The 144,179-nt window shown below is 44.9% G+C and overlaps 3 protein-coding genes across 8 annotated transcripts; all 3 read right to left on the bottom strand.

Annotated features, from left to right (window-relative positions):
* Positions 1-6,981: 6,981 nt before the first annotated feature.
* Positions 6,982-19,334, bottom strand: LOC136625922 (nucleolar and coiled-body phosphoprotein 1-like). Of its 5 annotated transcripts, none has more exons than XR_010792596.1 (6): positions 19,132-19,334; positions 17,837-17,944; positions 15,464-15,547; positions 11,492-11,956; positions 8,469-8,558; positions 6,982-7,296 (listed from the first exon to the last, which is right to left on the bottom strand). XR_010792596.1 is itself a non-coding variant. In XM_066600525.1 (5 exons), the coding sequence occupies exons 1-4, from the start codon at positions 19,166-19,168 to the stop codon at positions 11,523-11,525; spliced, it is 663 nt and encodes a 220-aa protein (XP_066456622.1). In that variant the 5' UTR covers positions 19,169-19,334; the 3' UTR covers positions 6,982-7,296; positions 11,492-11,522. The 5 variants fall into 5 exon arrangements, 1 of the variants encoding a protein (XP_066456622.1); XR_010792598.1 differs by having other exon boundaries at positions 6,983-7,296; positions 15,491-15,547; positions 19,132-19,333; XR_010792597.1 differs by having other exon boundaries at positions 6,983-7,296; positions 11,492-11,959; positions 15,491-15,547; positions 19,132-19,332.
* A 39,804-nt stretch (positions 19,335-59,138) lies between these two features.
* Positions 59,139-92,910, bottom strand: NOLC1 (nucleolar and coiled-body phosphoprotein 1). 2 transcript variants are annotated; one of them, XM_066600523.1, is made up of 19 exons: positions 92,717-92,910; positions 87,896-87,951; positions 86,446-86,564; positions 84,822-84,937; positions 82,647-82,794; positions 80,286-80,386; positions 80,041-80,176; positions 78,854-78,954; positions 78,609-78,744; positions 77,293-77,424; positions 77,130-77,210; positions 74,902-75,045; positions 72,563-72,697; positions 71,296-71,430; positions 68,944-69,042; positions 66,266-66,781; positions 64,960-65,039; positions 61,577-61,666; positions 59,139-59,551 (listed from the first exon to the last, which is right to left on the bottom strand). In XM_066600523.1, exons 1-19 carry the CDS (start codon positions 92,825-92,827, stop codon positions 59,393-59,395), a joined length of 2,595 nt encoding a protein of 864 aa, XP_066456620.1. In that variant the 5' UTR covers positions 92,828-92,910; the 3' UTR covers positions 59,139-59,392. The 2 variants fall into 2 exon arrangements, with proteins under 2 accessions (XP_066456620.1, XP_066456621.1); XM_066600524.1 differs by having other exon boundaries at positions 78,854-78,951.
* A 7,303-nt stretch (positions 92,911-100,213) lies between these two features.
* LOC136625919 (uncharacterized) lies at positions 100,214-106,654 on the bottom strand. Its single transcript, XM_066600522.1, has 2 exons — positions 106,596-106,654; positions 100,214-101,538 (listed from the first exon to the last, which is right to left on the bottom strand). Exon 2 carries the CDS (start codon positions 101,375-101,377, stop codon positions 100,214-100,216), a length of 1,164 nt encoding a protein of 387 aa, XP_066456619.1. The 5' UTR covers positions 101,378-101,538; positions 106,596-106,654.
* Between the last annotated feature and the right edge of the window lie 37,525 nt (positions 106,655-144,179).

The raw sequence follows: 144,179 nt of genomic DNA, 5'->3' as shown, positions 1-144,179 counted from the left end.
TGGGGAGCCAGAAAGCTGTCAAAGGCCTTCGAGAGTGTTCCCCTGCCTGTGCTGTACATGCTGCCTGATCTTCAGGTATGAGAGTGGAAAGGTTCTCCTTATACCGTGGGTCGAGCAGTGTGTACACCCAGTAATCAGTAGTGGCCAGAATGCGTGTAACGCGAGGGTCACGAGAAAGGCATCCTAACATGAAGTCAGCCTTGTGTGCCAGGGTACCTGTACGCAACACATGGCTGTCCTCACTAGGAAGATCACTTTCAGGATCCTCCTCCTACTCCTCAGGCCATACACGCTGAAAGGATGACAGGCAAGCAGCATGGGTACCCTCAGCAGTGGGCCAAGCTGTCTCTTCCCCCTCCTCCTCATCCTCCTCATGCTCCTCCTCCTCAATGCGCTGAGATATAGACAGGAGGGTGCTCTGACTATCCAGCGACATACTGTCTTCCCCTGACTCCGTTTCCGAGCGCAAAGCGTCTGCCTTTATGCTTTGCAGGGAACTTCTCAAGAGGCATAGCAGAGGAATAGTGACGCTAATGATTGCAGCATCGCCGCTCACCATCTGGGTAGACTCCTCAAAGTTTCCAAGGACCTGGCAGATGTCTGCCAACCAGGCCCACTCTTCTGTAAAGAATTGAGGAGGCTGACTCACACTGCGCCGCCCATGTTGGAGTTGGTATTCCACTATAGCTCTACGCTGCTCATAGAGCCTGGCCAACATGTGGAGCGTAGAGTTCCACCATGTGGGCACGTCGCACAGCAGTCGGTGCACTGGCAGATGAAACCGATGTTGCAGGGTGCGCAGGGTGGCAGCGTCCGTGTGGGACTTGCGGAAATGTGCGCAGAGCCGGCGCACCTTTCCGAGCAGGTCTGACAAGCGTGGGTAGCTTTTCAGAAAGCGCTGAACCACCAAATTAAAGACGTGGGCCAGGCATGGCACGTGCGTGAGGCTGCCGAGCTGCAGAGCCGCCACCAGGTTACGGCCGTTGTCACACACGACCATGCCCGGTTGGAGGCTCAGCGGCGCAAGCCAGCGGTCGGTCTGCTCTGTCAGACCCTGCAGCAGTTCATGGGCCATGTGCCTCTTCTCTCCTAAGCTGAGTAGTTTCAGCACGGCCTGCTGACGCTTGCCCACCACTGTGCTGCCACGACGCGCGACACCGACTGCTGGCGACGTGCTGCTGCTGACACATCTTGATTGCGAGACAGAGGTTGCGTAGGAGGAAGAGGAGGAGGGTGGTTTAGTGGAGGAAGCATACACCGCCGCAGATACCACCACCGAGCTGGGGCCCGCAATTCTGGGGGTGGGTAGGACGTGAGCGGTCCCAGGCTCTGACTCTGTCCCAGCCTCCACTAAATTCACCCAATGTGCCGTCAGGGAGATATAGTGGCCCTGCCCGCCTGGGCTTGTCCACGTGTCCGTTGTTAAGTGGACCTTGGCAGTAACCGTGTTGATGAGGGCACGTACAATGTTGCGGGAGACGTGGTCGTGCAGGGCTGGGACGGCACATTGGGAAAAGTAGTGGCGACTGGGAACTGAGTAGCGCGGGGCCGCGGCCGCCATCATACCTTTGAAAGCCTCCGTTTCCACAACCCTATACGGCAGCATCTCCAGGCTGATAAATTTGGCTATGTGCACGTTTAACGCTTGAGCGTGCGGGAGCGTGGCGGCGTACTTGCGCTTGCGCTCCAACACTTGCGCTAGCGACGGCTGGATTGGTGGATGGGGCCGAGCACAGCGGAGGTGAGGGTGTGGGTGCAGGCCAGGAGACGGTAGTGCCTGTGTCCTGAGAGGGGGGTTGGATCTCAGTGGCAGGTTGGGGCACAGGGGGAGAGGCAGCGGTGCAAACCGGAAGCGGTGAACGGCCTTCGTCCCACCTTGTGGGGTGCTTGGCCATCATATGTCTGCGCATGCTGGTGGTGGTGAGGCTGGTGGTGGTGGCTCCCCAGCTGATTTTGGCGCTGCAAAGGTTGCACACCACTGTTCGTCGGTCGTCTGCACTCTCAGTGAAAAACTGCCAGACCTTAGAGCACCTTGGCCTCTGCAGGGTGACATGGCGCGAGGGGGCGCTTTGGGAAACAGTTGGTGGATTATTCGGTCTGGCCCTGCCTCTACCCCTGGCCACCGCACTGCCTCTTCCAACCTGCCCTGCTGCTGCACTTGCCTCCCCCTCTGAAGACCTGTCCTCAGTAGGCGTAGCAAACCAGGTGGGGTCAGTCACCTCATCGTCCTGCTGCTCTTCCTCCGAATCCTCTGTGCGCTCCTCCCTCGGACTTACTCCAATTACTACTACCTGAGTGATAGACAACTGTGTCTCATCGTCATCGTCCTCCTCACCCACTGAAAGCTCTTGAGACAGTTGCCGGAAGTCCCCAGCCTCATCCCCCGGACCCCGGGAACTTTCCAAAGGTTGGGCATTGGTCACGACAAACTCCTCCAGTGGGAGAGGATTCGGAACCATTGCTGCCCTGCTCACACTGCTCATTTTCTAATAAAGGTCTACCGCGTGGACCCATTAATTGTGAGATGAATGCGGCGACACCAGAAACATGCCTCTCTCCTAATCCCGCAGCAGTCGGCTGCGATACACCTGGATCAGGAGCTCGGCCTGTGCCCACACCCTGACTTGGGCCTCCGCGTCCTCGCCTGCGTCCACGTCCTCTAGGCCTACCCCTACCCCTCAGCATGCTGTATTACCAGTAGTGCAGAAACAGAACGCCGTAATTAAATGTGCCGCTTATTGGCCTGTGGTTGGAGGCTGACTTCCCTTACGGAACGCACAGCAGATCCAGGAAACCATTTTGCGCAAGCCTGCTGTAATGCTTAGCTGCATATTAATTAGGACTACTACCCCCAGCAGATAGATACTGTAGGCAGCGTATAATATTATGTATACTGTTTCCCTCTGGCGGGATGACGGCGGTGATGTAACAGAGACAGCAGATCCAGGAAACAATTTTGCGCACGCCTGCGGTAACGCTTAGCTGCGTATTAATTAGGACTACTACCCGCAGCAGATAGATACTGTAGGCAGCGTATAATATTATGTATACTGTTTCCCTCTGGCGGTATGACGGCGCTGATGTAACAGAGACAGCAGATCCAGGAAACAATTTTGCGCAAGCCTGCTGTAACGCTTAGCTGCATATTAATTAGGACTACTACCCCCAGCAGATAGATACTGTAGGCAGCGTATAATATTATGTATACTGTTTCCCTCTGGCGGGATTACGGCGCTGATGTAACAGAGACAGCAGATCCAGGAAACAATTTTGCGCAAGCCTGCTGTAACGCTTAGCTGCGTATTAATTAGGACTACTACCCCCAGCAGATAGATACTGTAGGCAGCGTATAATATTATGTATACTGTTTCCCTCTGGCAGTATGACGGCGCTGATGTAACAGAGACAGCAGATCCAGGAAACAATTTTGCGCAAGCCTGCTGTAACGCTTAGCTGCGTATTAATTAGGACTACTACCCCCAGCAGATAGATACTGTAGGCAGCGTATAATATTATGTATACTGTTTCCCTCTGGCGGGATGACGGCGCTGATGTAACAGAGACAGCAGATCCAGGAAACAATTTTGCGCAAGCCTGTTGTAACGCTTAGCTGCGTATTAATTAGGACTACTACCCGCAGCAGATAGATACTGTAGGCAGCGTATAATATTATGTATACTGTTTCCCTCTGGCGGGATGACGGCGGTGATGTAACAGAGACAGCAGATCCAGGAAACAATTTTGCGCACGCCTGCGGTAACGCTTAGCTGCGTATTAATTAGGACTACTACCCGCAGCAGATAGATACTGTAGGCAGCGTATAATATTATGTATACTGTTTCCCTCTGGCGGTATGACGGCGCTGATGTAACAGAGACAGCAGATCCAGGAAACAATTTTGCGCAAGCCTGCTGTAACGCTTAGCTGCGTATTAATTAGGACTACTACCCCCAGCAGATAGATACTGTAGGCAGCGTATAATATTATGTATACTGTTTCCCTCTGGCGGGATTACGGCGCTGATGTAACAGAGACAGCAGATCCAGGAAACAATTTTGCGCAAGCCTGCTGTAACGCTTAGCTGCGTATTAATTAGGACTACTACCCCCAGCAGATAGATACTGTAGGCAGCGTATAATATTATGTATACTGTTTCCCTCTGGCGGGATGACGGCGCTGATGTAACAGAGACAGCAGATCCAGGAAACAATTTTGCGCAAGCCTGCTGTAACGCTTAGCTGCATATTAATAAGGACTACTACCCCCCTGCAGATAGATACTGTAGGCAGCGTATAATATTATGTATACTGTTTCCCTCTGGCGGGATGACGGCGCTGATGTAACAGAGACAGCAGATCCAGGAAACAATTTTGCGCAAGCCTGCTGTAACGCTTAGCTGCGTATTATTTAGGACTACTACCCCCAGCAGACACGCAGTAAACTGAAGACGGTCACAGGCAGCCCAAATATAGTATTTTTCCCCAATTTTTGAGAAAAAGCCCATATAGCCTGAATATCTCTTTCCCTGCCTCACCAGTATTGACCCTATACTCTGTACAATGACTGCAGACTGAGGACGCAATGCTCTGCACGGCCGATATACAAAAAAAAAAAAAAGTGCAACACTGCAAAAAGCATCCTCAACAGTACTGCACACGGTCAGATGTGGCCCTAAGAAGGACCGTTGGGGTTCTTGAAGCCTAAAATCACTCCTAACGCTCTCCCTATAGCAGCTCTGGCATCAACAGCACTTTCCCTGATCTCTGTCAGAATGCATCTGTGGCGAGCCGCGGGAGGGGCCGATTTATATACTCGGGTGACACCTGATCTCGCCAGCCACTCACTGCAGGGGGGTGGTATAGGGCTTGAACGTCGCAGGGGGAAGTTATAATGCCTTCCCTGTCTTTCTATTGGCCAGAAAAGCGCGCTAACGTCTCAGAGATGAAAGTGAAAGTAACTCGAACATCGCGTGGTGCTCGCCTCTAGTAACGAGCATCTCGAACACGCTAATACTCGAACGAGTATCAAGCTCGGACAAGTACGTTCGCTCATCTCTAGTAGCTAGTTAAAGGGGTTCTAACACGAAAAAGGTTTTTATGCTTTAACAGCCATTGTTCCCTGGTCTGCCTAATGGACACAAGGAACCCAAGATTTTAGGCGTGTTAAAGCAAAAAAAACCTAGTACTTACCTTTTTTTCTGTTGTTCTTGTGCAGTGGGGGTCATTACCCAGCAGGCTTTCTTCTTCCTCCGACGAGCCAGGACAAGCTGCCCCCTCCGGGATCGCGCGCAGGCACAGAAGACAGGTGCCCTCTGACAGGAGTCAGGACAGGCCGCCTCTCCACTGCGCACGCGCAGAACTCAAAGTTCAGCCAGGATGGATGTGCCTCCCACAGCAAGCACTGCTTGTGACGGAAGTGGCTGACGGACGGAGCAGAGCAGGTCATTTTGACCGCTCCAGCTCTGCTTCAAGAAGCAAAAGAACATGCCTGATGGAGGGGACATGCCTGACGATCGCTCCTGGCCAGGCAAGGTAAGTAAAAAAATTGTTTTGTCATGTCAGAACCCCTTACAGAGTTCGCTGACGTTGATTCGCTTGTCACAGTGCCTTCAGAGGGTTGCTGTCTAATGCTACCTAAAGGCCAAGTCTCCTGATGAAAAATGTATAGGTAACTGCAGCTAGAACCATATAGCCTAAATAACCCACAATGAATTTTAAATTCCCCCTTAGATGTTCAAAGAAAAGTAAAAAAAAAACAGATAGAGTGAGAGATAGAGCCTCCAACATTTGTAGTAGACTGGAGGCAAAAAATACATTTACTCACCTGTCTGGATGCGGCGAGGGTCTCCTCTGTCGTGGCCGGATCTTTTTTCTTCTGCACGGCGGATGTGCGCGGCACACTGGCTGGCTTGCCAAGCGCATGTGCTGTGCCTTTTTTTTAAAATCTCCTGCTTTCCTGCGGCACATCCGCAGTGTCAGCTGCGGGTGTGCCATGGACAGGACGGCTTCCATTGACTTCAATGGAAGCCGTCCTTGCGGGATCCGCAGAAAAATGGAGCATCCTGCTTTTTTTCTCTGCATGCGATCAGCAGGTATTTAAATACCTATAGATACCCAATGATAGTCTATGGGCATATTGAACTGCGGATTCCGCAATTCAATTATGCCCGTGGACATAAGGCCTAAAAGCAGTGAGACTATGGAACTCTGCTTGCAAACGCGGTGATGGCGTACACACTACAAGAGCATAAGAGGGGCCTGGATGCCTTTCTTGAGTGTAATATTACATGTTATATCACTGATTACTTCAGAAGGTTCAGTGATCCGGGGATTATTCTGATTGCCAGATTGGAGTCAGGAAGGAATTTTTTTCCCTGAAATGAGGAGAATTAGCTTCTACATCATTGGGCTTTTTTTTTTTTGCTCTTCTCGTCGTTAAAAAAGAGAAAAAAAAAGGAATAAGACTATTTGTATTCCAATGTCTGTAAAATTCAAGCTACTAAAGTATTGCTTTATTTATAATGCATTGTGAATGTGAATGTCATGAATTACCCCGCCCCCCCCCCCATATGTGAGGGAAAAAAAGGCTTACAAAAGCACCGTCAAAAAAATAAAAGTTATGCATCTCAGAATATGGCAACAAAAAGTTGTTTTTTTTTAAGTAGTAAAAGAAAAAGAAGAACAAGTAACATCTCTCTAATCGTACTAACCTGGGGCTAAAGTTAAAAGTTACTTGTTACCACCGCACAACCCAAATATGTCGACAGAAAAAAAAAAAGTTATGGCTCTTAAGGCAGGGATGGAAAAAAAAAGAAAAGCGTCTGGTCCCTGAGGGATTAAGATATGAGAAAAAAAATTGATTCTCCACATCTGTATCATCCATAGGTTTGAAACAAGGTTTTAATTTTTACATTCTACATAATCAGTTAAACATCTTAGAGTTTAATCATTTGAGAACCGATTAAGCGTTAAAAAACATAAAGTCTAATAGCTGCAACTTTATAAATATACAGAAAAAAGTTTGAGAAATTTCACAAAATTTTCTTTCTCAAAAAAATAAAATCTGTTAAATGCACACAACATGAGTCCAGAATAACGGGGACATAAAACAACATTATAACCGCTGGAAGGAGTTGGTTCATTCACTGTCAAACTTAATAGAATTCACAGCTGTGGAAATGGCGCCACCACAGTAGCTGCCGCGCTTTTTCTTTGTTTTTTCATGTCGGAAAGATTTTCCCTTTGTGTATTTTAAGACGCTGTTGGCTTTCTCTCCCCAGTCTCCTGCTGCTCCTTTCTGCAAAAAGGAGGAAAAAAGGAAGTAAAAGCAGTACAAGAAAATAAAAGCCAAGTGTATATGACTAAGGCCGTGTTTACATGGCGTATTTTCATCAAGGAATCTACACCAAAATCCAACTTGGAATCCCTCCATTTGAGCTTTCAATTCAGTGGTATTCGAATCGCAGTTCATATGGGACAGATTTTACCGCGCTCAGATTTTGTAATCTGCATCCCGGAAAAAAAAAAAGAAGTAACATGTCAAGCCGCGTTGGCAACCCAGACACTGGTGCACTTGAACAGTCTGGATCCGAATTCAAATCCACTGTAGTATTCCAAAAGCCATCCTAGGATGCCAGCGGCGTCAGATCTGCATCGGAAAAATACAACACCAACATCACGGTGTGAACATGCCCGAGGTTGGCTTCACACGGGTGATAAAATCAGACGAGATTTGGGCATTTTGAGACTCACAAATATAAACCCCACTCTGTAGAATGGAGTCATACACATAAGCGATGTTTTGCAGCAGTGCCGGCCCCATTGATAGCAATAGGAGAAGCCGGAGGATCCCTGCATCCACGGAGTGATGCAAGGCTGTTTCGACTTCCTCAGAGATTTCACATGGTGGGGAGCGCAATATGGGGTGGGATTCACAGCGCAATATCACCCTCGTCCATGTCAAAAGTAGCCCGAGGGTCAATTGACAATTCTCTGTCAAATTGCATATTTTTCAGCAGCGATACAGCAAAATGCTAGTTTTACAAAAAAAAACCACAGGAAACCACGATTTTACCGTACTGCGTTGGAAAAGGTTGACTTGGAAAATAAGTATTTAGCATGAAACAAGGGTGAGCTCAGACCTCACCGATTTGCTGCAGATTTCACCGATTCAATTTGAATTCTATTAAAAATGGGTGAAATCTGCTGCAAACTTGCACCAAAAATGAGCAGCAGGCCGCTACATGTGAACACACCCCAACCAGGAGTTTTCAATCAGCTTATGAGCTGGAATAATGTCAGTTCAATGGAGGAGACCCCCCATTACATTCACATAGGGCATATGAACAGGGGGTAGTTGTGGGGAGAAAAACTCTTTAAAAGGACCATCTGTACAATGCAGGTAGGCAACAGGGGCACTTTAGGCAGAAAAGCTGGCATTCTGGCAAATATAAAATATTTGTACCATACCTTGGCTTCAAAGGAATTATTAGAAACCCGATGATCAATCTCTACTTCTTCTTCAACTACTCTTTGGAACGGAACATTTTTGACACCTCCCTGCATCACACCCAAAAGCACAAATTTAAATACAAAATTGCAAACTCTGCAGTCTGTTGTTTCGCATTTGCTTCTGTGAATTTAGCTAAAGACTTCACATTCATGCAGTGTTTATAGACACATGGAAGAGTAGAGTTAAAGGGCCACTACTGGCATTTTGTAAAGCATATAACTGTTCAATATGGGATTAAAGTTATTCATTTTTTTAATGCCTATTTAGTTTTGATGCTATGAGTATTCGAACTTATGTAATCATTTAGTTCTGCACGGTGTCTGAGTTCTCTCTAGCCAAGAGGGATGGCCATCAGAATAATCCCATTTCTGTTTACGCTAAGCATACATGCCGTGTGTTCCTTTCAGCTCCCTTTATAGCAGCCATTCAAGTTTCCTGCACGTCAATAAATCACAGAGGCCGTTTTCTGGTTTATATTTTTAAAACCCGCATATATTTTCATAGCTTTACATCAAATATGGAAAGAAATCATTAGCGAATCACAGATGTTACATTTGTTCTTACTGAAAATATACAGAGTTAGCCAAACTAAATTCCCCAACTCACGAGGCCTCTGGAGGGCGCTCTGCTGCTCCAATTAGGACAATGCCCTCACCATTTAAGAAAAAAAATTGGGGAAAAAAGTCACCAATAGGTGGCGCTGTAAGGAACCAGATCTACCATGACAGACCCGCATCAGATCTGATGTACAGCTTTTATGAGAATGTTGCAGCGATTAAAGCCGACTCACTGCATTGCATTCCGTGGTGGAAAACATGGTTTTGCCAATGGAGATCATTGTTGAAAACCAGGAGGACTTATTTAACATTTGCATAGCTACTGCGCCCTCCATCGGTGACTTTGTTTTCCCCATAAACTGTGAGCGCATCGTCTGAAGTGGCCGTTGTCCTAGTTTTGTCTCATTTAGAGCAGCAGAATGCCCTCGAGAGCCCTCCGAGTTGGGGGAAGTTTACGTTTGCTAACTCTGTGTGATGTATGTGAAGTTTTATATGTTGCTTTACTGTCTGCATGGCTAAAAAGAAAGGGAGATACATACAAGTATAAATGAGTAATTGAAAGTCTAGACAAACAGGCTGCAGCATAAAGAGAATGAGACACTCTTTTATATGTAAACCGCAAGCATCCTTTTCCATGACACGACAGTGCTGGTGTGATATGTACATTATTGTATAGGTATGCAAGCACCAACACTAGAAAAAAAACAAAATACTAATAACTATGTATGAAGTTACACAGCAGCCATTTCTGTCTTCAGGTGGACTTGATTTATGTCTCCAGCAGTCATTGACCCTCTGTCTAGCCTATATTAAAGCTTCTCCAGAGAACAATGGAGCAATCATTCTGTCACTCCAATCCTCCACTTACTACTACATGAGATTACTTTGGAGATAAGACCTTTTTACAGCTGCAGTAAAATGACACATGGTTTCCTCTCCATTCATGCAGTTTTTAACTTGTGTCTACAGAAGGAGAATATTTTTCTATGCCTAGTAATGCCAAAATAAAGACCCATTTAGACGAGACGAATGTCTGGCAAACTATGCCCAACACTCATCCCCGCATACACTCGCTTCCCTGCTTGTATTGAATGGCCGCTATGCTAAGTAAATGGAGAGGGGCGGGGGGCACGAGGAGAGAAATCTCCTCCTGCCGCCCCGCAATGAGCCAGTGAATTCATGCCATCTAAATGGGGCTTAAGACAAAAATTCTAAATATAATCTATTTTCTGTGAACACTAAGTTAAAAAAAAAGGTTTTTCTGAGGCAGGGCCCCTTTAAAAATTACTCCCAAGCTAAAGAGGAAGAAAACCAATGTACAAATCAAGTCATCTAAAATATAATTTAGTAAATTGTGATGGTCATACCTTGAAGTGCTACATAAGGGTACATTCACATCACAATTTAAGACTACATTCCAGGGTTCTATCTAAAGACCCAAAAACAGAATTCAGACTGATTCCCAGAATGGCACCATACACGGTCTCTCATTGATGGTCTCTATTTTCTGTACATGCACAGTACTTTTTTTTTTTAACTCCTGCTTTCCCGTGGAATCCTTGGATGGGCCAGAGCTTCAGACGGCTTCCATTGACTTCAATGGAAGCCATCCGTGCAGGAACCACACTGAAGTGGAGCATGCTGTGATTTGGTATCCAGACCAAAAGGTCCTCAAAATAAATCTGCATGCTCTAATTCAGCTGCGGACATCCTTGCTTCCCTATGGGCGGTTTGAATTATGGATATTCCATGCGGGTGCCCCATGTGGATTCCACAAATCAAATCCACCCATGGACATTGGGCCTGTATACAGACTAAAGTTGCTGAAAAGGGATATTTTCAACCCAAAAAAAATTATTGGGTGAAATTTAACATCCAACGATCATTTTAGTTAACTGATGACAGTCGTCGTCTAGAAAAAAAGATATATATAGTGGGCCCCATTTAAAATTTGTGTCCAATAATCAGACGAAAGATCTTTCTTTGAAACAATGCTCTTGCTAATCGCCATTGAACATGCTTGGTCAGTTTGAAAAACTGTAATAAACAATATGACAATATGGTCCTAAGAGTATATGGCTGGACCTGAAAAACAATTGTTGGTTCAACCACCACCCTGCTTCCATCTTATGTGTATGGCCACCTCTAGAAAATACTAAAAACGTCCGACAGGTGCAAAATCAAAAGTTGCAACCCCCTACTAATAACAAAACAAAGGAGCAGTTAGTGGAGACAGGAAATCATTGTGCCATTTTCTGTCAACCTTGTATTATTCTTCTGGAGGCTGCAAAACTGGTGATCAAATATAAAGTGACCTTTGGAAAATAGTGGAGTCAACCAGTGGATGCACTCCGAGACCTTCTGTCACTTTGTTCTAGGGTGGGCCCTAGGATTGAGGATGACGTAAACAAACACAAACGTACCGTCTTCGCTGGAGGAGCTGTCTTCCGAGCTCTACTCAGCTTTTTTGCCAGCTGCATTTGGCGTGGAGTTAGCAGTCTTTGGCGAAGATTGTTTAGTCAACTTCTTGGAGGCCAACTTCTTGGCTTCATCCTCTTCTTCGCTGCTGCTCTCAGAACTGCTCAGAACATCCTCTTCTTCACTGGAATGATCTGACGAGGAGCTGCTACTCGCCTTTGATTTATTTACAGGAATAGGTTTCTTTGCAGATACCGCTGTAGGCACAGGGGGTTTGGTAGCTTTTTGTTCCTCTTCACTATCTGAGCTATCAGAGTCTGAACTGCTTTCTGCTGCCTTGCCTTTTACTTGGGTTGCTGACTTGGGAGTAGCATTTTTTGTAGAGGTCTTATTGGCTGCAGCAGTCTTTGCTGTAGGAGTCGGTTTAGTGGACGGTTTCTTGTTAGCTTCCTCCTCCTCGCTCTCCGAGTCTGCTAAAATGGAATTATATGTTCAGAAGTAAGGAATACAAAGCAATGTTACTTTAGAATTTCACACCCTTTGGAAAAGGGGATGGGGTCTGCTTCATCTGTATGTAAATGTCCATGAGGTTCAGTGACATTAACCCCTTATGGACTAGGCAGTTTTGGTCCTAAACCACGAGACACTTTTTAGGGATTTTACCCATGTAGTCATTATACTGCCCTATTTTTCGTTCTTCAGCTACCAACATTATTTTTGCAGTGTTTACCTCCGTGACATATAGGGCTATTTTTAAAAATTTTTCACTGACTTTTTTCTGCAACTCTTAGTTTTATTAGGGGGTAAAAAGCTTTAAAAAAAATTTAAAAGGTTTACATTTTATAGTTTTTAAAATCAGTAGATTCACGCTAAAATAAGTTGCAGGAATAGACTACTAATTTTGTTTTGGACATTTTAATATATAAATTTGTATAGTTTCGGATTACAGGGCGCATATGGTGACTGTTTTGCTTGGCTTTGGGTCATTTTCATGTATATAATTAAAAAAAAAAAAATTTCTGTAGTTTTTCTTTATTTTTGTAACTATTTTTTTAGCATGTATTCCCCATGACGTCATGTAAGACCATCTGGGGGGAAGTCACACATCTCAGGTGGGGCTGATTATGGAGGGCGGTAACTGCCCAACTATGTGACACACTGTGATTTGCTTGCCTTGTGATTGTTTTATATAAATGCATGTTTGGCTTTTAACCTCATACTTTCTAAAGACTCAGGAAAGTCGAAACGTCATACGTTTTATTGTTTGGAGGAATAAAGAAGTTTGTTTTACTGTGCCACACTTGCTGTCATGCCTATCTGCCATTTGGTATTACGTTTAGGGTCTTCGTGGATTGGACCTTCTATACGGCGACTCCGCATGTGGCTGTCCAGATATATTTAGCACAAGGACTGCGCTGTTGGCATCCTTTCTTATTTCATCTGGGGGTCAGTCACATTGTATTTTTTTTACCCAATTTCACATTTTTCTACTCTAATTAGGGCATCCAAAGGAGCCCCAATTACTAGGGAAAACATCCCTCTGTAGTGACAGTAGTCACTGGCAGAGCCGATCAAAGTTTGTTAGGACCCTGCAGCTCTGCTGTGGCAGGGAGCACCCAGCGGTCCCGTGATAGTCATATCACATAGTGGAACACTTCCGCTGTCACCCTTTAGTACACATTGAGCGCCATGTAGCCAGGAAAGAGAAAACAGAAGTGGTTAAAAAAGAAAAAAACATCTTCTCCCTTCTCCGCCGGGGCCTCGGCTGTGTCTGACAGTTGAAGACCCAACCTGCTACTGCTTGATTGCAGGAGCAGAGGCTTTAATTCTGCGCTGCACTTCTGCCATCAGCCAGGATTAAAGCCCAGAACAAAGCGCCATATATTTACCGCGATTAATCCTTAAGGGGTTAAAGGGGTATCCCAAAGGATATGCAATAAATGTCTGATAGATTCAGGTACCACATTGATCTGCAGAACAGGATAACCCAACTTCCATGCCACCTGCTGATGTGGCCGACACATCCAGGCAGGGAGTGAATGGTATCTCGCTGGGCAGAACTGGGAACTTCCATATTGGAAATGGTCTGGGTCCTAGAGATGGAACTCGCATCTACTAGCCATATATGTCAGACTGAAACACTCCTTCAAAACCAAATTTCTTCCTATTATCCCAAAAGCACTCAGAACAAACCAAGTTTAGGGCTTTTACCCACTAGCGTTCTTTTAACGCTGCGTTATTGCTGCATTTTTTTTACTGCAAATGTCAATGGGACTTTCTAGTGTTAAAATTGCATTGCACAAAAATCGCAAGTTTGCGCTTCTGCAATTTTTGTGTGATGCGATTTTAACAATACAAAGTCCCATTGACATTTGTAATAAAAAATGCAGCGATATCGCAGTGTTAAAAAAACTCTAGAGGGTAAAAGCACTTAAGTGTTACCATGGGCAAACTTTTGAAAATACAAAGGGCGGCACACAAAGCAGGAGTAGATTTCGCAATCTCACACTACAGTCACTGAATGTGTCGGCCTTAAATGAGCAATCCCGTTATTTACAAGGGTACTCCCTCCCACAGTCATAATGAACCCCCATTTTACACATACTCTAACAGAATATTTGCAATTATAACCATTTACTAACACTTCCTAAGCAATCACCGCTCTCCTCCAAAAAAATTAAAAACACCTCATACAGTCAGTTAGTCCTGATTATTTAGGCAAACAGGCACGGGTCTGACATCTATTTCACTACAGCAGAGCTCTTTCCCTCTATATTTATGCATGCTTACCCCATGAACTGATAGCACAGGATGGCTTTGCATTGAGATCCAACAATTATCACACATGTTCGTTCGAACAAATTTTGTGTGATAATCGTCCTGTGTTAATGGCTCTTAAATGCAACGCCATCCTGCAATATTAGTTTGTTGCTCACTTTCAACCAGCATGAAAATTCTCGCTGCTCGCTCACTTATCACTGCGTATAAACGCTCTCCGCTCAGTGTTTTCATATAAAATATTAAGCGTTAAGTGAGGAGTTAAGTGAGGATGATCTGCCAGTCAGAACGCTCTGCACGAGCGCGAACAACTAGCGGTGACGCCAGCCGCTCGTGCAGATCGTTTAGAACAGGAGTTGTTGGATTTAAACACCACAGACGGGTTATGGCTTACCAATGTAGTAGAGAGCAGTACATACTGGAGCTGTCAGAACTAGACTCTTTTTTCTTTTGTGCAGGTGTTGTCTTACTTGGGGCGCTCTTAGCTGGAGCCTTACTTGGGGCGCTCTTAGCTGGAGTCTTACCTGGGGCGCTCTTAGCTGGAGTCTTACTTGGGGCGCTCTTAGCTGGAGTCTTACTTAGGGCGCTCTTAGCTGGAGTCGTACTTGGGGCGCTCTTAGTTGGAGTCTTACTTGGGGCGCTCTTAGCTGGAGTCGTACTTGGGGCGCTCTTAGCTGGAGTCTTACCTGGGGCGCTCTTAGCTGGAGGCTTACTTGGGGTGCTCTTAGCTGGAGGCTTACTTGGGGCGCTCTTAGCTGGAGTCGTACTTGCGGCGCTATTAGCTGGAGTCTTACTTGGAGCACTCTTAGCTGGAGGCTTACTTGGGGCGCTCTTAGCTGGAGTCGTACTTGTGGCGCTATTAGCTGGAGGCTTACTTGGAGCACTCTTAGCTGGAGGCTTACTTGGGGCGCTCTTAGCTGGAGTCGTACTTGCGGCACTATTAGCTGGAGTCTTACTTGGAGCACTCTTAGCTGGAGGCTTACTTGGGGCGCTCTTAGCTGGAGTCGTACTTGCGGCACTATTAGCTGGAGTCTTACTTGGAGCACTCTTAGCTGGAGGCTTACTTGGGGCGCTCTTAGCTGGAGTCGTACTTGCGGCGCTATTAGCTGGAGGCTTACTTGGGGCGCTCTTAGCTGGAGTCGTACTTGCGGCGCTATTAGCTGGAGTCTTACTTGGGGCGCTCTTAGCTGGAGTCTTACTTGGGGTGCTCTTAGCTGGAGTCTTACTTGGGGCGCTCTTAGCTGGAGTCTTTGTTGGCTTCTTCTCATCTTCATCACTGGAATCTTAGAGGGAAAAAAATAATAAAACATTAAATACCAAGCATCGTCGTCTGCATTACAAAAATGGTGTACGGTGTACAGATGTTAATCATATGACTATCATGTAAAATAAAAATACACGAAAACTATTTTTTTTGCATATCAGCTTTAGAAACAAGCAACAGACCCCCCACCAATCAGCTGTCTGAAGTGGTCATTTCACTGCATACCAGGCCCAGCGCTGCACATTTCTTGCAGCTGTGCTTAGTAGGGTAGCTCAATCCCATTGTCTTAAATACGGATAAGCCTTTCTTAGGCCATGTGACTGAACCATTTCGTGTTTAAACAAGCCAACAATGTATCTGTCTGTAGAAACAGGCTGCATGAACAAATGGACAACAATCGCTCATACAAAAGATAAGTTTTGTGTAAACTGACCTTTAATCACCTTGTGTCTACCACTCCTATGCAGACCAGTGTGTCCTTAGTAACAGACAAGCAAATCTTAGTCTAAGGCTAAAGTTATACTGCCAATATTTATCCAAGACTATGTACAGTATGGAGAAAGTGTTTTGTCATGTAGAAGTGTGTATGAATGGATAGAGAAGTTCAAGAAAAGTTCAAGAAAGTGTCATGAAGAAAATAGATGCAAGGGCCAGTATTGGAATACTATCAGGAAAAAGGTACAACAATCAATAGTGCTTATTACAGCGAGATGCTCATAGAAGAGCTGAAGCCAAAGATGTAAAAAAAACAGAGAACAGCTCTCCAAGGGCGTGTTGTCGCATGACAATGAACATCCCCACAACACTGTCCATACTGTGGACACTCTCCAAAACCTGTTTTGAGGTGTTAAAGCACATCCTCGCTATAGTCCTGAACTCATGCCATCGAATTGCCTTGTTTGTTCTCCTGAAAGAAGTCCTAAAAGGATGAAGAGTCACATCTGATAAAGAGGTGAAGACAGCAATGCATTCCTTGGTCGCAACTAAGCATAAAAGCCGGTTGGCAGATGGACTAAATAAGTTGAAAAGTAGAGAGATTATGTTAAAAAATGTATTTGTCTTTTCTGAAAGTTGATTAAAATAATTTCTACAACTAGAGCACAGATAATTTTTGACTTCGTCTCATTTAAGCTTCGCAAGACCTGTATACCAATCCACTCCCCCATGTGTGGACATGTTTTCGGGAGTATAATGCAGAGAGGCCGGGGTTACTCCAAAGTGTCATATCAGCCATCTTCAGGTTTACTAATTGACTTACATTGTTTCTAAACTTGAGGCGAGTCTATGAACAGGAAGCAGTCTACATGAGAAGATGGAAGGGGCCTCTTGAATGGGCCAAAGGTTAGAGATGTTCAAGACATGTGCCAAGTGCTCCTCTGAGTTCGGGGAGAGGATCATCTCTTGTCCAAAAACTAAGGTGAATAACTTGAATCTTAACAGAATACAGAAACCATTCCGGTAGAGCAGACCCTGAGGCCAGTTTTGGTAGCCATGGGCTGGAGATTCATAATTTGGGACAGAAGCTTCCCCAAATAAATGAAACCATAAGATTCTTTCATTCATTACATTGACCGAAAAAATCTGTATGGGATGAGCACTGAAACATCATGTAGAACAGATGGACACCTGGGTAACACTATCATTGTGGAAAGGGATGAAAGTGAATATATGGCAGCAAGAACAAAGAGTTTGTGCAGCTGAATTATAAAAGAAAATCCATATTAAAATTTCAGGAGATTTTTTGCCAAATCAAATGAAAGAGAATCTGGCACGGTAGAGCTCTGGAAGATTACAAGCTTGTATCTAGAGAATCACGTTCCAGAACTTTTCACAAACTACATGCAAAAGCTGCTTTTATCGCATGCAGAGGCCATCGGGAGATACACTATAATATGAAAACAGGGTCTGGAAACAGGCGGTTTGCAGCTTTTATTTCACGAGAAAAGCAGCTTCCAGTAGCGATTTCCACAGATTGTACCAGAGCGACAGGCACCTCCAAAGTTTGATTTGCCCCTAAGGCTATGTTCACATGGGGCAGAATTGGCTGCGGCGTGTCAGCAGCTAATCTGCGGCACAAAACGTGCATCAACAGCTGCACCATTTGTTACAGAATTCACACCTTTATTAAAAGAGGTGGAATCCACACCACCAATCTACTGCTATAATTGGCATGCGGTGGATTTAAATTCCCGCACGGTATGTCAACTTCTGCAGCAACGTTTTTCTGCAGCGTATGGACGAAACCTTGAGAATATCATCCACATTGCTGCGACTGTAAATAGGAGCGCTTGTAGAGAGCAGTACATACCGGAGCTGTCAGAACTAGACTCTTTCTTCTTTTGTGCAGGCGTTGTCTTACTTGGGGCGCACTTAGCTGGAGGCTTCGTTGGCTTCTTGTTATCTTCTTCACTATAATCTTAGAGAGAAAAAATAAAATAATTAATTGAAAACCAAAGCAGCGTCGTCTGCATTACATAAATGGTGTACGGCGCACAGATAAAAATGAATGTAGGAGAAAACTATTCTTAAGCATATCAGCATCAGAAACAACTATGCCAAACTGGATGTCTAATATCCCCCCAAAGTGACCATTCATAGACAGTATTACATTAGTTGTCATCCCAAATAAAGAAATACAATTATCATCAGGTCTCTCACCAGCACACATACAAGACTAAATACATCAATGGTTTTACTATAAAAGTTTTGGCTTCGAAAAGTTTTTTTTACCAGTGTCCCTGTAACGATCCCGATTGATACACAGTATATGATAAATATTCTCTGCCTTATGTGACGGATTTCCTGCCAGTAACTTGCCTCGTTGTTGTCCTAATTTGATCCATGCATCCTAACAAAAATGGCTGCTGCTGAATATTCATGAGGTCTTCAGCTTTCTTTTCAAGCAGACAACCACAGGCAGCCTGAGATCTTGACACGCTCCCACACTACAGAGAACTAGATTTTACTTTGAAGCACTGCAGCGTTTCATATGAAACTGTATTTACAGGGAGCCCGTCACTAGCTTCATGCTGCCCAATCAACGGGTGGCACGAGCACGGGGCAGGTAGAGCGCGCCCATGTAGGTCTTATACTTTGAAGATGCTGACTAAATGGAGCTCCGAGTCAGGGGGGGCATTGCCGTGCCAGCCTTTTCCCAAACCTGTCATTTAGTGGCAACTCTATTTATAGTCGCAGTGTTTCAGAGTAAGACATACATGGGCACACTCTACATACCTGACCCGAGTCATACCGGGCCATAACTGAGCTTCCGTTTCTTGTGCATGTGGTCTTACCTGTACCTCTGCATACCTCAGATGTCGTGCAGAGGTTTGCTTTTTTTTATCATCAGACATTTAGTACAAATTTGACCCAACCCCCCCAGGTAGGGGGAAAAGGAAAAAAAAAGAAAACACACTGAAGGCACCTGCTGTATGCAAGAGGGTATTCTTCCCTAGGAATCACTTGTGAGATTTATTAAATCATAAAAATCCAACAGAGAAACATGGTTACCAGTCTTGGTGTCAAGGGCGTAACTAAAGGCTCAGGGGCCTGGGTGCAAGGGTTCAGCTGCCCCCCCTCCCCCGCCTCCATCTGTACCCATACCCAGAGGCATAACTTGAAGAATGCAAAATCTGTCCATGGCAGGAGGAGGAGGAACATCACTGTATGCACCTGAAAACCATTGAAAAAGGAGAAAAACAAACCGATATTATAATACATCTTTATATTACTGGACTGAAAAACAAACAAATAAAGCAAATCTAACACCGATTTCTCTGCCAGCCATATGCCGAGGCATAAACTTAAAAATCTGTGAGAACATTTCTTGTTGTTACTTTAGTCAAATGTAGCATCAAGATAACCCAAATACATTAATGTCCACAAGTATGCTCTCATAACTGGAAAACTGATTACACAAGTATTGTGCCTTTATAAGCAGATGCCACAGCGCTGTGCCGGATCTGTTGCCCAATAGACAGCATCCTCTTATAACTGGGTCTGTTTAGTTCTGCTTAAGTCTCCGTCATCTTGCTTGGAAGACAAAAAAAAATTAAAAATAGTGCAGCATGCGGGACTATTGTTCCTGTCAAAAAAAATAGACTGACAGAGACTTTATTCTAGCGAGTCTGTAAAATAACAGTTCTCATGCAATCTCACCCTGCTACTGATCATGACCAAAAATCATGGTTCAAAAATTCTGCCTCCAGAAGCGCTGGCTCCGATTGGTCCTCGAGCACGGCAGCTCAGCAAATCACTGCAGCGCTTGATGAACCAATCACAGCCATTGCATTGAATCCTGGTGAAAGAGCTCCACAAAATCGCGATATCGCCATGAGAAAATGCAGAGATATTGCACAGAACACAGCTGCGATTTTCTTATGGCAATATCGCTGTCAACCGTGTGAAAGAGGCCTCATACCTGATGTACTGAGACACTATCAGGTCTTGTGGGGAGCAAATGCGATGTAAAGAAGCTGTCTGCTGGCACATGCTGCGGTATATTGTACACACCGCAGTATATTATACACAGTGCAGTATATTATACACAGTACAGTATATTATACACGCTCCAGTATATTATACACACTGCAGTATTTTATTAATGAGGACCCATCAACGGGGGTAGGGAGGGGGGTCACAACAGATTTTGTTTGAAAAAATGTGTTTTTTGTATGTGGAACCGCTGGATGCTGTCACATCCAGGGGTTTCACCCTGTGCTCAATGGGGCCGGCGGCAGCAGCGCCAAGCCCATGGAGAACATATAGTGAAGATTGCAATCCTCTTCCACAGCTGGGACAGCTGTGGCAGAGGAGTGCGATGTTCTCCCATTGAATTCAATGGAGCTGGCAATATAGGCGGCTCCATTGAAAGCATTGGGCTGTCGTCAAGCCTTGCAGTGATTTTCAGGGAAGGGCTTAAAATATAAGCATGAAAAGCATCCCAAAAATGATTAAAAAAATTTTTTTTTTAAATCAATACTCACCTCTCTGCAGCTGCCGGGGCTCAGCCTGCACTACTATGAAGAGCTTTTAGCAGGCTGAAAGGGCTGCCTCTGATTGGCTGAGCACTGTGACCGATCAGAGGCAGCTCTCAGCTATTGAATGACAGCTGAGAACTGCCTGTAATTGATCCCTGCACTCACCCATTCATGAATTTATGACTAAATATTCTGGGAATCATCTGAAGTGAACATTAGAGGGGTAAATATAACTCTATGCGGCTCATGTACATGACTGACCGCACATCTACAACTTCTCACCTCCCTTTGTCTCTCCTATAAGGACACTATATATTCTGCCCAGGAAGCAGCGACGGCCAGCCTGATGGCCTCCTACGGAGAGATGGATCGCCAGCTGCAGGACGATGGACTCTATGACGTATCCACGATGATGGCTTCAGCACTGCTGGCCTGCTTTAAAGATGATGCAAGTGTCCGGTCTCTCATCTAAGAAGTGGACTGTAGGCTTTTTATATGGAATTTCTTTAAAAATGTCAGAAAAACCGAGTATTTCCTGTTCTCTTGCAGCCTCCACCACTCTTCATCATGCAGCACATCCTGAGGACTGCCAAGGACAAGGTAAGTGATAGCAGATAACACACCATACACATCTGTAGAGCCAGACACTCCTACGCATCAGTTATCAATCAGTTTATACAATGTCGGTATCAGAGAATGAGGGAATATAGTGACAGTCCTTGCGGACACTCTCCACCCGCATGTACTCTATACATAATCTGCAGACCTGCATGCACCCTGTGCACGTTGTGCAAGTTCTGAGGAAGGGGGGTCTAAAGCGAAACAGCTGCCGTCTGTTGCACCCGTCTGTCTCTGTACCGACTAAACAATGGAATGAAAGAAACCCGCAAAGTACTGATGAGTGCGGCAATTTATTCCTTTTGATGTGTTGAAGACTCTATGAACGTAGTTTGCTAAGCAGAAAACTGCAAAAACTCCAGCAGTGTGACATTACTTCTGTATATCAATGTTGCAAGTGAAAAGTCCCGCAGCACACCTTTATAATAGAAAGTCATATGCAGAAGTTCCAGCAAAGGGAAATGCAAAGCCACCTGTGGGACCATGGATCTCCAGTCCCAAACTAATCCAGCAGTCAGCAATGAAGTAGCAGCATCAATGGTGTAGGTGTAGGCTTGATAAAGACTCACCTAGTCGAAACGTCGCCATTTTGTATGGAGCAATAAATCTTTTTTCTATTTTACTACACCATTGATGCTATTACTTCTGTATAAGGATAACTTGGGTTTAGCTTTCCTTTGATGGAGCTGTGTGTTTCTTATGGGGTGAGCTGTAGGTTTGTTGCACCATTTTGAGGCACATATAAGTTTTTGAACATTTTCTTTTCCACTTTTGAGATAACTGAAAACAGCATTTCAGCATTTATGAATGTGCGCCATAAATGGAGCATTCATATTAGAGTATGAGTCGTTACTACTCTACCTTTACAAGTAATCATGTGGTGCATGTTTAAAACTATTTACAGCATTAGGGCAGAAACACACGGGTGCATGCGTTAATACACTCACCGCTACGGAGCTTATTAGCTCATGATCCGGGGTTCTCTTTTGACTATTAAAACTCCACGCTAGTGCCTGCAAGTTTGAAAAAGACAGCGGGAAGATAGATCCTGCCCTATCTTTTTTGCATATAGTATTAACTACAAGCGAGGAAGATAGGGCAGGTCCTATCTTTTCTTGCGTGGAGTATTAACTCGCAAGAATCCTGATAATGGAAGGAAAACCATTGGAATCAAATGTTTGGTCCTGTTATGCGGCTATAAAAATTATGATCACATAACAGGATTAAAACACGCTGATCTGTTTAAGCCCTTAGAAAAATCACATGAAATGATCCAGTAGAACATAGTGCAGGGGAAGTGATATAGTACAAGGGAAGGGTTATATAGTGCAAGGGAAGGGCTATATAGTGCAAGGAAAGGGCTTCTCACTCTGCATTGTATAACCATCCGCAGGCACGTAGCATTGAGCTATTAAAGGGAAAATATGAAAGTTTTTTCCTTGATGAAACTGTTCCCCCTTATATTGAGGTTAAACGGCTCCCTAGGCGAGGGTGTCATACTTTTGCTTACCCTTTGTCCCGGCTCTGGATCATGACACCTAAATGATGCGTTATCTTTCCAGTTCTTCCAGAATCTGCACAAGGAAGACATCACCCTGGAATCGGTAAGAACCTCATTACTGCACATGATAAAGTATAATAGGGGCAGAAAGACATCAGTCCTAACTGCAGCACAGAATAGATGTACAAGTCCCAGATCTCCGCATGAGTGATCAGCCAAGGTTATTAATAGTGAAGGGGTTTTTATACATAATTGTCACTTAATAGTAGTCTGTAAATTAATGGACCGCATGGTGGATTTCAGGTCACTTAACCCGTCGGTCCCCTTTATCCTATATTTACCATGCACAACACATAGCTAGCGGTCTATAGTGATAATCCGGAAGTGAGAGGGCAGATACATGTAAATTTATGCTACTTACATCTGCTGCACTCACTACACTGCAGATAACTAGTACTGCCTCCACCGGGGGGTATGAGGAGTCTCTGACTACGCTTCTCCCTACAGCTTTACAAGATCACAGTGATTACTTTGTGGGTCATTTTACCATTTAACTATTCCGCCCATAATATTGTATTGTCCTTTAAGAGATGTTACTAGATAACAAAAAGCTCACAATGTTCTTTCTCTTCTTGCTATTGTTGGCGCAGATAAGAGTCTACGGATATCGCATCAATGAATATTATGTGAGTGAAATGAGCAAATCTTATTATTTTCAAGTCAGAATATGTAAAGCCATTAATTAAAATGTATCAGATAAAAACCTCTAGGTGACATTAGAAAAGCTGGAAATTAAAGGAATCGCAGTCGTTGATATAAAGTCTGAATAAGGGCTCACACCCACTTGCGTTTTTTTAACGCTGCAATATCACTGCGTTTTTTTACCATGATCGTCAATGAGACTTTCTAATGTTAAAAACGCATCACAAGTTGGTGCTTTGCAATTTTTGTTCGATGCGTTTTTAACATTAGAAAGTCCCATTGACAATCGTGTGAAAAAAATGCACAAGAAAAACGCAAATGTGCGTTACACATCACCGCTGTCATCCTGTCCAGAGGGAAACAGTCTGCAGTAATTTTACATAGTCCAGGGCCAGTAGTGGTGAGCCAGGGACAGTGAAAGAGATACACTATGTATATAGGCAGTGGGCTTTTCCAAAAAAATTTGGGAAAAAACATTCTATTTGGGCTGCCTGTGACCGTCCTGAGTTTACTGCGTCTCTGCTGGGGGTAGTAGTCCTAATTAATATGCAGCCAGCTAAGTGTTACAGCAGGCTTGCGCAAAATTCTTTCCTGGCTCTGCTGTGCGTTACACATCACCGCTGTCATCCTGTCCAGAGGGAAACAGTCTGCAGTAATTTTACATAGTCCAGGGCCAGTAGTGGTAAGCCAGGGACAGTGAAAGAGATATACTGTGTATATAGGCAGTGGGCTTTTCCAAAAAAATTTGGGAAAAAACATTCTATTTGGGCTGCCTGTGACCGTCCTGAGTGTACTGCGTCTCTGCTGGGGGTAGTAGTCATAATTAATACGCAGCCAGCTAAGTGTTACAGCAAGCTTGCGCAAAATTCTTTCCTGGCTCTGCTGTGCGTTCCGTAAGCGAAGTCAGCCTCCAACCACAGGCCAATAAGCGGCACATTTAATTACAGCGTTCTGTATCTGCACTACTGGTAATACACCATGCTGAGGGGTAGGGGTAGGCCTAGAGGATGTGGACGCGGGCGAGGATGCGGAGGCCCAAGTCAGGGTGTGGGCACAGGCCGAGCTCCTGATCCAGGTGTATCGCAGCCGACTGCTGCGGGATTAGGAGAGAGGCACGTTTCTGGCATCCCCACATTCATCTCACAATTAATGGGTCCACGCGGTAGACCTTTATTAGAAAATGAGCAGTGTGAGCAGGTCCTGTCGTGGATGGCAGAAAGTGCATCCAGCAATCTATCGTCCACCCAGAATTCTGCGCCGTCCACTGCTGCAACTCTGAATCCTCTGGCTGCTGCTCCTCCTTCCTCCCAGCCTCCTCACTCCATTACAATGACACATTCTGAGGAGCAGGCAGACTCCCAGGAACTGTTCTCGGGCCCCTGCCCAGAATGGGCAGCAATGGTTCCGAATCCTCTCCCACTGGAGGAGTTTGTTGTGACCGATGCCCAACCTTTGGAAAGTTCCCGGGGTCCGGGGGATGAGGCTGGGGACTTCCGGCAACTGTCTCAAGAGCTTTCAGTGGGTGAGGAGGACGATGACGATGAGACACAGTTGTCTATCACTCAGGTAGTAGTAATTGGAGTAAGTCCGAGGGAGGAGCGCACAGAGGATTCGGAGGAAGAACAGCAGGACGATATGGTGACTGACCCCACCTGGTTTGCTACGCCTACTGAGGACAAGTCTTCAGAGGGGGAGGCAAGTGCAGCAGCAGGGCAGGTTGGAAGAGGCAGTGCGGTGGCCAGGGGTAGAGGCAGGGCCAGACCAAATAATTCACCAACTGTTTCCCAAAGCGCCCCCTCGCGTCATGCCACCCTGCAGAGGCCTAGGTGCTCAAAGGTCTGGCAGTTTTTCACTGAGAGTGCAGACGACCGACGAACAGTGGTGTGCAAGCTTTGTCGCGCCAAGATCTGCCAGGGAGCCACCAGCCTCACCACCACCAGCATGCGCAGACATATGATGGACAAGCACCCCACAAGGTGGGACGAAGGCCGTTCACTGCCTCCGGTTTGCACCGCTGCCTCTCCCCCTGTGCCCCAACCTGCCACTGAGATCCAACCCCCCTCTCAGGACACAGGCACTACCGTCTCCTGGCCTGCACCCACACCCTAACCTCCGCTGTCCTCGGCCCCATCCACCAATGTCTCTCAGCGCACCGTCCAGCCGTCGCTAGCGCAAGTGTTGGAGCGCAAGCGCAAGTACGCCGCCACGCACCCGCACGCTCAAGCGTTAAACGTGCACATAGCCAAATTGATCAGCCTGGAGATGCTGCCGTATAGGCTTGTGGAAACGGAGGCTTTCAAAGGTATGATGGCGGCGGCGGCCCAGCGCTACTCAGTTCCCAGTCGCCACTAGTTTTCCCGATGTGCCGTCCCAGCCCTGCACGACCACGTCTCCCGCAACATTGTACGCGCCCTCACCAACGCGGTTACTGCCAAGGTCCACTTAACAACAGACACGTGGACAAGCACAGGCGGGCAGGGCCACTATATCTCCCTGACGGCACATTGGGTGAATTTAGTGGAGGCTGGGACAGAGTCAGAGCCTGGGACCGCTCACGTCCTACCCACCCCCAGAATTGCGGGCCCCAGCTCGGTGGTGGTATCTGCGGCGGTGTATGCTTCCTCCACTAAACCACCCTCCTCCTCCTACGCAACCTCTGTCTCGCAATCAAGATGTGTCAGCAGCAGCACGTCGCCAGCAGTCGGTGTCGCGCTTCGTGGCGGCACAGCGGTGGGCAAGCGTCAGCAGGCCGTGTTGAAACTACTCAGCTTAGGAGAGAAGAGGCACACGGCCCACGAACTGCTGCAGGGTCTGACAGAGCAGACCGACCGCTGGCTTGCGCCGCTGAGCCTCCAACAGGGCATGGTCGTGTGTGACAACGGCCGTAACCTGGTGGCGGCTCTGCAGCTCGGCAACCTCACGCACGTGCCATGCCTGGCCCACGTCTTTAATTTGGTGGTTCAGCGCTTTCTGCAAAGCTACCCACGCTTGTCAGCCCTGCTGGGAAAGGTGCGCCGGCTCTGCGCACATTTCCGCAAGTCCCACACGGACGCTGCCACCCTGTGCACCCTGCAACATCGGTTTAATCTGCCAGTGTACCGACTGCTGTGCGACGTGCCCACACGGTGGAACTCTACGCTCCACATGTTGGTCAGGCTCTATGAGCAGCGTAGAGCTATAGTGGAATACCAACTCCAACATGGGCGGCGCAGTGGGAGTCAGCCTCCTCAATTCTTTACAGAAGAGTGGGCCTGGTTGGCAGACATCTGCCAGGTCCTTGGAAACTTTGAGGAGTCTACCCAGATGGTGAGCGGGGATGCTGCAATCATTAGCGTCACCATTCCTCTGCTATGCCTCTTGAGAAGTTCCCTGCAAAGCATAAAGGCAGACGCTTTGCACTCGGAAATGGAGGCGGGGGAAGACAGTATGTCGCTGGATAGTCAGAGCACCCTCCTGTCTATATCTCAGCACGTTCAGGAGGAGGAGGAGGAGGTGGAGGAGCATGAGGAGGAGGGGAAGAGACAGCTTGGCCCACTGCTGAGGGTACCCATGCTGCTTGCCTGTCATCCTTTCAGCGTGTATGGCCTGAGGAGGAGGAGGAGGAGGAGGAGGATCCTGAAAGTGATCTTCCTAGTGAGGACAGCCATGTGTTGCATACAGGTACCCTGGCACACTTGGCTGACTTCATGTTAGGATGCCTTTCTCGTGACCCTCGCGTTACACCCATTCTGGCCACTACGGATTACTGGGTGTACACACTGCTCGACCCACGGTATAAGGAGAACCTTTGCACTCTCATACCCAAAGAGGAAAGGGGTTCGAGAGTGATGCTATACCACAGGACCCTGGCGGACAAGCTGATGGTAAAATTTCCATCCGACAGCGCTAGTGGCAGAAGGCACAGTCCCGAGCGCCAGGTAGCAGGGGAGGCGCGGAGATCAGGCAGCATGTACAGCACAGGCAGGGGAACACTCTCTAAGGCCTTTGACAGCTTTCTGGCTCCCCAGCAAGGCTGTGTCACCGCTCCCCAGTCAAGGCTGAGTTGGCGGGAGCACTGTAAAAGGATGGTGAGGGAGTACGTAGCCGATTGCACGACCGTCCTCCGTGACGCCTCTGCCCCCTACAACTACTGGGTGTCGAAGCTGGACACGTGGCCTGAACTCGCGCTGTATGCCCTGGAGGTGCTTGCTTGTCCTGTGGTTAGCGTCTTGTCAGAGAGGGTGTTTAGTGCGGCTGGGGGAATTATCACGGATAAGCGTACCCGCCTGTCAACCGACAGTGCCGACAGGCTTACACTCATCAAGATGAACAAAGCCTGGATTTCCTCAGACTTCTCTTCTCCACCAGCGGACAGCAGCGATACCTAAGCAATATGTAGGCTGCACCCGCAGATGGAAGCATCGTTCTCTATCACCATCCAAAACGGGGACCTTTTAGCTTCATCAATCTGTGTATTCTATTCATCCTCCTGCTCCTCCTCCTGAAACCTGACGTAATCACACCGAACGGGCAATTTTTCTTAGGCCCACAAGGCTCAGTCATATAATTTTTGTAAACAATTTTTATACGTTTCAATGCTCATTAAAGCGTTGAAACTTGCACCTGAACCAATTTTTATTTTAACTCGGCTGCCTCCAGGCCTAGTTACAAATTAAAACCACATTAACCAAAGCGATTAATGGGTTTCACCTGCCCTCTTGGTTGGGCATGGGCAATTTTTCTGAGGTACATTAGTACTGTTGGTACACCAATTTTTTGGGGCCCTCGCCTACAGTGTAATCCAATTAATTTTTTGCCCACCTGCATTAAAGCTGATGTTACATCAGCTGTGCTGGGCACTGCAATGGGATATATTTATGTACCGCCGGTGGGTTCCAGGGAGCCACCCATGCTGTCGGTCCACACGGAGTTGTAACTGCATGTGTCCACTTCTAAAGAACCCCAGTCTGACTGGGGCATGCAGTGTGGGCCAAACACCACCTGCATTAAACTGACATTACCTCAGCTGTGCTGGGCACTGCAATGGGATATATTTATGTACCGCCGGTGGGTTCCAGGGAGCCACCCATGCTGTCGGTCCACACGGAGTTGTAACTGCATGTGTCCACTTCTAAAGAACCCCAGTCTGACTGGGGCATGCAGTGTGGGCCAAACACCACCTGCATTAAACTGACATTACCTCAGCTGTGCTGGGCACTGCAATGGGATATATTTATGTACCGCCGGTGGCTTCCTGGCACCCACCCATGCTGTCGGTCCACACGGAGTTGTAACTGCATGTGTCCACTTCTAAAGAACCCCAGTCTGACTGGGGCATGCAGGGTGGGCCCAAGCCCACCTGCATTAAACATGACATTACCTCAGCTGTGATGGGCAATGCAATGGGATATATTTATGCACCGCCGGTGGCTTCCTGGGACCCACCCATGCTCTCTGTCCACACGGAGTTGTAACTGCATGTGTCCACTTCTAAAGAACCCCAGTCTGACTGGGGCATGCAGTGTGGGCCGAAGACCACCTGCATTAAACATGACATTACCTCAGCTGTGCTGGGCACTGCAATGGGATATATTTATGTACCACCGGTGGCTTCCTGGCACCCACCCATGCTGTCGGTCCACACGGAGTTGTAACTGCATGTGTCCACTTCTAAAGAACCCCAGTCTGACTGGGGCATGCAGTGTGGGCCCAAGCCCACCTGCATTAAACATGACATTACCTCAGCTGTGATGGGCAATGCAATGGGATATATTTATGTACCGCCGGTGGGTTCCAGGAAGCCACCCATGCTGTTCGTCCACACGGACTTCACAATAGGGAGTTGTACCTGCCTGTGTCTACTTATAAAAAACCCCAGTCTGACTGGGGCATGCAGTGTGGGCCGAAGCCCACCTGCATTTAATCTGACGTTTGCTGTCCAGGGCACTGCAATGGGATACATTTATGTACAGCCGGTGGGTTCCAGGGAGCCACCCATGCTGTGGGTGCACACGGAATTCCCATTGCGGAGTTGTACCTGCCTGTGACTATTTATAAAAAACCCCGGTCTGACTGGGGCATGCAGACACCTTGACAGAATGAATAGTGTGTGGCACATAGGTTCCCCATTGCTATGCCCATGTGTGCAGCTCCTGATGGCGGTGGCACAGGATTATATTTCTCATTGCTTCTGTACAGCATTGTGGGCTATCGTCCTGCCCCTTTTAAAGAGGGTCGCTGCCTAGCCGTGCCAACCCTCTGCAGTGTGTGCCTGCGGTTCCTCCTCATGGCAGACGCACTTATAAATAGACATGAGGGTGGCGTGGGATGAGGGCAGCTGAAGGCTGCGCAGGGACACCTTGGTGTGTGCTGTGGACACTGGGTCGTGCGGGGGGGGGGGGGGGGGGGCAGCATGTAACCCAGGAGAAGTGGCAGCGGAGTGTCATGCAGGAAGTGATTGTGCTTTGTTGGAGGTAGTGTGGTGCTTAGCTAAGGTATGCATTGCTAATGAGGGCTTTTCAGAAGTAAAAATTGTTGGGAGGGGGGGGGCCCACTCTTGCCGCTATTGTGGCTTAATAGTGGGACCTGGGAACTTGAGATGCAGCCCAACATGTAGCCCCTCGCCTGCCCTATCCGTTGCTGTGTCGTTCCCATCACTTTCTTGAATTGCCCAGATTTTCACAAATGGAAACCTTAGCGAGCATCGGCGATATACAAAAATGCTCGGGTCGCCCATTGACTTCAATGGGGTTCGTTATTCGAAACGAACCCTCGAGCATCGCGAACTTTTCGTCCCGAGTAACGAGCACCCGAGCATTTTGGTGCTCGCTCATCTCTACTGGTCACCTGACAGTGAGGAACATACATCTACACCTCCTACCAGCAGGCATAGAGTTGTGCCAAAATTTGCTCCAACTCTTCCTATCCTACATAACAAATCCGGTGTAATTGATGTCTCCTTTGCAGACCATAGACACTTTTCTTGGCACTTTTGCTAAACTTGCGCACAACCAGAAAGGTTGTACATTCTGTAGCTAAATTGTTGCATGGCCTCACTTGTTACAGTTCTTCATCCAAAATGTGATGACTAGAAGACTAGAAAGCAACCCAAATATTTCCTTTTTACAAAGCCCAATAGTTACATTGTAGAACGTGCACTTAGAATAGAATTTGCACCAACATCTCTAAACCCCAAGTTTCAAATAACCTTTTGAAAATAACCAAATACAATAACAGCTAAGCTTTACTGTTGTAGTAATTAATTTCTTTTTCCTATTCTTCTATAAGGACCAACATTCGGATGATGATGAAGATGATGATGGGGTAAGAGCCTTTTTCAAAAATATCCTAAAACAGTATTCCTAATCATAAATGGTAGCTTAAAAGAGTTTTCCAGAAAAATACAATTCATGATCAATCCTCAGAATAGGTCATCAATAGTTGATCATTTGAGGCCCATCACTCAGAACCCCGGCCAATTAGCTGGGCAGGTGCCCGCTGTTAGTGCGCGAAGTCAGAGCAGAAGCTGCTAATCCAACCCCAGTGTAGTAGCTGGAGCTTGTGACTGCAGGCGCAGCTGCCATTGATTGTAATGAGAGCTGCGCCTGCAGTTATAAGGGCCTGCCACTACACAGGATTGGGATCCCAAGCGACAGACCCCAGCTGATCAACTATTGATAATTTATCCTAAGATCCTCAATAGTATTTTTCCTGGAAAACCCCTTTAGTCTTGACCAGAGTAGAGATTTATCAGAGTCCAAAGACCGGGCAGGAGGGTAGGGGGGTGGTAGTTAAAAATAACACAATTGGGGAAGCCATTTTAACCAGAACTGACTGATCAGAGACTGAATCTCAGTTAGAGCTTTCTTCCTGGGTAATTTCATTAGTTACCAGACAATCCCTTTACAGCAGGACTTTCTGATTGCATTTCTTCAAATACTTTCCTGAAGTTATTCTATAGTTCCAGTGGATTTAAGTGAAAGAAATCAGAAGCACTGCTAACGGAAAATAAAGTAATGTAACAAAACTAATTCTTACCTCTTCTGTTGCAGCACATCTACATGAAGTTGGATGATGGCATCAGGATCCCTGAGGATAAAGTAAGTGAGATCACCGGTGATCAGATCTGAAATTACATGATTTACATTACAGACCCCCCCAGCACTATGTACCCCAGATCCCCCAGCACTATGTACTCTAAAACCCCAAAACACTATGTACCCCAGATCTCACAGCACTACATACTCCAGACCCCCCAAAATTATGTACCCCAGACCCCAAAACACTATGTACCCCAGACCTCACAGTGCTATGTACCCCAGACCCCACAGCACTATGTACCCCAGGCCTAACAGCACTATGTACCCCAGGCCTAACAGCACTATGTACTCCAGACCCCACAACACTATGTACCTGCAGATCACACTGTCCTTAATTGTACTTGTGTTTCCAGGAACTGGAGATGGAGACGATTGCAGAAGACGACGTCTCTACTACCGGGGAGGAGGAGGCGGAGCCGGTGATGGAGGACGCCAAAGAGATAAGCAGCACCCCTACAGAGGAGGAAGAGACAACATCTTGCTGCGCCTGGCCCTGTATTCCAGTTAGAAGACTGCTTAGAAGAGCGAGGGCCGGGATCACCTCCTTCATAAACACCATGTTCAGATAAGTATAGATAAGGATAAGTATGTGAAGTATACTGTAGTGATATGTATAGTAAATATGCTTAAAAAAATCTAGAATATTATTGGGGTATGTAGGGTAAAATAGAGTTAAAGGGCGTTTACAGGGAGAATACTACTGATGATGCATCTTCAGGGTATGTGAAAAGCTATAGAAAGAAAAGACTGGTGGATAGGCGCAAGTCTCCAGAAAAAAAGAATACCAATTGAATAAAACAAAAGAAATTACAGTTAGATTACAATAAATAAATATATAAATAAATTATTTCTCTTGTTTTATTCAATTTTTATTCTTTTCCTGTTTCTTGCATTTTTCAACACATCTATCATATGTTGCTACTACTGCTATGACTTTGTATATCCTTTATGTATGAGTCCCACCCAGCGTGACTGAGGAAGGGGTTCTCCCTGAAATGAGTATCCTATGCTATATTTTTAATATACCTAATAAAAGAAAGTTGGATATTATATCCTATTGTCCCACCATCTTTTCTGCAGAGTTGTGCCTATTCACCAGACTTTTCTTTTTAGTTCTTCACACATCTGCTGTGCCCACCTTTTGGTGTGTTGTCCTGGTGGGCAGCACCTCCACAGTTTATTCATCCTTCCTGAGGCATTTTTGGTCTCTAGACATTCACTGGGACCAAAGCCTCCAATGCCATCGGGCTTGCTCTACCCCTGTTCCCTTCCTATCCTCAGAATAAGCCATCAATAGTTAATCGTCCGGAATGCTTTGCTTGGGACCCCGACCAATCAGCTGAGTGGGCGCATGCGGTCTGCACCGCAATTACACAGGGGTTGGAGCAGAAGCAACAGAAGTCTCTGCTCTGACCTCTGTGAAGTGGCCGGTGCTTGTACATGCAAGACCGGCTCACGTTGACTTCAAGGAGAGCTGCACTTGGAATTACAAGCATCAGCAACTACAGAGGTCAGAGCAGAGACTTCTGCTGCTTCTGCTCCGCCCCCTGTGTAATTGCGGTAAAGACAGTGGGCGCACAATTAGCAATGGATCCCAGGCGATCAACAATTGATGACCTATCCTGAAGATAGGTCAGTAATAGTATTCTCCCTCAAAAACCCCTTTAACTTTTTTTAATTAATCTTCATTTGTCTTAATTGTAGGTAATGCAGTGTATAGCTAGGATACATTAGAGGATAGTCGTTGAATTCAGACCACATGACTGTCCTTCAGTATTGTCTGCTATGGACAGTAAATTAGTATTTCTGTGACTGTCCTCTACCTGATGGCACAACACCGTCCCATCCTCCATGCATTATCTTCATACTTGGTGCACTACACCTGACCAGGTGAGATCTGTATAGGAGCAGGGCACGCTGTATTATATACATAGCGTCATATCTATACCAGCCCAAATAACTGGTCCGAGGAGGTTGGAGCTGCCGGATAACAGCAGAATATATAGTTTTAGTGCGCAACCATGTAATACACTGCATTACTAGGACTCCCCTTTATAGGTGTTATGGAAATTTCATATTTATAGAATATAAAATAATAATAAGTATAAAATAAAGTATAAGATATTAGACATAAAATAGGTCAGTATAGCTATATATAAAGTATAAGAGAGAGTGGAGACAGGTCTATGGTAATTATAAGACAAGATAATAGCAATAGATACCAGATAGGCTGTTAGATATAACAGAATTAAAGTGACTCTCCAGTGGGGTGGAGGGGGTGGGGGGGGGGGAACATTTTCAGTTAATGTGAGGGACTACAGAAGTAAATTCAGCTATGACATTTAATATGTATAAAAATCATACAGCAGTTATTGTGACCGCAGGGGTTGTCATGACTTTACACCAATACTTCAGCCCTCTCAGTCATAGGGAAAAGCAGTAGCTCGCAGCACATATTGTTATATTTTATTTCTACACAAAGGATGATGGTTGGATTTTCAAAAACAGAACACAAAAAATTTCTAATAGGAAAGACTGGAGATTCGCTTTAATATGATATAATATAGGTATAAGCTACACAAGTAGTAAATTGATGGTATGATAGATGATAGACTGGATAAATATAAGTAATGGACTAATATATATATATATATATATATATATATATATATATATATGAAACAGAAAATCTATGTAAGTTACAGTAAATGTCTGACGTAACATAGGAAAATAAGGTGTATATAGGCATGAAAAAAAAAATGTTAGCTATACCGTAGTAAGATAAGGTATATATAGGCATAAAACACACACACAAAAAAAGGTTAGATGTTAAACAGTAAGATAGGACATTTATAACTTTATAATTTATTTATAGGATAAGAAAAACAAGTTAGACAGCAGATAAGAGAGGAATATTCAGTATAGGCTGGCAGAGGTCAGATATAAGCTAGATATCAGATAGATAGAAGTATATAATAAAGGTATTTTACCTGCTTAAACATTTCTGGCATTTCCGCTCTTCTCCATTGACTTCTAATGGAAAAAGCATCCAGTCTGAATTGTTGAATGGGTGCCAAGGTCCCAGAGGTGCCAACTGCACCCGTCAGGCTGTAGGTGTGCCAGAAATGTTTAACGATGGGAATATACTTGTAAGTATAAGATAGAAGGTAAATTAGAGATAAAACAAAGGGGAGCCATAAGTTATATAGAAACTAGAGATAAGGGGGAGATTTATGGCAGCTCATGCGCCAAGATTTCATTCTATAACGCAACGTTTTTCAATCTTAACTATGTGCGGCAGATTTATGAAAGTCCTGCGCCTATTTTCTTATTCTTTGCGCCTTGTTAGGTCATTCTCTTTTTAGTCTAACTGTGCGGAGGAGGTTTAGACCGGATTTATAATGTGCAACTTTTTAAAAAGTTGTATAAAAAGTCGCACAACTTCTCCAGTGCTGAGAGGTGTGTCTTCAGCATGAACCTTCACACCACAGAGGAAGACAGTATTTGCATCTAATTTAACAAGCTGCAGGCGACATTATGAAGAATTAGGCGCATCTTAGACATCGGTCAAAAAGTCACACCAAATAATCACACCAAAGCTGAGCAGATAATAAATCTCCCCCACGAAGTATATAAGATAGTTATAGGACAAAAATAGGGCAAATATAAGATAAATACACAAGTAGAAGGTAAAGTTGGTCGTAGACGCGTGTTAATTGACAGCAAAACATACGATTCTGACTGTTTTTGAACTTACAAATTTCCTCCACCACCAACAATCTGTCCGCCAACATCATGGGCCGCAGTTATGGCTGCTAGTTGGCTATAATCTAGAATGAATCGTATCAGGTCAGTTTGGGGCTGATGGGACCTTATAAACCAGCACACAGGAGAGTATCCTGACATCAGATATTCCTTGTCCGTGCGGGCTCATATAGCTTTATAATGTCATCCGCCCAATACAACGAATGAACAGCTAAGTCATCCGTCAGCCAGTTCCCTCTCGTGTCTATGACCAGTTAAGGTTATATAAGGTAAGAATGAAGGGGGATATAAGAAGCTATTAAGTAGATATAAGACATAAGATAATAAGATAAGATTATTAGTAGATATAAGTCATATAGAAGCTGGATATAGAGATGAGATATATAGGAAATATATTACATATATGTGTGACAGCCCATCCAGTGGGAACACTGCAGTGAACCAGGGATCAGCCGATCGCCACTACTTGGGGTCAGGAAGGAATTTATTTTTCCCTCACTTGGGGGTTTTGTTTCGCCTTCCTCTGGTTCACATCCTTTATATGCAGTAAATTCTATAAATTGTCCTGGATGGTAATAATTAGTCCAAATACAATATTATATAGGAATAAAGAGTCATGTAGTCTATTCACGGTGTCTGCATCTTCTTTTGTGTCCTGTAGTTCATTATGAAATCGCCACCAAAATAAAGCATGGAGTAACTAAATAAGGCTCTATTCCCATCCGCGTCACAAGCTGGGAGCCTCCGGCGCAGATCCGGTATGAGATGTGGGATGAAAAAGTCGTGTATGCAGGACTTTTTCGGCTGGTAAAAATGCCGGACAGATTGCAACAACCGAACGGACCTCATTATAGTCAATGGGGTCTATTTGGCACAGTTTGGTTCCGTTATTAGACAAATCCATTCATCCTGGATATTCCACTTTCCTGCTCCCATAACAGAATCCTTAGTGTAGATGTGAATTTAGCCAAAATACCATAAATATTAATTTACTCCCCTTCCAAATACATACAGATAGACACATGTATGCAGTCATAACAAAAAAAAGGCCCCGGTGAGACCCTCAACTTTATGTCACTGGCCCATTGCACATCCTACACTTTGGACAATAACGCCAATAACTGGGAGCTGGAAGTATGGACTAACCTCAGCATGCTGCACCCATTCTGGGGTGAGGGGTACATGTGGTATCCGGTCCGAGGTGAGTGGCACACGAGAAGGGAACTGAAACACATGGAAGGCCATATTAGAGACCACAATAAATATATATATATATATATATATATTAAAAAAATTTCTAAAATTCCACATAACAGCCTAAAACTCCTCTGAAGGAAACCCTTCTATTATATTCAGGGATTCCTATTTATAAGGCCCTTTACATCGGTGTATGCAAGCTGCTGCAGATATTCTTGGGCACAACTCTCATCAGGCAGATGTGTTTAGTGAGAGCAAATACCTGCGCAAACACGGTGTGACGGAGCCCTGAAACTGCAATATCGGAGCCACTTTAATAGATAGATAGGGGTATGTATGCAGAACAAAAAACTATCTATAATGCTATAAACAGAATGTCTCCTAGAAGAAAGCAGCACATCATAAGGAGGAGGGAGCACAAGCGTGTTTTATCAGATTCTTCATGCCGTCCAGTTTATTTTTGGATCAAGAGACGTAGATCGATGCGTTCGCTTCCCAAAAAAAGCCAGAGCTTAGGCTCTGGCACACTGCGGGCATCACTTATAGCAATCTACATAGCAAAAGCTATCCATACATCACAGAGGAGAAGCAGTTAAGGGTACGTTCACACAGGTAGAAATTGCTGCTGATTTTACATTTACAGTACAAGCATTGTGGATTGGTTAAAAACTGCTTCTGCCTTCTCCTCTGGATCCTTGGCTATGATTAACAACTGAGGACCCGACCTGCTCCTGCTGGATTGCCGGACCTTTAATCCCATGCCATAATTTTTACTATCGACCGGATCCAAAAAGTAGTACAAGTATAAGTGAAACACTGCATATATATGAATGTAGCCTGAGGATTTGTCAAGAACCTCAGACATTAGACCATGAGGATCCTCAATCTGTAACAATCATGGGAGAATATTGACAGTGGCCGGACACTCAAGAGCTGTCAGAAGAGCGACCATTTTTTTTTTTTTTCAATGGCAATAGTAATGAATGTAATTCTTATATCCGTTGGGAAGAAGCATCTGCCGTCTGGTGAGAATGAGGAGATCTCCATACACTTTAGATATTGGGAAATCATATTCACATGTGTGGATTCGGCCAACATTTATCTGACACGTCTAGCCACGTTAAGGTGGAACAACAACGTGAAAGCGGAAGCTACTAGAGATGAGCGAGCATACTCGATAAGGCAAACTACTCGAGCAAGTAGTGCCTTATTCGAGTACCTGCCCGCTCGTCTCTAAAGATTCGGCTGCCAGCGCGGGTGACATGTGAGTTGCGGTGGTGAGCAGGGGGGAGCGGGGGGGCGGGGAGGGGGAGAGAGAGATCTCCCCTCTGTTCCTCCCCGCTCTCCCCCGCCGCTCCCCGCCCCCTACCGGCACCCGAATCTTTAGAGACGAGCGGGCAGGTACTCGAATAAGGCACTACTCGCTTGAGTCGTTTGCCTTATTGAGTATGCTCGCTCATCTCTAGAAGCTACATACTGCCCTTCCACTTCTACTGAGGGCTACAAGAGTGAAGAAAGGTGGTGGTGCACAGTCTGTATACATGTCAGGAGACTCTCGAGACATTCACTGCCACGCTGACAGGCTTTTAAAGCTGGAAAGAACACTTTAGATAGTTGGATAGGTCATCAATAAGAGAACAACAGGCGTCTGACATCCCTGCCCAGTAGGTGATTATTAGGGGTTCCAGACCACTGGCTATCTCCTATTGATAACTTAGTAATAGCTAAGCATGTGCCAAAAGAGTGTTTTATAGCATACATTCAGCCAGCATATGTCACACCTCTAACGCAACCGTTTTAAATATACTTGGATACAGTAGCAGCATACTCTAAAACACATATCTGTTTTTTAAAAAACTCTATAAATTGGGTGTATGAGGGCTCATTTTTGCAGGGTGAGCTTTAATTTTTACAATTTTTACATTTTTTTATCACTTTTTATTCTATTTTTTTGGAGTCAGTTTAACAAAAAAAATGAAAAAAATTCTGTCATTCTGTACTTTTATAGCATTCAACATGCAGGATAAATATTGTGATATTTTCAGAGTTTGGACTCTTACGAACATGGTGATAACGAATATGTGGGTTTTTTTTCCATTGGTTAGATCTTTTTAATGGGAAAAGTTATTTTTTTCCTTTTAGTTTTTTATACTTTAAAAGATTATTCTGAAACATTTTTCTACATTTTTCTTTAGTCCGCAGAGGGGACTTGAACTTGCAATTGATAGCTTCTAATATACACTGCAATACTTCAGCATTGCAATATACAGTGATTTTTAATTTTGTTTATTATGGCTTAACATCCATGAATGACAGCCCTGGAAGTCTGTGCTGAGTTTTGGACTGCCATGCTAGACCATCAAGGATGGGGGGAAGGGCGCAATGGGGTGCCTCCAGTCAACAGTTTAAATGCGCAGTTGGCTTTGACAGCAGCATCTAAACAGTAGATGCCATGGTAGGAGCAAACTCCGATTGCAGAGATTGGGGCCTGTCAACTGTCAAAAACAGCAAGTAGCCACAGCATGCTTTAATCCCTTACTGCCATGGCCTGTTTTGGCCTCTCACAAGCTTTTTTCTATCTCCGCCTTTTGAGAGTGTGACAAGTTATATTTTTCAATGCCTTCATTTTGGGGAACAGATAACATGTTGAAAATTAATTCCTCCTTGAAGGGAATGGAAAAAAGTGCAATTTGACAACATGTATATTTATAACCAGTGCTCACTGTGGAATAAATGACATATAGACATTACTCTGCAGGCTGGTGTGATCATGGTGACACCAAGTTGTTTTATTTTTTTTTTCATATTTTACTACTTATGCAATAAAAAGTCTTGATTGCTGAGAGTTCAGCTGTTGAGTCTCTGACTGATTGCTATTGGTCAACACGCAGCCCTCCATCCTCCCGCTATGGGAAAATGAAAAAAAAATACCACCCCTACCTTCCACGAGCACAGAGCCTGAATAGCTGCTTGCAGTGGAAATGCTGCCCTTCAGGCTACTGGAAACAGGTGCCTTCTGCAAGGTGATGTTCTGTACTAACCCACAGTACCAGATTCCAAGTTTCCATTTCTTTGCCCAAAAAGCCGTCCCTGCCTGCACCATCAGGTGAGCGATAACATGTCCCTGGTGTTGCAGAACGCTATCACTGGCAGGGTGCTCTTGACCATGGACATGAGGTTCTGCAAGCACAATCAGGAGCATTACATATCTGTAACAGCACACAAGGTCAATGTCCTGCAGGTGGCGCATGAAGCCAAAAGTAGTGGTGGACATTTCATGGTAGCCCCAAGACTTGGAGGACATTTATCCATATCTGTCAGCTCTTCACTTTCCTCCTCTACCTCTTTGTACCACCTTTCAACACCTTTTACATTGGCACAGATATCTATATGTGACAAAACCCGGCCTCCATACAGCATTGCACAAGGTAAAGGCCAACATGCTGTCCTAAAAGTCATATCTAGGGAGCGCAGCCACATAGCCAAAGAGTGGTTAATGGCTCTACAGATCTGAGTTAACGCATGGCTGACGCTGCACAGTCTAAAGTCAGGCAAGATCGTGTGTGAGAATGGGCCAACCAGCCCTTCACCTTGCAATCTCATACACGTACCTTGCCTGGCCCATGTGATGAGCCTCGTAGTTCAACACTCCCTAAGCGATCATCCAGGTCTATATCCAGTGCTGGAAAAGGCCAAAAAACAGTGCTCAAACTTTTGGGTCTCACACCCAGCTGCCTCTCATCTGGCAGAGATGCAGCGACAGTTTGGGCTATCAAAGACCATCCTGTGCCCTCAAGGTGCTGTTGCTGCACTTCTCTTGCTCCGGCCAGGTTTCCTCTTCCCAAAATGAAAATTTTCTAAAGCGAAAGAAACAGTTGTAGCTCTACAGCTGTCCCTTGGAGATGGTTTGTGCTTGGCTGTTCTGTTCACCTGATGGTATTTGTCCTTGTAAAATGTATGACATTGCTTTTAAAACAAGCATCCCATCTGCTGTTTCTTCCTTGGTGTAATTTTTGTTCTAGGAGATCCTATGTGGGCCTTTGTTTTTAGTGACACCCTTGTGTTACGAGTGACCCCCTACATCACTGTACACTATTTTGACCAATTTTTGGTAGGAGCACAATGGTCACTATTGAGACATGTCTACAAACACAATCAGTAAAATGAATGAAACTACATTACTAGCAGTGCTATAAATCAGATTATAAACCTACTGTTAAATGATCTAATATGAATTATTTAGATTGTCTACTATGAAACTACATTCAGTACTTTCAAGGTATCCAGTATGTTCCCTATGCTGATCCACATTTCTGGAGAAAGTATGGAAATCACTCTCTGCTGCCACTTATGAGATTTATTAAATCATAACAATCCAATAGAGAAACATGGTTACCAGTTTTGGTGTCAGGGGCCCATTCTCCATCTGTACCCATATCCAGAGGCGCAACTTGAAGATTCAGGGCCCCCAACCATAATGCTTTATTCATACTACTAGGCTCCCCATATGGAGAAGATAGGCCTTATGGGCCCTCTAAGGGTCCTGGGCCTGGGTGCAATCGCATCCCCTATAGTTACACCCCTGCTTGGTGTAATACCCTAGGCAAAACATCTACTGGATCCCCACAAATTCTAAGGTTAGTTTGGAATTAAAGGGGTTCTGTCCTTAGAAAACAAGAAATCAATACTTACCTATTTTTACCCCGTCAGGCTTCTTACAGCATCTTCTCCACTCCAATCTTCTCCTGTCTCCTGCAGAGCCCTGGGTCACCTCACCTCCAGCAGACGGATTCTTCGTCTTCCGGTGATGAAGCGTCTATTCTCTGCAGTCTCCTTCCTGCAGGACAATGTACGCTACGTAACTAGTGATGTAGCATTCATAGCCTAGCAGGGAATGCCAAGCTATTGCCGAGACTGCACATGCATGCTGTCTCTTCAATAGTTTATGAGCTCCCGCGGTGAAACAGTGTGCATGCGCGGGCTCGGCAATAGATCAGCATTCTTTTCTAGGTAGTGAACGCTCCTTTAAAGTCCTTTCTTTAAAGTTCTCATTCTTTTTTAAATCCACTTCTCACTTTGACTCAAAAAAATGCATCAAAAACTACAAGTGCATCTTCCAAAAATATGTATAAAGCCACCCATAGTGTTTTTATTTTATACTGGTTTAGTTAATGTTCTAAAAGTGGAAAGGGCTAAGCAAAACGGGATGTGGCCTCGCAGGACTCCCAGACTTACAGTAATTTACTCCAGCTCCTAGCTTGTATATACAGAGTCTATGTCAAATTAACACGACCATTTATCCAGAGTAACCGCCGTCTGTTGCATGGACAGCAGCTATACGGGCTAGGAGCGACTCAATAAGGTAGGTGTCTCAGATATCTGGAGCCGTGCTGACTGCAGTGCATCCCGTAGTTGCTGGAGGGTACGTGAGGAAGGATCCATAGAGCAAACACAACACTCAAGGTAGTCCCAATTGGATTCAAGTGTGTGGAATTAGGAGGCCAGGGAAGTACTTGGAAGCCTTGGTGGTGTTCTTCCAAACACCATCAGATATTTTTAGCCATGTGACATGACACATTGTCTTGCTGGAAAATCCCATCTGCCCCAAGGAAGACAAACAGCATGTATGGGTGGGTATTAGTGTATCTTGACGCCACTAGGTATTCCTGGTGGAGCCAAGGTTGACAGGGGGTGACGCCCCCCTGAACCTGATTGGCTGGACCAGCTGTTGGCTGGCAGATCCTGCTAGCTCAGACAAGAAGCGTAAAAAAAAAAGCATACTGCTACCGCCAGCATTTGCAACCACGAACCCCCCGGAGCAAATCACTTACCCACGCGGCGGGAGGAGGGCAGAAGGCCGAACCTCCCCGTCACAGCAGAAAAGCTGGGCCCCATCGCCAAAATGAGCGGCCGGCGGGACGGAAATCACTGCCGCCACCGGCGAGGGAGGCAGGGGCGAAAAGTGATAGCTGAGCGGCCGGTGTTACACAGCAGTAACAGGGCCAGCAGAACGGAGTTCACGGACATCGGCCGCGAGGGAGATGACAGTGAAAGTGGATAGGTGAGCCCCCGGCCGTGTAGGCTGCATGGGACAAATGCCGGCCGGGAAAGGAGCACAGAGGCTGCAGCATCTGCATAGATTGTCCCAGCGCTGCAGCCTTAGCCTGAGGGTTAATATACTTCCTAGGCTTACATTATGAGATGAAAATACTGCCATCTTACAGTGGTAACATGGCAGCATTTACAGGTAATGTAAGCCTAAGAACTATCGTAACCCTCAGCCTAAGGCTGCAGCGCTGGCACAATCTATCCCCACTGTGCTGCTAGGACCTTTCTGACTTGAGCCAATCAGGAGCTAGGGATGTGAGAGGGACGCTACTACTATCAAACCCCTAGCTTCCGGTGGCATCAGAATAAACTAACACCGTATGGGTGTACATGATCTGCAAGGATGGGTTCATAACCAAATCATTTCAGAGTGCCTTCCACATGGATGAGCAGGCTCAGAGGATGCCATAAGCAATTCCCCAGATCATAATGTGCCACCACCAGCTTGTGTTCTTCCAGCAGTGCTTGCAGGTAGAGATGAGCGAACGTACTCGTCCGAGCTTGATACTCGTTCGAGTATTAGCGTGTTCGAGATGCTCGTTACTCGTAACGAGCACCACGCGATGTTCGAGTTACTTTCACTTTCCTCTCTGAGACGTTAGCGCGCTTTTCTGGCCAATTGAAAGACAGGGAAGGCATTACAACTTCCCCCTGCGACGTTTAAGCCCTATACCACCCCCCTGCAGTGAGTGGCTGGGGAGATCAGGTGTCACCCGAGTATAAAAATCGGCCCCTCCCACGGCTCGCCTCAGATGGGTTGTGACTTAGCTGAGGGAAAGTGCTATCGTGCTGGAGCTGCTGTAGGGAGAGTGTTAGGAGTTAGTGTAGGCTTCAAGAACCCCAACGGTCCTTCTTAGGGCCACCTCTAACAGTGTGCAGTAGTGTGGAGGCTGCTGTTAGCAGTGTTGCACTTTTTTTTTTGGTATATCGGCCGTGCAGAGCATTGCGCCCTGCAGTAATACTACAGGGACAGAAGTGGTGGTTAGGCAGGGAGAGTGTTAGGAGTTAGTGTAGGCTTCAAGAACCCCAATGGTCCTTCTTAGGGCCACATCTAACCGTGTGCAGTACTGTGGAGGCTGCTGTTAGCAGTGTTGCACATTTTTTTTTTTTTGGTATATCGGCCGTGCAGAGCATTGCGCCCTGCAGTAATACTACAGGGACAGAATTGTGTAGGCAGGGCCAGAAGACATCTTATAGATTGAATATACGCAGTGGTGTTTCCTTTTGCAAAAAAAGATTTGAAAAAAATCTATTTGGCCTGCCTGTCACTCTGCTCAGTGTTGTGGGTCCGTGTCTGCTGGGGGTAAAATTGCTCCAAATAAATACGCAGCCAGCTAAGTGTTACAGCAGGCTTGCGCCAAATTATTTCCTGGCTCTGAAATCACCGCTCTGTTGCACTTAATAACAGTGCAACACTGCAGTTCCGTCACACACATCAGGGACAGAATTGTGTAGGCAGGGCCAGAAGACATCTTATAGATTGAATATACGCAGTGGTCCTTCCTTTTGCAAAAAAAGATTTGAAAAAAATCTATTTGGCCTGCCTGTCACTCTGCTCAGTGTTCTGGGTCCGTGTCTGCTGGGGGTAAAATTGCTCCAAATAAATACGCAGCCAGCTAAGTGTTACAGCAGGCTTGCGCCAAATTATTTCCTGGCGTTCCGTAAGCGAACTCAGCCTCAAACCACAGGCCAATAAGCGGCATATTTAATTACAGTGTTGTGTTTCTGCATTCCTGGTAATACAGCATGCTGAGGGGTAGGGGTAGGCCTAGAGGACGTGGGTGCGGCCGAGGACGCGGAGGCCCTAGTCCGGGTGTGGGCACAGGCCGAGCTTCTGCTGCAGGTGTATCGCAGCCGACTGCTGCGGGATTAGGAGAGAGGCACGTTTCTGGCGTCCCCAAATTCATCTCACAATTAATGGGTCCACGCGGTAGACCTTTATTACAAAATGAGCAGTGTGAGCAGGTCCTGTCGTGGATGGCAGAAAGTGCTTCCAGCAACCTATCGTCCAGCCAGAGTTCTGCGCTGTCCACTGCTGCAACTCAGAATCCTCTGGCTGCTGCTCCTCCTTCCTCCCAGCCTCCTCACTCCATGAAAATGAGACATTCTGAGGAGCGGGCAGACTCCCAGGAACTGTTCTCGGGCCCCTGCTCAGATTGGGCAGCAGTGGTTCCTCTCCCACCAGAGGAGTTTATCGTCACTGATGCCCAACCATTGGAAAGTTCCCGGGGTCTGGGGGATGAGGATGGAGACTTCCGGCAACTGTCTCAAGACCTTTCAGTGGGTGAGGAGGCCGATGACGATGAGACACAGTTGTCTATCAGTGAGGTAGTGCATTAAGTCCGAGGGAGGAGCGCACCGAGGATTCTGAGGAAGAGCAGCAGGAGGACGATGAGGTGACTGACCCCACCTGGTTTGCTACACCTACTGAGGACAGGTCTTCAGAGGGGGAGGCAAGGGCAGCAGCAGGGCAGGTTGCAAGAGGCAGTGCGGTGATCAGGGGTAGAGGCAGGGCCAGACCGAATAATCCACCAACTGTTTCCCAAAGCGCCCCCTCGCGCCATGCCACCCTGCAGAGGCCGAGGTGCTCAAAGGTCTGGCAGTTTTTCACTGAGAGTGCAGACGACCGACGAACAGTGGTGTGCAACCTTTGTCGCGCCAAGATCAGCCGGGGAGCCACCACCAGCAGCCTCACCACCACCAGCATGCGCAGGCATATGATGGCCAAGCACCCCACAAGGTGGGAAGAAGGCCGTTCACCGCCTCCAGTTTGCACCGCTGCCTCTCCCCCTGTGCCCCAACCTGCCACTGAGATCCAACCCCGCTCTGAGGACACAGGCACTACCGTCTCCTGGCCTGCACCCACACCCTCACCTCCGCTGTTCTCGGCCCCATCCAGCAATGTCTGTCAGCGCAGCGTCCAGCCGTCGCTAGCGCAAGTGTTTGAGCGCAAGCGCAAGTACGCCGCCACGCACCGCTCAAGCGTTAAACGTGCACATAGCCAAATTTATCAGCCTGGAGATGCTGCCGTGTAGGGTTGTGGAAACGGAGTCCTTCAAAAGTATGATGGTGGCGGCGGCCCCGCGCTACTGAGTTCCCAGTCGCCACTACTTTTCCCGATGTGCCGTCCCAGCCCTGCACGACCACGTCTCCCGCAACATTGTACGCGCCCTCACCAACGCGGTTACTGTCAAGGTCCACTTAACAACAGACACGTGGACAAGCACAGGCGGGCAGGGCCACTATATCTCCCTGACGGCACATTGGGTGAATTTAGTGGAGGCTGGGACAGAGTCAGAGCGTGGGACCGCTCACGTCCTACCCACCCCCAGAATTGCAGGCCACAGCTCGATGGTGGTATCTGCGGCGGTGTATGCTTCCTCCACTAAACCACACTCCTCCTCCTCCTCCTCCTCCAACACGACCTCTGTCTCGCAATCAAGATGTGTCAGCAGCAGCAGCACGTCGGCAGCAGTCGGTGTCGCGCGTCGTGGCAGCACAGCGGTGGGCAAGCGTCAGCAGGCCGTGCTGAAACTACTCAGCTTAGGAGATAGGAGGCACACGGCCCACGAACTGCTGCAGGGTCTGACAGAGCAGACCGACCGCTGGCTTGCGCCGCTGAACCTCCAACCGGGCATGGTCGTGTGTGACAACGGCCGTAACCTGGTGGCGGCTCTGCAGCTCGGCAGCCTCACGCACGTGCCATGCCTGGCCCACGTCTTTAATTTGGTGGTTCAGCGCTTTCTGAAAAGCTACCCACGCTTGTCAGACCTGCTGGGAAAGGTGCGCCGGCTCTGCGCACATTTCCGCAAGTCCCACACGGACGCTGCCACGCTGCGCACCCTGCAACATCGGTTTAATCTGCCAGTGCACCGACTGCTGTGAAACGTGCCCACACGGTGGAACTCTACGCTCCACATGTTGGCCAGGCTTTATGAGCAGCGTAGAGCTATAGTGGAATACCAACTCCAACATGGGCGGCGCAGTGGGAGTCAGCCTCCTCAATTCTTTTCAGAAGAGTGGGCCTGGTTGGCAGACATCTGCCAGGTCCTTCGAAACTTTGAGGAGTCTACCCAGGTGGTGAGCGGCGATGCTGCAATCATTAGCATCACCATTCCTCTTTTATGCCTCTTGAGAAGTTCCCTGCAAAGCATAAAGGCAGACGCTTTGCACTCGGAAACAGAGCCGGGGGAAGACAGTATGTCGCTGGATAGTCAGAGCACCCTCCTGTCTATATCTCAGCGCGGTGAGGAGGAGGAGGAGGAGGAAGATGAGGAGGAGGGGGAAGACACAGCTTGGCCCACTGGTGAGGGTACACATGCTGCTGGGCTGTCATCCTTTCAGCATGTATGGCCTGAGGAGGAGGATCCTGAAAGTGATCTTCCTAGTGCGGACAGCCATGTGTTGCGTACAGGTACCCTGGCACACATGGCTGACTTCATGTTAGGATGCCTTTCTCGTGACCCTCGCGTTACACGCATTCTGGCCACTACGGATTACTGGGTGTACACACTGCTCGACCCACGGTATAAGGAGAACCTTTCGACTCTCATACCCGAAGAGGAAAGGGGTTCGAGAGTGTTGCTATACCACAGGACCCTGGCGGACAAACTGATGGTAAAATTCCCATACGACAGCGGTATTGGCCGAAGGCGCAGTTCCGAGGGCCAGGTAGCAGGGGAGGCGCGGAGATCAGGCAGCATGTACAGCACAGGCAGGCCAACACTCTTTAAGGCCCTTGACAGCTTTATGGCTCCCCAGCAAGACTGTGTCACCGCTCCCCAGTCACGGCTGAGTCGGCGGGAGCACTGTAAAAGGATGGTGAGGGAGTACGTAGCCGATCGCACGACCGTCCTCCGTGACGCCTCTGCCCCCTACAACTACTGGGTGTCGAAGCTGGACACGTGGCCTGAACTCGCGCTGTATGCCCTGGAGGTGCTTGCTTGTCCTGCGGCTAGCGTCTTGTCAGAGAGGGTGTTTAGTGCGGCTGGGGGAATCATCACGGATAAGCGTACCCGCCTGTCAACCGACAGTGCCGACAGGCTAACACTCATCAAGATGAACAAAGCCTGGATTTCCTCAGACTTCTCTTCTCCATCAGCAGACAGCAGCGATACCTAAGCAATAGGTAGGCTGCACCCGCGGATGGAAGCATCGTTCTGTATCCCCATCAAAAATGGGGACCTTTTCGCTTCATCAAGCTGTGTATAATATTCCTCCTCCTCCTCCTGCTCCTCCTCCTGAAACCTCACATAATCACGCCGAACGGGCAATTTTTCTTAGGCTTACAAGGCTCAGTCATATAATTTTTCTAAACAATTTTTATACGTTTCAATGCTCATTAAAGCGTTGAAACTTTCACCTCCACAAATTTTTATTTTAACTGGGCTGCCTCCAGGCCTAGTTAGAAATTAAGCCACATTAACCAAAGCGATTAATGGGTTTCACCTGCCCTCTTGGTTGGCCATAGCCAATTTTTCTGATGTACATTAGTACTGTTGATACAGCAATTTTTGTGGGCCCTTGCCTACAGTGTAATCAAAGGAATTTTTAGCCCACCTGCATTACAGCTGACGTTACATCCGCTGTGTTGGGCAATGCAATGGGATATTTTTATGTACCGCCTGTGGCTTCCTGGCACCCACCCATGCTGTGGGTCCACAGGGAGTTGTAACTACATGTGTCCACTTCTAAAGAACCCCAGTCTGACTGGGGCATGCAGTGTGGGCCGAAGCCCACCTGCATTAAACATGACATTACTACCTCAGCTGTGTTGGGCAATGCAATGGGATATTTTTATGTACCGCCAGTGGGTTCCAGGGAGCCACCCATGCTGTGGGTGCACAGGGAGTTGTAACTACATGTGTCCACTTCTAAAGAACCCCAGTCTGACTGGGGCATGCAGTGTGGGCCGAAGCCCACCTGCATTAAACATGACATTACTACCTCAGCTGTGTTGGGCAATGCAATGGGATATTTTTATGTACCGCCGGTGGGTTCCAGGGAGCCACCCATGCTGTGGGTGCACAGGGAGTTGTAACTACATGTGTCCACTTCTAAAGAACCCCAGTCTGACTGGGGCATGCAGTGTGGGCCGAAGCCCACCTGCATTAAACATGACATTACTACCTCAGCTGTGTTGGGCAATGCAATGGGATATTTTTATGTACCGCCGGTGGGTTCCAGGGAGCCACCCATGCTGTGGGTGCACACGGAATTCCCATTGCGGAGTTGTACCTGCCTGTGACTATATATAAAAAACCGCGGTCTGACTGGGGCATACAGACACCTTGACAGAATGAATAGTGTGTGGCACATAGGTTCCCCATTGCTATGCCCGCGTGTGCAGCTCCAGATGGAGGTGGCACAGGATTGGATTTCTCATTGCTTCTATACAGCATTGTGGGCTATCGCCCCGCCCCTTTTAAAGAAGGTTGCTGCCTAGCCGTGACAACCCTCTGCAGTGTGTGCCTGCTTTTCCTGTGGCAGACGCACTTATAAATAGACATGAGGGTGGCGTGGCATGAGGGCAGCTGAAGGCTGGGCAGGGACAGTTTGGTGTGCGCTGTGGACACTGGGTCGTGGGGGGGGGGATTTGGCAGCATGTAACCCAGGAGAAGTGGCAGCGGAGTGTCATGCAGGCAGTGATTGTGCTTTGTTGGAGGTAGTGTGGTGCTTATCTAAGGTATGCATTGCTAATGAGGGCTTTTCAGATGTTAAAGTTGTTGGGGGGGGGCCACTCTTGCTGCTATTGTGGCTTAATAGTGGGACCTGTGAACTTGAGATGCAGCCCAACATGTAGCCCCTCGCCTGCCCTATCCGTTGCTGTGTCGTTCCCATCACTTTCTTGAATTGCCCAGATTTTCACAAACGAAAACCTTAGCGAGCATCGGCGATATACAAAAATGCTCGGGTCGCCCATTGACTTCAATGGGGTTCGTTACTCGAAACGAACCCTCGAGCATCGCGAAAAGTTCGTCTCGAGTAACGAGCACCCGAGCATTTCGGTGCTCGCTCATCTCTACTTGCAGGGTGTTTGTTCTCTGATGTTTCTCACTTGATATGCCATCATCTATCCATTCGATGAAGTAGAAAACCTAAGTAATTGGAGAAGGCTTTGCCAATCGGCGGTGGTCCAATTCTGGTAACTTTATTCTGTGGGTCAGTACAATTACTATGACCCCAAATTTATAACATTTTTAACTTTTGCTGCACTACTTCAAAAAATAAAAACTCTTTGGAAAAAAATACAGTTATTTTCTGTCACCATCTTCTGACTGCCATAACTTTTTTATACTTTTGCCGACATAGTTGCGTGAGATCTAGTCTTTTTGCGGGATGTCTTGCAGTTTCTATTACAGTAAATATGACTTTTTGATCGCTTTTTATTACGTTTTTGCTTAGATACGAGGTGACCAAAAAACCCCCCACAATTCTAACATTGTTTCTTTTTTCTGACAACATTCACTGTGCAGGGTGAATAATGTATTACTTTGATAGATAAAACTTTATGGACGCAACGATACCAAATATGTTTTTGTCCTTTATTTGTATTTTTTTATAATAAAAGTCGCAAAAGGTTTTGTTTTTTTACTTTAATTACATTTTTTCTTAATTAATAAAACTTTTTAAAACTTATTTTTACATTTTTTTCTCATCATAGGGAATAAGTTTTTTTTTCTCACTGAGGCAGTCAACGTGTATATGACTATTCAACTGAAACCCTCCACAGTTATAGACAATTAAAATGCAAAACTTTATTAAGCTTGATTAAAATAATTACTAGGCCAACAAAACAGAAAAAGAGACACCAAGGATATGTCCCTCACAGCTCACTATATTGATTGGAGCTGGATAGGTCACTATCTGTATAGGGATATTGCTTGTATCGGCTTGCCTCGTGCAAACTTTGTTGTGGCAACCCAAAGTCAATGGAGACTTTAGGCTGGATTTATCCAGACAGAAAGGGTTGGTGTATGACGTCCACAACAACTCTGTTATTTGAAAAACTGAAGCAAGTCAGATAAATAGTAAAAGTCCTTCTGATCCAAAAACTGCTAGTAAGGAAGCAGAGATGAAATAATACTCTGCTCAAAGGGTGTGAGGTAGCCAGACTAGTAAAATGGCCTGTCTGGTTACTCAAAAAATGAGTTCAAAGTTCCCTTACCTATTCCTCCCCCGTCAGGCTTCTTACAGCAGATTCTCCATGTCAATCTTCTCCTGTCTCCTGCAAAACCCCAGGTCACCTCACCTTCAGCCGGCTGATTCTTCGTCTTCCGGTGACGAAAAAATAGATTATACCTACCCGATAATCGGGTTTCCAGGAGTCTCCATGACAGCACCAATTGAGATTGCCTCCTCCTGATAGGACAGGAACACACCGAGAGGTTAAAAGCTCCCCCCCTTCCCCACTTTCCTCAGTGGATTCTAACGAATTGCCAGGGTAGGAGCTCAATTTAAATTTTTTCCCTTAACTGGTGTTTTTTGTTTTTTTTTCTAATAAAATTATATTATATATATTTTTTTTTATATTATATTATATTATATAGTTTCTTTTCTATTAATTTAGGGGGGGAAGGTACGGGTGCTGTCGTGGAGACTCCTGGAAACCCGATTATCGGGAAGTTATAATCTATTTTTTCCCCAGTCGTCTCCACGACAGCACCAATTGAGACGTACCAACTAAAGTTTCCCTAGGGTGGGATTGCTGCCGAGAGGACTTTGCGGCCGAAGGCCATGTCCTCGTCCTGCTGCACTTTTACCCTATAGTGTTTAACAAACGTGTGGGGTTTCTTCCAGACTGCGGCTTTGCATATCTGCTCGACCGAAGCTGAGCTATGTTCGGCCCATGAGGATGCTACTGCCCTTGTAGAATGGGCTTTAAGAGCTAAAGGGATTTCCTTCCCGGGGGCCTTATAGGACTCTATGATGGCTAGGCGGATCCACCTGGCTATGGAGCTTTTCGCTGCTTTGTTCCCTTTATTTGGGCCACTGAACTGGACGAACAAGTTGTCTGTCTTGCGGAGGTGATGGCTACTAAGAAAATGGTCTTGATAGTAAGCATTTTTATGGGTAGTGCTTCGATCGGCTCGAATGGTACCGTTGTCATGGCCCTTAGGGCCCAATTAAGGTTCCAGACTGGAAAAACATTTATGGGCCTAGGCCGTAATCTAGTTGCTGCTGCTAGGAACCTGTTGACCCATCTGTTGTCTGCGAACTTTGTGTCACATATGGCGCTAAGGGCTGCAACCTGGACCTTCAGGGTGCTTGGAGAGAGGCCCATCTCTAGGCCCTCCTGCAAGAACTCTAAGATTAGAGGGATGTCCGGGAGAGAATCCCCGCGATCCCTTCCCTGTCTCCATGAGGAAAACCTTCTCCAAACTTTCTGGTAGATAAGGTGGGTAGTCTTTTTTCTGCTGGACATTAACGTTTCTACTACTCTCTCTGAGAATCCCTTCTCTTTTAGTGAGGATTCCTCAAGAGCCATGCTGTTAAGTGGAGCTTGTCTAGGCTTGGATGGTGCAGTGGCCCCTGCGATAGAAGATCTGTCCAGGTAGGGAAGATGACTGGGTCCTGGACGCTCAATGTTGCTACAAGACCGAACCAGCTTCTTTTGGGCCAGAAGGGGGTCACCAGGATTAGTGTGCATACCTGGGTTCTGAAATGTTGTAAGACTCTGGGGATCAACGGTATAGGAGGAAAGGCGTACACCAGCCCCTCTCCCCAGTCTTGGCCTAGGGCGTCTACTGCTGTCGGACGATCTCCTGGCCGGAGGGAGAAGAAATTGCTTACTTTGGCATTTTCCCTGGTTGCGAACAGGTCCAATTGTGGGGTCCCCCACTGGTTGATCAGGATTCTGAATGCTTTCAGGGAGAGAGACCATTCTCCTGGGTCTATTTGCCTCCTGGTGAGAAAGCCCGCTTTTTGGTTTAGAGTCCCCTTCAAATGGGTTGCCGTGATCGAGAGGATCCGGCCCTCTGCCCAGTGGAAAATTTTCTGTGCGATGTTTTGCAGAGCAGGAGATCTTGTGCCCCCTTGGTGTCGTATATGGGCGACCGCGGTGATATTGTCTGACAGTATCTTTATATGCTGGTCTCGTAGCGAGTTCCCTAACTGCTGTAGGACCTGTCATACGGCCTGTAGTTCCCTGTAATTTGAGGACTGTTCTTTTGTCCTTTGAGGCCATGGGCCCTGAAAGAACTGGTTCCCCACATGCGCTCCCCATCCCCAGGCGCTTGCATCCATTGTGATGTTAGTGGCTGGGTTTTGTAGCCAATGAACCCCTCTCCGCAGGTTCTCTAGGGATGTCCACCAACGCAGGCATGTTTTCACCGTGCTTGGGATGTACATTCTTGTCCCTAGAGAGGACTGCCTTTTGTCCCACGTGGATAGGACTGAGGCTTGCAGGGCTCTGGTGTGAGCCTGGGCCCATGCCACTCCTGGAATGCATGACGTCAAGCTTCCCAGGAGAGACATGGCTTCCCGAATTGTGCATAATCGTCTCCGTAAAAAGGTTTTGACTAGCCGTCGGATTTTTTTTATTTTCTCCTCGGGTAGACAGGAGCATTGCGATTCTGAGTCGAGCGTTATACCCAGAAACGTTTTCTGTTTGTCGGGATCTAGGCTGGATTTTTCCCAGTTTATGATCCATCCTAAGGATTGGAGAAGTTCTAGCACTATCTTCAGGTGTTTCGTTAGGAGTTCTCTGGACTCTGCTATTATTAAAATATTGTCCAGGTAGGGTACTATTAGGACCGACTTCTTCCTCAGGTAGGCGGCTACCTCTGCCATAATTTTGGTGAAGATTCTGGGTGCTGAGGAGATCCCGAAGGGCAGGCATCTGAATTGATGGTGCTCTATTCCTTTGCCCATATCCACTGTGAACCTTAGGTATTTCCGGGACCCCTCGTGGATCGGTACGTGGAAATAAGCATCCTTTAAATCGATGGATGCCATGTAGGCTCCTTTGGGAATCAACTTTATCGTTGAGGAGATGGACTCCATCTTGAATTTTCTGTATCTGATGCAGGTGTTCAGAGGTTTCAGGTTCACTATCATCCGCTGTTTCCCACAGGGTTTCCTTACTAGGAAGAGCCTGGAATAATGGCCCTGGGTTTCCTCATTTTGCGGTACGAGGGATATTGCATTTAGTTGTTGCAGGTCCCCAACGCTTTGCCTTAGTAGGTGTAACTGTTGTTTGGAGCCTCCCATGATAATGAATTTTCTTCTGGGGAGGGACACCAGCTCTATCCGGTATCCCTGCTGTAAGATCTTTGGGATCCATGGGCCTTAGGAAATCGCAGCCCCTTGATCCACAAAGCTCCCCAGCCTTGCCCCTACGGGGATGGCGTCAGGGTCTCTGCTTTGGCTCCCCCTGGTGGGGGTTAAAGAAGATGTTCCTTCCTCTGCCCCCCTTGGGGTAACTCCAGCGGCCTGTCTTGCCCTTGCCTCGGTAGGCCTCTGGCTGTTGCACTGGGGCCCGGAAGAAGGTCTTCCCTCTCTGTAGCTTTTCTTCCGGGAATCCCTTCTTTTTGTCGGCCGCCTTCTCTAGAATCTTGTCAAGGTCCGGTCCGAACAAAAACTGGCCGTAGAACGGGAGGGCGCATAGCTTATTTTTTGAGGCTAGGTCGCCTGACCACGATTTCAGCCATAACACTCTTCTGGCTGAGTTAGACCGGGCTGTAGCTTTCGCCGAGAGTTTGACAGTTTCGGCCACGGCGTCCGCTAGGAAATTTGTTGCCATACGCAGGATCAGAAGGGATCTGTTCCCTCGGCGTCTTATTGGTTAGGTGTAGCTGTAGCTGTTCTAGCCATACCCCCAGACTTCGCGCCACACAAGTGGCTGCGATCCCTGGCCTAAGTAAGTTTGCCGCTGCCTCCCATGATTTCTTTAGAAGGCCCTCAGCTTTGCGATCCATGGGATCTTTTAACTGTGCGGCGTCCTCAAAGGGCACGGTCGTTTTCCTGGCTACTTTGGCCACTGGGACGTCTATCTTAGGTACCTCCTCCCAGCTTGCGCAAACTTCCTCCTCGAATGGGTACCTTCTTTTTACCCCTCTAGTGGAGAAAGAGCTTGCGTCTGATTTCCTCCACTCTTTTTGGATTATTTTGGTGATAGTCTTGTGGACAGGGAAGGTATGCTTGCGCCTCTCTCCTAGTCCCCCAAATATCTCATCTTGTAGGGTACGTGGTTCTCTGGGCTCTTCCATTTTTAGTGTAGCCCTGACTGACTTAATCAATTCCGTTAAGTCGTCCTGATGGAATAAGTATTTTTTGTAGTCCTCCCAATCTGAGGACTCGGCCGTCTGTTCCTCTTGCTCCGACTCGCTAGAACTCTCGGAGTCGGAAGGCTCGTCAGGAACATACGCCCTTTTCTGGCGTTTCGCTGGCGGCGCCAGCTGTGACGTTAGGGCTGATCTAACCTCTTCTTTCACCAGCTTCCTAACGTCCTCCCGATTCCTCTTTAACTAGCCTAGCTACGCATGCCTTGCATAGAGGCCTCTGGTATGTAGCTGGCAGTTTTATCCCGCATTCCACGCATTTTCTGAGTTTTGTTCTGGGGGAGGATGTCTTTTTTATCCCCCTGACAAAGCATTTTTGCGGGTAAATATGCAATTTTTGCATACACAATACACTGGATATTTGCATTGTATTTTTTGCCGCACTGGCTACTTACAGCCGCTGAGGCTGAGGTTTCAGCTGTCTCGGGCTGGAGCACTCATTACTATACCGATGCTGCAGACACCCTGCGACCTGTAGTGCTGGTTTGTTCTGGCTTCTCTCAGGTTCCTTTTTTTTTTTTTTAATTTTCGCGCTCCTGCGCTAAGCCCCGCCCCCTCTGCGCCTAATGCAGACGCGATGACGTCATCGCACTGGACACGTGACACGGCGCCCCGCCCCCCTCCGTCGAAGGGCTTCCTGGAGCACCGCGCTGTAACTTCTGCAGGGAGGACGAGGGGCACTGAGGCTCCCGCTTTGTACCCCCCATGGGCTGCCGCGGGAGGAACCTGGCCCGGGGGTTACCACCCCATGTGGCGTTTCGGGAGTCGTCTGGCTTGGAAGGGAGGACAGGCTGACCCACTGCCCTCCGATCCGCCTGTAAGTAATCCTGGCTGGCTTCTCCACCAGCTCCTCTCAGAGATCCTGCCTCCTGGCAGGACAGGAAGACACTGAGGAAAGTGGGGAAGGGGGGGAGCTTTTAACCTCTCAGTGTGTTCCTGTCCTATCAGGAGGAGGCAATCTCAATTGGTGCTGTCGTGGAAACGACTGGGGAAGCATCCATTTTCTGCAGTCTCCTTCCTTCAGGGCAACGTACGCTACGTCACTAGTGACATATATTCATAGCCTAGCAGGAAGTGCCAAGCTATTGCAGAGACTGCCTATGCTGACTCTTTGCAATATATGAGCTCTCGTGTTGAGAGTCTCGGCAATAGATCAGCATTCCTTCCTAGTTAGTGAACGTGCCTTTAAAGTTCTCATTCTTTGAGTCAAAGCCACTTCTGGCTTTGACTAAAAAAAAAAAAATGCATCAAAAACTGCAAGTGCATCTTCCAAAAATGTGTGTGAGGCCACCCATAGCAGTTTTTTTTATACTGGCTTAATCACTTTTCTAAAAGTGGACAGGGCTAAGCAAAATGGGATGTGGCCTCGCAGTTCTCCTAGACTTACAGTAATTTACTCCAGTTCCCAGCTTGCATATACAGAGTCTATGTCAAATTAACACGACCATTTATCTAGAGTAACCACCGTGTGTTGCATGAACAGCAGCTAGATGGGCTGGGAGTGACTCAATAAGGTAGGTGTCTCAGGTATCTGGAGCCGTGTTGACTGCCGTGCATCCCGTAGTTGCTGGAGGGTACATGAGGAAGGATCCATAGAGCAAACACAACACTCAAGGTAGTCCCAATTGGATTCAAGTCTGTGGAATCAAGAGACCAGGGAAGTACTTGGAAGTCTTGGTGGTGCTCTTCCAACCACCGTCAGGCATTTGTAGCCATGTGACATGACACATTGTCTTTCTGGAAAATCCCATCTGCCCTGGGGAAAACAAAAGGCATGTATGGGTATACGTGATCTGCAAGGTTGGGTTCATAACAATCATTTCAGAGTGCCTTTCACATGGATGAGCAGGGCCAGAGAATGCCATGAAACAATTCTCCATAGTTAAATAATAAAACTTTTTAAAACTCATTTTAACATTTTAAATTCACTCCTCATAGGGGACAAGAACTTGTGATGGTTTGATCACTCCTGCAGTATGATGCAATACCATAGTATATTGCTATCTGACAGTAAATCAATCAAGCCACACCACAGGCAATCTGCAATGGCAGCCCTGGGAGTTTTCAGAAGGCCATGGTAACCAAAAGCCATCCCGGGGATCTCATCGTAGGGGGCTGGTCGGGATTCCCGAAGTTCGATTGCGTCATTTAAAGGCCCGTCAGAATTAATATATTTCGTTATTTTATGACTGCTGTGACAGCCGGCTGCTGTGGCGTTACCAACCGTGGTTACCCTATTTTAGCAAAAAAAAGTGTTTTTTTTTTCCTAAATATTTTACGGAATGCTTTTATAAAAACACTCGTCATATATTTCTCATTTTATTCAAATACTGAAGGTGCGAGGTTGTCTCCTAAGGGTTTATCCTGACCTAATGTGACAATTAAAGGTCCTAGTGGTCATTAGACTTGTTCACATGACTGCAGTGTTGTCATCCTCTGTGCCCTTCTGCGTTGTAATATTTCACTTCTCTTCCCTAATATTTTAATTGACTCCCTGTATTACTCTTTTTGCCAACTATTTCTTCTACTATAAACCTAGATGGATGCTTTTATTTTCTTTTCCACTATGAGGGGCGTTTATTAAAGATTTCCCCTGACTCGCTTCTATTTATTGCAGGATGCTGAAACTGCACATGTGTAATGATATGTCTCTTTAGGTTACATGCCAATTTGCAACTCTGAACTGATAACTGTCTTTCTTTTACAGGTGCTGAAGCGGTGCGAGGTCCGATAATGAACCCAGTGGATTACAGAGCAGTCATCAAGTTCCTTCACGTGAAAGCCACACACCAAGGGAGACATTCGATGAAATGAAAGAGGTTTATGGGGAGGATTCCCCATCATATGTTGTAGTCAAGAAGTGGCATCTTCAATTCAAATATGGTTGGACAGCCAAGACCATCTTCATATGCATAAGGTATCCGCTCGCTGGGTTCCCTGGCTGCTCATACCTTTCCAGAAGTAGGAACAAGTTGAATGCTGCCAGGCTTTTTGATGATGTACCATGAAAACTAGGAGGACTTTTTCAACAGATTGAATATATAGGATGAAAGCTGGGTCCAGCACCATGATTCGGAGACTAAAGTCCAGTCGATGCAATGGAAGCATCCAGACTCACTGCCTCCAAAGAGGGCAAGTGCCCAACCCACGGCAGGCAAAGTCGTGCTCAGAGTCTTTTGGGACCACTACGGAGTAGTCTTGATGGATTCCCTAGCAAAGTGTACCACGATTACCGGGGCATACTATGCTTCCCTGCTACAGAAATTGCAGTAAGCCATTAAAACCTAGAGACGTGGAATGCTCACCAAAGGTGTCCACCTTCTGCAAGACAATGCCCCAGTTCACAACACACATGGTACCCAGGTGGCAGCACACCGCTGTGGGTATGAAATTCTACACATCCCCCTTATTCACAGACCTCGCACCATCAGACTTCCACCTCTTTCCAACAAAGTAGTCATTGGGTCAAACAGAATCTATCGACTTCTGTAAGTGAGGTGTTTACAGTTGCATAAAGAGATGGGAGAAGTGTGTGTCCTAGGTGGCACCTATGTAGAGAAGGACTAATAACTGTCAAGTTTCATTGCTCTCAGTCCACAGGAAGGTCCTAGCGGTCATAAGATTTTATCACATCACCATTAGGACATCACCAGCCATACATGGGTCTCCTCCGTCGCAGACTGATCTTTCCTCTGCGCGACGGATGCGATCGGCATGCCGACTGGCGTGCCGGACCTTTTTCTTTTTAAAAATCTCCTGCTGTCCTGCGGCACGTTCGCAGTGTCAGCTGCCGGCACGCCACGGAGTTGACGGCTTCCATTGACTACAATGGAAGCCATCCTGCGGGATCTGCCGTAAAATGGAGCATACTGCGTTTATCACGTATGCGATCCGCACACAGTGGGGGGGGGGGGGGGGAGACATCCGCAGGTATTTAAATACAAAAGGAATAAGACTATTGGTATTTTAATGTCTGTAAAGTCCAAGCTACTAAAATATGGCATTATTTATCATGCATGGTGAATGCGAATGTCATGAATTATCCCACCCTCACCCATGTGATCAAAAAGAAAAAAAAAAAGGCCCACAAAAAGCACCGTCAGAAAAATAAAAGTTATACATCCCAGAATATGGCAGCAAAAAGTTAAATTTATTTTTCTAAGTAGTAAAAGAAAAAGAAAAATCCACAAGTAATATCGCTCTAATCGTACTGACCTTTGGCGAAAGTTAAAAGTTACATGTTACCACCGCACAAGCTCTAAAAATGAAAGCCGAAAGCACAATGGTAAACTGTTTTCCCACCACCATTTTCCTTGACTTAACTACATTAAATGGTACATTAAAGGGTAGTATTATAAAAACACAACTAGCCTCAAAAAACAAGATTTGAAACATGGTTTTAATTTTTACATTCTACATAATCAGTTAAACATCTTAGAGTTTAATCATTTGAGAACCGATTAAGCGTTAAAAAACAAAGTCTAATAGCTGCAACTTTATAAATATACAGAAAAAAGTTTGAGAAAATCCACAAAGTTTTCTGTCTCAGAAAAATAAAATCTCTTGAATGGACACAACATGAGTCCAGAATAACGGGGACATAAAACAACATTATAACCGCTGGAAGGAGTTGGTTCATTCACTGTCAAACTTAATAGAATTCACAGCTGTTGAAATGGCGCCACCACAGTAGCTGCCGCGCTTTTTCTTTGTTTTTTCATGTCGGAAAGATTTTCCCTTTGTGTATTTTAAGACACTGTTGGCTTTCTCTCCCCAGTCTCCTGTCGCTCCTTTCTGCAAAAAGGAGGAAAAAAGGAAGTAAAAGCAGTACAAGAAAATAAAAGCCAAGTGTATATGACTAAGGGCTCAGTCACACGGGCGTTTTGACGCACCAATTTTTGAACGCCGAACTGAGGTGTTCAAAAATTCGCATGACCTAAGCGGGCGTTAGGGTGGAAAAAACACTGCTAGCAGTGTTTATCCTCTCACAAGGGTTTCGTCACACGGGCGTTTCCCGCTATCCCCTGCGACAGCTGTGACAGAGGATTTCTTAATCTCCGTGGGGAGTACCGTCATCACTGGACACTGACAGCATTGTCACAGTGTCATGTGACAATGGGACTTCCCGCAGAGATGAAGAAATCCTCTACCACAGCTGGCAGAGGAGCTCAATGTTCTCCCATTGAATTAAATTGAGCTGGCAATACAGCCAGCTCCATTGAAAGCAATTGACTGCCAGCAAGCGCTGCAGTGATTTTCGGGGAAGGGCTTCAAATATAAGGCAGCCCATTGGCTGAGAGCTGCCTCTGATTGGCTGAGCACTGTGACCAATCAGAGGCAGCCTTTTCAGCAGGCAAGGATTTTAAATTCATGCCTGCTGAATAATACTCAGAGCAGTTTAGGAGAAGAGCCGGCTGGACGCGGCTGAACCCTGGCAGCTGCAGAGAGGTGAGGATAATTTTTTTTCCTTCCCCGAAAATCACTGCAGTGCTGGCCAGCAGCCCATTGCTTTCAATGGAGCCGGCTGTATTTCCAGCTCCATTGAATTCAATGGGAGAACATCGCGCTCACCTGCCACAGCTGTGGCAGAGGAGAGCGATCTTCAGTATATGCGCTCAATGGGGTCGGCGCTGCTGCTGCCGGTCTGATCGAGCGCAAGGTGAAACCCGAAAAAACGCACATTAAAAACACCCGTGTGACTGAGCCCTAAGGCCGTGTTTACATGGTGTATTTTCATCAAGGAATCTACACCAAAATCCAAGTTGGAATCCCTCCATTTGAGCTTTCAATTGAATAGTATTCGAATCGTAGTTCATATGGGACGGATTTTTCCGCGCTCAGATTTAGTATTCTGTATCACGGGGGGGAAAAAAAAGAAGTAACATGTCAAGCCGCGTTGGCAAGCCAGATACTGGTTTAACCCACTTGAACAGTCTGGATCCGAAATCAAATCCACTGTAGATTTCCAAAAGCCATCCTAGGATGCCAGCGGCGTCAGATCTGCGTTGGAAAAATACGATATCAACATCACGGTGTGAACATGCCCGAGGCCGGCTTCACACGGGTGATGACATCATACGAGATTTGTGCGTTTTGAGACTCACAAATATAAACCCCACTCTGTAGAATGGAGTCACACACATAAGCAATGTTTCGCAGCAGCGCCGGCCCCATTGATAGCAATAGGAGAAGCCGGATGATCCCTGCATCCACGGAGTTATGCAAGGCTGTTTTCACTTCCTCAGAGTTTTAACATGGAGGGCAGCGCAATATGGGGTGGGATTCACAGCCCAATATCACCCTCGCCCATGTGAAAAGTAGGCCGGGGGTCTATCAACAATTCTCTGTCAAATTACATATTTTTCAGCAGTGATACAGCAAAATGATACAGTTTTACAAAAAACACAGCAAAACCACGATTTTATAATACTGCGTTGGAAAAGGTTGACTTGGAAAATAAGTATTAGCATGAAACAAGGGTGAGCTCAGACCTCACCGACTTGCTGCAGATTTCACCCCTTCAATTTGAATTCTATTAAAAATGGGTGAAATCTGCTGCAAACTTGCACCAAAAATGAGCAGCAAGCCGCAATGTGTGAACACACTCCAACCAGGAGTTGTCAGCCAGCTTAGGAGCTGGAATAATGTCAGCTCAATGGAGGAGACCCCCCATTACATTCACATAGGGCATATGAACAGGGCGTAGTTGTAGGGAGAAAAACTCTTTAAAAGGACCATCTGTACAATGCAGGTAGGCAACAGGGGCACTTTAGGCAGAAAAGCTGGCATTCTGGCAAATATAAAAGAATTGTACCATACCTTGGCTTCAAAGGAATTATTAGAAACCCGATGATCAATCTCTACTTCTTCTTCAACTACTCTTCGGAATGGAACATTTTTGACACCTCCCTGCATCACACCCAAAAGCACAAATTTAAATACAAAATTGCAAACTCTGCAGTCTGTTGTTTCGCATTTGCTTCTGTGAATTTAGCTAAAGAGATCACATTCATGCAGTGTTTATAGACACATGGAAGAGTAGAGTTAAAGGGCCACTACTGGCATTTTTTTAAAGCCTATGACCGTGCAATATGCGATTAAAGTTATTAATTTTCTTTTAATGCCCATTTAGTTTTGATGCTATGAGTATTCAAACTTATGTAATCATTCACGTGTGCACGGTGTCTGACTTCTCTCTAGCCAAGAGGGATGGCCATCAGAATAATCCCATTTCTGTTTGCGCTGAGCACACCGTGTTTCCCCGAAAATAAGACGGTCTTATATTAATTTTTGCCCCAAAAGAGGCACAGTGTTTTATTTTCATGGGGGCTTATACTCACCGAATCCAGATGCCTCGCCATGGCCTCCGGCGGAGCTGCGGCAAGCTGCAATGTCCTCCACACTGACATCTCAGCTTCTTTCTGGTGATGGGCGTTTGAACACCACACCTCCAGCAAAGTGATCGCTGTGATTGGATTGAGCGCCAGCCAATCACAGCCGGCACTTGATAAGCCAATCACAGCCATTTAGTGAGGTCATTCACTGAACGGCTGCGAATGATCGAGCGCTTGCCGCAGCACTGCCTGAGACCATCGTGAGGCATCGGGACCGAGTATTTTTTTTTTTTGTAGGTTAGCTAGGGCTTATTTCTTATTTGCGTAGCTACTGCGCCCATCGGTGACTTTTTCCCCCATAAACTGTGAGCGTATCGTCTGAAGCAGCAGTTGTCCTAATTTTATCTCATTTGGAACAGCAGAACGCCCTCGAGAGACCTCCGAGTTGGGGAAAGTTTAAGTTTGCTAACTCTATATGATGTATGTGAAGTGTTATATGTTGCTTTACTGTCTGCATGTCTAAATAGAAAGGGAGAATTGAACAGCCGCTATGTTAGGTCAATGGAGAGGGGCGAGGGAGCATGAGGAGAGAAATCTCCTCCTGCCGCCCCACTGTGAGCCTGCGATACTAGCCCCCATGGATGTGCACAGGAGCTAGTATGTGAGGGAACGAGTGTCGGGCATTGTTTGCCCGACATTCGTCCCATCTAAATGGGGCTTAAAACAAAAACGTAAAATATATTCTCTTATCTGTGAATACAAAGAGTTAAAAAAAAAACCTTTTTGAGGCAGAGTCCCTTTAAAAATTACTCCCAAGCTGAAGAGGAAGAAAACCAATGTACAAATTCAGTCACCTAAAATATAATCTGATAACTTGTGATGGTCATACCTTGAAGTGCTAAATAAGGGTACATTCACGCCACAATTTAAGACTATGCTCCAGGGTTCTATCTGAAGAGCCAGAAACAGAATTCGTACTGATACCCAAAATGGCGCCATACACTGTCTCTCATTGGTGATCTCTGTTTGCGCAGCATTCCATTTGTTTCCTAATTTTTTGCCCCTCAGAATAGCATGGTTGACCACACAGATGCCAGAAATGAACTGAAAGCTGCACAAATGGAGACCTTATTGGTCTCTGTTTAAGCAAGCATTTTTGGGGATTCAGACAGAGCTACGGGACATAATCTAAAACGTGGTGTGAATGGCTCCTACAAACCTCAATTTGTGAATATAGCACTGATGTGTGGCCAAACTTTCTCCTATGCATACAATATTCGTGTGAAAGGTGCTCACCTAAACATAGATATTCAAAATACTAACAACGACCTGTCCGTCTGTGAGTGAGTTACATGCTCTGGCCCCGATTACAATGGTGACATCATCACAGGTCCTGTACGCACTCGGCTGCTGTCTGGCTAGGTGTTAGCATTCCATAACAACTGAGGCCGCAGGGGGCTTGTAGGGTCTGTAGTTCACCCATAATCTACACAGGAATAAAGGACCAGTAATGACGTCACAGTCATGTGATCAGAGGCAGAGCATGTAGCTCACTCGGGACGTCACAAGTTCTTCATCCACAGTGCTGTGCTGCTGGCGATACATTTACATACATTCTTCATCCCACACAACAGGTATGTAGAAAACACTGGTACTATAATTTTCATATTATTTATATATGTAAAAAAAAATTATAACACACACACACACACACACGATGTGGGAAACATTTTTGATGTGTAACAAAATTTTGAGTTTCTGTTACACACACACGCACGCCAATTCTGACTGCCATTTAATCGGGTTCTTTTGTTCTGATTATCATCAAAATATCAAAAAAGGATTTAAAAAAAAAAAAAGTTTAATATCCAGCATGCTTTACAATAACTTCCTAAAATCTTACTTTTTAGTCCCCATAGGGGACTTGAACTTGCAATTGTACGATGGCTCATACCATATACTGCAATACTCCAGTATTGAAGTATATGGTATTTCTGGAAAACATTCTTCAGAAGGCCCTGGGCTGCCATGCCAACTGCATAGCTCCTCACAATCTCATTAGAGGGGACCATTCTGAACCCCTGAACACCAATTGGGGCATTTAAAGGGTTGACAGCAGCAATCAGCGTGTACTCCAATAGCGGCTTTGTGTCAGCTGTCAAAGAAAGCGGACACAAAAAGTCTATGGAGCAAGATAGACTACAGAGTCAGCACCATATTAACCCTGCATACATCTGCCTTGAGTGTACAGTGGGTGTCGCCAAGCGGTTAATAAATTAAAATAAAGCAATAACCCTTTAAACGATTTAGTTCCAAGGAGCACATTCCAATTCTATACCAAAATTTATATACAGAAAGCGGTCCTAAATGAAAAAGCCTATCGGACACTAATAAAATGCTGTGGCACAAACCGACTATGTAGCTAAAGGCGTCGTCCAGAATTAGAAAAAAATGCCTCCTTTATCCAAAAGCAGCCCTGCCCCTGTCAGTAGGCGGTGTATGGTATTCCAGCTCAGCCCCACTCAATTCAATAAAACTGAGCTGCAATACCACACACAACCTGTAAACCGCTGTGGCACTGTTTCTGCAAGAAAGCAGGCATGCTTTTTTAACCCTGTAACATTAGAGAGCTTGGAGTGCATACACAATCTAGGCAGATGCTTGTAAGCTGAAGCAGCATTAAATACTACATTACAAAGTCCCACAATTCATATCCTTGTAGGAGCCAAGTTTGCTCAATAAACACGATGACAACATCGATGCATAGGATGAGGATTTTATTGGTTATTAAAAACCTTTAATATAAAGGCATACATTGATTTCCCATCCAGCAGCCACTCTTCTTAGCAACATCACTTATTTTCTCACCTTCTTGTTGGCCTTGGGGAATGTGTTGGGAGTTGAAACTTTCACTTTATTCACAGGTGTTTTCCCTTTATGAGAATCATCTAAAATACAAAGTGAAGCGGAATTCAGACAAAAGTCATGACATAACCAAAACAAAGCATTTCCAACAAGTTAAGATTTAGTATCCGAGTCACTGAAGGGGTTTCTCTAAAGATGTTCATCGCATATGGTTAAGGCCTCATGTCGACGGGCGGATTGGATTCTGCGAGAGCCCGCAGAGGAAATCAACCCTGCCCACAGCAGAGGACCCTGTGTACCTGCCTGGGTCTACTGCGTACCTGTCCAGGTCTTCTATTTTCTGTACTGCGGAAGTGGCGTCCAGCGCACCGCTGCACATGCACAGTACTTTTTTTTTTTAAACTTCTGCTTTACCGCAGAATCCTTGGACGGGCCACGGATCAGATGGCTTCCATTGACTAAAATGGAAGCCATCCGTGCAGGAATCGTACTGAAGTGGAGCTTGCTGTGATTTGTTATCCAGACCAAAAGGTACGCAAAACAAATCTGCATACTCCAATTCAGCTGCGGACGTCCATGCTTCCCTATGGGCGGTTTGAATTACAGATCTTCTATGCGGGTACCTCACGTGGATTCCACAAATCAAATCCACCTATGGACATTGGGCCCAAGGAGTCTGTATACAGACTAAAGTTGCTGAAAAGGGATATTTTTAACCCCCCAAAAAAATATTGGGTGAAATTTAACATCCAACGATCATTTTAGTTAACAAATAGCAGTCGTCGTCCAGAAAAAAAATATATATAGTGGACCAAACTATATCTTTGTGTCCAATAGTCAGACGAAAGATCTTTCTTTGAAACAATGTTCTTGCCAATCACCACTGAACATGCACGGTCAGTTTGAACAACTGTAATGACCAATATGGTCCTAAGAGTATATGGCTGGACCTACAAAACAATTGTTGGTTCAACCACCACCCTGCTTCCATCTTATGTGTATGGCCACCTCTACAAAATACTAAAAAAAAATGTCCGACAGGTGCAAAATCAAAAGTTGCCACCGCCTACTAACCACAAAACAAAAAGAAAGGAGCAGTTAGTGGAGACAGGAAATCATTGTACCATTTTCTGTCAACCTTGTATTATTCTTCTGGAGGCTGCAAAACTGGTGATCAAATATAAAGCGACCTTTGGAAAATAGTGGAGTCAACCAGTGGATGCACTCCGAGACCTTCTGTCACTTTGTTCTAGTGATTGGCCAGGGTGGGCCCTAAGATGGAGAATGACCTAAATACAAAGAAACGTACCGTCTTCGCTGGAGGAGCTGTCCTCCGAGCTCTCAGCTTTTTTGCCCACTGCATTTGGCGTGGAGTTAGCAGTCTTTGGCGTAGATTGTTTGGTCAACTTCTTGGAGGCCGACTTCTTCGCCTCATTCTCTTCTTCGCTGCTGCTCTCAGAACTGCTACTTGCTTTTTTCACTGGGACAGACTTTGCTGTGTTTTTCACAGGAGGTTTTTTAGGCTTCGCCTCTTCTTCACTGGAATCATCTGATGAGGAGCTGCTACTCGCCTTTGATTTATTTACAGGAATAGGTTTCTTTGCAGATACCGGGGTAGGCGCAGGGGGTTTGGTAGCTTTTTGTTCCTCTTCACTATCTGAGCTATCAGAGTCTGAACTGCTTTCTGTTGCCTTGCCTTTTACTTGGGTTGCCGACTTTGGAGTAGCAGCTTTTGTAGGGGTCTTATTGGCTGCAGCAGTCTTTGCTGTAGGAGTCTGTTTAGTGGACGGTTTCTTGTTAGCTTCCTCCTCCTCGCTCTCCGAGTCTGCAAAAATGGAATTACATGTTCAGAAGTACGGAATACAAAACAATGTTACTTTAGAATTTCACACCTCTTGGAAAAGAGGTAGAGGGCTGCTTCACCTGCATGTCAACGTCCATGGGGTCCAGTGATCTTAACCCCTTACGGACCAGGCAGTTTTCGTCCTAAACCACCAGACACTTTAGGGACTTTGTCCATGTGGGGGTTTTACTGCCCCTATTTTTATCTTTTGCTGTGTTTTTTCTCAAGTGACATATAGGGCTATTTTTTTTCTTACACTAATGGGTTCTTAATTTTGTTTTCAGCATTTTGATATATAATTTGTGTAGTTCCACGTTTGCAGGACGCCTATGGCGATGGTTTTGGTTGGTGTTTGTTCATTTTCATGTATATCATTTTTATTTATTTTTGTAACTTTTTTACTATCTGTCCCCTATTACGTCATATAAGCGCTATGTAGCCTGGCAAGGGAAAGCAGAAGTGGTTAACAACAGCTTCCCCCCTTCTCTGGCGGGGCCTCGGCTGTGTCTGATAGTTGAAGACCCAACCTGCCCCTGCTTGATTGCAGGAACAGTGGCTTTAATTCTGTGCTGCACTTCTGCCATCGGCCAGGAGTAAAGCCCAGAACAAAGCGCCATATATTTACAGCTATTAGTCCTTAAGGAGTTAAAGGGGTATCCCAAAGGATATGCAATAAACGTCTGATAGAGTAAGGTACCACATTGATCTGCAGAACAGGGTAACCCAACACCCATGCAACCTGCTGATGTGGCCGATACATCCAGGCAGGAAGTGAACGGAGAGGTGGCTGCGCAGTTCTCTTGTTAACTTGTACAAGATTTAGCAAGTGCTCTTCTGTTTCTTTAACACTCATAGGAGTTACTGTATAAAAGGGATGCATATGTGCTTCCAGCTCTCCATTCACCGCACACCTGGATGCCACGGCTAGCCGGTATCTCACTGGGCAGAACGGGGAACCTCCATATTGGAAGTGGTCTGGGTCCTAGAGATGGAACCCGCATCTACTAGCCATATATGTTAGACTGAAATACTCCTTCAAAACGAAATCCCTTTCCATTATCCCAAAAGCACTCAGAACAAACCAACTTTAGGTTTTACCATGAGCAAACTTTTGAAAATACAAAAGGTGGCACACAAAGCAGGAGTAGATTTTGCAGTCTCACACTACAGCCACTGAATGTGTTGGCCTTAACTTACCATTATGTGACAAATAAAAGGACCCAAAATGAACAATCCAATTATTTACAAGGGTACTCCCTCCCACAGTCATAATGAACCCCCATTCTACACATAACGTAACATAACATTTGCAATTATAACCATCTATAAAAACACTTCCTAAGCAATCACCGCTCTCCTCCAAAAAAAAATTAACACACCTCATGTAATCAGTTAGTCCTGATCAGCTGGACAAGCAGGCACGGGTCTGGCATCTATTTTACTACAGCAGAGCCCCTTCCCTTACTAAGTAACTACGCATGCTTGCCCTGTGAACCGAAACTGTGCATACGCAGTCACACAGGAAGGGCACACAAGAACCAGAAGGCTATGGATGTAGTTTAACAGCTAGCAGGCTCACATGCCGCTCTGAAGGGCGATGTTACAGCTAGTGGCACATGCAGAGTGTTTGGACAGGCAGATCACCGCTAGGATTCACTCACTTCTCATGCAGCGCTTCACATTCTATATGTAACACAGCGAGGAAGTGAGCGAACCAATGATTTTTATGCTGGTTGAAAGTGAGCAACAAACAGTAAGTGATTAGTGCACGATGGCTTTGCATTGAGATTTAACAATTATCACACATGTTCGTTCAAACAAATTTTGCATAATCGTCCTGTGCTAATGGCTCTTAAATGCAACGCCATCCTGCAATATTAGTTTGTCGCTCACTTTCAACCAGCATGAAAATTCTTGCTGCTCGCTCACTTATCGCTGCGTGTAAATAATTCTCTGCTCAGTCTTTCTATATAAAATGTGAAGCGTTGAGTGAATCCTAACAATGATCTGCCTTTCAGAACGCTCTGCACGAGCAACTAGCGGTGACGCCAGCCGCTCGTGCACATAGTTTAGAACAGGAGTTGTTAGATTTAAATGCCACCGACAGGTTATGGCTTATTAATGTAGTAGAGAGCAGTACATACCGGAGCTGTCAGAACTAGACTCTTTCTTCTTTTGTGCAGGTGGTGTCTTACTTGGGGTGCTCTTAGCTGGAGGCTTCTTGTCATCTTCTTCACTAGAATCTTGGAGGAAAAATAATAAAACATTAAATACCAAGCAGCATCATCTGCATTACAAAAATGGTATACTGTGCACAGATGTTAATCATAAGATCATCATGTCAAATAAAAACACACAAAAACTATTTTTTGCGTATCAGCTTTAGAAACAAGCAACAGACCCCCCCACCAATCAGCTGTCTGAAGTGGCCATTTCAATGAATAACAAGGGTCAGAAACACTATCTTTTCTCCTTAGGGAGAGCAACTATATACGGTGAGTGAGGAGACTCAAATGGCCATGCACGCTCCTCTGGGTAATATGCAAATAAGGGAGATGGAATAAATCCTCCACAGTGCCACCTATTGAAAGGCAGCATTCCTTCAAGCCGAAGTCAGACTTTTTATACCAGCCTTGTTACAATGACCGGGAATTAAAAGCAAAGCCAGACTCCATGTACATACAGCTGTTTCAGGGTTTTTGCCCTCCATCAGTGTACAGTAGGAGTCTGGCTTTGCTAGTGAGAGGCCTGGGAAGCGGGTCAGAAACGCTATATTTTCTCCTTAGGGAGAGCAACTATATACAGTGAGTGAGGAGACTCAAATTCCCAGTCATTGTAACAAGGCTTGTATAAAAAGTCTGACTTTGGCTTGAAGGAATGCTGCCTTTCAATAGGTGGCACTGTGGAGGATTTATTCCATCTCCTTTTAATGCATAACCAGGCCCAGCGCCACACATTTCTTGCAGCTCTGCTTGGTATGGCAGCTCAATCCCATTGTCGTGAATACGGCTAAGCAGATAATTTTTGACCTAGTCTCATTTAAGCTCCACAAGACCTGTATACCAATCCACTCCCCCATGTGTGGGCATCTTTTAGAGAGTATAATTCAGAGAGGCCAGGGTTACGCCAAAGTGTCATATCAGCCACCTTCAAGTTTACTAATTGACCAGACTCGCCTCAAGTTTAAAAACAATCTATGAACAGGAAGCAGTCTACCTGAGAAGATGGAAGGGGCCTCTAGATTGGGCCAAAGGTTAGAGATGTTCAAGATATGTGCCCCTCCGAGTTTGGGGAGATGATCATCTCTTGTCTAAAAACTAAGGTGAATAACTTGAATCTTAACAGAATACAGAAACCATTCCGGTAGAGCAGACCCTGCGGCCAGTTTTGGTAGCCGAGGGGTGCAGATTCGTAATTTGGGACAGAAGCTTCCCAAAATAAATGAGATCATAAGATTCTTTTGTTCATTACATTGACCGAAAAAATATGTATGGGATGAGTACTGAAACATCATGTAGAACAGATGGACACCTGGGTAACACCATCATTTTAATGTTTTATGCAACCTGCATCTGAAAGCGGTAAGGAACCCCAAATGTTACATTTAGGCTTAAATTAGTCTATTAAAGAGGTATACACCGATATCTAGGGAGCGCCTGTAGTCATTGGAAATTTGAATCCCCAAGTAATTGCACTTGGTGGTGATTTGGAGACCACTATGTGAATAGTACAGAGGGCATTGTCTGAAGAAAGAGGCATGAGCGCTCATTTTGCCCAGTTAATATGAAGGCCAGACAAGTCTTTCCCCTACTTCTTGCTAACTTGCCGAAAAGTATGAAGAATTAAAATGAGGAGAGGGATGAAAATGAATATTTGGCAGAAGGAACAAAGGGTTTGCGAAGCTGAATTATAAAAGAAAAGCCATATTAAAATTTCAGATTTTTTTGCCAAATCAAATGAAAGAGAATCTGGCACGGTAGAGCTCCGGAAGATTACAAGCTTGTATCTAGAGAATCACGTTCTGGAACTTTCCACAAACTACATGCAAAAACTGATGTCATCGCATGCAGAGGCCATCGGGAGATACACCAATACGAAAACAGGGTCTGGAAATAGGCGGTCTGGAGCTTTTATTTCATGAGAAAAGCAGCTTCAGTAGTGATTTCCACAGATTGTGCCAGAGCGACAGGCGCCTCTAAAGTGTTTGATTTGCCCCTAAGGCTATGTTCACATGGGGCAGAAGTGGTTGGGGAGCGTCAGCAGCAAATCTGCTTCAACAGCTGCGCCATTTGTTACAGAATTCACGCCTTTATTAGAAGAGGTGAAATCCACACCACCAATCTGCTGCTATAATTGGCATGCGGTGGATTTAAATTCCCGCATGGTATGTCAACTTCTGCAGCAACGTTTTTCTGCAGCGTGTGGACAAAAGCTTGAGAATATCATCCACATTGCTGCAACTGTAAATAGGGGCGCTTGTAGAGAGCAGTACATACCGGAGCTGTCAGAACTAGACTCTTTCTTCTTTTGTGCAGGCGTCGTCTTACTTGGGGCGCTCTTAGCTGGAGTCTTACTTGGGGTGCTCTTAGCTGGAGGCTTCGTTGGCTTCTTGTTCTCTTCTTCACTAGAATCTGAGGGAGAAAAAAAAAAAATTGAAAACCATAAATGGTGTACGGCGCACAAATAAAGATGAATGTAGGAGAAAACTATTCTTAAGCATATCGGCTTCAGAAACAACTTTGCCAAACTGGACGTCTATTATCCCCCCAAAGTGACCATTCACAGACAGTATTACATCAGTTTTCATCCCAAATAAAAAAATACAATTATCATCAGGTCTCTCACCAGCACACATACAAGACTAAATACATCAATGGTTTTACTATAAAAGTTTTGGTTCTGAAAAATTTTTTTTCCGGTGTCCCTGGAACGATCCCAATTGATACACAGTATATGTAATATATAATCTCCCTTATGTGACGGATTTCCTGCCAGTAACTTGCCTCGCTGTTGTCCTAATTTGATCCATCCTAACAAAAATGGCTGCTGCTGAATATTCATGACGTCTTCAGCTTTCTTTTCAAGCAGACAACCACAGGCAGCCTGAGATCTTGACACGCTCCCACACTACAGAGAACTAGATTCTACTTTGAAGCACTGCAGCGTTTCATAGGAAACTGGATTTACAGGGAGCCCGTCACTAGCTTCATGCTGTCCAATCTACAGGTGGCACGAGCACGGGGTAGGTAGAGCGCGCCCATGTAAGTCTTATTACAAAATGCTGCACAGTCTGGCCAAATGGAGCTCCGAGTCAAGGGGGCATTGCCGTGCCAGCCTTTCCCCAAACCTGTCATTTAGTGGCAACTCTGTTTATAGCATGGGCACACTCTACGAACCTGTCCCGGATTCATGCTACCCGTGGATTAGACAGGGTGAACCAGGTAGCAGGTTGGCTTTACATAAGAGTGCCACATGGGAAGAAGTGGCTGTTGCTCTGGCTACTCCGCACCTGGCTCGCTTGATTGGCAAAAATTGCAGCATGTTCTGTCTTGGCAAGTATAACCCAAGCATACATGGCAAGATAGTACATGGCGATGAGCAACAAGCAGCCAGTACACAATGTCCTTGCATACTGACTGCGTGCCGTGCATGACCATCTTGCAGCCTACACACTAAGATATGCTCATGTGAGACCAGCCTTAGGGCGGTATCAACACACACTTTCTTTTGTAATCTGTAGAAGGGATCTTACAGTGATCTCACCTGAACTATCAGAAGAGCTGGACTCCTTTTTGGCTGCTGCCGCGTTTTTAGGGGCCACTTTTGCAGCAGGCTTTGCAGGTAGAGTTTTTGCAGCTGGCTTAACTGGTGGTTTCTTTGCTTCTTCATCACTTGAGTCTGTTAATAAAGAGTAATAAATATATATATTACTAGCTATCAGAAGTTTATAGCCTCCATTTTGATCTAACATTCTAGGCACAGCTATAAATATAAATTAATACAAGTGCTGCTTCACAACACAGACATACAGAGCAGCAATAGTTTCCCGAGGTAGAACACAGCACATCCGATTGGATGGATAAAAGTTGGATATCATTCACTGATCAACATGAAACCTACATTGCATGATAAAAATTGCAAAGCCTAATAGGCTTGCATACATGGCAGACCTAGGGGGCCTTTGTTGGGCCTCCAGTTGCCACAGCAAGACATCAGCACCGTAAAATCACGTTAGAGGGATGCTGCTGTATATTGATCGCAGCATCTAAGGGGGAACAGTTGTAAGAGGAGTATTGGCTAAGACAGCCAACACCCATAAGTGACAGCACAGCTCCTGTACCATCACTGTTCCGTAATGTAGCTTACATTCCCAATAATTGTTATAAAGACCTGTGTAAAGAGTCTGACATTGATTTGAAAATAGGTGGCGCTGCAGAGGTATTGGTCCATCTTCCTTATTTGCCTAAATTACCCAGAAGAGCATGTGTAGCCGTATAAGTCTCCTCCCTCACCTTTCTGGGTGCTCTTCGGAGAGAGACGATGCCATCCCCTGACACACTCACCGCCTCGGTGTCTCCGCACACTTTTTGGGTCCTCTCCTTAAGGAGAGATGACACCTCTCTTGACCCAGAATATAGAAGGTAACGACAATGAAAATTGTCCGAGCTGGCTAATGCATCATAGCATTGATATGAAAGGGAAAGTAAAAAAAAAAATCTCATCATCAGTATGGTGCCTGATAAGTATCAGACAGGGGATTTAACTGCATGGAAGTGGCTGCAATAGACAGAGGAGATCACCAGAGCGATTGGCAATCAGGCGAGGGGGCAGATATTGAAAAATGTGACTTTGCTGAAATGAAGATAACTCATACAAAAAGCCTGCACTAGTTAAAAAAAAAAAAAAAAAAAAAAAAGTGTAGTATCAGGAGAACGGGACATCCACACAGGCCCCTGCCAACCATTCCAGATAAAGGAAACACACGTCACCACCTTATGACTTCATTATCTGCGGCGTCCCATGGAGTATGCATCTGCCAACCAGTTCCATGCTAAAAAAAAAGGCAATATACATAGCCGCTCTATGATATCACGAAGTGTGGTGTCTTACTGTAGACACAGTTGTAGCCGCCTGTCCTTAGCAACAAGCACCGCCCATCTGTCACTACCATGACGACACATTACACACAGAAAACAGAGGACGCAGTGTGTGGGATTCCCCGCCGCGTCCAACCCTGCTCTCTCCATTTTGAAATGCCTCCCCCTTTATATCAGTGCTCACAAGATGAGTTCCTATAACAGATACACATGAAAAGCACATTTATTCTACATTCGAACCCATGACGTGAATTACTTCTTCATGCCAATACATGGATCTCTTCCAGATTGTCATCTAACCCTGCCCAGAGGCATTACTCTAAATCACAGTAATCATTGGAGCATTAAAGCTGCCCATCTTTACCCCTTTCTTTTTTGTGTATTGCATTATCTTTCATGTCTATATATTTACACGATTGTTTGATATGGTTATGCTTCATAAAGATGACTATTCATCACTGAAACACATTTTAATTAGAAATGGAGTAACAAAATGCTGGGGTCCACGTTATTCGAGTCGAGCTTTTCGTAATATTCGAGAGCTCTATTTGAGTAACGAACCCCATTGAAGTCAATGGGAGACTCGAGCATTTCTGTATTGGACCCGCCGGGTGCCTGCCTGCCTCCTAAACTTTGGAAGCATGTTGTGCTTATGTGCATAAAAAGTGTGTTGGCTTCCAGTTGACCAGGACCTTAGAGATGATGGCGATCCTTTCATTAGGCTAGTCCTTTTCTATTGTCTTAGACACACATGTTTTTGTACAAGGCACTATCCTCCTGATTGTTATCTTTTCACTGGGATGGCCCTTTAAGCCTGTTACATTATAGAACAAAGAAATTCTATAGGATTGTACACCTATGTCTGATACTAATAGTCACATGTAGTATGCTACTTTTCTTTAGCCAGAGGAGTTTCTTAGAGCAAAATGACCTACAAGTGTAGATATCTGCACCTTTGAAACAATTCTACTTAAAACAATAAATAAATAGTGGCAAAACACTCACCAGAGCTATCAGAAGAACTGGAGTCCTTTTTGGTCTGTGTGGGTTTTACACCATTCTTTACAGATGTACTTTTTTGCGCTGAAGGGGTGGAGGCAGTACTTTTCGGCAGAGGTTTGGACGGACTTTCATCTTCATCACTTGAATCTAAACAAATCAAATATGAAAATTGAGTCTCATTTAGTTTCTTTAAACCCCAAGAGTAGCCATTAAAAACACAACTAAACACAAAGAATACTACCCAAAATCAAGCATCTAATTATAACACAAATGGTCAGGGCATTGGAACTCCTTACTAATCAGCCTATTTTAAGCTCCAACCTTCTAAAGAGCTGTAACTTTATTTTTCTATTGTCACACCCGATTCAGAGTGTTTTTTCCCTGGATAAGTTGTACGCTTTAATCCCTCAGTGACAAACCTATTTTGGGTCCTAAGGACTGATTTTCATTATTGCATTGAAAAAGCTATAACTCCTTAACATAGTCTTATGAGGGCTTGCTTTTCGGGAACAAGTTGTACTTTTTAAAAAATGGTACCACTCTGGGGTATGTACATTGTATTGATAACGTTTATTACATGTTTTGGCAGGGAGATTAAAGATTTTTCTTCTTTTAAGTTAAAACACAATTCTTTATGCTATTTTTTAGTTCTTCAGGGGGACTTGAAGAGGTTTCACACTGTAGACAATTTAAAATGAAAAGTTTATTATCTCAATTAAAAACTCAGGGCACAAAGAAGACTCGTACCCCTTACAAATTATAGAAGGGAACAGGAACACGACACACTCACAATTCAGACTTTGACACACACAACACTTGTATACCACCTGAGGTGTAAGATCTATCAAGGTGGTTACCTAATAGTGATACTATATGAAATACATGTGCAGTTAGTAAAAAAATACTGCGCTGTAGGTTTTTAAGCCGATAAAATTGCATAACAGGACTTGTAATTCTAACAGACGCTATCTACTTGGGCTATATGTGCAATTCTAAATTGATTTTAGCTTTCTTAGGGTTGGGTTCGACGAGTTTCCTTACAGTTTGAAGTAGTTAATCAGGAACCACCCTAGCCCTAACAAGGAGAGGTGTCTACTATCACGTTCTAGTCCCTAATAGATCTAGATTGCTGATCTAGTGTCTAGTCTAATTTTACAGGCAACTGCACAGTATCCAGGACAGAGTAAACCAGGAGACCAAGCAAACTATGTATCACTACTGTGTACAGATGGCCGTGCGCAGTGGACCCTTAGTTTTTTTTCAATATGCAGATCTCTCCTATTTACAAATGTTGCCAGCGGATATTTTTTTGCATATTTCTTTGAAACAAAGAAGATACTCTTTGTTTCTTCTTATGCTGGCTAATATGGATCTAACTAAGCCAGCATTTTCCCCTTTTAATTTTCTCTAGATCTCACTAAATTAACTTCCTTTTTCTCTGATGCTAAGATTTTCCTTTTTGGAAATTGTTAGTTACTAGTCAGACCTAAAGTAAATGCAAATGAAGGATAATAAGTATAAAGCAAAATAAATATAACACCAGCAGCCCATCATCAAGGCTGCAGGATATATATTTATTTTGCTGCAGCCTTGATGGTGGCTGCAGATGTTAGATTTATATTAGGGAGTCGAGAAAAATTCTTCCCTTGGTTGCTGGGTTTCGCTTTTAATGTGCTCACTGTTCAGTATAAATAGTAGGTTAGAGTTACTTGTTGTGTAAACAGTATACCAAATGCATACAGGTTTGTTTTTTGCTTATTATATATTTTACTACTTCTACACACTAAAAACGCACAAGAACATTTTGGTGTCACCACATTCCAAAAGCGTTACAATTTTGGTATTTCCATTGCGGAGTTTTATGAGGGCCTGTTTTTTGTGCAGGGAGCTGTACTTCGCATTGATACAATTTTTGGAAACATGATATTTTGATCATCTTTAATTCCGTTGTTCTTAGAGGCAAGATTAACAAAAACGGCACTGCTGCAATTCTCTCTCATCTATATGGCAACCTACGTCTATTTCTGAAATATGAACAGTTTCCTTAAAACTATCAGTGTGCATTCCCCAGTTCATGTGACAAAATGGAGAGGAGCTACTCAGTGACAGTGGCTCCTGCATGGTCAGACCCAACGCACCCATGCTAGGGGGAGAGCAGCGCCCATCTGATTCCCACAGAGGCTTCATTTTAAAAAGAAGGAAAATAAACCCCATCAGTTAGTAAAGCTAACCTGTATCACTGGACGACTCTTCTGCCTTTTTAGCTGCTGGTTTTGCAGCCGGTGCAGTGGATTTCGTCACAGCGGTCTTACCTTAAAAAGAGGAAAATTAATTAATACAAAAACACTCAATAAATTTTGTATTCAACCATAATTTTTAGAAACCACAAATTACCTTTTTTTGCTGGTGGTTCTTCCTCTTCACTATCTGAAGAATCGCTGCTGCTTTCTGCTTTCTTTACCTGTGGAGTAGCTTTAGCAGGTAGTTTCTTTTCCATGGCAGGAGGAGGAACAGCACTGTAGGCACCTGAAAACCATTGAAAAAGGAGAAAAACAAACCAATATTATAATATATCTTTATATTACTGGACTGAAAAACAAACAAAGCAAAGCTAACACAGACTTCTATGCCAACCATATGCCAAGGCATAAACTTAAAAATCTGAGAACATATCTTGTTCTTACATTAGTCAAATGTAGCATCAAGATAACCCCATGTGACTGATTGGCTCTCAAGCACTGAGGCTCAGCCAATCACAGCCATAGCATTGAATACCAGTGAAAGAGCACTACAGTCGTGCATGTTTGTAGCTCCACAAAATCGCGATATCGCCATGAGAAAACGCAGAGATATTGCACAGAACACTGCAGCGATTTTCTCGTGGCAATATCGCTGTCGACCGCATGAAAGAGGTCTTATACCTGATGTACTGAGACACTGTATCAGGTCTAATGGGGAGCAAATGCGATGTGAAAAAGCCGTCTGTAGCATAGGACACCTTTTTCCCACAGCATTACGTAATCAAGAGGAAGAAACACTATGGTGGCATAGATGACCGGAGCATTATAACACTCTGGGGGAAAGGAGTATATAAATCGGAATGTAATGCAACCATTTAGTAATAAACTATAACATGGTAACTGCTGTGTCTGCAATAGAGAGGACTTGACCGGCACACTAAAGAAGGGACCTATTAACTTACCGAAGACAGATTTCCCTAGCAATACTTATAATCACCTATTCTGCATGTTGTAAAAATTAAACAATGAATACAAATTAAAGAACTAGGCTTACGGGGTATAAATGGGTGGCCCGCTGCGCCCAAGAAACTGTTATAATTACCTTTCCAGTCATTCCTCCAGTGTGAGTGCTGAAGCCACTGCCAAGTAGTCCACCAGTTATAAAAGTAGAATGGGTGCACTACTTAGCACCCAGCTCAATGTACTGAGCGGCGGCTTCCAGCACTGACACCGGGGGAACAGGGGAAGTATAACCCTTACATCCCCAGACTCAGCGGGTCACTGGCTTTTAGCCCATGAGGTCAGTTTACAGGGCTAAAAGGTAGGTGACCGTCTCTTTAAGGATACTGTATATTGTGCTACCAGTTTTGGATACACAGCACAAAAATAAGGAGTGATGATGAAGGGGACGATGCGGTCACAAGCAGCACTGGTTCATTATTTATTGTAGGTGCAGGGAAGATCTTTTACCCGGTTTTGGTTTACTCTTGGCAGCCGGGGCTTCATCTTCAGAGTCGTCACTACTACTACTAGAGCTTTCCTTTTTCTTGGCTACCTGCTTAGCAGCGGCCGGGGACTTGGCTGGTGGAGTCTTTGCTGCAGATTTCTGTAGTGTGTTTAAAAGAAACCCAAATTAGAAAATAAGAACATACCTTAATATAACTATTAGCTCCGTGCCATTGAATAACATGACTGCAATCTTCATGGCACTTTACCTTTGCCGGCGCATCATCGTCCGAATCTTCACTGCTGCTACTGTCAGATTTTCTAGCTTTTCCTGCGGCAGCCTTTGTCACTGGAGTCGTCTTTGCAGCTACTTCAAAATGAAAACATAACTTATGTCAAATTATAGAAACTGCTTAATGCCATACATTGACCTTATTAGTTAAAAACGAAAAAAAAAAAAGGGGGACTAATTTAAGCAGACTGTCCACTGTCTTATAAAAGGAGAACTGTACGTTTAAGTTGGCCACATTAGATACAAGTACAATCGCTATGCTGACACATCCATGCGCTTTAGTCCATGTTGGCTGTTAGTCATTCAAATTGTCTGTATATGTTCAATATCATCAGCTGAACTGTCTCAAATCCTCTGCTCTCGTGTCGGACATTGTGCCAGAAATATGGCTAGTGTCTGCACTACTGGAAGTCTAGCAAGCAGGGAGTTTGCCACCAGGCAGAGCTTGCCCAAGCGGAGCTGTTATGTGGAGCAAATGGGAACACTGGAATTTAGTGTGTCTAGCTTCTTCTGTGTGGCACTACAGGTCTCAGCATGCCTGCATTGAATACCTGGTGCACAGGAACTTCTGCGTACCAATGCCTGTATAGCGCTCCCAGGAACTTATGGCCAAAAGGGAAATTGTAAGCTTTATTTTTTTTTTTTCAAACCCCACATGTTAACAGCCGATAGGAGGATAACCCTGCCACCTGCGCGACTGAGCATGTCACGTACCCTGGGAAAAGCCCTATGGAAAGTGCCAAGCCTCCACTGGAAAGGACATTGGGAACCCAGAAGCACACGCATGCACGGCCTGCTGTACACATCTCCGCATCGGATACACATGCAGCAGGATGAAGAAGAGCTCTGGAGGCCCACAAAAGCCTCCAGGATCCCATGAAGACGCGAAGAATAACTGTTACTGTCGCCACTGGCACACAAGTGGCTGGTGGATCCTAAAGGACCATCTACCACTCATCTGGCTGTAAAAACAGTTCCTAAAAGTTAAGGGCCATGATCTTAGTTTACAGGGCTAAAGGTAGGCGACTGTCTCTTTAAGGATACTGTATATTGTACTACCAGTTTTAGTTACACAGCACAAAAATAAGGAATAATGATGAAGGGAACGATGCGGTCACAAGCAGCACTGGTTTATTTATTGTAGGTGCAGAGAAGATCTTTTACCTGGTTTTGGTTTAGTCTTGGCAGCCGGGGCTTCATCTTCAGAGTCGTCACTACTACTACTAGAGCTTTCCTTTTTCTTGGCTACCTGCTTAGCCGCGGCCGGGGACTTGGCTGGTGGAGTCTTTGCTGCAGTTTTCTGTAGTGTGTTTAAAAGAAACCCAACTTAGAAAATAAGAACATACCTGAATATAACTATTAGCTCCGTGCCATTGAATAACATGACTGCAATCTTCATGGCACTTTACCTTTGCCGGCGCGTCATCATCCGACTCTTCACTGCTGCTACTGTCAGATTTTCTAGCTTTTCCTGCGGCAGCCTTTGTCACTGGAGTCGTCTTTGCAGCTACTTCAAAATAAAAACATAACTTATGTAATTATAGAAACTGCTTAACGCCATAAATCAAACTTCGTTTTTAAATAACTTAAGCAGACTTTCCACTGTATTATAAGAGCAGAACTGAGCAGGTACGTTGGCAACATTAGATAGAGGTACAATAGTCATGCTGGTGCATCCATGTGCTTTATAGTCCATGTTGGCTGTTAGTCACTCAAACTGTCCGTATATGTTCAATGTCACCAGCCGACAAACGTATGATCTTTTTCACTGGATGAATGTTCTCTTACGGAACTGCACCCTACACACTGAAGGTTTATTGACTATTGCGCAGAAACATTTAAGACTAATGAAACACAGACATCGCCTGGAAATAAGTTGGCAGTCAACTAAAACAATCATTGGTTCTTAAAATCTCCTGATGAAGTATTGTTTTGGTTATAATTGTCTGTTTTGATGATCATTCACATCAATGCTTGGGGGTTGCACTTTTGTGCTTGATTTGGGGAACAGGAAAACAGCACACCCTGTCCTAATTGACAAGATTGACTATTATGAGGTCCATTCTGTTTCTAGCTGGGCATCCAGTCTTTTACAGGACTAAACACATTATGCAGCACTATTTCGTTGAAAAATACAAGAACATGGCTGCATTCTTTCAGAAACAGCACTACACCTGTCCACAGGTTGTATGTAGTATTGCAGGTCAGGCGTACTCCTGTCAGTGGAGCCAAGCCCAGGCACTCCTCTGTGTGGAAGATTCACACATGCTTACGAAAGGACCATGTGTCGATTTCTTACCATCACGACAGAAAGGCCGAGTGGACGTTTCTCACAAATCCCTCGCTGTGTAATGTGCCCCACTCACAGCTTAGAAGCACAGACTAGGGAAGGGGCTGGAAGCAGTCAGTCATTTCTTATGGGCCGTTTAAACAAACTCATTTGAGTGATAATCGTGCAGTGAAAATGCAAAAAGAAAAAAAACAAAAACACTTTATATTCACTTGTGGTTATCGTTGACTTTGTCGGCTTCTTGTTACATGTAAACGTTCCTCGCTTCACATAGAAAGTGATGCGCTGAGTGAGAAGCCCGCAATCGATAGTGATAAGTCTGTCTAAACGCTCTGAACGAGCGCTCACGACTTTAGCGGTGACGTCAGCGCACGTGCAGGCGCTTAGATGACTGTTGGCCTGTGTAAAAGGGCCATTACTGATGGATTTTACAAAGCTGTCAAGTCCTCCAAACAATACAAGCATTGAAAACAAACAATAAGAAAGCTTTAATAAAAACCACTTACAAAAGTCTTCATTTTCAAAGACACCTTTTTTGCCCCTTTAATCAGAGTGCAAAGGTGTACATAGCCTCTTGGAAAAAAAATACATCTTTTCTCGATTTTAATCCTGATTTTGCTTAATTTACTAAACAAGCTAAAAGAATATCCAAAACACACTTTCATATGTGTATACTGGTGGAGAAAAGTGCTGGACTTCCTTTTCTAGATAACACTGAGACGCAGTTTGTCACAGGAGCATCATTAAAAAGTTTAAGTAAAGTGGTGGGTGCATCAATAATTAAGACATTCCTGTGTGCGATGCTTTGCAAGGCTTCATCCAGGCACAGTTCGCCACAGGCAGGAACATCAGTAGAGAAGACGGCTAGGTCCTGTGCAATTTTCTACGTTAAATCAAAATGTAGGGTCAGCCAGCCCCATACAGTTGATGGGAGGCACTTGTCCCCCTGCCTCTTGGCCAGCACGCCCCTGCCAGTGATACTGTAATAGGAGAATTAGTGTAATGAAAACCAGAAGAGCCTCCTTAAGATAGAAAATGTAAGCGACAAGTACCAAATATTCTTTTTTGCACTTTCAAGACTAGGAGTGCCTGCCTTTTACAAGATATAATCTCACCCCTACCCCTTTTTAATAAATCAATCAGTCACACACAGGCAGCAATTGAAAGTTGTTTTTTTTGTTCTTTGTTTTTTTTTTTAACAAGCATTCAACATAACTACTTTTTGTTTTCAGTCTTTTCTGATTACTTGTGCTGTAGATGATCAAGACTGTGTACTGTAAGGCTTCTGCTGCCAAGTCATGAATTTAAAGGAACTGGGCATAATGGATACGCACTGATGCCTAGGGCAGGCCCGAAGTGGTACTGCATGACAGATGCAAGGTAAAACGATTTTAGTAATCATTAAACCTGCCCTCAGTTGGGCAGATCTTATGTCCACTTCACTACCGCTAGAAGTGAAATAGGGACAAGGAGTTAATACCTGGGGGCTTGGAGGCAGCTGGCTGCTTTTTCTTCGGTGCTTCATCTTCAGAACTACTAGAACTACTCGAGTCAGAGCTGGATTCCTTTGCTTTTTTCTGAGGTGCTACTTTGGCATTTGCTGCCTTCACCTGAGGTGTGGTCTTTTTCTGGTGAAAAGGAGGAAAAATAATGATAAATGGAGGGTGGAGATCACAGGATAGGGGATAACATTCAGATCAATAGGGGTTCAACCACTTAAGCCCCAGAATTGATGGGGTTCAAAGTGAGGTGGGCACATGCCGGAGATAGCCATATAGAAAAGTGGTTGGCTACCTCCAGAAGTCACACTGAAGTGAAAGGAAAGGTGGGGTGCATGTGTGGCCGTTGCCACCCTCACTACAGGATGCACCGTTCTCAAGATCTGTGGGGGTCTTACAGGGGAGAGGGTATAATTTTCTATCATGGCACAACCCCTTTAATGATTGGGTAGAGTGCTTATGAAGCAATCTTCCTGATCACTGAGAGAATTTTGTAGTTGTTCATAGGTTCACAGTTTTCACACCCCTACCTGACATTGATCTGTATGATCAGTTCTGAAAGATACATAACACTGATTAACGTCTATTAACTTTTTGGGAGAGGAAATAGAAATATAACAGCAATCTTGCCATAGTTATATGCACTATGCAATTCATGCCATTAACCAAGCGGCAAAACTATTACAACAATTCAGGATATATGTACAGTTTGTGTTCAACTTTTGCACAATTATAGAACTCTTGCATAAAAAAAAGTGTACATTTTTTTAACAAAATATATCACCACATTCAGACTTTCATTGACAGCCATATGAGAGCTTGTTTTTTTTTTTTTAGTGGGGGGGGGGGGGGGTGTCCATCTCCCAGCAGGCTCTTTTCTTCCTCCGACGATTGTGCGCATGCGCAGAAGACAGGTGCCCTCTGACAGGAGTCAGGACGAGCCGCCTCTCCACTGCGCATGCGCAGCACTCAGGAGTCCAGCCAGGACGGTCGGGCCGCCCACAGCAAGCACTGCTTGTGACGTGGCGCCCGTTCGTCCACCTCGGAAGTGGCTGATGGACGGAGCAGAGCAGGAAGTGGTCATTTTGATCGCTCCAGCTCTGCTTCTAGAAGCCACAGAAGATGATGACTGACGGAGGGGACATGTCTGACGATCGGTCCTGGCCAGGCAAGGTAAGTAAAAAAATTTTTCTCATGTCAGAACCCCTTTAAAGGCTCGTTCACTTGGGCGTATTTACACGGTGTATCAGGTGTGCAAATTTAATATCAATTAGTTAGTTCACATGAGTATATCTGTTCAAGTGATTTGCAAACGCGTGAAAAAAATACACGGCATGACATTTATTTATACATTACACTTCACAATAGACTGTTGAGATGAACAGACGGGCACAAATATGCAGGAAACCTGCGTATTTGCGCATCAATTCAATGTCTGCCTGCATACGCAAATGCGCAGTGCATCTGTGCACATGAAAACATATCGGAGTGCCCGAAAAACACGGGCATGATCCCCCATAATGGCCCCGGTAGTAATTGTCCCCTATATTGCCACCTGTAGTAATAGTGACCACCCATAGTAGTCCCAGGGATGCTGCCCTTGCCAGGCAGCATCCCTACAAGCTTTACACTCACCCCGCCTGCGACCCCTGACCTCTCACCTTGTGCCAGACATCAGTAGTCACAGACTCTGCACTGCACCGCCAGACCACAGCTGTAGGCAGGGTAGTATCACCCGCCAGGTTACACCGGGGTCGGAGCGAAAGCTCCGGGTTTGTTGTCTAAACCTGGATGCACCTAGGTAGGTCTTTAAGCAAACCACATCCAGAAAGTACTGAATACAAAGATCTTTCTCCATTTCAAACATAAAATCCTAAGAAGTCCCACCAAACTAAGATTTGTTGAAAACCTCCCAAATGTTAGGCTACTTTCAAACAGTTCAGGTTTGATCAGTTTTTTTTTTACATCTGTATTCTTTAGCTAAAACTGGGAAAATTCCGAAAACACAGGATACGTACAAATGTTTTTACATCCCATAGTGATTTTATTCTGTATAAACACTAAGAAAAATATTGTATTAAAAAGGCCTAAGACTTGCGTAAAAGTAAATTTTTTTTATGCTTTGATTGAACCAATGTAATAAATTTTTAACATACCGGAGGAGCTTTCTTAGCTTCTTCTTCTGAGTCAGAGTCATCACTGGAGTCTTCGCTGCTGCTCTTGGCTTTCTTTGGTGGAGGCGCCTTGGCTACGGGCTTTTTGCTTTCTGTAACTGTTAAAATGTAGTTTACAGGAATTAAACCTCTCCATTCTGTAGGTACAAGGTTTCAGCTATTTGAGCATTAAATATGAAAACTTAAAATTTCTCAGCTTACTGCCTTATGTCCACAGGCGGATATTTGCTGCGGAATCCGGAGCAGGTGTTCCGCTTCGGATTGCGCAGCAATAACCCTCACAGCACAGTTTCCCCTCACAGATGAAAAATCGCAACATGCTCTATTCCTGCACAGAGAGCTGTGGATTCCGCAGAAAAAGCAGGAGTTTGAAAAAAAATAATAAAAAAATTCTGTACTGCGTATGTGTGCTGGATAGCACTACCGCAGGCCAGAACTTTCGAGACACTGACAGGTGGATTCCCTACGCGGAATCTGTGCATGCCCATGGCCACGAGTCCTTAATTGTAAGGCCTCCCTCACACAGGGCATTTGCAGAAACGCGTTTTTCAACGCTGTGTTTACTGCAGGTTCCGCCCCATTTCAGCAGTGCTGGCATACTTTAGGCCAGTGTTTTGGCTACGTTTTCAGCTCGGCTGAAAACGCAGCCAAGGATGCTGAAAAGAAAAAAAAGGAATACTCACCTAGCCGCTGCAGTCCGGGTCGCGACCACAAGTCTCTGCCGCTGATCCGGGCTTCCCCTGCACTCCCAAGTCTATTGCCGTAGGCCAGGTTTAAGAACCCCGCCTCCAGCAATAGAGTGCTGTGATTGGTTGTCGGCGCTGGCTTGATGCCCAATCACAGCCCTTCATTGACTGTCTCAGCCAATCAGCGCTGGCAGGAGTCGGAGAAGCCCGGATAAGCGGCAGAGACCAGCGGCCGTGACCCAGACTGCAGCGGCTAGTTCAGTATTGCTTTCTTTTTTTCCTCTAACTAGCTGGGACAGATTTTCGGGGTAGGGCTTCTATTGCAAGCCCTCACCCCGAAAATCGGCAAGTGGTCAACGCTGCCAAAAACGCGGCACCAAGTGTTGCTGCGTTTTTAGCAGTGCTGAAGCCGCTGCCCATTCATTTTAATGGGCGACGCAGGGCTGAAAACGCCCCAAAATAGAACATGCATCGCTGTCAAAGCGCAGCGTTGGAAGGCGCTGCGTTTTCAGCCCTGTGTGAGCAGCCCCATTGAAATGAATGGGAGCCTTGTATAGCGTTTAGCCCTGGGCTGAAAAGGCAGCGTTAAACGCTGTACAAAACGCCCTGTGTGAGGGAGGCCTAACTATACTTTTAAACTCTTAACAGGTCACAGGTAAAAAGTTTTAATGGGTCAGGGTCTGGGTGCTGAAAGTCCCACTGATCACAAAAAAAAAAAAGCTGCAGCAGCTTGGTTGAGCGCAGTTTCTGCACGTTACCTGAAAATGGGCTCAAGCAGAGTAAGTGAAGGGAAGAGCACTTCTGCTACTTCATTCTAGTGATCAGTGGGGGTCTCCGCACTCGGACCTTCGACTATCAAAACTTTTGACGTGTCCCTATGACAAAGTATGAATTATGCACTACACCAATCTCATATTTACCCTTTTTCTTTGCAGGAGGCTCATCTTCGCTTGAGCTCTCATCACTGCTGGATTCCTTTGTAGATGTCTTAGCAGGCATACCATTGACAGGATGTTTCCTTTTCTTCGAATCTGGGGACCTGAAATTATGTCTCATGCTTCATAAAAAATATACAATAAACATATAAATAATTCAAACCAGACACACAGAGGTAAAGGTCATCCCGCAATACTGCAAACAGAAATCAATACCTGGGCGTTAGCAAAAGATTGACAAAATAATCGCGTGAATATAAAGTACAATATACCGTATTTTCTTGACTGTAAGGTCGGCTTCACACGGCCGAAAAAAATCGTGCGAGGTTTATGTTTTGAGACGCACAAATATAAACGATTCTTTTGAATGGGGTCACACACATGAGCGATGTTTACCTGTGATGCAAGAAACAAGTTGCGGCAAGTTCTATCTGGCTGCGTGATCTCGCATTGCAGCCCTATTTTCAATGAGGCCAGGGGCAGCAGCAGAGCCGGCCTTGTTGAAAGCAATGGGAGAACTCTGCAATCCTCTGCTGCGGCTGTGACAGCTACATGGGAGGATCCCTTCATCCCCGAAGTGATGCGAGGCTATTTTCACATGAAGGCACCTCATATCCACGGGCTTTCACATGGCGGGAAGCGTGATATGGGGGCAGGATTCACGGTCCCAAATCGTGCTCGCCCATGTGAAACAGGTGTAAGACGCACATTTTTTCTCCAGAAAATGGAGATAAGATCTGTGTGTCTTATCTTGTGAATGGACCTTTAAAGGCCCTTTCATGCAGAACAGAAAAAAAAAAAGTTTCAAACGAGCATAAGAATCATCGCTGGCTCGTTAATCGTTCAGTTGAAATACCAACAGCATTGCCCGATTGGCTAGCCTGCCTGTGTACATAACAATGGGAAGCGGCCCGAATAGTACAAGTCCTGCCAGTATACTGCGGCTCCATATTGTTCATAGACAGACAGGTTGTATAGTAGAGAACCAGTGTGATATTCCAGGTACAACTACACCAATCCTCCTATAATATTCTGCATTACAGTAAAGCCCACCAAGTCCCCAGAACAATGCGTCGGTCTCATCTGTTACATTTTGGCACATCATTTGGTTTGAAATCTTTATTCCTTGCCGTTTTCTAACTAAAACTTAGGTGCATCTTATAGTCTGAAAAATACCGTAATAAGTAACATGGGAAAGAGTGTATTTAAAAAAAAAAGCAATATATTGATACACATCAAATACTAAGAGGGCGTATATTTGTGAACACCATTATTTTACATTTAGTACAGTATCTCCAATGTGATTTTATGGGGTGTGTTTTTCACCTGCCCAATTTGGATTTTATAAAACCAGCATTCTGTAAGTACTGTAGTTTTTGACAAGTGAATTGTCTAAACAAAGAGGGACAAAAAAAAGTAGATAAAAATAACTCACTTTATCCAATCGCTGTAAATATCGACAAGCGTCGCCGGGTTCGTGTCTTGTTTCTTCTATTGTAAGTGGGGGGGGGGAAAAAGTGGTAAATTAAAGAAGAAAATCAGTAACACTCCCAAGTTCCCCCCGTACGGCCATGGGGACTGCTATCCATCATGCTCCTACAAAGTACATGTAGACCAACACCACGAAGGGAAAGAAGGCAACACTGGGTGGAATATATCTACACATTTGCACCAAAAATCAGGTGGAAAAACAAATTTTGGTGCATGCATGTGCAAAAGGTTGTGTCTTTTTTCAAGTTTACACTGCAGTTGCCATTTTTGGGGAAAGTGTCAGAGACTTAGAGGAAGTGGTAAAGCCTCCAGCAGATCTACTATAATTTACATCAGAAACCGGAGTAAAGTGGTGTATGCCTCTTAGGTTTGGCACATCTTACTCTAACGAGTGCCGTAAGATTGCCGATTTCCCCCCTTTGACTTCTACATCTGTAACCCACAAGCCATGCAACAAGCTAAACATATTAGTTCACTACTTTACCTATTTTAGCTAGAGTCTCCCTTTAAGGACCCTTTAATTGCTGCATGGCAAATCAAGCAGAAACGAAGTCCAACTTGTAGCATCTCAACCTGAGTTTAATGTCATGCGTTGGTCACTAGATCCTTGCAGATGGGGTATTGGCGTCAGGAAGGAATTTTTTTTCCCCATTAGGTTGAAACTGATCCCCCGGCGCTTGTTTCATGCGTGCCAGAGGATCGGCAAGTGTTTACATCCATTTTAATGGGAAACCTCGCACGGCATGCAATGTGTTTGTCTCATTGAAAACAACGTGTGATGCGTTCCGAGGGACATGGAAAAAGTAATGTAGCGATTTTTTAACCTTGCAGCAGCATCACTTGTGTATGACTTCTTTCGTTCAAAAATATTTTATTCGTTTCTTTTCAATAGAAAACATACATTTGTCTTACATGTACCGCTGAGAGATAACATGTGTTAGTGAGAATTGATAAACTACAATAAACTCTTTCTGTGACAAATTCGGGCTGTATGACTTCTTTCAAAAGAAGGGAGTTCATATTCACGCAAGTTTTGTGCATCTCGCAAAACACGAAATTTGCGCTTGTCTAAATGTTAGCTCAAGGTCGACTCAGCCTTCTAAGGTCAGTAAAATGGGCAGTCAGCTTCCTGGGGGGGGGGGGGGGGGGGAGGAGGTAATAACCAACCTGAAAGCGCTGTAGAACACGTTGGCGCTATAAAGATAACCAATTTATTTTTTACGCAGCCTAACAATGGCAAAAATGGGCTTCTACCTCATCTCTGGATCACCACTGCAGGATAATAGCATGAACTGGGCGGATGTCTTCAGCCTTAACCATTTTCAATCCATTTTTGGACTGAGGGTTTCCTAGGGGGGCTTTCTGCAGTTATACAATGGCGCCATCTGCTGGCTAAAGCCGTAACTACATGATGGGACGCATCAGCAGTGTGAGCAGCTGGAAGAATAGCATAACGACCCCGTTACACGTGCAGAGTGTTTACAGAGTCCTGCCGCCAGCTCACGGACTCTTCGCTCAGCGCTTCACCTTTTACGTATATATACCAGGTAGGTCATAATGGCTCATTTTAGATGTTAATTTGCACTTTTTTCTTATCCGTTTTGGGAAGTATTGAGAAAGGTGTACGGCCTCTAAACAGAAGGTAGTTTATGCCAGATTTATTATGTGCACTACAAGAAACTCCACACTCCACACTCGCACATAGCAGGTGGAGAATTGGTTTTTCACGACGAGCAAGTAAAAACTACGCTGCAAATTTAGTGGTATGCATCCTTATCCCGGGCGCCATGAACGCACTTGTATTGTGTATTACGCACGCATAATAAGTGGTGAGCGGCCTCAATGACAGTACACTGATTTATATTGTTCCACTAACACTTACGTACATTTATTGCATATATGAAGTGTGTAAAGGAAAAAAAAAAAACGCCCATTGAAAATCACAGCATTTTTACAGCGATTTTGAGCGTGGCTTTTGAACACAGGTCAGTGTTTGACAGCGCTTTTTAACGCACCCCATCATTGTGATGTGTGTATTAAAACGCGCTAAAATAGACAGCGCTTGAAAATCAAGGGTGTCCCCATTGAAATCAATGGCGTCATTGTACCATAGGGATCGGAACACTGCGCTAATCGTGATAAAAAGCGGCGTGTGCGAGAGTGGCCTTACTCTATTCCCAAAAGTGTCATTTCTGATCCGTACAGCCCGTATACCGGAGGACCACTTTGTTACAGATGTCAGTCCTTTCATGATTGGGGCTGCCCAGTACAGAAATTAGACAACTACCAGCTTTGTGGGGTTTCTCTAACAAAACATGTTCCAAGAACAGTGTGACCATGGGAAAATATTCAGTGTAGGAGGATTTTGCGGACGACTCGTTGACTCAAGCTGTCAGAGCAGGATGTGAGCGGTCAACAAACTGCAGCCGAATACAACCGCGGTGCAGCAGCCGGTGGGTCTCAATGGTCGTACCAGCACAAGGATAGGATAGAACTGTAGGGGGTTCGCGCCATTGCTGTCTACGAGAAGCAGGACTGCCTGGGGCAAAAACATCATCTGGTCAGGTAAATCCAGATTTCTGTTGCCCCGTATTGATAGATCAAAATTTGGCGCAAGCAGCATAGACTGAGAACCCTTCCTGTTAGATGGGTAGAGTAATGCATTTTCTTGGCGTTCCCTGGATCCTCTGATCCTTGTGGATGAACACCCAAAGTGCGGCGGTTGTGAAGGCGAATGGTGGTCCAACACACTACTAGACACGTAGCCACTGAGTACACGCAGGTTTAGCGCTGTTTAGATCTGTGTCAGAGGATCCATTTATAGCTCCCGGCGCAGATCCAGCATATAGTGTCAGACCACAAAGTCATGCAAGCAGGACTTCATCCGGTAAATATGGCGGTTGGGTGCAGGAACCAGACGAACCCCATTATAGTCAATAGGGTCCATTCTGGTTCCATTAGGAGTCCAGTGGATTTGGTTTTCCTGTTGGGGCTCCTGCACATTTGCATTTTTATTGCGTTTTTTTTTTTCACGTGATTGTCAATGGGATTTTCTAACGTTAAAAATGCATCACAAATTGGTGTTTTGCAATTTTTATGCGAGGCGTTAACATTAGAAAGTCCCATTGACAATCAGGTGGAAAAAGACGAAACGATATTGCGTGAAAAAAAAAAAACGCGCAAGAAAGACGCAAGTGTGCAGGAGCCCTTATGGAGACAGAAAATAGACTCCCTAAGGTAGGCTGCACACGACTGGAATTGAATTGCAGAATCCACAATTGTTACTCGCACGGACAATCTGTGGTATTCCGCACACATTTAAAAAGATAAGAACAGCGCATGTGCGCTCCGATGAGCGGATAGCGATTTCCACAAGCGAATAAAAATAAATAAAAATCTTATGTTCTATTTTTGTGCAGACTCCACACGGACGGCTTCCACTTTAGTCAATGGAAGCCGTCCAGCCCGCAGTTCATCCGCAACTGACATCGCGGATAGGCCGAGGACACCTGCGTCATTGCTTAGCGACAGCATTGGAAAAACAAATATATTAAAAAAAAAAATGTCAAAATCTGTATAGCACATGACCAACGGCGAGCATATGAAGGTACGCGGGTCTCCAGACGCAATCAGTACCGCAATGTGAACTTCGGCTGCTTTCACATCTGCGTCGCGGGTTCTGTTTCCTGCTCAGTTATGGACACAAGAATCCCCTGAGCAGATCCGTCTCATAACTGACTCCAACGGCTCTGCTTGGTTTCCGTTCCGCTGAGGCCGGATGACGAGCGCTGCCTGCAGGACTCTTTTCCAATATTTTATGCCAGATCTCTGTAGAACCGCCAGAGGTGTAAGCGCGGATGTGAAGGCCGCCTATGCCCCCCTCACACGGGGGTTGTACTCGGGCAGAGCTGCTTCGTGTAGCGTCCGTCTGCGTTGTTACTGCACTTTTAGAGCAAGCAAAGCAAACCGATGACGTCACCACTTCCTCTGACATAGAAGACTGCGATCGAAAACGCACAACGGCGTACAAAGTGTCCTACCGCGTTTTTGACAGCGTTGAAAATACTCCCCATTCATTTCAATGGGTGAAACATAACGATCAAAAGGAAACCCCGGGAAATAGAGCAGATGGCGCTAGAACTCTGGTCTGACAGGCCCGGTGTAATAAGCGGGGGTTAGCACGGCATGTGAAACACCGCAATCAATGCTGGAAAAAAACAACCCGAGGGATCACATGACCGCACGCACAAAACTCTGCGTGGATCATTCAGCGGCTTAACAGTCCGTGGAGCCGTCTGCCGTCACGCATGGCAGCACGTGACAGCGGATCTGACGCATGCGGGCCGCGCAGTGTGACTGTTTTGTAATTCACCGCTGTGCTTCGGAGTGGAGTTATGTATCCAACGTCACCCCTACGGAACATATTACGGACAGACGGCGGTAAACACGCTGACTCGCGGTGTGATAGAGCATGCTGCCATCAGTTTCACACACGCAGCGACACGCTGAGGTGAATGCAGCAATGAAAACCCATTTACGTTCATCAGCGCCATTCACACACACCAAAATCAGGGGGTGTGAATGAGCCCCACACCACACGGCTACATCAGACTGGTCAGAACACGTCCAACCCCCCCAATAGTAACACAGAGACCAAGGAGAGGGGTGAGCGGCGCTCAGCTCCAGTGCTGCCCCCACAGGTGACGTGCCTCCATGCTCTCCCAGGATCGGGCTACCCGCTCACGCCGGTATTTCCGACACTCACCACTCCGGTCGCCTTCGTAAACTCTTTTGCTGCATTTGTAAACTGATTGTCGGACAGAAACCGCAGGATGTGAGGGAAGAGATCGCTGGGCACCACTCGCTGATCCGCCATGCTTTCACCTCAGACCTAGAACACGCCGCTTCACAGCGATCACGTGGAGCACAGAAGAGAGCGACCAGCAGCTTGGCGCAGGACAATGACGTCACCGGAAAGGGGAAGACCGCGTGTGAAGAGGCGGGGCTCTCCCGCTGACGTGTGGAGACAGTGTGCAGTAAAGCTGTGGGGCGGGCCACTCCATTGTGGGCGTGTCCTCTGTCCGCACTCTACACACGCCTCCTGAGGGCGGAGTCACACGGCTGTGTTTGCGCGCGCTAAGCACAGACTAGAACCCATTGAGTTTAATGGAATCTTCTTATAAACGTGTTTTGTGCTCTATTTTCTTGCGTTTTGCGCAGCCGCAAAAGTCTAAAGGGGGGGGGGGGGGGCGATACAATACTATATATGAGAAGTGAATGAGTGTATTTGGCGCAAACACGGAGCGTATTTTTGAGTGTGCTGCTCGGAGTCACCGCCCCCTGATTTAAAAGGCCAATTAGCCTAACGGGGTGCTGGTGATCATGGGTATGTGCTGCGTTTAGCGCACATCTCATAGACCTCAATGGGGCGCAAACACGCACAAGATATGGGACCGGACCTATTTTTTGCCCCTGCAAAAATAACGCGTCCAAAAAAAAAAGAGAATGTATCCATTGAAATCAATGGGTTCTCTAATCCATACTGTGCACACTGGAGTTTCCCGCAAGCAAAAACGCATCATATCACGCTCATGTGTAGAAACCCCAAAACACCGCCGCCACTTGCAATTTTTCTTGCGCGTGTTTATCGCGTGATTATTTTTTTAGCGCGAAACTCAATGGCGCTTCATAATGTTAAAAGTGCATTGCATCACAACGTGCCTTGCAATAAAAAGGAGGGAAACGTGAGAGATAAAAAAAAAAATCGCACATCGCAGAAAGATAGAGCGAGCCATGATTTTTTTCCTCTTGCAACATCACATCAGAGAAAACATCCCAAATGTGAAGGAAACCATTGAAAAGCTTGGGTTTCATCATTTAGCATTTTTTATCACTCTCGCTAACTGTGAAAATCGTGCGGTTCGCTTGCCATTATTAATGAGCCCTCTGGGTGATCTCACGCGGGCGAGAAAATCGTGCGATGTGAGGCTGAATAAAACAAGAAGATTATGAAACCAATGATTTTCAATGATTTCCTTCCCATTAGCGATGGTTTCACTCATGCGTTGTGGCGAGAGCAAAAAATTGCGACATGCTCTATCTTTCTGTGATGTGCGATTTTTTTTATCTCCCATGTTTCCCTATGGAGCCTGATTTTTATCACAACGCACAAGCTTGCGTTGCAATTTTAACATCCGAAAGTCCTGTTGACTTCCAAGCTAAAAAATTGCAACAAAATCTTATGAGAAAATCGCGAGCGGCAATGATGCTTTTGCGAGAAAAATGAGAGCTGACGCTCAAAAATTGCCGGAAAAAGACACAATTTTGCTGGGATTTTTTTCGGCAAAATCGCGATCGCCCGTGTGTAACTAGCTTCAGGATGGTGTCACACGACTGTACGCACAACTACTTTCGCCACTGGAGAGCATATTTGCGCGTGAACGAGGTTTTTTTTTTTGTTCCTTCTCTGGCTGTTCACACTCTACGCTACAGAGCGAGCGAGTTTGAAAAAAACAGGAAGATACGGCAAGTCCTATCTTTCCTCGGCCGTACTATTAACTGATGAAGAATACGCCCGTGTGACGGCGCCCTGTGGGCTATCTCTTCTGGCGCGTAAGAATTGCCAAGCGAGAAGCACGCTTGTGAAAACAAAACTATTGAAATCAATGGCTTCGCTTCGTCATAGGATGGTTATAAGGCCCGGAAGTAGTAGAGCCACTACGTATCTGTTTTTGGATGCATTGGAACGACTGAACATAAGTCTTCTGGTGCATCAGAAATCCGCATTGACGGATCAGTTAGAAAGCACATCACACTGGGCCTATAAATCACCCTGGGACCCTGGGTCTGATTTGTGTGTTCACGTGTACTATTCTGGTCTGCATCATGGACAAGATTCGGGCGTGTAATGTCCATTGCCTGCGGGTGTCGGACAGCACACGGACGTGTTTGTGTGCCGTCCGATGTAAGTCGCACCTAAACCAACGCTGCCTGCACGTTAATCCAGCAGTTGACGCACCTTTTCTGACTTTGAGCTTCGGATTTCTACTGCCTGTTTGGCTAATCTCTCTTGCCCTATCCTCATTCATTCCTTCTCCTCTACATTATAACTAGTGACATATAGGGAATTTACTAGTAATTATTAGGACATCATAGTACCCTGTTTCCCTGAAAATAAGACATAGCATGATTTTTCCAGATTTTTTGAGGATGCAAAATGATTTTTCAGGCTTTTTGAGGATGCTTGAAATATAAGCCCCACTCCAAAATTAAGCCCTGCTAACAGTTAATTAAAACGTCAATTTAAATAGTGTCTGACTCCCACACATTACACGCACAGCTCTACTACATGGTACATCCATTTTGATCACCACACATCACACACACAGCTCTACTACATCCATCCTGGCCCCACACATCACACACACAGTTCTGCTGCATCCTGATTCACACACACAGCTGTGCTACATGGTATATCCATTATGATCCCCACACCTCACACATACAGCTCTATTACATCAATCTTAATCCCCACACAAGACAAACACAATTTGGCTCCTCCCACAGCAGTGACATAACCACAGGTCCTTTAGCCCACAGGATCTCTGTGGTGGAGGTAGGTCGGTATCTTCTGTCAGGACCGCTGAGTTGTGTCTGAGATAATAACAGTTTAGTTGTATTCTCATTTTGTTATTTTTGTCCTCCCCTTTTCTAGAGTCCTTACTGTGTTGTTCTTCTGTCGGTCAGGCTCTGTGTTTTGTATATACTATAGGACCTGCAATGACGTCACTAGGGGGCAGAGCACGAGAAGAACCCACATACAGTACTTTATATCAAACTGCAGAATGGCTCCTCTTACAGCAGTGACGTCACCGCAGATCTTTCAGCTTCTGTCAGGACTGCTAAGTTGCATCTGAAATAATAGCGGTTTAGTTGTATTCTCATTTTGTTATTTTTGTCCTCCCCTTTTCAAGAGCCCTAACTTTGTTTTTCTTTTGTCGGTCAGGCTTTGTGTTTTATATATGTTGTAGGACCTTCGATAATGTCACCAGGGGTGGAGCATGAGAAGCACTCACATACGAACTGACAAGTGGTCGTTACTAGTTTGATTTAAACTTTAGCCATGGGTTGCTCTTTTTGGGGCGGGTGCTCCATTTTCTTGGCAAGTCCAGTCTCGGCAGACCATGGACAAGACCATAGGCTTTATCTCAGTTTTTACCACCCTCAGTTGTGTTGTTTTATACGTCTAGCAACCTAGAAACACCCCCCACCGTTCCCCTGTTTTTTTTTCTAAATTGTCTTTATTAAACAGGTTATGACAAACATTTAACATTCCAGCGAATTTGCAGGGTTTTTTCTTTGCGTGTCTATGAGTTGTCTCAACCTGCATTTTTTATGTTAATTATATAAAACATAACAAAACAAAACATTAAATCAAATAAGTTTCATACATTAAATCAAAGTTTTGACCCATTATGACCATGAATGTTTTTTTCTTTTTTTTTTTTTGGTCTACTGACCAGTGTGTTGAAGATCTTCAAAATTTATGGAGGCCCCACACGGCTACGGCACGGTCTGTGTTTCACCCTAGATAGGTGTGTCTCCTATTGCCACCTGTTCCTGGAACCAGCAAGTATAGTAGAAGCAGTTTCTCAATCTATCTTTTACCCTTTGTGGTAGTAATTGAATGAAGCTCCCCCAGGTTTCAAAGAAGGCTTGTACCATCTTTTCTTTAAAAAGTGATGTTTCTGCCCAGTCCATTTGAAACAGGAACGCTAGCTTGTCCAGGAACAGTCTGAATGGGGGCCCTGTTGGTTGTATCCATGTCTGTAAGATGGCTTTTGGTCCCGCTGCTGCTATGAAGTGTTGTAATTTTCTAACACCTCTTGAGCACCGATATGTTTCAGGATCTAAATAGCCAAATATTGCCCATGTTGGCTCTTGTGGGCAAAAGTTCGTCAGGTGTGTTTTTGTGTACTTGCCTATTCGTGTCCAGAACTCCTGTATTAAGGGGCATGTCCATAAGCTGTGATATAAGTTTCCGTGGGGTGCCTGACATTTAAAACAGTTTGAGGTATCGTAGATTCCTATGTGGAATCCTCTGCTTGGGGTTAGGTACGACCTATGAGCGATTTGCAATCTCATCTCTAGGAACCTAGCCGATGGTAGGTACCTGTGTGCCAAGGTCAGAGATTTCGTTATCAGTGTCGGTGTGAAGTCGGGGTTATCCATGGCCCATTTGCCCACCCCCGGCTCAGTGTCCTCCTGCTCTCTCATATCTCTTATTGCCCTGTACAGCTTGGAAATCATGCCCCGTGGACCTGTTTTCCTGGTCATCCAAGTGTTGCCTGTTTGTGTCCAATCGGGTTCTTGGAATCGTGGTATGAGTTCTGTAATGTAATGTCTGACTTGTAGGTATGAGAATAGTGGAATTTGGAGTTCAGGGTTTTTTTGTTTCATTTCGTCGTGTGTTAAAACTCGTCGTTCCCTTATGTGTAATAGTTTATCTATTGTGTGTATTCCTTGGGCCTCCCATTCCACAAATATGTTATGGGGGTTACCGTCTTGGAAGTTGGGGTTATTCATTAGTGACAAATATGGTGATGCTTGTGGCGATGTTTGACTATCTTTACGCAGTTTGTTCCATGTCTTCCAGGCCGTTAGTTGTCTTACCTGCTCAAGATTTTGGCAATTTTTTAACCTCATTAACATACCCGTTAAGCACACAGTCTGAGGTAAGACAAATATAAAACACAAGTTTATTTACTCTTTAGTATATGTAAGTAAAATAGTTAATTAACATATAGGCATTAAGATCACATGGGTAACAAAGATAAGCATCAATACATCACCGGATATTGTAGCATCACTCCGCAATCGGGGGATCTCCAGGTACGATTGGTAGGAGGAATCCGATTAGTACGCCGATACGTCTATCGACCACAACAAAACGAGTCCCGACTCTTCCCTGAAGATCACTGCTATTTATGCCGTTCTTACATTACGTGGCATATCTGCTTCTGCGCAGTTATGGGTATATACGTCATTCTAATATGGCTATTCAGGTTCTAGACATGCGTAGTAGATGATTGGCAACACAATATATTGAATATTTTGTCCATGAAGTCATCACATCTGTGTTATATTATGAGTCATTCTTGCTGTCTTACCATATATGTCGATAATATTCTGCATTGAGCAGAATATTCAGACAGGTCATTAGTTCATTGAAGTTCTGGTTAACTCATACGGCAACTAGTTATTTGATTACACAATCATCCAGTTCAATCGTATCCCATACGTGTCACAATCGGTCCTTAATCATTCACTATTTGTCGTATGATACCATTAAAACTTTTGGTTTTCTACAGAATACCTTATATGCCATGAAACAATTCCATAGCAATAAAAGTATTACAACTATGGCCAATACCAAAACAGGATGTATTAGCCAATTAAGAGTGGTTTGTGCAGATGATGAATAACCCATAAAGATGTCATACCAATGGTGTGACGTGGCATCAGCAATAGCCGATCCCATCTTTACAATTTTGCCAGCTATTACAGTAGTACTTACAATATGCGTTGCCAAAGATCTATTAAGCAATTTAATATGTTGCTGTACTTCTTCTGTGTCTTCTAACAACTTTTTGAATTTGGTCAAATTTAGATCCCAATTTGACACATTTAAAGGCAGTGGTTGCCAATTGACAGCCACTGTCTTGTCTTGTTCGGGTAATAACACAAAGGTCTCATTTTCCCAAACAAGTGCAGATACGTTTCGCAAGCATCCTGAAAACGGGACAACCATCCCAGGTACAACAGGATGATTACTTGCCAAACATACCTCCTGTGGGGCTATTTCAACCATCATCTTAAAAGTGAGTGGCAGCACAGTCCATTCACATACATTGATCGTATTTTGTAATAAGCATGGTTCATAAACAGCCGATTGGACCTTGCATATGGTCCCCTCTAATGTATCATCACACAATGATAAATCATGAGTTCTATTTTGGTCATCAATGTAAATCCCGTTAAATCTAGGTACCCAGAAATGCATATCTTCTGGAACACCTATAAGTAAGGGGAGAACTACAAACTTACACATCACATTCTTTTTAGTAACATTGTATATGAATATGGTCCCTTTACATAATATATCATTGCAAACCATTTTCTGCGCCTCCAACTGTATCCAATCAGTCTCAGTTATAGTCTGATTGAACACGGTCCTCCATACTTGCTCATTGCCAGTCATGAGCATAGTTTGAAGTGTGTTCTTTTGTTGTTGCTGATAAATGGTCTGCAAGGTACATATTGACCAATTAACATAGTTAGATATGTTAGAATTTATTTCATATGAAAACCTATTAGATGCATCTTGCAAATCAAGCATTATTGTGTCCACATCCGTTTGCATACTAAAGGGCTGCCATATAGTGGGCATCCAGTTAGCCTGCAATGTGAGCACATCTTTAATACCACTTCCCGCGTTATGCATTCGATTAGCTAAAGTCTCTATATCAAAACCATTAATAGTCCCAGAAAGCGCTCCATAGCCTCCGAGTAAGGTATCATACCAAGCTCGACGGGAACGCTTGGTAGGACAAGTCCTTGAGGGTGGAAACTGCACGGAGGCTTGTATAACAGTCTTTTGAGCATCTCGTCCCACCATGCGACAGGTGGATGGAACCCTTTTTATATGTCCAGGATCTATTTTAGAAGCATTAATGTTCACGAATACCAGGAACTGGCCCCACATGGCCCGATTCTCGATCTCCGTTGCATTCCCACACGTAATTACTTCTGTCTCATTTAAGGGAAATGAAAACTGCACTCCCGTATTTGTACAATTCTGAACATATTGTATCACCAGGGAGTAATTGAGATATGGCAACTCTTTTGGTCTCTGACAGCAGGACACTTTCACAAGTGACGTAATGTTTATTTGTCCCGTTGCCTTATGCAATGCATATGAAGGACGGTAAGTCGAACTTATATGCGATAATGGATTTCCACTCCAGATAGTCCCATCAAAGGTAATATTCACGATATAACATTTCTGGTTGGCTTCACAAGTGAAGTTGTCTTGCTTCCTGGTTCGGGTTGAATTCCTCCAGCCCCACGAATAATCATTCCTTCCGGTGTCATTGACGCGGATCCCTGGCGTCCACGCATCACCTACTGCGAACACCGAACACATGACGCCAAGGATTCCAAAAATGATTATGTGATTCTAGAGAAGGCAAGGAAACAAGCATTATTCCCGCAAATAGCACTTTTCTTGTGGGACATATTCCCATTTCTCTACTCCGGGTCGCATAATAAGCAAAGTTCGATCTTTCCCCACAGCAATAACCTCTGCCGGGGAGGGCGGTCCTTGGTGATTCTGAACCCATATTTTGGCCCCTACATTAGTAACATTAGTTGAGCCAAAACCTTTATCTCCTCTTACAGTAAGTTCAGTGGGGGCCACCCCTTCTTCCACTTGTGTCAGATACACTGGTATTAATAGCAGCTGTGCCATGCGCTCCTTTTTCCCTATTATCAGAGGATCTGTTCCTAAATTTATCATGATTACTTTAATTTCCCCCTGATAATCTGCATCTATGACTCCGCCTAGGACTACTGCACTTCTCAGAGCAAAACTCGATCTAGTGGCTATCTGCCCGAAGTGATTCTCCGGGATCTTGCATCCTATCCCTGTGGGAATAGTACTCACCTTTCCCGGGGCTATCACCACCGTATCAAGAGCGTATAGATCCAACCCTGCAGCGGCAGGAGTGGCTCTATAAGGTGCCTGCGCATCTGGATTAATTTTCCAGTATAAGATTGTCTCTACCTTAGCTACATCTATACTGAGATTGGGTGTTAGCATGCGCATTAAGGGTGTCATAGAATCAGTGATGGGCCTGTTGTTGATAATCTGTAAAGCAGCAGTCAGATTATCTCTCCATTGACCATATTTGTCGGTCTCAGTGAGCTTCTTCAGGGTAGATTTTAATAACCCATTCATTCGTTCCACCAGGCCCGCGGCCTGTGGATAGTAGGGCATATGATATACCCATTCTATGTTGTTTTTACTGGCATACTCTTTTACCTGATTTCCGGTAAAATGTGAACCATTGTCTGTCTGGATCTGCAGGGGAGTCCCATAATACTGGGTAATAACTTCCAGAGTACGTAAAGTACTCCATTGTGTTGCTGTTTTACATGGGAATCCCACCATCAGACCTGAGAATGTATCTACTGCTGTACAAATATACTTACATCCTCTGCTCTCAGGGAGGGGCCCTACAAAATCCATCTGCCAAATCTGCGCTGGCAACTGGCCTCTCCCTATGTGTCCCATTACTGTATGAGGCACTTCTCGTTTTTGCACATGTTGACATACTGGACATTGCGCGATTACTTGTTTGATCATGTCCACTGTCAAAGGGATACCTCTTTCTTGTGCCCACCTGTAAGTGGCCTTCTCTCCCAAGTGTCCACTTTTTTGGTGAGCCCAAACAGCTGTACCTTGAAGCCATGCTTCCTTTTCCTTGTCAGGTTCTTGTATGGCAACAGAAATCGATGCTGCCGCATCTGCTTGAGAATTAAATAAACATTCCAATGAGTCAAGAGGGACATGAGCATCAACATGAAACACTGTACTTTTGGTACTCCTAATGAATTCCTCTATGTCTTGCCAAAGCTCTTTCCCCCACAATTCCTTACCATGAATGTTCCAGTCGTTCTTCTTCCATCCCATGATCCAAGTGGCCAAACCATTGGCAACTGACCATGAGTCCGTATACAAATGACATTCTTGCCCTTGTTCCTGCTTCAGAGCTAAGAATACTGCACAAAGTTCTGCATATTGACTACTCTTACCTTCTCCTTCCATGACCAACGTCTTGTCTAATTTTGGATTAAAGGCTACACTTTTCCATCTACGTCTTCCACTGATATACTTGGCCGAACCATCCGTGAACCAAGCATGCTCTTTTTGGGAGTCTGTCAACTCAGAGTAAGGTATTCCCCACTTTACTGGGGATTCCTCCATTTGCGCTACTGGTGTAACCTGACCATCTGGAGGGATATCAGCTATCTTTTCATGCAGGGCAGCTATCCCCCCTTCACCTTTTTTCGCTCTTTCCGAGATGTACCATTTCCACTTAATGATACTCTGCTCCTGGGCATGTCCTATCCGATTGGACTTTGGATTAGATAATACCCAACTCATGATGGGTATTTGCGGCCTTAGAAGGACTATGTGTCCTGTCGTCAATTGTTCAGTATCCACCAGGGCCCAATAACATGCCAACAGCTGTTGCTCCAGTGGAGTGTATTTTTCTCCTGCATCTGGTAATTTCCGATTCCAGAAGCCTAGTGGCACTCTTTTGCCCCCTTGCTTCTGCCACAATGACCAGTTTGCATACATATGCTGAACTGATACATGAAGTTCTATCTCACCATCTTGTAAAGGCCATAAATCTACAGCTTGTTGTATGGCTTCTTTTACTGCCTCAAATGCAACCTGTTGCTCTTCTCCCCACGTGAACTCGTACTTCTTGCGAGTCACCTTGTAAAGAGGAGCAAGAAGCTGCCCCAGATGCGGAATGTGTTGTCTCCAGAATCCAAACAATCCTATGTAGGATTGTGTTTCCTTCTTGTCTTTCGGAGTGGGAAAATTTAAGATTTTCTGCCTTGCCTTAGGGAGAATCTCCCTATGGCCCTTATTCCATTGAATTCCTAAGAATTTCACCGTCTGAGAGGGGCCCTGCACCTTGCTATCATTTATTTCCCATCCTTTTTCTCGCAGATGATGTAACAATCCGTCCAATTGTTTCTTTACAGATTGTTCATCCGGTCCCTGAATCATTATATCATCGATATAATGTGAAAACTGCATTTCTGATGGTAAATCAAACTCATCCAAATGTTCTGCCACCGTCCGGTGACAGATGGTTGGACTATGTATCCAACCTTGTGGCAATCGAGTGAACGTATATTGACGTCCTTGCCACGTAAAGGCAAACTGATCTTGTGCCTTTTCTTCTATTGGAATTGTGAAGAACGCTTGTGCGATATCAATCACAGCGTACCATTGTCCACTGTGACTTTGAATCTGCTCCACAATTGTAATGGTGTCTGGGACAGCTGCCGTCAAGGGAGGTGTTTGTTTATTCAATTCCCTGTAATCGACAGTCATCCTCCAAGACCCATCACTCTTCTTCACAGGCCATACCGGATTGTTCCATGCTGTGGTTGCAGGCCTCACAACCCCAGCATCGACCAAATCCTTAATGGTTTCTCCTATTTCCTTGTGACCTCCAGGAATTCTGTATTGCTTCATAGCAACCAGTTTTCCTGCAGGAGGGATGTGTACGGGTGGCATTTTGACCTTTCCCACCGTAACTGGACAAGCTTTTATCCCTATTTTCCTTACGCCAAAGGCAAACTTACCATCTTCGAGGTGTAGTGTCAATCCTTTCAGAATATCTATGCCAATGATATATTCCGGAATAGGTACTACTAACACCGTGTATTTTCGTAAGGGCAAATTGCCCAATTTCAAAGTTACCTGTGTCTGTACTCCCTCAGTAACTTTTCCTCCCAATCCTGAAATATTAACTTTTGGACCTTTAAACTTTTTGGGATTTCCATAAATCAGAGTAGCCTCCGCCCCTGTATCTACTAAAGCTGGGACCCTTTGGACATTACCCCCTTTCCAATGTATGGCTAGCGGGACGTAGGGTCTGTCATCCCGCCTAACCCAGACAGGGGCTTGGCTTGCTACCTATGCGGAATCAGAATCTGATTCCTCCAGGAGCGGAGCAGATGGCTTCATATGGTCCTGCACTTGGCTAGCTACCATTGCAGCCATCTCCTTCCATGGATAGATCTTTTGAAAATCCTCCCATTCTAATTTCTTAGGCTCTGAATTAGTGACCTGCTTCTCTCTCTTTTTAGAAGTTTTTGGGGCCACTGAATCTTCCCTTTTATCCACCTTTTTGTTGGATAATACCTTCTGTTTATAAAGACGCCACAAATCACCTGTATCTTTTCCATCAATGGCGTCCTTGGAGACTCCAGCTTTCAGGAGAGCCTGAAACATATCTCTACGAGATACCCTTGGCACTCCTGAATCACCAGTCCCCTGGGAACTAGGATTCCTAGACCTATCACGATCTGTTCGCTTTTCCTCTCTATCCCAGTTTCCCATATCTTGCAATTCCCGCATTCTAGCCACGACCGCAGACATTGGCTCATTAGTCATGGATAGAAGTAGGGTCATCATCACGGCTTTATAAGCCGAAGGTGCAGTCTTAATTAAACGATTTCTAACTCCTGCTGTCAGCCGAGTCTCCAAATAATCTTCCATATGCTCGATGATAATTAATGAGACCCTCATAGCTTCCTCCTTCAACCTTTCAATGCCATCCCTGATAGTGTACCAAGGTTTGTCATTGATTGGAATGTCTGCCTCTGTTGGGAATTTATTAAGAAACCCATTGGTTACTATATTAAACAGGGAAATAGCACTTTCTCCTTGATGATTAGGAAAATATTCTCTAAAATTTCTACTGATTACTGGATCTCTAGTTAGAGTAACAAATCTCATTGCATCTTTTGGATCCAACATTACCCCAGTCGCCCCGTGCTCAAATAGACGGACCAACCATGGTATGTCAGATTCCCCAGGCCTTTGCCTAAATCTACTCAGTATATCATCAACTTCTGACTGAGAAAAATCCTCTAGGGTAAGCCTGGTGCGCCTATGTGGCACCAATTCTTCTTGCACCAACAGTCTCCCATCGGCATCGTACATATAGTTTCCCTGATCGTCATACCTGGGCAACCTTTGCCCATCATGACCTACGATAGGCTGGGTATCGGGTCCATATTCAGTAGTTTCCTTCCTTCTGCTAATGGGCTGGGCACGTTTTAAAGCAGGTGGATCAATTATTGGATTGGGTGGGTCTTCCCAATCCCCCTTATGCCAGTCCTCCTCCCCCGAAGAAGATGAGGAATCCCATAAGTCTCCATCCCACTTATCTGGGTCCCAGTTCACAGAAGCAGAAGCTATAGCTTTCGATACCTTTCGCTTATCAACTTTACCTTTACGCCCCTTATATTTATTCTGAGCAACTTTTACAACAGCCTTTTCTGCAATATTCTGGTAATGTTCTATTTTTTCCTTTATCAGCCTTTGGTTACATTCCAACACCACTCTCTTTCCTTCAGATTCTACTAACTTTTGTTCCGTCTGATTAAGTTTTCTTATTAGTTGGGACTTCTTCTTATGGATATTCCTATAGGCTGAGGCCAATACCCAATTTCTCCTACCCAACTGAACTGCGTCACCTGCCTTGGCAGGGGTCTCCTCGAGTACCTTAACGACATCGAGGGGCTCTGAATCTTTTAGCTTACTATCCCATGATTCTGCAAGCCCACTATGCATCAACTCCTGAGCTAATATATCATAGGGACCCTCGGACCAGCCGGGGATGTCTATTTTCTGAACGATTTTAGTTTTATCTTTCTTGGTTCTTTTTCTAAACATATTGTTGTCTTATTGGCAAAATGCCAATTGGTGAAACTTTTTGCGCAGAGTTCCCCCTTACAGAACTCACAAAATTTTGGCAACTTGCCAATTGGTGAAACTTTGCACAGAGGTCCCCTTTACTGCGAGAAACCACCCTGCAAATTGGCACCAATTTCCCAAGTCCTGTCTCAAAGTTACAGAACTCCGAAAGTTTTGGCAACGTGCCAATTTGGTGAAACTCTGCACAGAGTTCCCCTTTACAAAATTTTGGCAACGTGCCAATCTGGTGAAACTTTGCACAGAGGTCCCCTTTACGGCGAGGCACCACCCTGCAAACTGGCACCGATTTCCCGAGTCCTGTCTCAAAGTTACAGAACTCCGAAAATTTTGGCAACGTGCCAATTGGTGAAACTCTGCACAGAGTTCCCCTTTACAAAATTTTGGCAACGTGCCAATCTGGTGAAACTTTGCACAGAGGTCCCCCTTACGGCGAGGCACCACCCTGCAAACTGGCACCGATTTCCCGAGTCCCGTCTCAAAGTTACAGAACTCCGAAAATTTTGGCAACGTGCCAATTGGTGAAATTTTGCACAAAGGTCCCGCTTATTGCTAGACACAACCGTGCAAACTGGCACCAATCTCCCAAGTCCTGCTTCAAAGTTACAGAACTTATAATATTTTGGCAGTATGCCAATGGGTTCAACAAGGACTACTTACTGCAACTATCAATTTGTATTTACTATTATTACTCTATCACTTATCAAAGCAAAGTTATAACCATTTGAACCCCTTGGCAATGGGCCAAAAATCTAATATGGCGACAGCAACCCCCCCGTGCACTGAGAAGCACTGTCACAATACCAAATTATACAGTAATATAACCTTACCAAAGACAACAATATCCTGCCAGACTACGCCAATTTATGTCTTACCTGCTCAAGATTTTGGCAATTTTTTAACCTCATTAACATACCCGTTAAGCACACAGTCTGAGGTAAGACAAATATAAAACACAAGTTTATTTACTCTTTAGTATATGTAAGTAAAATAGTTAATTAACATATAGGCATTAAGATCACATGGGTAACAAAGATAAGCATCAATACATCACCGGATATTGTAGCATCACTCCGCAATCGGGGGATCTCCAGGTACGATTGGTAGGAGGAATCCGATTAGTACGCCGATACGTCTATCGACCACAACAAAACGAGTCCCGACTCTTCCCTGAAGATCACTGCTATTTATGCCGTTCTTACATTACGTGGCATATCTGCTTCTGCGCAGTTATGGGTATATACGTCATTCTAATATGGCTATTCAGGTTCTAGACATGCGTAGTAGATGATTGGCAACACAATATATTGAATATTTTGTCCATGAAGTCATCACATCTGTGTTATATTATGAGTCATTCTTGCTGTCTTACCATATATGTCGATAATATTCTGCATTGAGCAGAATATTCAGACAGGTCATTAGTTCATTGAAGTTCTGGTTAACTCATACGGCAACTAGTTATTTGATTACACAATCATCCAGTTCAATCGTATCCCATACGTGTCACATTAGTATCAGGGGGTTCTTTTTAATTTTTTCTGGGAGTTCTGCATATGGATAGTGAAGGATGTTCTGAAGTCATGTTGGGACGGCCATTTCCTGTTCAAGTGGTTTATTTGTGAAATATGACTTAAATGAATAAATCCAGTCATGGATGATTCGCGCCTGTGCTGCTAAATTGTAGTTTCGGATGTTAGGTAAGTTGGTCCCTCCATTCTCTCTATGTTTATGTAGTGCTTTGAGCGCGATCTTCTTCCCCCCCCATATAAAATTCCTATATAGGTCATTTATTTTTTTTATATCTTTTAGTTTTAGAAATATGGGTAGTGAATGTAGGATATATAGTAGGCGTGGGAATTCTATCATTTTTAATAGGCTTATCCTCCCCAGAAAGGAGATCGTAAAGTTTTTCCATGTGTTCAGGGTCGTTTCTAGTTTTTTAATGTGAGGTTCTATGTTTGTATTATATAGTTTGGATGGGTTTCTTGTGATTTGTACTCCCAAGTATTGTATAGCATGCTTTTCCGATTTGAATGGGTACTGTGTTGTCCATGGGGGTTTGGCCGGCCCTCTGAGAAGTAGGGCTTCTGTTTTGTCTGTCCCCCTGGTTTTACACGTCATTCAATCGGTTCCTGTCTTCTGTCTCTAAAACTCTTGGTCCGTTTCCATTACAGATCTGGACGGACATGACATGCACACTCGTAATGACTTGTAATATTCATTTCCAGTGCATTAATAAGTAGTCCGCTGTATGCAAGAAGTAGTGGCTTTATGGATGGACAGTTGGGAGGCAAGTAAGTATGAGAGTGACATCCCAGGACTCAGAGCCTTAACTCCTATGCGTCCATAACTTTAGTTTATTGGGTTCACAAGAGCTAACAGAGTCTCTTGAAAGTTTCACTCAAATCTGTGACTGATATCATTGCATCACTGTTAGAGGTGTCTCACACGGACGGATTGCACAATCCTCGATCGCCATCTGCAATGACGATCCATGGCAAAATGCAGGCATTGAAAGGCATGAATTTTTGATTTTGCTCTATCTTGCCGCGGACTGCCTCCATTAAAGTCAATGGAGGCCATCCGACCTGCAGCCCATACATAATTAACATTGCGTATGGGCTGCGGATATCCGCTTCATCGCTTAGCGACAGCATAGGAAATATAATCATTGAAAAAAAAACCTGTATTGCGTATGACTGATAGCGAGCTGCAGCGGTCATCCGCAATACAGACATATCAGGTCTGTCGGGCAAGCACGGTATCACGCCAAGATCGCGCTTGTCAACATGTATTTTACCTGTGGATGGGAAGCATTATTCATTTAATATGACTTGGTTCACTTGTGGCAAGTTGCGATCTTACGGCCCATTTTTCACGCGTATTGGAGGATCAGCAAGTGTTTCAATGGGAAATAACACATTGTACTCACATGTAGAACACTGCCCAGAGCATCATGCTGCCTCTGTCAGCTTGCCTTCTTTCTATAATGAATCCTGGTGCCAACTTTTCCCCAGTTGAGTCACACGCTTGGCCGTCTGCATGATATAAAGCAGAATGTGATTCACTAGACCAAGCCACCCTCTTCCATTGTTCCATGGTCCAGATCTGATACCCACATGTCCATTCTAGTCGCTTTCAGTGGTAGACAAGGATCGGCATGGACTACGATAAACTGGGATGCATTGTGTGTACTGACACCTATCTATTACAGCCAGTTTCAGCCTTGCTGGCAGTCCTTTCTTGCCGACACAAGCTCGCTTCCTGGCTACGGGGTTCATAAATCCCGCCTCCAGGAAGTGAGGGCTCTGATTGGCTCTCGAGCTTCGTGGCTCAGCCAATCAGTACAGCACTTGCTGAACCAATCACAGCCCTCTGATTGATGCAAGCACGTGTGCTGAATTGCCAGAGACCAAAAGGAGGACCGGGACCGCGTCTCTTAGGCAATGTATATATATATATATATTTTTTTTTTTATAAGTAATGCAACTAGGGGTTATTTTCGGGGTAGGGCTTATATTTTAAGCCCCCTTCCTTTTCCAAAAATCTCGATACATTAGGGTAGGGTTAAACACAGTAATATCTCACAAAAATCGCGGGAACACAGTTGCGAGTTTTCTTGCGGCGATATTGCTGTCGCCTGTGTGAAAGAGGCCTAAATGTTATCATGCTATTCAACTGCAGAAAAAAAGCAAGCTTATCGTCTCTCAGAACAATCTCTATCAATTCGTTACCCAAGTTCTCTCAAGTACAGAGATGCCCCAACTATGCATGTAAACATTGGAGGGTTCAGAAAGGGAAGGAGCGTTTTTTGGCTTTTAGAGCACAGATTTTGCTGGATGCCATTGCCCATTTGCAAGCCCCTGAAGCACCCAGAAGAGTGGACCATCCCAAAAGGGACTTGTATTTTGAAAACTGTACCTCTCAAGGGGTGTAGTGGGTATTTGGTGGTAGTTTTTAATATGGAGCCATAAAAATGAAAAATTACAGTGTTTCCAATAATACATAGGTGTAGCCCCAAATGTTTCATTTTCATGGAGGAAGACAATAGGAAAAAAAAACACCTACAGTTTGCTAAGCAATTTTCTCCCAAATATGGAAATGCCCCATAACTGGAAAAAAATTGCTGGTTTGGCATCTGGCAGGTCTCTGAAGAAAGGAGAGCAGATGTGGCTGGAATAATGATTGCATTTGTGCAGGCCCATACAGTGGATTCCCTGAAAAGTGACCTAATTATTGAGACTACATCCTTTAGGCTTCCTTCATAAAGGCAACACGGCATTGCATTGCTGATCCGTGCGATAGCGCTACGTTTTCTCGCGGCAATAGTGCAATTTTGTACCACTACAAAGTCGCAAATGGTGCTACGAAGTTGGGTCGGGCTTCAATTATAAGCCCAATCCTGAAAATAAGCCCTAGCTTCAGGAAATTTTTTTTTTTAAGTATACATCACCTAGAAGCGTTGTCCAGGGCTCTGCTGCAGCTTCTTCCCGAACCCCGACACTGTTCTTCTTCATCTCTTTGGTCCGGGGATTGAAAAATCCCCGCCTCCCTAAAGCGTTGCTCTGATTGGCTGACGCTTAGCCAATCAGAGCCAGCACTCGATGAACCAATCATAGCCATTCATCGAGTGCTGGCTCTGATTGGCCAAGCGTCAGCCAAATAGAGGCGGGGATTTTTCAATCCCCTGCTAGAAGAAATGAAGAAGAACAGTGCCAGGGACCAGGAGGAAACTGCAGCGGCACCGGACAACGCTTCTAGATGATGTATACTTTAAAAAAAAAATTTTCCCTGCAGCTAGGGCTTAGGTTATGGCTTTGACAGTAGGATTTCCTACTGTCAAAGTTGCATCAGACTGCACAAAAACCGCGTTTTCATGCGATGCAACAGAGAGAAAGGATACAAAACCTCCCTTGTTGTGTGCATATCGCACAACCAGCGAGGTTTTGTACTCCCAATATTGCATGCTACAAAGCAAATGTGAAGGAACCCATAGGAAAGCATAGGCTTCACATACTTGCGATTTGTAGCCTTGTTGCATTGCAAGAAAATCGCGCAACTTTGTCGCCTGTGTGAAGGAGGCTTTAGGATATTCATCTAGGAATATAAGAAGTGGTAGTTTTCTTTGTGGTCTTATTGGTATGTTGTTAGTGAAATGAATATTACTCCATGTTCTATCCTATGCGTAGCCATTTTGTGAGCAAGTAGCGATCTTCTGTGTCTATTATTTTGTACCTTTCCTTTAACAAGATTTGCTGAAATGTATTTAAGAATAAAGGTCCATTTAGACAAATAGTAAACGCTGCCTGACACTCATCCCCGCACAAACTAGCTCCCATGCAGCATAGATGATGGACGATCAGCTGATTCAGTACTAAACAGCCGCTATGTTATGTCAATGGAGAGAGGCGGGGAGCGAGAGGAGTGAAATCTCCTCCAGCCTCCCCACTGTGAGCCAGCGATACCTGCTCCTGTGCAGCAGCACGGGAGCTAGTATGTGCAGGGATGAGTGTAGGACATCGTTTGCCCGTACTTGTCCCGTCTAAATAGGCCTTAAGAAGGGACCTCGATGTTTAGAACATTCCAAGGCCCTAGATTGAATATCTCGGGTCATTGCCCCCTGTTCTCCTGTCACTCTATAAGCAATTATTGTTTCTAATTAAAGTATCTTTGTATTCTGAGACGTTAATCATGGAGGATTCTACTGTGTCTGCTCTGCTTTTCTTTCAGCAATTTAGATGTTAAATTCCTTATCTTGCATGTTTATGTTTCTTTGACCAATGGTAATAAATGAATTACAATTAGAGATGAGCGAGTATACTCGTTTCGAGTAATTACTCGATCGAGCACCGCGATTTTCGAGTACTTCTGTACTTGGGTGAAAAGATTCGGGGGCGCCGGGGGGCGGGGGCAGGCGTGGCAGAGTAGGGGGTAGCAGCGGGGAACAGGGGGGAGCCCTCTCTCTCGCCCTCTCCCCCCCACTCCCCGCTGCAACCCCCCACTCACCCACGGCGCCCCCCGAATCTTTTCGCCCGAGTACGGAAGTACTCCAAAATCGCGGCGCTCGGGCGAAAAAGGGGCGTGGCTGAGTAGGCTCGCTCATCTCTAATTATAATAGATTTGAATGATTGTAATTAGATCATGGACTTCTATAAAAGCTGCAGTCTGTCAATCAATAAACAGATTACTTTGGATCACATCCCATGCTGTGTGATTTAATCTTAGTCTCCTGAGCTCAGCTTACCTCTACAATGGAATTTGGACCCCAAAAAGCATATCATATAGCAAATATTGGTTTGCACTAACAAAATTTATAATGTGGGAGATACCTAAGCTGTACGGAGTATATCAGAGCTTAATATTTTTTTGGGAGGAAGAAAGTGAAAAATACAGCAGTTATATCATTGTTGTACGGGAACCATTTTTATAGCATTCACCAATGGGGTACGAATGAAATGTTGGCTTTATTCTATCAATCAGTACTATTAGGGTGATGAAAAATTTAGATTGATAACTTTTTTATAAAATATTCACTGGGTATATCCCTTAAAATATAACTTTTATTAATCAATAAATATAAAATGATTGGGCCTCACAAAAAACAGACAAACTGGAACTAACAAACACAGAGCAAGAATTTTAAACCCTGGAAAAGGGCCAGAGAAAATATATGCAATTGACACCTCTATTACAATGCAGAAGTATCCTGCAACGTGAGACACTCTAATGCACTCTTTTTCAGTCACCATTGGGATCTGCTGACATTTTTATTGGCACCATTTTGGGGTACAGACAACTTTTTGATCGCTTTTTACTGTGGGAGCAAGCTGTTCAAAGACGGATATACAAATACTGCCCCTCATGGGAGTGAGGCTAAACAATCATCACCACTATGAACACAGCCCAAAAGGCACATCAGCCTGATGTAACCCCCATAAAACGTAACTTTTATTATATAACTTAACCCTTTAGTGACCATCCATATGTGTTTTTACGTCCTGGCTTTGTAGGCTTTAATCCTCAGAGCTCTAAAAACACACTCGCCCTGTGGATTAAAGCCGCAGGGGCTGTGTATGTAACAGCTCTCTGCTACTGGCTGCCGGAGGTAGCCAAGAGCATGGAGCTGTCATGGGGGCCACGGTGAGCGACCCCAGTCTCGCGATTTCCGCTATCCAATGGACAATGGTAGTCACTTTAAAGTAAATAAAAAGTAAAATAAAGTTTTAGCTCCCTTCACAAATTGGATCCATGAGGGTAGCTGAAACTACTCACCTCCATCCTCCGCGATGTTCAGCGGCGTTCGGGTTTTGGAAGTACTTGACACCGTCTTCTGCGCATGCGGGGCAGATGTAAAATGTTGAGTGCATGCGCAGGAGGCCGGGGAGCTCGGGAAATTTAAAATCTCCCTGCTCCGGGCTAGCATGAGTAGCCGAGACCAGGGAGATGTCACCGCAGACCGGCGAATGCTGCAATAGGTATGTTTCTGAACACAGGACAAACAGTGGTATCCACTTTGGGGTGCAAGTCTTCATTCATACATGTGCTGTACAAAAAAAAACCTGTTTTTTAAAATGACGCAATTCTCCGAAAATCATATTTTTTTCCTTCTGTTTTGCTTAGATTAGATTAATTCAAAAACTGTGGTGTCAAAATACACAGTACACCCCTAGATTAATTCCTTAAAGGGGTTGTCCCGCGGCAGCAAGTGGGTCTATACACTTCTGTATGGCCATATTAATGCACTTTGTAATGTACATCGTGCATTAATTATGAGCCATACAGAAGTTATCAAAAGTTTTATACTTACCTGCTCCGTTGCTGGCGTCCTCGTCTCCATGGTGCCGACTAATTTTCGGCCTCCGATGGCCAAATTAGCCGCGCTTGCGCAGTCCGGGTCTTCTGCTGTATTCAATGGAGCCGCTCGTGCAGAATGCCGGCTCCGTGTAGCTCCGCCCCGTCACGTGCCGATTCCAGCCAATCAGGAGGCTGGAATCGGCAATGGACCGCACAGAAGAGCTGCGGTCCACGGAGGGAGCAGACCCCGGCGGCCATCTTCAGCAGGTGAGTATGAAGACGCCGGACCGCCGGGATTCAGGTAAGCACTCTCCGGTTTGTTTTTTTAACCCCTGCATCAGGGTTGTCTCACGCCGAACGGGGGGGGGGGGGGGGGGTTAAAAAAAAAAACCCCCGTTTCGGCGCGGGACAACCCCTTTAAGGAGTCTAAGTTGTCATTTGTGGGGGTTCTCTATCTTTTCGGCCACTCATTGCCCCACAAGTGTGCAATGGGGCCTAAATCACCTTCAAGCAAAACTTCTGTTCTGAAAGCCACCCGCTGCTCCTTTCAGTTTAGGCCCCATTGTGCATACAGACATAACGTTAGGGCCTCAATGGGTATCCATTATGGGGTGCAAATCATTATTTTCATGGGCACTATAGAAAAAAATGTTTTTAAAATAACATATTTGCAACATTTGCAATTTTATTTTTTCTCTCTCAAAATTGCATTAACTGCTGAAATAAAATGTGAGGTCAAAATACTCATGACACCTGTCAGTAAATACATTGAGGAATATATATTTTTTAAATGGGGTCATTTGTGGGGTTATCTATCATTCTGACACCCATGAGCCTTTGCAATCTTGGCTTGGTGTAAGAAAATAAAGTGTTCCGCAAAACGTTGATAAGTAATGTTAAATTTGTACGTATGCTAAATGGGTAAAAGAAAACTAAAATATTTCAAATGTGCACCAGAATAAAGTAAACAGATGGAAATATATATCTTATCAAAAATGTATATAGTATGTTTGCACATATTTGAGATATTGCAATTGAAAATGTGAAAAAAATGACATTTCTTTCAAAATTTTCCCAATTTTGGCGCTTTTTTTTATAAATATACACAAATTCTATTGAACTATTTTTATCACGTAATTGAAGTAGAATATCAATGTAATATCAAAAAAACAATGTCAGAATCACTTGGATATACAAAACCTTTACGGAGTTATGATATGTTAAAGTGACACATGGCAAATTTCCAAAATTTGGCTTGGTCATTAAGGCGCAAACAGACTTGGTCACTAAGTGGTTAAGACCACATCATATGTATTTACTAAAATTTTTAGACTACTTTTGCACTGTACTAAAGATCCCACATGAGCAGCACTGGTCAGTCAGAGCAGCATGAAGTATCTTATGTAGTGGCCCAGAGATAACGGAGCCCCTCCATAAGTATGCATGTGTTTGTCTTGTGCATTTGTGCTGTCAGTGTCTTCAATGTGTGTGCATTTGATGTGTTGCACCTCTGCAACACTGAATGGGTTAATGTCTGGGTTATGTCTAGAAAATGTATCTTGTTGCATCATGTGATCATGTTATATATATGTGTTTGCAAGTGAGCCTAAGAGAACCTAAGTTAGTCTAAGTGAGTCTAAGGGAGAGTGTAGAGAGAGCGTTTTGCCAAGGGTTTTCTTGCCAAGACAAACCTGCAAGAGTCTGAGATGGAGTCTGTAGAAGAGTAAGCTCTTTAGTGAGTAGGAGAGACTGTGCCTCGTCCTACAAGGAGCCCCAGGATGGAAGAGGCTGAACGATTGCCTGATGTGTGCCCTGGGCCCAATTCACCCAGGCCTCCTTGCTATTAATGTGGAGGACTGAGAGAGTGAGAGGAGCCGTCAGGCAGCGCTGAGTGCTACTTCCAAACATTAATGTTGACCAGTAGAGAGCTGGAGAGATAGAATGGCCGAGAACAGAACCCCACAGATAACTGGGATTGTGGATTCGTCTGTTATCCTGTGAATCCTCCCTGTCACACCACTATTGTGTCTGCAGCGGTGTCCTGCTGGCTTGTGTAAAGTTTTGGACTGTTCCCGGTTCTGCTCAAGAAAGTTATCCCCGCGTGTGGACTATTTATTTCCTAAATTCTAGATTCACTGCAGAGGATGGACCGGTAGCGTCACGAGTGACAAGGACTTTAAGGGGTTGTCCCACGAAAGCAAGTGGGGTTAAGCACTTCTGTATGGCCATATTAATGCACTGTGTAATATACATCGTGCATTAAATATTGGCCATACAGAAGTTATATACTTACCCCCTCCCGGTGTTGGCGTCCCCGTCTCCATGGCGACGAACAAACTTCTTCTCTGGTCGCCGCAACAGTCGCGCTTGTGCTTCGCATGGATGGTCCGGGCTCACGAGCTGCATCCTGGCTCCTCCCCCTTCTCAGCGTCATCGCTCCGCTCCGCCCCCGTCACATGGTGCCGATCAGCCAATGAGGTGGCTGTAATCGGCAGTGGAACACAGACTGGAGAAGAACATCCACGGTGTACCATGGGAGAAGACCCGCGGTGCACCGTGGGAGAAGACCAGCGGCACCATCTTTGAAAGAAAAATCTTCAAAGCTGCAGAACGGGGATCCAGGTAAGCGAATCTTTTTTTTTTTTTTAAATAACAAATGGATGTGCTTTTACTGTGCACTATGTGGGGGTCTGTGCAAAAAAAAAATTTAGGTTTCGGCGCGGGACAACCCCTTTAAGGTAAACCGCAAACTAGGATTTCCTCCATGAAACTCCCCCAGCAGTAACTTGGACGGGTCCCGTGCTACCCCCAGGAAAGGAGATGAAGAGCCCCTGTGGGCCCATTCCTCGGACGCTGACCTTAGACTAATATTGCACCCTAATACACAGTGTGCATCAGGTAGTCAGAGAAGCAGTTCGGCCATCTTTGTTTGTCCAGGCCTAAAGGGTCGCTTTAATCTTATTGCAGTTCAGGTCACAGGGGAAATGTGAGTACTTTAAGGGGGTCCACAGGGGGCTACCGGTGCTATGAAGGGCCGCGCAAGTGACCCTAGTACGATGGGATTGTGGGGGTGACTCATTAGTGGAAGAGTAAAAAGAGTGCAAAGAAACAAGTTTTGGCTAGAGGAAACCGTTATGGTTATCTAGGCCCAGATGAGGAACAAAAATGAACTTGACCAATCAGAGAAGATGCCACCCGTTATCACTGGGAGTAATTGCAATGTAATCACTATCACTATGTAGAACTGGTATCTATTATATAGTGACTGCATTGTTTAGAGGTATCCTTGAGCTGAATTCCAGTACCTAAACCCACCACATTACAGATATGCTGACTCTATTATTATTTTTTTGTAACAGGGGGCCCAAGTCTATGTTTTTCTACGGCCCCTTAATTTCTATGTACGCCCCTGTATAGACCCTCATTTTCTCTGGGCTGTCTCTTGCCAGGGTGAGTAAATCATGTCCTAATCATGTGATCAGACATGACATGGAAGGTGACAGGCTTGAAGCAGTGCTCATAAGTTGTAAGAATTAGTCCATAACTTACATGCAGGCTACTGCAGGGATTTATTGTCATTAAAGGGGTTGTGTGATTAGAAGAAAACATTTGTTAACAGCCAGGCAGGTGCTAAAATAAAAAAGACAGTATATTCACCTGGCATCATGGCACTCAGGATGTGAGCAGTGATGCCATATTTGGATGGTCACACTGCAGCCTATGATTGACCGCAGCAGTTACCTGACTTCTGGTGGCCATCCACGGACAGGTAGGAGAACAGGGCAGTCATTCGCAAAATTTTTTCTTAGAATCACACAAGATTAAAAGAAAACCATTGTTTAATGACCCTTCTACACCTAATGAGAACCTCACGATTCTCGTTCACCTGAGCAAACAAGCTGGGGACGTCATCACCAGCTCGTTCACGTTCAGTCATTAGTTCACATTTAAACTGAACGATTATCATTCACTTTCGTCTGTTTGAACAATCTTTGGAACTATAATTGTTCCATCTAAACACACCTTTAGGGCTTAAACAGACGTGTTTTCAATGGTTTCATTTTCACTATCGGGATTCTTGCCCATTAATTGTACGGTCAAGAAAAGGTAGAACTTGCCCTATCTTTCCTGTATGTAGTATTAACTACATGCGGAAAAGAAAGGGCAGAACGTATCCTTCCACTGTTTTTTTCAAACTCACACACTACGGCTCCGAGTTTGAACAGCCTGAGCAGGTAAAAAAAAAAAAACATTTATGCGCAACTACACTTTGTACCATCTGCAACTGCCCTTAGACGCCTGCAGCAGAGCTCTGTGTGTACATGCATTGTGTGTGGATATTGTATGTTCTGCAAGGCTGTGTGTGTGCATGTATCAGAAAATGATGTCAGTTGAGAGGGGTATCATCACTCCTTAAGGAGACTACCTGGGACATTCAACTCACATCATAGACCTCTCACTAGCTAAGCCAGAATCCTATTGCACACTGATGAGAGGCAAAAAAAAACCCGAAACAGCTGTCTGTGTATGGTTTTCTGGTTTGGTTTTCAATTCCCAATCATTGTTGCATAGACCTGTATAAAAGGTTGGACATTGATTTGCAGGAATGCTGCCATCCAATAGGTGGTGCAGCAGAGGTATTGTTCCATCTTCCTTTTTTTGCATCACAAAAGGGCAACATACTAAATTTAACAATAGCTGACTGTTACTATGTTTCCCCGAAAATAAGAGCCTGTCTTATATTAATTTTTGCCCCAAAAGAGGCACAGGGTCTTATTTTCGGGGTTTGTCTTATACTAACCTAGCATGCACCGTCCGGGTCCCTCCAACTGGTCTCTGCAGTTCCGGGCAAGCTTGCTTGCAGTTTCCAGCGCCGATAGAGCATCGTTCGCTGGTGAAGGGGTTTGTAAACCCTGCCTCCAGCAAACAATTGCTCTGATTGGTTCTCGAGCTCTGCAACTCAACCAATCACTACAGCGCTCGATCAACCAATCACAACCATTCATCCAGGAAACACGATTACTATTAACCCCCTTTTCTACACTAGAACACCAAAGTTAGTGGCCCAAACCCAACATCTCCCTTAGATCATCAGGGACGTTTAAATTGGTATTAAATATTTTTATCTTCACTTTCTGCTGCCTTAAACCCGTGGGAGGATCCAAAAAATATGGTAACTGCATTTTATAGCTGGATAGTCAACCTGTCGCATTGCTGCGAGTTTTAAGTTATAGAGCAGGAGCTGAGCAAATTACTATATCATTTTATGCGGAAAGATTGTATATATTGCTTTAAGCCCCTGTTGCTTTTGGGTTTATGAGTCCAGTGGGTGGTCCTGTTTAGTGGTTGACTGCCATTTCTCTATGCACGCACAAGCAGAGAAGGCTGCCAGTACGATTGCCCACTGGACCTGTAAACCCAGAGGGAGCAGGGACTTAACCCTTGGCAATCCTAAGGGGGCTTTCTCTTTGTGCCATTATACAATGGCGCCATCTGCTGGCTAGAGCCAGTGCTGCGGTATGGGATATGTTGAAGAGGGCCCCAACAACAGAGCGCCCAGTAATCTACAGTGAGAATACCCTGCCGGACGTCTTCCCACATCAGAGCTATACAGCATTCAATCAGAATGTCTTTACACTTCAGACAGTGGATTGGAAAGGGTTAAGTCAATAAATTACTAGTTATGCTTTCCCATAAAGCTATAGATTCATCTGCTCAGGTCTTCTTGTTCTGTAACATAAAGCTTGCAGATAAAGCCACATGTTCAATATGATAGGTTCACTTTACATTCAGGTCCATACTTTACGTTCACTTGCCTTTATCCGTGAATGTAAGTCATTCGCTCCTTTCCTTCTCCGACGTCTATGTTTTGGACAAAATAAAGGTCAAAGTGGTGATCGGAGAATTTCCAAGTGTTGATGCCTGTGGTGAAATTACATGTTTATTTTGTTCTTTTCATCCATGTTATATTTTGTTAGAAAAGACTCAATTACGTTGAATAAAAGGCAGCAATTACAGGACCTACGCAATCACTTAAATATTGAAAAACTACTAACCAAGGGCATATGTAATTTACTCAGCTCTCTAACTCCATTTAGCGCTGGAGCAGTGGGATTTTTTTAAGCACTTATAATTTCACCACAGTTGCTAGAACAGGAATTGCGATAAAATGCCTGGTAGTTATTGATGTCTCAACAAGACCGGAGACATATTGAAGTGTGGCTGGTTTTCCCCCCACCATTCTTTTCTGCCTGACTTGTTGCAAACTGATTCAGCTAAGTGATCCCCTCTGATGTTGAAATTATAATGTTTAAATTTACTTTCTTATGAAAGCCTGAAAAGAATGGCAACAAGCCGCGTACACCAGCCGCGAATAGCAAGCTATATGACATTTGTTGTACGATCTGGCCCACGGGGGATGAATTAATTAAAGTAAACATCTAAGATACATTATAGCCAATTAAACGAATGCTCAGTCATTGATATGCAAGTAATCGCGTCAACAAGATTTTAATTGCACATTTGGACAGTTACATTATAGTGAGTGCATGACTCCAATGTTTGGGCCTCATGATACCATATAGTAAATGTTAGTTTTGTATTCTCGGAACTCTAGATATCCAAATGCTACAATGGTATCTGTTGCTGACCGTCTTGTATGTGATAGTCTTGCTTATCTTTAATATACAATTTTGTAGCAAAAGGTTGTTTCGTATGTTCTGTTAGTTCTAAAGCATATAGTGGCAAAGGAGTAGGAAATGTTGAAAAAGGGGTTGGGACCAGATCACTGTGACTGAGGGTCCCACAAATAAAGAAGATGGAACAATACCTCTGCAGCGCCACCTATTGGATGGCAGCATTCCTTCAAATCAATGTACGACTTTTTAACAATTCTGTAAAACAATGATTGGGAATAGGAAACCAAGCCAGAAAATCATACACAGACAGCTTTTTTAGGGTGCTTGCCCCTCATCAGGGTGCAATAGGTTTCTGGCTTAAGCTGGAGAGAGGCCTGTGACGTGGGTCAAGAGGGGTATCGTCTCTCCTTAAGGAGATCACCCAAAAAGTGTGTGGACACACCTAGGGGGTGAGAGGGTCGGGGGATAGCATTGTCTCTCCCCAAGGAGAGCCCCCCAAAACAACTGTCCATGTATGGTTTTCTGGCTTGGTTTCCTATTCCAATCATTGTTTTACAGACTTGTTAAAGAGTCGTACATTGATTTGAAGGAATGCTGACATCCAATAGGTGGCGCTGCAGAGGTATTGTTCCATCTTCCTTATTAAAATAAATTACCCAGATAAGCATACATGGCCTTATAAGTCTCCTCACTCACCTTTCAGGTGTATTCTCACACCCCTTCTGAGTGCTCTCCTTGGGGAGAGATGATGCCATCCTCCGACCCACTCACCACCTAGGTGTCTCCACACACTTTTTGGGTACTCTCCTTATGGAGAGATGACACCCCTCTTGTCCCACATAACCCCTGATATGAAACAGCCGCCCTGTAATTTTCTACTATAATGGGTGTAATAATGCTAAACAGACCTGCAGGTATTACACGCAGCATTACTGCTCTGCAAAATGCAGGAAGAACTACTCTGATAACAGCTAGCACCCGAATGTTTCAGTTCAATGACTCTGAGTTGCCCAGCTGATGGCAGTAATCAGTGTACCTCCTCCTGCAATTTGCAGGGAAGTAATGTTGCTATGTAATAACAGCCTTATGCCTTTTTCATACGACCATAGGAAAATGCCGTGATCAAGTTCTGATCCTAATTAGCATCTTCTCATCCATTCACACGGGTGGCTGTGGCGCATAAGCGGAAACATACACTGCAGCACAGAAATCCTCAGAAAAACTTCTACTGGCTAGATAGAGTCAGCTGTAATCTTTTTGCATCGCTAGATACAGCTAAACTCCTTTCACCTCCCTTTTTTTCAGCTCTCATAGGAGTCTATTGGAGCCTCAGGCCTCGTTCAGACGAGCGTGTTTATGTACGTACATACGTCCACACAAAACCGTGCGTCTCTTAGAATCATTGGTTCCCTATGGTATGTTCACGTGTACCTGCAAAACATAGAACATGCGTGCATTATAGGTCCATGCTGCGGATCAATATTCCCCGCAGGCTGTCCCCATGTCACTGAACACTGTGACAGCATTGTCACAGTGTTCAGTGACAAGAGGACTGCCTGTGGGGAGTAAGGAATCCCCGTCACAGCTATCACAGCTGTGACAGTTGTGGTAGAGGATCGTGAAGCTCTCCCATTGCTTGAATTGAATTAAATGAATGGCAGAGCGCTGTCTGTGATTGACTAAGCGCTGTGACCAATCGCAGGCAGCTCTCAGCTGTCATTCAATGAATGCTTAAGCGCTGCCTGTGATTGGCTGAGCACTCAGCCAATCAGATAAAGCCCCTTCAGCAGGTGGGGGTTTTAAATCCCCGCCTGCTGAAAAAGCTTCAGAGCAGTGCAGGGAGAACAAGTGGCTAGATGCGCCTGATCTACAGCAGCAGCAGACTGGTGAGTATATATTTTTTTTATAGGGATGATTTTCAGGGAAAAGCTTATATTTAAAGCCCTTCCCCGAAAATCACTGCAGGGGTTGCTGGCAGGCCATTGCTTTAAATGGGGCTGCCGGCAGCAGCGGTGGCCCCATTGAGAGCATGCTGCACGGAGCTTCATTCACGCGTGTTTTGGCACGTGCGTGGATGTGGAGATTTGTGCGCACCTATACACGTGCAAATGCATGTTCGTGTGAACGAGGCCTCAAGCATATCCCAGCAAAAGTTAGGGCAAGACCTATCTTTTCACGTACCACATAAAATCGGTCGTCGTTTTCAATCTCCAATGTCCTATTTTTCCCAAAGCAATGTTTTAATGCGGCCAGAAAATGCTCATCTGAATTAATACATTGGAAACCAATGTTTCAGATGGACGCAATTTTTGCCCGATGTATTTAAGCAACTAAATAACCTCATATATACACATGTGAATAATGCCTTAGAGTTCCTTCAGACAGACATATTTTCACGCGTTTTGGCACATGCAAGACCCAGAGAGTTGAACTAGTTGATTTTAATGGGTTCGTTCTTTCTTCATTTTTCACCACGTGCAAATAAATAGAACCTGGTTTATTTTCTAGCGTATTTGCAAACCACTGAAGTCTATGGGAGGTGCGAAAATGAGCACGCAAAATGGAAAGGGATGCGCAATACATTGCGCAATTCTGTGAAAAAAGGAAGACATCTGGACCTCATTAGGCTAAAAAGCTTTTTAAATTAGGGCTGTGATGTGCTGGGCGTACATATAAACAGGCCCTAAATGCGCAAAAAAGTACAGTACAATGCACAGATATGCACGCAGATAAACCTAGTTCACTGAGCCAATATGTTGCGCTGAGGCGAGAGTATTTGCTTCCGTCAGAAGGAGCCCTCAGGCTGGATTTAAACGAGTATAAGCATATTTCCGTTCACAGTTTTACCGTGTTTTTGCGCATCAGGTGGTGTGTATTTGTGCGCGCAACTTTATTTCTTACTGTACTTTTTGCGCACACAAATCGTGCTCATTTTTGCATGCAACAGAACACGGAGCAATGATCCTGTACATAGAAATGGCTAATTAACCCAATTATTTTCTTATGTTCTATTTCCCTGCGCAAATGCATAGGAAAATGGAAAATGCTGTATATTTTTTATATGATGGAATTGCGCATACAAAATACGCACTTGTGAACAAACCCACTGAAATCAATGGGTTCTATTCACTGTGTATTGCGCACGCAAATATGGCTGCATGAATCCAGCCTTAAGGAGCGTTCATAAAGGACGGAATTAGTCCATGCAGACATTTCTGTGTCACAATGGTATCCCTATGGGATCCCAATGTTATCCCTATTCCGCACATGTTAAAATCCCAGAGACTTGACTCCAAAACCGCAAGATTGAATTCACCAGCAGAAAAGCTTTTTTTTTGCAGGATTAAGGACATCTTGTGGAATTGTTGTTGTGGATCTCTAACATACTGGAGATGTAATCCCACAATTGAAGTCTGCGTATGAAAACACAAGAAGTTCCGCAGAATGCATTCTGCAATTAAAAACGCAACAAAATCCACACTAATTGATAAAATCCACAAATGCGTTGCATCCTGTGGACAATTCCGTCCCTCATGCAGACACATTATTTTACTATCACATGTCAACAGTTAGCAATTATCATTCTGATTGCTCGGAAACAAGCGAATTATGATGATAATTGGCAAGTGTAAATAGGCCATTAATGGGGATGTATTCAGCTTAGTGCCTAGGGCAGTGTGAGCCCTGCACATTGTACCAGGGGTAAGTCCAAAGTACCATGCAGTACTGTATGACATCCTTGCTGGGGTAATTATAGCTGAGAGTAGCGCTACATGTACTGCAATACTCTCCGAGGACACCAGAGGGCAACATTTCCCAGAATTTGGTTTTATGTATTCGAACTGTAGTTGTACTCTGGAGCAATATGTTTTACAAGTCTACTGACGTACAGCAAGAAATAGTGCAGCACCATGTTAGCCAGATAAATCTATGTGATGCTAAATACTTTGTGTCAAAAACTACAAAATTGTTATAGGAGGGATACCATGATTGGCTGACCAGAAAAAAATATGTTTACAAGCTTTTGGAGCACATAGACCCCATTCATCGGGGATTTTGCACATTAATGACTTAGGAAAAAGGATGATAATGATGAAACCGGCAGTAAAGACCGGAGCAGATGGTATAGAAGCGAAATAACAATCAGAGAATCCTATCCCTGATGCTAGCTCTCCCTATGTCTCTCCCATATTATTCCATAACACCGTCCCTAACACCACCACCACTGTCCCTTAGTAGCCTTTAGTTTTCCCTATTGGTGGTCCTAATTGAAATAGTATACCTAGAACAAGAGGACACTAAGACCCAGACAAACAAGCAAACTGAATAATAAACCAAGGCTGAGCAGATACAAATGGAGAATAAGACTCAGAAACAAGACTGGACTAGACAACCACTGACAAGAACCAATAAGACTAGAACAAGATACAAGAACATAAACCAGGAATATTGTATTAAATGCACATTGTTAAACTGTCAGCAGCAACCACACTGCAGAAGCCTAATGTTACGTTTGTGTGGGCAAGTGAGCACCAGGACTACATAAACGTTACCATGGATAAGGAACACCAGGTTTAACTACCACTAATTAACATCTCTCCCTATCTTCTACAAAGGAAGATGACCAAGGACCTACCTGAGCGGGGCTATTGTCCCAATAAAGGGCGGCCCAGCGGTCTTCGTATCTAGGCCCTTGCTGCCCCTAGGAGCACACGCACCCAGACTAGGACTCACACATATGCCACCACTGACAGGGACAACTGGACAGGATAAGTATACACACAGAGCCATAATCAAACCATACAGCAGCCAATACGCAAACACTAGTAGCAGAGGTTAATGCTATAAGTGTTGACATTTTGGCCAAAATATGGAAGCTAACGGGCCACATCATGGCTCGCAGCAATACCTTTAGTCCCTACACTAACCAGAAGTCCAGTGACATAACCAAACAAAGCCACAAGACACAAACGTTTTTGCAGCCACCACACATAGAACCTGCTCACACCACACAGGGAGAGAGAATGAGAACAGAGAAAGCTGACCACACCTACACCTAGGAAGACAGCTTTATGTGTACTGACCTGGAGTGATTGGCTGACTGGAGACGCACTCACTCTCAGCCAACACAGTCCACCACATTAGAGCAGGAGAACTCCAGAGCACCTGCAGAACCACAGGTCTCTTGAGACAGACATGACACTAAAAAAAGAGCTTCTGGATCCTTAAGTACATAAAAAAAATGTTTTAGCAACTCCTCCAAACCACGCATGTGTATAGGATTTACCAAAAAAGGCCCTGATACCAAGACAAAGATAACAAATAGGATGGAGTAACAAAGTGTACACCTCTAAACAGAACCTCTGCACCTTACACAACCAGCCTCAGTCACAGAATTCTGCAAAAAGAGTGCATAAATCCAGAGGGGAAAGAAATGGCAACCACTCCTACTGACACAACATCCAATAGGACTTATCCATACAGGCCTAGTAAAGGACGTACAGTAGAAGAGGGCCTAAAACACAGGTACATAAACATAGTGAACTGAAGTAAAGGAGACTACACAGGAAATATTGAAACAAAAGGAAAACTGCGAACAGGACTTGCAGACAGACCCAACCAAAGAATGAACAAACACAAAACACTCACCTGACTAAGTAAGCGACAGGCCAGGACCATACTGTGAATAGCACCAAGAGGCTTGACGCAGGAACAGAACAGACAAAACAAAGCTCTAATGTCCACCTACCAACGGACAAAGGGGACAGGATATGAAGACACACAGAGCCATAATCACACCATACAGCAGCCATAATCACACCATACACAAACACTATTAGCAGATGTTAATGCTATAAAAGCCAGGTATTTGTTGACATTTTGGTAAAAATATGGAAGCTAGCAGGCCATGTCACGGCTCTTGGCTATACCGCTAGTCAGTACACTAACCAGGAGTCCAGCGACATAACCAAACAAAACCCAAAACACAAACCTTTCTTGTAGCCACCACACATAGAACCTGCTCACACCACAGAGAGAGAGAGAGAGAGAATGAGAACAGAGAAAGCTGAACACACCCACAGCTGGGAAGATAACTTTTATGTGTACTGACTTCGAGTGATTGGCTAACTGAAAACACACACACTCCCAGCCAGCACAAAACTCCACACCTGAGCAGGAGAACTCCAGAGCACCTGTAAAATCACAGATCTCAGGAGACAGACGTGACATCTAGAATGTTTATCTTCTTTCCATGCACTGTACATGTAAGCCGCAGTGGACAATAGTTTCCTGTATCCCACCATACATACTGTATATGGTGCTGGTTCATGGAGCTTAGAAGCTCAGCCCCCGATAACTGAAGCGGGGTTGCAACTATAACTGACATTCGTGATCCTGGTGATATAACACTATAGATTCTGCTGTCAATGCAGACTATGGCATCTAGTGGGTTAGGAGAAGGAGTGGGCTCCCTTCTTCGCCCCATCAGCATCCCCTGAAATCAGATTGTGGTGTGCTGATAGTTTTCATGGCAACCAGAGGCCAAATCAGGGCCTCGGTCTGCTATGTATAGTGGCCTTCAATGGTTATTTTGTTAACTAACATGGATGATTTTGAGCAGCTAAGTTACACGCACAAATAGAATCGCGGCTAATAGAGCCAATGGTTTCCTATGGAAACGTTCAGATGAATGATTTTAAGCCGCACAAAAAAAAATTCACAAAACTTTAAAGAAAAACTCTACATGATTGCTATTTCCACTTTTGTAACAACGTGTACTCTAAGGTAATCATTTTATCTGTCCCTCTCGGTGCACAAAAAAAAATAAAGACAATGTATGCAAGAGTTGCTGATTTTCATCATTCCATTTACCAAAAAAATAAATAAATAAAAAGAGATCAAAAAGTTGTATGCATGCCAGAATGCTACCAATGAAATTATAACTCATCGCTCAAAAAAGCTCTCATACAGCTCATTAGACCAAAAAAAAAGTTATGTTGCGCTCGTTATGGTGATGCTGATGCAAAAAAAGTTTCTATGAAAATTGCTTTTATTGTGCAAAGGTAGTAAAATCTAAAAAAAGCTATGTAATCTGGTATCACTGTAATTATACTGACCAACAGAATGTGGTTAAAATGTCAATTATGCAGCAGGGTGAATGGCAAAAATGGAAAACAAGTTAAAAACAATGTCAGAGTTCACTAAAAACTCACCTGTACCCCAAAATGGTACCAATGAATACGTAAGCTCATTCCACAAAAAAAACAAGCCCTAACAAAATTCTGTAAATAAAAAGTTTAAATGTTATGACTCCCAGAATATGGTGACATAAGGTACGGTATAAAAAGTGTTTTTGTGCAAAAGTAGTAAAACATACAAAAACTATATAAATTGGATCTCACATCGACCCACAGAACAAAATTAGCACATCATTTACACGGTAAACGCTGTAAAACAAAAAACAATGCCAGAATTGCTATTCTTGATCACTACATTTGCTCAAAACAAAATAAAAGAGTTCAGAAAGTCACATGCACCCCAAAATGCTAGCAATGAACACATCAACTCATCCCACAAAAACAAGCACACACAGCTCCGTGGACAAAAAATTAAAAACTTATATCTTCCTGAGTGTGGCGATGCAAGAAGAAAAATTGTTTATGGAAAATACTATTATTGTGCAAAAGTAGTAAAAAATATATTTTAAAAACCCATAAATTTGGTATTCGCATAACGTACTGACCCGCAAAATAAGGTTAACCAGTCAATTATTTAGCACAGTGGACAACATATGAAAAATAGATAAATAAAACAATATCAGAATAATAAAAAGTGATCAAAAAGTTGTTTGTATCCAAAAATGGTACCAATGAAATGTCAGCTCATGCCACAAGAAACAAGACTTCACAGAACAGATAGAAGCAAAGAAAAGTTCTGGCTCTCTGGATATGGCCATCAAAAATACTTCTATTGAGTAAAAGTAGTTAAGCATAAAGTTGTCTTTTCATTTTCTCATTTACAATGCGTGGTGAATGTTGTAAAAATGAAACCGATACAGCAATGACGGAATTGCTTTTTCTGTTCACATCCCACCCCCACATGCACAAGAAAATAAGTCCGACTCCTGATATACTCCGCACAGCTTACATATGACTCCTTATTATAAACTAACATACCAGGAAGACCCCAAACAAAACTATTACTTCTTATACCCTTTACCCTAAGGTCTCTTTCACACTTTCACATCTAAAAGAGCCTATGCTTTCCTATGGGTTCTTTCAGACAAACAATTTTTTGACACACCTAAAAAAATCTCCATCAAAAGATAGGACTTGTCCTATTTCTGACAGCACAAAGCCGGAGGCTTCATAGTCTCCTATGGGAGTCTATGCGCGTCGGCTGGCAAAGGGAGGGGGTGGGAATTTAACGTGCCTGCGGGAAAAAAGGGAGTCACTATGGAGATGAAGGGGGTCACCAGCGGGGTTAAGAGAGTCACTTCATCCCTCCAGGGACTCCCTTCATCTCAGGGCTGCGGCGTTAGTGCACTGCAAGATGCCGCAGCCAACCATGTTAAAATCATGAAAAATAGTCGTGACTTGGTCGCGGCTATTCTTTGTTCACGTGACTTAATGCTCCGATAGCGGCTATCAAAGCACTAAAATGACGTTCTTGTGAACAAGGCCTAAAAGGTGTAATCTTTAAAATGGGGTTCCTTTTTTGGGTACGTTTCACTGTACACAAGGTACCTCAGGGGGCTCTTTCCCTTCTGAGACCTCCATGTGCACAAACAGTAGTTTACGTCCATAGGTGGAGCATTTCCGTATTTGGTAGAAATTGCTTAGCAAATTTCTGGTGCTTTTTTTTTCCTATTGCCCCTGATGAAAATTCAAAATTTGAGGCTACACCTACATACTATTGAAAAATGTGTAATTTTTAATTTTCATGACCCAATGTTAATTACCAACAAACACCCATGGGGGCAAAATACTCACTACATCCCTTGATGAAGTCCTTTTTGGGTCACTTTTGGGGTCTTTCACTTTCCTGGGTACTTCAGGGGTTCTACAAGTGCAACATGGCGTCAAAAAATGATTCCAGCAAAATCGGGTCTCGAAAAGGCAAATAGCGCTCCTTGCCTTCTGAACCCTCCCACGTGCACAAACAGCAGTTTACATCAACTTATGGAGCATGATCATACTTAATTCCATAACAAATTGTGATCTGATTTCTTTTCTATTGCTCCTCGTTTGGGGTTATACCTATGTTTTTTAGCGTTTTTTTTTAACTTTCAGTGGGGTACAGAGAGACACTAATTTGCATATGAAGAGATATAATAATTAAATGGTTTGTCATTTCACACAGCAATAAAAACACATTCGCAGTTTTCAGGAAAGCTTGTAAATAGACGAAACAGGGAAGTAGTTGTTATAATTGATGCTACTACTTAGCAGGCAACACTGTTTAAAGCAGCCTTTTCATTTAGAAGAAAATTAACACCGAAATGTGTAATGGGGGACAAATTTGACTGCAATTACATTCACATGAAACACACACAGAAAATGATATTGTTGTCTTCTATATGAAGTTTTCTATTTTAACTAATTTTATTTTATTTATGATGCAATGAGCATTTCTCACAGCGTTGGCCAAAGTGTGAGGATGGGGGGACTTCATGCCGTTAGCCCCAGACCTGAATCCTCACGCTGGCACTTGCTTACTGTCATTGTGGTGCTGGGTGCGAACAGTGTTACATCACCTTCTGTTAATGGACATCTTGCTTGGTTGGGAGGTGGGACAGTGCAGCCAGCCTATCGCCATGAGTCTGTGTACATTATTCCAGCACCGCCTCTTCCGAGAGCACCAGTTATTATTCTCAGTTGGTCTGGTTTGACTTGTTGTCTCGGCTCTTCAGTTTAAAGCCCCATTGACACGCAAAGATGATTGATCAAAATTTGTTCAAAAAGTAGGGAGAATGACAGTTTTATTTTGCATAAGCTGCTAATGGGCAATAATGCTCATTAGCAGCTGATTAGCTTCATTTGCATGCAAATAAGAACAGCACAGCAAGTGGTCTGTTATCTGCATACAGACCCTTTGTTCTGCTTCGGGACTGCAGCTGAATACAGTGTTATCAGCGCTCCCGTGGAGAATCAAAGCATGTGGTCCCTGCTATCAGCTCTCCGTCCAAAAGATGGATTTAAAACTCAACTAAAAGTCATCGTTCTGACGAAAAGCAAACAATGGTAGCATTTACACACAACAATTATTGCTCAAAAGACATAGTTTCAGTGAATTTTGAGCAATAATCGTTGTGTGTAAATGGGGCTTAACACTTTGTCTGACACCTGTTTAACCCACGTCTAGTATAATGAAGAGTGCACCTGCAGCACTATTATAATACCCACTCCGGGTCGGGCAGTCAGGTATGCAGAGCCAGGTAAGAGGATCCAAAGCCAAGTCCTCAGAAGTATCCAAATGGAAGTTGTTAAAGGAGAGAGCCAGGCAGCATATATTGTTGCAAAGCAGAAGAGCTTTTTATTCTCCAATAAGGTGCAGAAAGCTTGAAAAAGACCATGGAGGTCGAAACGTAACTTTCTGCACAACCTGTTTAACCCATCTCTGACCACTGTCTGATTCCTGGCTGAAGGCCCTCCGGCTGAAGTGGTATCTGATACAGTTGTGGGTTTCTGATACTAACCAGTTCTTGTCCAGTCAAGGGCTCTTTCACATGACCGTATGCTTTTTTATGGTCACCCATACGTGCAGTAAAATCGCATGAATGAAGAATAGCCATGATCAAGTCCTGATTTTTAGCCACGTATTATCTGTCGTGCAAATAAAATGTGTGCGCAAAATGCATTTATGTGAACACAGCCACTGAAATCAATGGCTTCTATGCTTTGCGTATTGCGCACGCAATGTTTTTGTGCATAGTGGCCCATTAACATGTAAAGATTATCGATCAAAATTCATTCAAATGAACGAATTTGAGTGATAACTGTTCAGTGTGAATGTAAAAGAAATCCTTTATTTGTCGTTTACATTTTCTCAAGTTGACTTTTCAATCAGTTTAGAAACCTCGTTGGCTCAATGGCTTCGCATAGAAGGTGAAGCACTGAGCGTGAAGCAGACGAGAAATTCACGATACAGCGGCAAGTCTTTCTGTGTAAACGCTCTGCATGAGCACTGACGACCTTAGCGGTGATATCAGCACTCAAGCAGTCGTTTAAACGACAGGCTGCCCGTGTAAAAGGGCCATAATATGTTGCGCAAATACATTTGTGCGAATCCGGCCTAAGTCTGTCTGGTGATTCCTCATCTAGGATATGATTACTTCTCATTCATGTTCTTCTGGGGTTTATACATTTATTTTGTCTTTGCCACTTTTCCTGTTTCCATCTAGGGAATGTCAGGGTCACCCCACGTTTTTTCTGCCGTGGGGTCTTCCCTATCACGGTGATCACCCTACTTGTGGGCAGGGCTCCTTTCCATCAGTAGGTTAGGGTTAGATTTCCCATTTTTAGGTTTTGTTATATATATATTTGCTGTTTTGCTAGTTTGTATTAAGTGTGTATTTCCATCGAATGTCGACAATATATTTACATCTGTGTACTCCACGTTGGATATGTCCTTCACGGATGTAACAGGAATAATGTAAATTGCAGACAGGGTGCTTCCCATCCTGTGCAGGTTCATACCACCACACTTCCTTTATAAGAACCAAAGGGGGTTCATCACTAGTTAGAGCCTTCTTTCCAAACATTTTAGGGATGAAAGGCGGACCGTAGAATTTCTTCCCAATCACAATCACTTATTTACTAATGTCATGATATAGTGGACAGAAGGAACCACGCATCTCCCACAGAGGCTGGCTAAGCTGGATATCCCTTCTCTACAGTCCCTATTGCAGGAGCAACTGTTGTGAAACTTGACACTACAGTCCTTCTAATTAGGTGTTGACTGTGATGTTGGCTGAAAGCTGGACATATGATAAAATAACTAAATAATGGACCATAGAGATAAATTGATCAGAAGATAAAAAGGTTCTGCAGTCCAGGGGTATAGTATAAGACAATCAATTTATGTAGAAAGGTACAAAAGAATGGGACTCTCCATAGACGCTATCCACCTTTTGGATATCCAGTAAGGACGAGGGACCTTTGGCAATAGCTTAAAATTTGAGTCTTAAAACAAACCTGAACGATAAGTGTGACAGCCGGCCCTGTTGGGAAGTGGCTTCTCAATCCATGGTAAGTCATCTCTGACTTAAAATCTTCCTTGTTTTTTAATATTCCATTCGGAGTGCCTTCCTCGCTTAAATAATGGACCCTAGGCACAACCCTGGGCTGCTTGTCTTCTGCATCCAGCTGTTCCCCTGCTCGGAGCGCCCGGCAGTTATACAGCCGAGCGCTCTGAGCGGAGGATGCAGAAAACAAGCAGGGTGTCCCCGCTTGTCTTCTGCATCCAGCTGTTTTCTCCCCGGAGCACCCGGCTGTTATGCTTGACCGCTCTGTTCTTCATACCCAGCTGTCATCAGGGAGTGGGCTACAGCTGAAACAATAGTATCAGCTGTATCCCGCTGTGAATCCCTGATAAGCCTCATAGTTGTCTTTCAGCATGCTGAAAAACAACGATGAGGGACAGCTTAACGAAAACTGCACAATGTCAGTGCAGTTACACACAACGATTATCGCTCAAATCATTGTGTCTAAATGGGCCTTTACAAAAAATAAATGACTAAAATCTGCTTTAAAGGGAGTCTGTTAGCTGCAACACGCTGTCCAAACTACAGGCATAATGCTATAGAGCAGGAGGAGCTGAGCAGATTGATATATAGTTTTATAGGGAAAGTAGAACTTGTATTATATTCATTTATGTCTCTGCACATTCAGAGCTGAACAGTCCAATGGGCGGAGCTATCAGTGATTAACAGCTATCTATCTCGCAGGCAGAAAAATTTAAATTTGAACGCGGCAAATCTTTCTAAATTTTCGTTAAATGTAGTATTTTTTTTACAAATACACACAAAAGGAATCGGGCAAAATTGACCACTAACAGTACAATGTCACAAAAAATATTCCCAGAATTACTTGAATAAGTAAAAACATTCCAAAGTTATTACCACATAAAGTGATACATGTCAAATTTGCAAAATGGGGCTTGTTCAGGAAGTCTTCAATTGGTTGTAGGGAAAAGGGGTTAAAACTATACGGATCTTATGTGTGCATATATAAATAAAAAACAATTCTTTTAAGAACCTCACAGTACATAGTGATCCACACAAAGGGGAAAATTTATCAACTAAAAAACAACATAAAAAACCTGCAGATTTTGCCAAGCCTGCAGTGTGCAAAGAAAGTGAATTTTCCACAAGGGACATTTCACATGTGACGGCATTGCCCGCAGAGCAGATGCGGATTGCCAAATAGTGCAGATTTTGTTGAGTGTTTAACTGCGGAATATGTCCTGCAGAACATCTCACAGAATTTATTGCGTTTTATTCCGCACATTTTAATTGCAGAATGAAATCTTCTGTATATTAGAAATCCGCAACAGCAATTCTGCAAGACGTCCTTAATTCTGTGTGGATTTTAACAGGTGTGGAATTCAAGCTCCATAGAGACGCAGAAATTCTGTGCAGACTAATTCCGTCCCATGTGAAAGGTCCCTTATACCTCTCAGGGCAGTTTAAAAAAACAGTGGGCATGGCATAGCGGAAGTGGCATGGCTTTGGACAGTTATGGTAGTTGTATTGGCACCTTTACTCACATGGAACATTTTTGATAAGATTCAACTGAAACTTCTTATTTTTTTTATCTTCAGCTCAAAATGATATCAGGCTGTATTTCTCTTTTATGTATTTTGTTTTTATGTACTTTGGGTTTTAGGGACTCGTTATACTGCACTTTCACAATTGTTAGTCAGACCTTTAACAAAGGTAACTCTATATCCAGGAGAACTGACCAGACAAATTAAATCAATGCTCAACTGAAACTGCTTATTAATGTCTTGTAGCTATTAAATCCGATTGTTAAGTTGATTTGTTGACAGCCAACCCATCAACTGAGTTGCTCATCATGTCTAGCCAGATGAAATGAGTTACTGTCCTAGTCATGCTCTATAATTTGTTTTGGTAGGAGGGCTGCTGGAGCAAGTAAAATAGATTTCCCCATAATAGTGTGTATTTACTCAACAGGAAGTCTATATTCAGGTAATTACCGGTTTATTAGTATTCTTTGCAGTGTATAGTGCTTTATGCTTTTATTGCAGACCAGTGAGCACTGCCAGTGTTTATGCTCTTAAGCTCATGCTCGAGGGCGGTTTCACACGGCCATAATCACAACTATGCTCGCCGCTATTGAGCATAGTTGCGCAGGAACGGTTTTTTTTGTTTTTTTTCTCCAGCTGTTCGAACTCAACACCATAGCCTGGAGTTTAAAAAAAAGTAGGAAGACACGTCCTGCCTATCTTTCCCGCATGTAGTATTATCTATGTGTGGGAAAGATCGGGCAAATCATATATTTTCTTGCTATTTCTTTACTATTAATGTATGAGAATCCTACTAGTGAAAATGAGTAGAGATGAGCAAACGTACTCGTCCGAGCTTGATATTCGTGCGAATATTAGGGTGTTCGGGATGCTCGTTACTCGTAACGAGTACCACGCGGTGTTCCGGTTACTTTCAGTTTCCTCTCTGAGACGTTAGCGCGCTTTTCTGGCCAATTGAAAGACAGGGAAGGCATTACAACTTCCCCCTGTGACGTTCAAGCCCTATACCACCCCCCTGCTGTGAGTGGCTGGGGCGATCAGATGTCACCCGAGTATAAAAGTCGGCCCCTCCCGCGGCTCGCCACACATGCCTTGTGAGTTAGCTGAGGGACAGTGGTATCGTGCTGGAGCTGCTGTAGGGAGAGCGTTAGGAGTGAGTGTAGGCTTCAAGAACCCCAACGGTCCTTCTTAGGGCCACATCTAATAGTGTGCAGTACTGTGTTAGCACTGTATTTTTAATTTTTTTTTCAAAATTGGATCTGCAGAGCATTGCGCCCTGCAATAGGGACAGAAGTGGTGGTTAGGCAGGGAGAGTGTTAGCAGTGAGTGTAGGCTTCAAGAACCCCAACGGTCCTTTCTAGGGCCACATCTATCCGTGTGCAGTACTGTCCAGGCTGCTGTTAGCAGTGTTGCATTTTTTTTTTTTTTTCTCAAAACCGGCTGTGCAGACCATTGCACCCGGCATTAATACTACAGGGATAGAATTGTGTAGGCAGGGCCAGAAGACATACATTATTCATTGAATAGACGCAGTGTGGCTTGTCCTTTGAAAAACAAGGGAAAAAATTGTATTTCGCCTGCCTCTGACAGTCCTCAGGGCTCTAGGTACGTGTGTGCTGAGTGCAGAACGTTAAAAAAAATCAGACGCAGCCAGCTACGTTTTACTGCAGGCTTGCGCCAATTTTTTTCCTGCATGGGAAATCCCTGATCTGCTGGAGCCAATAACTTTGCATCACTGCAGTTCTCTGACACATTTGCAGAGCCACAACACAGTTATTAAACTTAGTAGTATTCATTGAATACACGCAGTGTGGCTTGTCCTTTGAAAAACAAGGGAAAAAATTGTATTTCGCCTGCCTCTGACAGTCCTCAGGGCTCTGGGTACGTGTGTGCTGCGTGCAGAACGTTAAAAAAAATCAGACGCAGCCAGCTATGTTTTACTGCAGGCTTGCGCCAATTTTTTTCCTGCATGGGAAATCCCTGATCTGCTGGAGCCAATAACTTTGCATCACTGCAGTTCTCTGACACATTTGCAGGGCCACAACACAGTTATTAAACTTAGTAGTATTCATTGAATACACGCAGTGTGGCTTGTCCTTTGAAAAACAAGGGAAAAAATTGTATTTCGCCTGCCTCTGACAGTCCTCAGGGCTCTGGGTACGTGTGTGCTGCGTGCAGAACATTAAAAAAAATCAGACGCAGCCAGCTACGTTTTACTGCAGGCTTGCGCCAATTTTTTTCCTGCATGGGAAATCCCTGATCTGCTGGAGCCAATAACTTTGCATCACTGCAGTTCTCTGACACATTTGCAGGGCCACAACACAGTTATTAAACTTAGTAGTATTCATTGAATACACGCAGTGTGGCTTGTCCTTTGAAAAACAAGGGAAAAAATTGTATTTTGGCTGCAGGCTTGCGCCACTTTCTTTCCTGCCTGGGAAATCAAATCACTGGTAATACACCATGCTGAGGGGTAGGGGTAGGCCTATAGGACGTGGACGCGGGCGAGGACGCGGAGGCCCAAGTCAGGGTGTGGGCACAGGCCGAGCCAGTGTGGTGGCCAGGGGTAGAGGCAGGGCCAGACCGAATAATCCACCAACTGTTTCCCAAAGCGCCCCCTCGCGCCATGCCACCCTGCACAGGTCAAGGTGCTCTACGGTGTGGCAGTTTTTCACAGAGACGCCTGACGACCGACGAACAGTGGTGTGCAACCTTTGTCGCGCCAAGATCAGCTGGGGAGGCACCACCAACAGCATGCGCAGGCATATGATGGCCAAGCACCCCACAAGGTGGGACGATGCCCGTTCACCGCCTCCGGTTTGCACCACTGCCTCTCTTCCTGTGCCCCAACCTGCCACTGAGATCCAACCCCCCTCTGAGGACACAGGCACTACCGTCTCCTGGCCTGCACCCACACCCTCACCTCCGCTGTCCTCGGCCCCATCCAGCAATGTCTCTCAGCGTAGCGTCCAGACGTCGCTAGCGCCACAGTTTGAGCACAAGCGCAAGTACGACGCCACGCACCCGCACGCTCAAGCGTTAAACGTGCACATTGCAAAATTGATCAGCCTAGAGATGCTGCCGTATAGGCTTGTGGAAACGGAGGCTTTCAAAAGCATGATGGCGGCGGCGGCCCTGCGCTACTCAGTTCCCAGTCGCCACTACTTTTCCCGATGTGCCGTCCCAGGCCTGCATGACCACGTCTCCCGCAACATTGTACGCGCCCTCACCAACGCGGTTACTGCCAAGGTCCACTTAACAACAGACACGTGGACAAGCACAGGCGGGCAGGGCCACTATATCTCCCTGACGGCACATTGGGTGAATTTAGTGGAGGCTGGGACAGAGTCAGAGCCTGGGACCGCTCACGTCCTACCCACCCCCAGAATTGCGGGCCACAGCTCGGTGGTGGTATGTTCGGCGGTGTATGCTTCCTCCACTAAAGCACCTTCCTCCTCCTCCTCCAACGCAACCTCTGTCTCGCAATCAAGATGTGTCAGCAGCACGTCGCCAGCAGTCGGTGTAACGCGGCATGGCAGCACAGCGGTGGGCAAGCGTCAGCAGGCCGTGCTGAAACTACTCAGCTTAGGAGAGAAGAGGCACACGGCTCATGAACTGCTGCAGGGTCTGACAGAGCAGACCGACCGCTGGCTTGCGCCGCTGAGCCTCCAACCGGGCATGGTCGTGTGTGACAACGGCCGTAAGCTGGTGGCGGCTCTGCAGCTCGGCAGCCTCACGCACGTGCCATGCCTGGCCCATGTGTTTAATTTGGTGGTTCAGCGCTTTCTGAAAAGCTACCCCCACTTGTCATACCTGCTCGGAAAGGTGCGCCAGCTCTGCGCACATTTCCGCAAATCCCACACGCACGCTGCCACCCTGCGGACACTGCAACATCGGTTTAATCTGCCAGTGCACCGACTGCTGTGCGACGTGCCCACACAGTGGAACTCTACGCTCCACATGTTGGCCAGACTCTATGAGCAGCGTAGAGCTATAGTGGAATACCAACTCCAACTGGTTGAGGAGTCTACCCAGGTGGTGAGCGGTGATGCTGCAATCATTAGCGTCACCATTCCTCTGCTATGCATCTTGAGAAGTTCCCTGCAAAGCATAAAGGCAGACGCTTTGCGCTCGGAAACAGAGCTGGGGGAAGACAGTATGTCGCTGGATAGTCAGAGCACCCTCCTGTCTATATCTCAGCGCGTTCAGGAGGAGGAGGAGGAGCATGAGGAGGAGGAGGAGCATGAGGAGGATGAGGAGGAGGGGGAAGAGACAGCTTGGCCCACTGCTGACGGTACCCATGCTGCTTGCCTGTCATCCTTTCAGCGTGTATGGGCTGAGGAGGAGGAGGATCCTGAAAGTGATCTTCCTAGTGAAGACAGCCATGTGTTGCATACAGGTACCCTGGCACACATGGCTGACTTCATGTTAGGATGCCTTTCTCGTGACCCTCGCGTTACACGCATTCTGGCCACTACGGATTACTGGGTGTACACACTGCTCGACCCACGGTATAAGGAGAGCCTTTGCACTCTCATTCCCGAAGAGGAAAGGGGTTCGAGAATGATGCAATACCACAGGGCGCTGGTGGACAAACTGATGGTAAACTTCCCATCCGACAGCGCTAGTGGCAGAAGGCGCAGTTCCGAGGGCCAGGTAGCGGGGGAGGCGCAGAGATCATGCAGCATGTACAGCGCAGGCAGGGGAACATTCTCCAAGGCCTTTGCCAGCTTTATGGCTCCCCAGCAAGACTGTGTCACCGCTCCCCAGTCACGGCTGAGTCGGCGGGAGCACTGTAAAAGGATGGTGAGGGAGTACGTAGCCGATCGCACGACCGTCCTCCGTGACGCCTCTGCCCCCTACAACTACTGGGTGTCGAAGCTGGACACGTGGCCTGAACTCGCGCTGTATGCCCTGGAGGTGCTTGCTTGTCCTGCGGCTAGCGTCTTGTCAGAGAGTGTGTTTAGTGTGGCTGGGGGAAAGTCATCACGGATAAGCGTACCCACCTGTCAACCGACAGTGCCAACAGGCTTACACTCATCAAGATGAACAAAGCCTGGATTTCCCCAGACTTCTCTTCTGCACCAGCGGACAGCAGCGATACCTAAGCAATACGTATTATGCACCCGCGGATGGAAGCATCGTTCTCTCTCACCATCCAAAACGGGGACATTTCTGCTTCATCAATCTGTGTATAATATTCCTCCTCCTCCTCCTCCTGCTCCTCCTCCTGAAACCTCACGTAATCACGCCGAACGGGCAATTTTTCTTAGGGCCACAAGGCTCACTCATATAATTTTTCTAAACAATTTTTATACGTTTCAATGCTCTTAAAAGCGTTGAAACTTTAACTTGAACCAATTTTTCGTTAAACTGGGCTGCCTCCAGGCCTAGTTACCACTTAAGCCACATTAACCAAAGCGATTAATAGGTTTCACCTGCCCTCTTGGTTGAGCATGGGCAATTTTTCTGAGGTACATTAGTACTGTTGGTACACCAATTTTTGTGGGCCCTCGCCTACAGTGTAATCCAATTAATTTTTTGCCCACCTGCATTACAGCTGACGTTACATCAGCTGTGTTGGGCACTGCAATGGGATATATTTATGTACCGCCGGTGGGTTCCAGGGAGCCACCCATGCCGTGGGTCCACACGGAGTTGTAACTACATGTGTCCACTTCTAAAGAGCCCCAGTCTGACTGGGGCATGCAGTGTGGGCCGAAGCCCACTTGCATTAAACATGACATTACCTCAGCTGTGATGGGCAATGCAATGGGATATATTTATGTACCGCCGGTGGCTTCCTGGCACCCACCCATGCTGTGGGTCCACACGGAGTTGTAACTGCATGTGTCCACTTGTAAAGAACCCCAGTCTGACTGGGGCATGCAGTGTGGGCCGAAGCCCACCTGCATTAAGCACGACATTACTACCTCAGCTGTGTTGGGCAATGCAATGGGATATTTTTGTGTATCGCCGGTGGGTTCCAGGGAGCCACCCATGCTGTGGTTGCACACGGAGTTTAACCTACATGTGTCCACTTGTAAAGAACCCCAGTCTGACTGGGGCATGCAGTGTGGGCCGAAGCCCACCTGCATTAAGCACGACATTACTACCTCAGTTGTGTTGGGCAATGCAATGGGATATTTTTGTGTATCGCCGGTGGGTTCCAGGGAGTCACCCATGCTGTCGGTCGACAGGGACTTCACAATAGGGAGTTGTACCTGCCTGTGTCTATGAATTAAAAAGCCCGGTCTGACTGGGGCATGCAGAGACACCTTGACAGAATGAATAGTGTGTGGCACATAGGTTCCCCATTGCTATGCCCACGTGTGCAGCTCCTGATGGCGGTGGCACAGGATTCTATTTCTCATTGCTTCTGTACAGCATTGTGGGCTATCGCCCCGCCCCTTTTAAAGCGGGTTGCTGCCTAGCCGTGCCAACCCTCTGCAGTGTGTGCCTGCGGTTCCTCCTCATGGCAGACGCACTTCTAAATAGACATGAGGGTGGTCTGGCATGAGGGCAGCTGAAGGCTGCGCAGGGACACTTTGGTGTGCGCTGTGGGGGGGAGGGGGGGCGGTTGGGCAGCATGTAACCCAGGAGAAGTGGCAGCAGAGTGTCATGCAGGCAGTGATTGTGCTTTGTTGGAGGTAGTGTGGTGCTTAGCAAAGGTATGCCATGCTAATGAGGGCTTTTCAGAAGTAAAAGTTGTTGGGAGGGGGGGCCACTCTTGCCGCTATTGTGGCTTAATAGTGGGACCTGGGAACTTGAGATGCAGCCCAACATGTAGCCCCTCGCCTGTCCTATCCGTTGCTGTGTCGTTCCCATCACTTTCTTGAATTGCCCAGATTTTCACACAAGGAAACCTTAGCGAGCATCGGCGAAATACAAAAATGCTCGGGTCGCCCATTGACTTCAATGGGGTTAGTTACTCGAAACAAACCCTCGAGCATCGCGAAAAGTTCGTCCCGAGTAACGAGCACCCGAGCATTTTGGTGCTCGCTCATCTCTAAAAATGAAGCCACTGAAATCAATTGAAATTCTAGAGAATGGATATTGTATTTCAACAAATCAAAATAATGTAGTAGTTAATTAGTGAAACAATATTGATGCTACAGTCATAAAAGATCTGACACTGGAAGGGCCAGTTTTAGGAGGGGGTGTTACACAGTAGAATTGCTGCAAAATTTCCGTGCAGACCCTCAGCACGGAAATTCTGCTACATTTACACTAGTAGCAAACTGGAGGAGATAATGACAGTCTCACTCACAAGCTGCAGAAATAACGGACACAAAACACATGCGGAAATTGACTTGTGGTGCGGATTTCAAATCTGTGGCCTGTTAATTTTATCACTGTTAATGAGGGGATGAATTTCACACAGAAATTCACAATGAAACCGGCTTCAAAACTCGCACCAAACGGTACAGGTTTGGAGGCGGGCATTCCGCGGCTGATTTGATATTCCGCTGCAAATCAGTACTGAGTGGACTCAGCCCTAAAGAAAGTGTGGCCTTAGGTAAAATTAGAAATGGAGCCCCAAAAACGGAAATACTGTCGCATTCAAGATATTTAGGAGGCTGCATGCGGAATGCTGCAGAGCAGAACTCTAGGTCTTCTAGGTGTGTTGCTAGGGTTTTAGAAAAAAAATATTCATGTCCATTTCTACTTAACCCCTTCCTGCCCCATGACCTAAGGGTACGTCATGGGAGCGGGGTACTTCCCGCAAAATGACATACCCTTACGTCATAGGGATAGCGCAAGATCATAGCAGATCTCACGCTATCCCGTAGCGGGAGCCAGCTGTCCCCCCCCCCTGCTGTTAACCCCTTCCCTGCCGAGATTCAAGTAGATCCTCTGTGACTCCAGCCGGCTGGTTGCTATGGGAACAGGACGCCAGATACCGGCGTCCTGTATTGCCATAGCCTGTGATCGCTATAGTGAGCGATAAGGCATGGCAGGAGAGAAGTCCTGCCATGCCTTATTGTAGCGATCTGCAGTCCTGCTGTATAAGTCCCTCAGAGGGACACAGATTGTATAAAAAGAAGAGAAAAATAAAGTACAAAAAATAAAAATGTAAAAAAAAGTTAAAAACCCCTTTTTTTATGCTTTTTCTCATATTAGCATAAAAATTTTTTTTTAAATTTAAAATCCTACATATTTGGGATTGACGCATCCGTAACGATGTGTGCTATAAATTGAACATGCTTTTTATCCTGCACGGCAAAAAGTGTTAAAAAAAATGCTAAAAAACTGTGGCAAAATTCTAATTTTTAGCATTTTGCCTCCCAAAAAACGCAATAAAAGTGATTAAAAAAAATGTGTGTATCCCAAAATGGTACCAATAAAAACTACAGCTCGTCTCGCAAAAAATAAGCCCTCAGAGAGCTCCGTCCATGGAAAAATAAAAAAGTTATAGCACTTTGAATGCAGTGTGTTTAGTAAAAAATAATAATTTCCAAAAAAGCGTTTTTATTGTGGAAAAACCTAAAAAAAAAATAAGAATTTTGGTATTGTTGTAACCGTACCGTCCCGCAGAAAAAAATGTAGTGTGTCATTTATGCTGCATAATTAACGCTTTTAAAAAACCAAAAAAATCTATGGCAGAATTGATGCATTTTCTCTCCCTACAATCATAAAAAAAATAATAAAAGTTTTATAATATAGTCTATGTAACCAAAAATGGTACCAATAAAAACTACAGTTCGCCACGCAAAAAATAGAGCCCTTATACGTCCGCGTCGACGGAACAATAAAAAAGTTATGGCTTTTGAAAAATGGAGATTAAAAAATACCAAAAATCGTTTGGTCCTCAACGCCAAAATAGGCCATGTCTAGAGATGAGCGAACGCGTTCGTCCGAGCTTGATATTCGTGCGAATATTAGGGTGTTCGGGATGTTCGTTATTCGTAACGAACACCATGCGGTGTTCTGGTTACTTTCACTTCCTTCCCTGAGACGTTAGCGCGCTTTTCTGGCCAATTGAAAGACAGGGAAGGCATTACAACTTCCCCCTGCAACGTTTAAGCCCTATACCACCCCCCTGCTGTGAGTGGCTGGCGAGATCAGGTGTTCGCCTAATATAAAAGTCGGCCCCTCCCGCGGCTCGCCTCAGATGCGGTGTGAGTTAGATGAGGGACAGTGCTGTTTATACCGGAGCTGCTGTAGGGAAAGAATGGGTAGTTAGTGTAGGCTTCAAGACCCCCCAAAGGTCCTTATTAGGGCCACTGATAGCTGTGTGTTGGCTGCTGTTAGCAGTGCCATTTTTTTTTCCCTCAAAATCGGCTCTGCAGAGCGTTGCACCTGGCATTAGGGACAGAAGTGCTGCATAGGCAGGGAGAGTGTTAGGAGTGCGTGTAGCCTTCAAGAACCTCAATGGTCCTTTCTAGGGCCATATTTATCCGTGTGCAGTACTGTCCAGGCTGCTGTTAGCTGTGCTGCATTTTTTTTGGGCTTCTCAAAATCGCCTCTGCAGAGCATTCCACCCTCCATTGATACTGCAGGGAAAGAATTGTATAGGCAGGGCCACAACACAGTTATTATTCATAGAATATACGCAGTGCTGCCTTTTGGTGGAAAAACAAGTGGAAACAAATCTATTTGTCCAGCCTGTGTCCGTCCTTACGGGCGGTGGACACGTGTGAGCTGCGTGAAAAACATTGCTAAATCATACGCACCCAGCTACGCTTTACTGCTGGCTTCGCCATTTGCTTTCCTTAATTGGGAAAAAAAATACCTGCTCTGCCAGAGTTATAATAACTCTGCTACCCTCACGTTCTGTGACACATAAGCAGGGACACAGCACAGTTATTACACTTCTCATGTTCATTGAATATACGCAGTGCTGCCTTTTGGTGGGAAAAAACTGAAAACAAATCTATTTGTCCAGCCTCTGTCCGTCCTAACGCCTGTGGACACGTGTGAGCTGCGTGAAAAACATTGCTAAATCATACGCAGCCAGCTACGCTTTACTGCTGGCTTCGCCATTTGCTTTCCTTAATTGGGAAAAAAAATACCTGCTCTGCCAGAGTTATAATAACTCTGCTACCCTCACGTTCTGTGACACATAAGCAGGGACACAGCACAGTTATTACACTTCTCATGTTCATTGAATATACGCAGTGCTGCCTTTTGGTGGGAAAAAACTGAAAACAAATCTATTTGTCCAGCCTCTGTCCGTCCTAACGCCTGTGGACACGTGTGAGCTGCGTGAAAAACATTGCTAAATCATACGCAGCCAGCTACGCTTTACTGCTGGCTTCGCCATTTGCTTTCCTTAATTGGGAAAAAAAATACCTGCTCTGCCAGAGTTATAATAACTCTGCTACCCTCACGTTCTGTGACACATAAGCAGGGACACAGCACAGTTATTACACTTCTCATGTTCATTGAATATACGCAGTGCTGCCTTTTGGTGGGAAAAAACTGAAAAC

This window comes from Eleutherodactylus coqui, chromosome 4, assembly GCF_035609145.1.
Source record: "Eleutherodactylus coqui strain aEleCoq1 chromosome 4, aEleCoq1.hap1, whole genome shotgun sequence".
Classification (NCBI taxonomy): Eukaryota; Metazoa; Chordata; class Amphibia; order Anura; family Eleutherodactylidae; genus Eleutherodactylus; species Eleutherodactylus coqui.
The sequence above is the reverse complement of the archived record's forward strand: the minus strand, read 5'-3'. Positions and strand labels throughout refer to the sequence as shown.

What these genes read in the sequence shown, in the direction of transcription:
- LOC136625922 (XM_066600525.1), bottom strand. Translation starts at nt 19,168, where the DNA reads ATGGACAGATTTTGCATTCTTCAAGTTATGCCTCTGG. An exon ending in TCTTCAAGTTATGCCTCTGG is followed by an intron (nt 17,945 to 19,131) that starts GTATGGGTACAG and finishes TTTCTCTCTAAG; the next exon opens with ATTATAGTGAAGAAGATAAC. An exon ending in TCCAGCTAAGAGCACCCCAA is followed by an intron (nt 11,957 to 15,463) that starts GTAAGACTCCAG and finishes CCATTTTAGCAG; the next exon opens with ACTCGGAGAGCGAGGAGGAG.
- NOLC1 (XM_066600523.1), bottom strand. Translation starts at nt 92,827, where the DNA reads ATGGCGGATCAGCGAGTGGTGCCCAGCGATCTCTTCCCTCACATCCTG. An exon ending in ATTTACAGCGATTGGATAAA is followed by an intron (nt 86,565 to 87,895) that starts GTGAGTTATTTT and finishes ACATAATTTCAG; the next exon opens with GTCCCCAGATTCGAAGAAAA. An exon ending in TCCCCAAGGCCAACAAGAAG is followed by an intron (nt 61,667 to 64,959) that starts GTGAGAAAATAA and finishes GGTGTGATGCAG; the next exon opens with GGAGGTGTCAAAAATGTTCC.
- LOC136625919 (XM_066600522.1), bottom strand. Translation starts at nt 101,377, where the DNA reads ATGATCAAACAAGTAATCGCGCAATGTCCAGTATGTCAACATGTGCAA.